Raw genomic sequence first — 144,179 nt, forward strand, 5'->3', positions numbered from 1 at the left:
AAGTTAGGGAAATCAGGGTGAGATAACCATGCAGTTAAAACCTTAAAAGGATTGGGGTCCTTATTGGGAGTACGGCAGGTGTAAGGGATGATTAGGAGAGGCCTATGATATGATAACACCTTAGGAAGATGGTGAACGATGGCCTCTAGGAATTGGTTGCACCATCTCTGGTTGCAAATGGCTCTATCAAGCTATTGAAATAAGGTCTCACGTTGCCACGTAAAGTTCGGACCTATATAATAAAACTACTATAAGGAATTAACATTAATAAAGTGATTAAAATGAACATAGCCTTTAAATCGTTTAGACACTCCTCCTTTTATGTCTGTCGCTTCCAAGATGGCATTGAAATCCCCAGCTATGAGCCATGGGCGATTAATATGTTGCCCAATTACGGTGAGCTCTTCCCAAAGGTCTTTACACTTCTAGGAATTTGAACTTCCATAGATGATGGAGATAAAGAAGTCCTCCTGTCTATTATTCATGTTAATCCTGGAATGAAAAAAATGATAGTGATTATATTCAACATTGATTTGAATACACTCTTTCCACATCATCTATATGCCACTTGAAAAATCAGCCACTTTAACTTTATGAGAGTAATCGAACCCCAAGTTTTTAATCACTTTTTCTGCTTTCTCGCCAACCATCCTAAGCTCTAATAAAGCCATCAAGTTGGGGTCGTGGATTTTTACGTAGGACTTAAGGACATGCCGGAGACAAGCTTTTATTGCACCCTAACAATTTCACACCGAAAAAAAGCAATCCAAAAAATAATAATAATGGGAGAAATGTTATAAGGCTTAAAAATTATGTTTGTTCCTCTTGAAGAGCATCAACTACGTACGAACTGAGACTCATGTCCTTATTAGTGAGCTCTTAGAGTTTTAACCTAAGGTGTTGGTCGTCGGATAAAGTGGTTGTAGGTGCTTCATCCACTTTTTTGGCCTGCCCTTGTTTTTTAAAAGTCTTGTTGACTTTTATACCTTTGTTGATTTCAAGTCTATCCAGCAGCTTGGTTGTCATCCTAAAACGATCCCTCAAAAAGAGTGTTGGTGACAAGGGCAAGGTGGGGAGAACCGATTGTGTTTGTGGCTTTGTTCACCCTTATCTTCAATTATTACTACTGTATTCTTCGATGATTCCAGCGTAGTAGTACCCTAACTTATTATAAACTTCTCATTAAGGGTTCTCCTTGCACTATGTGGGCTTATGCATCCCTTTGTCCTACTAGTTTCTCTGGCTGCGTTAGTTATGGGCATAACATGTCCATTGATGAATGTTGTATTGGTCTGCATTGTAGAGTCCATGATTTTAGAAAAGGCATCAATCGTATTTAGACTATTACCTTCCACCAACGACGTCTTTCCTTTATTTCTCGGGGGTTGCCTTTCATTTGATACTCGCACTTGTTTAGGATTTTTCACACCCACCATCCAATTTGGTCATTCTAAAGCTCCATCGATGTCAGCGATCATACTAAACCTTGATCCGTTCTTATTATTCTCATTTTTAAAATTTATGCTTTTGACCAACTAACTAGGTCCCTTTCCTTTAATTTTTCTTCCCCTGTATTGGACCTGCATCCAGGGACCATAAGTCTCGTCTGACACCACTACTTTTTCCTGCTTGCCAGGAACTATGTTTCCAATCCTAATTGATTTAGTCCCTGCCTCAGCATTTTTATTACATGGATCCTTAAGGTGCCCATAGACTCCACAATCGAAACAAATGGTTGGCAACCCCTCATACTCCACCTTTTATAAGTTTCCATCAAGTATGAACTTAGAGATGAGTGGTTTGGTTAGATCAATACATGCCACCAAACGGGAAAACTTGTCTCATTCAGTGGATTCAGTCTTGTAGTCAATGCGAAACACATTCGTATCACTTTAGAGATAACTCTAAGCACACTCTTATGATAGCAGTGGATAGGGAGATTAGGAAATCGCACCTAAGCCACAACATTTGTAACATCTAGATTTAAAGTAGAGAAACTAGGGGACCAAGATTGCACCATGATGTAGTGGCCATATATAACCCAACGGCCATCCATAATAACATGCAAATAGTCCTCTGTCAATTGGAATTTGACCATATAGTAATCGTTATCAAGATCAATTACGTATAGCCAATCATTTGGCTTCCACAAGCTATAAAGTTTCACCTAGAGTACTTTGTATCCAATTGGCTTTCCTAGCAACCAAATAATCACTATAAGTGTCATAGTATGCACCAAGAGATTGTACACCTTATCATAAAAATTAATTCTCAGCACTCTGTTCTTAGTGTCAAGCTTAACATCCATATCCTTGATCTCGATTTCATCTAGGTTGTTTGCGGCCTAACTACTATTAATGAGTTTACCTTTGAAGGAGGTTTTCACAGTCAGTGTCCCTTGCGGTAAAGAATGTTGCACTGAGTTTGAAGTTTGCAGGTGCTCGACGGCCATGTGACTAAGGACCATAGCCTCTCCATTCCTTCTAGAAATACCATCCTAGTCGCTGCATCCAACATGTACTCATCCTCAAAAACTGATGAGCCTTCTACACCAGGCCAGATCACAGCTTGATTCTTTGATCGGGTCGCACCAGAGCAAAGTAAACCTAACTTTGTTTCCATATCACCTTCTATTGTCATTGCCTCTAGCATTTGTTCATCCTCAGCAATTGACGACTGTTTAGCACTTAGTCGAGTCATGACTTGGGTCCTAATTGGGTTGCACCAGAACAGGACAACACCACCCCTATTTTCGTATCTCCTTCCACCATTGTTTCATCAAATATCTATCTATTTTTAGCAGATGCATATTGATTCACACCAGGCCAAGCTACAATAATTTCCCTTGAGCAGCTTACTTTCAAGCAGAGTGACGCCTCCTCTGTTTCCGTATCTCCTTCCGCCATCATTTCCTCCATCATCAGTTCATCATCAGATATCAGAGAGTGGTTCTCCTCCAGCCATATCTGAACTTTCTTCATGGATCGATTCATTGCTGAGCAAGGCGGCAGCGCTGCCCCTTCTCTGTGAAAACAATATCGAGAGATAACATTAGGGGTTTTTAGAGAGAGTTTTTCAATTTTTCCACTTTTTTAGTAGCACTACATGTTCTATTGGATTTAATTATCTTGTTTAGTGTAATTTCATTAATTTGGTAATTAATTGCAATAAAAGTTATTATGTAGTTGAGAGGTTGTAATTATCAGTTCACAATAAATTTGATTACATAGTTATATGGTCAATTTTAAAAAATATATTTTTAGATTTGATTAGTATGTTATTGTCATTAGTGTACCATATGATATTAGTATGTCATTTAACATACAACATGGTACTATATTTAGCACCAAAATTTTGTGTTTGACGATGTATTTTCAACTATTCTTTTTATAAACTTTTAATTGGAAAAAACAAATTTAACTATTTCTTGAAAATGATCACTTAATTATTTAAAGTAACAATTTTTCCTTTAAAGAGAAGTGAATATAAGTTTGAATTTTAATTGCTTACTAAATATATAGATAAGTATTTCAAAAGTTGATATAAATTTGTTGGTCCAAATGATTATGGTAAATAAGAGGAGAAAGTGAATTGGGATTTCTAATTTTTAATTTCTAATAAATTAGGATATATAACAAATGATATATTTAGATCATTAATAGATAATTAATGCTATTATTATAAATGAGATCTATCAGTCAAATAAAAACTTCAAATGCAATGAAAATTAGAAGAATTATAAAAAGATAGTGTAAACATGATTTTTATAGAGGTTCAACCACCCACATGCACTTAAGTCCTCTCCAAGCCATCGTTTGAGTATTTTAGTAAACTCCAACAATCTTTTTATAGATGCTTGTATATATATAGTGTCTTATAACTTTTGTAAGAGGTCCATCCTCTTCCACAACAGTTTTTTTCTTTTTTACAAGATCCTTTCACTCTTTCATGAGATTTCTCACACTCTTTGGTAAAAGCTTCACACTTTTCACAAATGGCTTCTATTACATTATAAGAGCTTTTCTCTCATTAAGAGTTCCCTCTTCACAAAGCAAAGTTCTCCTTTAAGAATTCACTAATCCTTTTTTAAGACATCAAAGAAAATGGATGAAGAGGTCTAGAAGACATTTCTCTTTTATAGTAGATAAAAAATATTAGTACAAACATTTTTTCTCTTGAAATGTCGTTCAACTTGTTAAATTGTAAGTTATTAGTCCTTGAAGATTAGATAAATAAGATGAAAAGTTAGGAAGATCAAAAACTAGGATTGAAGAGTTAAATGTGAAAGCCTATCGCTCAAGATTTAATTTTTCTCTCAATATTGTAATAAAATATCTTAGGTTACTAGCATTTATATGCAACTAAAAATAACTATTACACATATTAAAAAAAATTGTTGTGCATTTTCAAAATTTTCAAAAATTTGTTTTTTAAAACTATCACACTTGTAAATGTTTCGACATCTTTGTCACATCTATAGTCATATTTATTTTTCAATACTTTAATCTAAACATTATGTGTGATGAAGAGATCATCGCACCACATCTTTCATCTGATAAGTAAAAGGCAATTTGTGTGATGAAAAGATCATCATATTACATTCTTTACTTCCAAAACTAACTTTATCTTTCAAAATATTTTATTTAAAAACTTCATTCAAGGTTATTTTTACATAAAAGCACATTTTCGAAAAATTAATTTAAAATCATAGAAAGTATTTTTAAAATTTTATTTTTTAAGCCTTAATTTTTTACTAAACTTTACTACTTTAAACGATATCTTTAATGTTCTATTAATCTTCTTAGTTCATTATTTCCTCTTCAAATAGATCTTAAAGATTTTTTTTGTTCTTGGCTTATCTTTCAAGGACATTCTAAATCAAATTATAACACCTTAAATTTGAGATGTAACCATTTAATTTTGAGCTAACAAAAACACTTTTGTTTCGTTTAAATTCGTGAATTTATACTCACTCATCTCCCTTTGTTTTTTATTCTATCACGAAATGAGTAAATAAAAATTAATTTATCACCAAATTACAAAGAAAAAATTAAAAGATTAATTTTTGACCTTTTTGAAAATAAATTTAGAAGCTTGGGCATAACTGTAATATAAGGGGGACCTATTTGAAAAGAAATAAAAAAAAGGGTCAAATTACAAAAACAAAAGGGCAATGTGGACTCCCAGTCAGCATCGCAACGAATCGCCACACGCTGCATGGTGACCGCGTCAACATGGGCTCTATGTGGGAAGCCCACGCTGGCAATCTGGGTGTCAGGACGACTGGACGGCTCAAGGCCACTCCCGCGTGCACGAACAACCCAAATCAACTTCCTAAATAGGCTCAATCAAATAGCCCATGTGCCTCCACGTTCCCCGTATTGAACGACCCATATGAATTCCCTAAGAAAGCGCGATCAGACGACCTCCACATCTCCCCAGTTGAACGACCCATATCGGTTGAAGAGAGGTATTTAAACCTTTTTTCAGTCAACTCCTAAACCCTAGCTGACATCTTGACCGGAGAAGACGAAGAAGGGCGGTAGGAGGACAAGCTCAACCGTCAGAGGGACGACCACGCCACCATGCCGAAGACCCAAAATGTGCCGATAAGTAGAATTTTCTTCCCATTTTTCCTGTCTTTCCAAGCTATTTAAACCATTCTCGATGCAAAATAACCAAGAAAAACTGTAATCCGAGAGAGAGAGAGAGAGAGAGAGAGAGAGACAATGGAGTTTGGCTATGCCACCGCACCAGAGATCGAAAATCGCTTAGTAAGGCCAAAATTTTCCTCTTTTCTCCGTAAAACACCCTCTTTTCCACGATCTACACTAATTTCTGTCAAGAACCCACCAGAATTGGTTTCGCTGAGAGGGAGAAACGTCGAAGAAGGAGAACTAGGCGACAAAGTTCGGCAATGCCGCCGTGTCAGAACCCCAACTCGAACTTGATGATTTTTTTTTTGCCTTTTTTTTCACCATCCCTTATGTATTTTCTCATCATTTTGATATGTGCTTCAAAATGTTACTAGAAAACCCAATAAATTCAAGAGTTGGGAACTAATTGTGAACCCTAGTTGAAAAATGCGGTGTTCGGGACTTTGACCCAAGGTAAGGATCCCTCAACCTTTTTCTTCGTTACAGTTAAATCAAAGTTGATAAATAATAAATGGTGATTTTAATCTATTTTATGAATCATTGATAATTAAATATAGGCTGCCAATGGAGCTGGTTAAACGATTGTTTATATTTGTCACAAGTTTACTGTGTGCTATCTATTCATTATTTTTGTCATGATTCTTATCTTATAGTGTTTATTATTTTATTTTTATTTTATTCTTGTTTTTTTTTTTTTTTGCTAATTTACTTGCTCCGTAGTCGCGTATTTTCTTTTTGTTGGCCTATGCTATTTTCACCCTTATTTCGTCATGTCTATCTAAAACTCATGCATCAGTTATGCACATTAAAACATTATATTTATTTCATTTTGTTTTCATTCCGGGTTGTTTATTTATTATGTTCTACTTATTTATCATATCCTGCCTTGCTAATTTTGCCCTGGCCTATTTATTTCATTTTGTTGTTTATGCTATTGCATATAAAAGATTTTATCATACCATGACATTTGACTTCGTTTTTAATTTCGTTTTCTTTATTTCCGTAACGAGTTTTGAAACATGAACTTTATATTCTAGTATTAATTAACGTACGAGTCTTACGTGGGTTAAATAAAATGGAAAATATGCATGCATAAATCGATAAAAATGGCCTACTGGTATCATGAAAGAAAGTGTACGGACTTGGTGCATAGGGTGAGCCTACCGTGGACATATCCTCAACCGTACAGTGCTAGGAAGTCCCATACTAGATGGGGTTGGGAGTAATTAATTTCACTCATACCGGACGGGGTATTGAGATAATTTTTAAATTGTTCCGCTCATTATCGGACGGGGTATAGAGATGACTGATGAAATAAAAGAAATGTTTGAATTTCACTTGTAGTGAGGATCCTTATGGGCCCCCAGCGATGCCGATAGGAAAAATGGAATGGTATAACAAGAATGGATATCGTACGTAACTTAACTTCGGATGAATGGTTAAGAACCCAATATTATATGTCATATAATGTATACTTATTGTTCCTAAATTGTCATATTGACTTCATTTTGGTGTGAATGGTTAAAGGACTACTACCTAATGAAGGAAATAATAATGTTTTCAGTAAAACAAATAAGGGGTGCATTAGCATTCGAATTTCATTTAAATTATGCTCCATCGGTCATTTTATGTTTTCTGCAACTCTTTGATTTTTTGTGTCAGTGGTAAGGTATTGATATTCTTACTAAGGTAGTGTAGCTCACCTCCTTCTTATTAACCATTTTAGATCAAGACGACCAAGACCCAGACCCAGAACAATAACAGATTAGCTAAGGAATCATCTCTTTTGCTCCACCCATCTCAAATTGAGGTTATTGAGTATTTTTTAGTATTATTCTCATTTTAGTTTTGAACATTCCTTTACCCCTTATTTGGGCATTTTAAGCAAATATACAAGGAATGTAATCTTTGACCCTTTAGTATTCTTGCTAAATGAAAATTATTTATATTATTATTACCAGGCTAAACACTTAAAATCCCTAATAGAGGTTTGGGCCTTTACACTTGGTATGAAAGCTGTGTTCCTCGGAACCCTTCCTTTCACATAGGGTTGGAATAAATTTAACATAATTCGAATATCAAACTATTGTCGTGTAATGTAGGTTAGGAAACATGAGGAGAGGAAGACCCCTACTAAACAGAGCAGCCTGGGACGGATCACTATAGGAGGATGTTGATCGACTCTTCAAAATACTTGAAAGACTGATTTCTGCCCAATAGGTTAGGGATGAGAGAAGGGAGTTGTATGATCCCCCTCTACCTCTACCACAGTACGAGTCATCTCCATATAGAGAAGATCTAGTACCCCCACAGTATAATCTCGTTCCTCCACCCTACCATCTGGCACCTCCGCAGTATAATCCAATACCTCCATCGTACGATCCGGTGCCAACACAGGGCCACCCAGTTCCTCCCCAGCATAATCTAATTCCCCTCCAACAGGACCCAGCTCTATATACAATGAATCTGGGCGACATCGAGAGGTACAAGAGATCTAACCCATCTACTTTTGCAAAGACATCCACTTTTGAGAAAATTGAGTACTAGTTGGTAGAGATAGAGAAGATCTTTGTGACACTTAAGCTGATTCTCGAACATAAGGTTTTCCTTTACCATGTATATGCTAGTAGGTGAGGCAGGACGTTGGTGGCAACTCAAGTAAGTGACTCTACCAACTCGGGTCACTTGGGAACAGTTTTTGGCAGCCTTTAATGCTAAGTACCTTCCGAAATATCTCTAACATCTGAAAAAAAATAGAGTTTGCACAACAGGTTCAAGAAGATTTGTTAGTATCAGAGTACGCTCAAAAATTGCTGAAGTTAGGTTGATACTCCCCTGAAAGTATGATAGATGAAGGTAGAAAAGCAAAGAGGTTTGAATGGGGTCTTCGCCCTAGGATCAGTCAATAGTTGTATGTATTTGATCTTGGCACATATTTAGCAGTCTTAGCCAAGACACAGTTGATCAAAAGGAACATCCGTATTTTTTTCTCAGCAATGGGCAATTCTAGGTGCCTAATTTCGCATCATCAACCAACACTCACTGCACTAAAACAGCAAAACAAGAGGGCAAGACCCGCACCTTAGGCTCCTCCCCAAGCCCTGATAGCAGGACATGATAAAATTTACCAGCACTGTGGTAAGGATCATGGTGACTGACCCTGTTATTATCTCAACAACACATGTCACATATATAGGAATGTCCAACACTATGCGAGAGAGTGCCCGAGGAATCAGAATCAGGCTAAGCTTGTGGTTCAAGACAAAGTCTATATGCTCACCTAACAGGATGCTGAAGCCAACCCATATCTGATTCAGGGTATGCATACCATCTACAAACATCTTGCACATGTTTTAATTAACACTGGTGTTTCGCATTCTTTTGTTTTATGTGCTTTTACTCAATATTTAGATGTACTACCTGAACGTCTTGATTCTGTATTGTTGGTGTCTATAACTGGGAACGAAACATTACTGGAAAATGTTATATACAAATCTTGTATCATAGAAATAACAAATAGAGAACTCAACGTAAACCTAATAACACTATATACGAGGGATTTTGATGAAATTATAGTAATGAACTGGTTAGTGGCGTATCATGCTACTATTAATTGTTATCACAAGAGACTTGTGTTCAACATCCCTAACAAAAAATCTTTTACTAATGAATAAAATCTCAAATATTATTAGCACATGGTGGTAATTTATTGAATTTAATCGTATGGTATTAACTTAATTATTCACTTTTTCATGATAGGCAAACTCAAGGAAGAGAATTGCATCCAAGATATCCTTGTCGACCAAAACTTCTCTAATGTATTCCCTGATGAACTGTCAAGGCTGCCAGTAGATCGAAAAGTAGAATTTGCCATTGATCTTCAACCTAGTACCCCATACATCTTGGTTATCCCATACAAAATGAGTCCTATTGAGATGGAAGAACTGAGAAAATACTTCAAAGAGCTACAGGACAATGGTTTCATCTAACACAGTATATCTCCTTAGGGTACCAATGTTACGTTCGCAAGGAAGAGTGATAGGACCTTGAGGTTGTGCATAAATTACAGGGACTTGAACAAAGTCACAGTTAAGAATAAGTACCCCCTCTCCATGATTGATGAACTTTTTGATTAGTTACAAGGAGTCCAGATCTTTTCTAATATTGACTTGCATTTCGGATACTATTTGGTGAAAATCAAAACAAAAGACATCCCTAAGACGGCCTTAAAAACTCGGTATGGACATTATGAGTTTCTAGTTATGTCGTTCAAATTGACTAACGCATCCGCAATCTTCATGGATTTGATGAACAAGATCTTTAGACCATTCTTGGATCGGTTTGTCATAGTTTTTATTGATGATATCTTTGTTTACTCTAAGAATAGGGAAGAACACGTCTAACATCTAACCCAAGTCTTATAGATTCTCAGGGAAAAGAAACTATACGCAAAGTTGAGTAAATATGAATCTTAGTTGGAGCAAACTTCTTTCCTGGGGCACGTAATATCAAAAGAATGAGTATTAGTAAAAGTCAACAAGATTGAGGTAGTGACAGGCTGGAAACAACTAACTACGGTCAAGAAAGTTAGGAATTTTTTAGGTATGACAGGTTATTACCGTAGATTTGTGGAATAATTCTCAAGCATAGCAGCCCCCCTGACGCGATTCACCAAGAAAAATGTCAAGTATGAGTGGAATGAGAAATGTGAAAGAAACTTTACATAACTCAAAAGGCGATTGACTACTGCACCAATGTTGACTCTACCAAATGGAACAAGTGGATATACAGTATACAGTGACACATCCTACTAAGGCTTGGGTTGTGTTTTGATGCAGCATGGAAAGGTCGTAACTTATGGGTCCAGACAATTGAAAAATTATGAAAAGAATTACCCCATCACGATTTGGAGTTTACCACAATTATTTACGCCTTAAAAACCTGGTGTTATTACTTGTATGGAGAGATGTTTGACATCTATACAGACCATAAGAGCCTGAAGTACATATTCACACAGAAAGACCTCAATATGTGTCAGATGCGTTCGGATAGAACTTCTCAAAAATTATGATTGTAAGATCTTGTACCACCTAGACAAGAGCAACGTGGTGACCAATGCTCTCAGTAGGATGAGTGAAGGTATGTTAGCTCATATGATGATCTTCAAATGCAGAATGATGAAGGCCCAGGTTTATCTCTAGGTTTTGGACTAGTTTTTAACAAGCGATGGGGACCAAATTATCACTTAGTATGACATTCTACTCTCAAATTGATGGACAGTGAGAGAGGACTATTCAAACACTAAAGGACATACTCAGGGCTTGTACCTTAGATTTCGGAGGACATTGGGATGATCATTTACCCCCTGTTAGAGTTTGCCTACAATAACAATTACTAGAAAAGTATTGGTATAGCTCTACATGAAGCATTGTATGGTCGACCTTGTAGATCACCAATCTGTTGGGAAGAAATAGGTGACAAAAAATTGACTGACCCAGACTTTGTGGATGATACCACAGTGAAGATTGCCAAAGTTTAAAAAAAATATCTAAACAGCGCAGAGTAGACATAAGAGTTATGCATATACACGAATGAGAGATTTGGAATTCGAGTCTTCCTTAAGGTCACCACCTGAAGGGCATCATTATGTTTGGAAAAAGGGAGAAGCTGAGTCTTTGGTTCATCAGACCATTCAAAATTTAAGATAGGATTGAGATGTCTACCTACAGATTAACACTACCACCAGAATTATCTAGAATACATGATGTTTTTCATGTATCAATGTTGCACAAGTACAACCATGATCCTTCACATGTTTTGTCCTATAAATCGCTTCTACTCCGGAAGGATCTTTCTTGTGAAGAAGTACCCATCAGCATCGTTGACCGAAAAGAGAGAGTGTTCCACAACAAGAGGATCCCCTTCATCAAAGTTCTATGACAGAATCACTCAAAGGATGAAGCTATTTAGGAGATAGAGTTGGACTTTAGGGTTAGACATCCTCAACTGTTCAATGAATGATAACAATTTGAGGAACAAAATTTTCTTAAAAGGGAAGAGTTGTAACACCCCAAATTTGAGATGTAATCATTTAATTTTGATTTAACAAAAATACTTTTGTTTTGTTTAAATTCAAGAATTTCTACTCATTCATCTCCTTTTGTTTTCTATTCTATCGCCAAACGAGTAAATAAAATTTAATTTATCACCAAATTATAAAGAAATAATTAAAGGATTAATTTTGGACCTTTTTGAAAATAAATTCAGAAGCTTGGGTATAACTGTAATATAGGGGGGACCTATTTGAAAAGAAATTTAGAAAACATGGTTTAATTCATATAAAAAAAAAAATCAGGCCACGTGGATGCCTAGTCAGCAGCACAACGAATCGTCACACGTTGCGTGGTGGCCGCGTTAACACGGGCTCACACGGGAAGCCCACGTTGGTAATCCACGTGTTAGGCCGAGTGGACGATTTGGGGCCACTCCCGCAAGCACGAATGGTCCAGATTTACTTGCTAAAAAGGCTCGATCAGATGGCCCACGTGCCTCTACGTTCCCTAGATTAAATGACCCAGATGAATTCCCTAAACAAGCGCGATCAGACGGCCTGTGTGCCTCCATGTCTCCTGAGTTGAAAGGTCTAGATCGATCGAAGATAGGTATTTAAACCTCTCTTCAGTCGGCTCCCAAACTCTAGCCAACATCCTGATCGGAGAAGAAAAAAAAGGGTGGTCGGATGAGAAGCTAAGTCACTGGATAGATGACAGCACAACCGTGCTGGAGACCCAAAACACACTGGTGAGCATAATTTTTCTTCTCGTTCTTCTCGTTTTCTCGTCCTAAGCTATTTAAACCATTCTTGATGCAGAATAACTAAGAAAAGCCGTAACCTGAGAGAGAGAGACGATGGAGTTAGGTTGTGCCACCGCACCAGAGATCGAAAATCGCCTGGTAAGGCTAAAATTTCCCTCTTTTCTCTGTAAAACACCCTCATTTCCATGATCTACACTAATTTCTATTAGGAGCCCACCAGTATCAGTTTGGCCGAGAGGGAGAAACGCCGGAGAAGGAGAACCAGGCGACGAAGCTCGGCACTGCCGTCGTGCCGGAATCCCAACTCGACCCTTGTGAGTTTTTTTCTACCTTTTTTCACCATCCCTTATCTATTTTCATGTCATTTTAATATGTGTTTCAAAATTTTACCAGAAAACCCAAGAAATTCGAGTGTCGAAAACCGCTACAAACTGTAGTTGAAAAATGCGGTGTTCAGGACTTGGACCCAGGGTAAAGATACCTCAACCTTTTTCCTATTACAGTTAAATCAAAGTTGATAGATAATAAACAGCAATTTTAAGCTGTTATGTGAATCCTTGATAATTAAATACAAGTTGCTGATGGAGCTTGTTAAACGATTGTCTATATTTACCACTAGTTTACTGTGTGCTATCTATTCATTATTTTTGTTTCAATTCTTATCTTATGGTGTTTGTTATTTTATTTATATTTTATTTTTGTTTTTTTTTGCTAATTTACTTGCTCCGTAGTCGCCTATTTTCTTTCTGTTGACCTAACCTATTTTCACCCTTATCTCACTATGTCTATCTAAAACTCATGCATAAGTTATACATCTTGAATCGTTGTATTTGTTTCATTTTGTTTTCACTCTGAGTTGTTTATTTATTTCGCTCTGCTTAGTTATCGTATCATGCCTTGTTAATTTCACTTTGACATATTTATTTCATTTTATTGTTCATGCTATTGAATATAAAAGATTTTATCCTACCATGACGTTTTACTTTATTTCTAATTATGTTTTCTTTATTTTCGTAACGGGTTTTGAAACATGAACTTTATATTCTAGTATTAATTAAAGTACGGGTCTTACATGGGTTAAATACAATGGAAAATATGCATGCATAAATCGATAAAAAGGCATATTAAGTATCATAGGAGAGAGTGTACGGACTTGGTACATAAAGTAAACCCTACTGTGGACGTATCCTTAGTTGTATAAGGCTGAAAAGTCTCATACCAAATGAGGTTAGGAGTAATTAGTTTCACTCATACCAGACAGGGTATTGAGACAGTTTTTAAATTATGGTACCCATTACTGGACGAGGTATGGGTATGTCCAATAAAATGAAAGCAATGTTTGAATTCTACGTGTAGCGGGGATCTCTATGGGCCCCAGCGATGCTGGTAGGAAAAATGGAATGGTATGACGAGAATGGATATAGTAAGTAACTTGACTTCAAATGAATGGTTAAGAACCCAATATTATATGTCATAGAATGTATACTTATTGTTCCTAAATTGTCATATTGACTTCATTTTGGTGTGATATGTTTATAGGACTACTAATTGAGGAAGGAAACAATAATGTTTTCGGTAAAAAAAAAAAGGGTGCATTAACATTCAGATTTCGTTTAAATTATGTTTTATCAGTCATTTTATGTTTTCTACAACCCTTTGATTTTTCATGTCAGTTGTGAGGTGTTGATATCTTGATGATGTAGTGTAGCTCACCCCTTTCTTATTAACAATTTCATATTAGGACGACCAATACTCGAACTCAGAACAATAAGAGACTAGCTAAGTAATCATCTCTTTCCACTCTGCCAATCTCAAATCAAAGTTATTGAGTACTTTGTAGTGTTATTCTCATTTTAGTTATACACATTCATTTAGCCGTTATTTGGACATTTTAAATAAATATGCAAGAAATGTAATCTTTAACCATTTAATTCTCCTGTTAAATGAAAATTTCAGTATTATTTATATTATTATTACTGAGCTAACACTCAAAATCCTTAATAGGGGTTTGGGCCCTTATATAAATATTTTAAAATTTTATAAATAAATATTAAGAAAAATTAGGTATTTTTATGCATTAAAATCAATATATATTTTTATCAAAAAATATGTAAATATATTCTAATCTAAAAAAATAAACATGTATTTTAACCTAAAAAAAATATTTTATACATCTTAAAAAAATATATCCTAAATGATTATCAAAATAATATTACTTTTTTATGACAACAAACTTTTAATCGCAACAATCAAAAAACAAATTTTTAAAGAATTTTTGCACACAATATATTACTAAAGCCTACATTATTTGATTCATAATTAAAATTAACTCATTACAATTTTGTTATTATTTTTTAAAGACATTTTACTACAATATTTTGTTCTTGTTTACAAGATTGCAATAGAATTATAATTAGTTATAAATAACTATAGTATTATTCTTTATTATATTTAATTAAAGTTTCATTTTAATGCATTTTGTAACTAATAACATAATAATTCATAGTTAAGTAGTTAAACAATTAAAATTTTTTAATTGATCTAATATTACAAATAATTAATAATTTTGGCACAAAATTTTATCCGTCGGTTTATATTTTATCAATGAAATATTATTTAAAAAAACATACATGCTTATATGTTAATAAAAATATTTCTTTAAAAACTAATAAAATATGAACTTTTCATATAAAATTAAAAATGTTATTTTATACGAAATAATAAAATAAAAAATATAAAATTGTCATTTCTTTTATATTTATTTATATATTTTAAGAATGTATCAATATTCTATTATAAATTCTAATCATGATAATCATAATATAAAATTGTCATATATTATAGTTTTAATGAAATTATTTGATTATTTAAGATTAAAAACTTTCAGATTGAGTAGTAAAATACAATAAATTAAATTATTTGATTTTAAAATATAAGACCAAATTGATGCCAAAAATAAAACACAAAGAAGTGCTTGACAATTTTTCAAAAAAAAAATTTAAAAGAAAAGCAGGAAACAAATGAGAATGAAACTGACTTGTTTCATGGCCTTGTCTCTTTTATGGGCTCCTGACATTTGGGTTATCCATAAAAATCTCTGAAGCCCAATCTATTCTCACTCCCTCTATAAATCCCTGAGCTCTCCAAGGCGAAACCCTAGAGTTCGCATTTGAGCGGCGCAGCAGAAGGTGTAAAGAGATCTAAGTTCTTCTTCCGCTCAAGGTACTCCCCTGAATTTCATCTTCTTCAATTTGTCTTCTTGTTGTTTTACAGTGAACATTTTTCCCTTAACTGTAATGAACGATAAGAGTTAATTTTTTCTGGTTACTTTTGTTGAATAATGTTTTAGATTATGTGCTTCGTCTCTGTTTATCTGTATCTTTATATGCGGAAATGGATTCTAGGTTGTTATTGACTAGCGTTTTATATTGTAGTTGAGAAGATGTCGACTTCTGAGATAGCTTGCACTTACGCTGCTTTGATCCTCTACGATGATAACATCTCAATTACTGTATCCTTATCTAAAAACCATGGACAAATTATTTATCACAGTTCTTTATCTCAGACGTTGCATTCATTAGCGTCGTTTATGATTTTATGATTCTTTGTTATGATGATTTTATGGTTAGTAAGTGCCTTTTTTGTTTATGTTTCATAGTTTTAAACTTTCAATTTTTTTCTTTCTGCACTTAATCTAAGAGCACACCGAGGAGTAATTTTATAATGGATTAATTGATTGTCCTTTTTAGTCTACTTTCACGCGGACATAGTTGAGGTATAAGGACTTCATTGTAATTTTGATTGACTGCTGATTGTTCACATCAAGAAAAATTCATTTGTTGAAAGAATTTCTATAGATCTGCATATTCTGGGAGATTTGTTTGTTCTTTAATAGTTTGGTACAGCCAGAGAAGATTGCCACTCTCTGCAAAGCTGCCAACGTGACAATTGAGTCTTACTGGCCAGCCTTGTTCGCCAAGCTTCTTGATAAACGCAATGTAGAAGATCTCCTATTGAATGTAGGAGCTGGAGGTGGTGGTGCACCAGTTGCTGCTGCTGCACCTGCTGGAGGTGCTGCCGCTGGTGGTGGTGCTGCTTCTCCACCAGAGGAGAAGAAGGTAAACCAGATTTTGACTTTTAAAAGATGATTTCTATTTTGAGTTTTTTAATGAGATTTGGTTCATCCAATTAACATGTTCTTGGTCAATTTTCCAGGAGGAGCCTAAGGAAGAAAGTGATGAAGACATGGGCTTCAGCTTGTTTGATTAAGAGACCTTTTTTGTGATATCTTGTTTTGGTTTATGGAACTTAACTTTAGTAGCTTTTTGAACTATCATTAGTGTTTTGATTTTCTTCCTTATATGAGTTTATTAGAGTTGGTTTCTGAACAACTATTCATCATACATACAGAAGTACTTAAGACCTCATTTTGGTGGTTACTTGTCCTATCAAGTATTGCATTGCTAAGAATTCATGCTTGGAGGTAAAATGTTTTCTCCAGCTATATGATGCTATCTTTTCTTCTTTGAGGAGTTACATGATAATGATACTGTCGTTGATGCTGATGCTTGGCTAGGAACATCAGTAGCTTGCACAAGCCTTTGAGATTAGCTGCTTCATGTGATGCCTTTGAGAAATAAGGATTCAACCTTTTAGATTTGGCAGAAATTGGTTGAATGATATAAAAACCTAAATTCCCTGATTCACAGGCTCGTTATCTTTGTCATGATTATTATCCTTGGTACTACTATAAACGCAAAATCTGACCTCATTTGCTCCTAAATGCGTAACACCAAAATTACAAACCTGAAATTTCCCTTTTGGCAGTTTTTTCCCATAAGAAAACGATGAATTATCGTTCTTTGATGATGTGCTCAAATTCTTCTCTTTTCTCAAGCGGAACTATTATTTCTTGGTTTTTGGAGTTCTTGTGCATTTTTCATCCCAAGTTTACAGGTGTTTTTCCTTAAAAATGTATGCCGGTTCCTTTGTGATTCAACAGTGAATTAAGTGGGTTTTGGTCCAAGTGTAAATGAAATTGGCTGTGAACTACTTCTGTAGTGAGTTTAGTTTTTTGTTCTGTTTGGTAAATATTGATGAAGAGTTTTAGGATTTGGTTGGATAAATTTCAGTGATTGATTAATTAATTTATAATAATGACAGTGATTGAATGGCAATAATACAGAATTATTGGATTAATAAAATTTTTTTATGTTTGAATGATGGTATATTAATGTATGTTAATAATATTTTTTGTTTGGATGGTAATATGGTTGTATTTTTAGTTAAATTATTAATTTATTTTTAGATATTATATTTAATAGTAAATAATATAAATAAAGTATGTAAAAAAAAATTATTTATTAATATAATTATATTTGTATTTTAATAAATAATTATTATACATAATAAACTTAAAATTTCATATTATCATATTAATTTAATAAGTTTTTAATTGTTAGAACTACATAAAATTAATTAAATTAGATGATGGTATAATAAAAAATAAATAGAATGTTTATCAAATATTGTAACAGCCCCGAAAATTTAGAATGAAATATGTGTATTAAAAATGTCAAATGCGGAAGCGTAATAAAAATTTTGATTAACATCCCTTACACTAAAATTAAAAATGTATTTAAAGTATAAAATAACAAACTAACTGAAAGAGAAACTCGAAAATAAAAACTATAAAAATAATTACGGAGTCTTTAGGCGTCCCCTTCGCCGTCTTCCTGCGGAACGGGCTCGGGAACAATGTCTTTCTGATCTGAAATTGTTAAATAATGAATGAACTACACCAGCCCAGTAAAGACATCACACTATCTCACCGCCACGGAGTTAAAGGTGGGTAGAAAACACAAAAAGACCAATTGAGCATAATTTATAACAAATTCTTTTATCAATAATAAAATTATTTAATGTCCACTTACCTCGGTGAGATCCATAAAACAACATACGAAAGCAATAACATTATCATCATTATGAAATCATATGAACTGTATAACATAATACTTACCACGCCTTTGCATTTCAATCATTACACAACATATTTTTTCCATTTACCAGCCTACTAGTATCCATGGGGATCCATAGGGGTCCCGCTACCCGTGAACCCTTAACATTTATAACTTGATTCCAGGGCCGTCCCCATACCCGTCCGGTATGGGCGCCAAAACTATGAACCTCAATACCCCGTCCGGTATGAGGGTAAAACGGGCCGTCCCCATACCCCGTCCGGTATGGGCGCCAAAACACATAAGGTCTCCATACCCTGTCCGGTATGAGAGACCACATTCCCGGTAGGGTTCCCTACGGACCCGGTCTGTCCATCATCTTCCAGGATATCTAGTCAGGCTATCCACATTATCCACTATCAATTCACATAACCTTTTTGACCTTTTTCTTGATCTCAATCAACCAAACACACACAACATGTAAACCAGTAATTTATGCCAAACAAGACAACACACAACATCAGGTTCTAAATCATTCAACCCATAGTCAATAGAACAGTGATATATGCACACAAAACTATCAAATGAAAACACCAGACATCATACTGCATTTAGAACTGTGAAATAGAACAAACAACAACTGACCGACAAATACACCAGACTCGGGCTCCATTAGCGACCTTAAACAATTTCACACATCTATTGATTCATGAAATACCGTTTTATCATTTATTGAACTTTAATACCGTGATAGGAAATAGGGTGAGGGGTCCTTACTTGTTTCGGGGTCTGAATACGGCTCTACAGTGCGCCTACAGGCTGTCCCTAATTTTTCCTGAATTTTTTCCGGGGAGCTGAAACGCACTACTAGTACCTGTACGTGTCCCAAAAAATCCCAAATTAGATCTAGGGCCCCTTTCGGCCAATATCGCAATTCCGGCACGGCGGCTCCGCCGTGCTCCGGCGACGGCGCCGCCGCTTGCGGGGGCGAATCGCCTCGGGTTTCGTTTTCGGCATTTTTTGGCCGTTTTCGACCGAATTCGGCCACGCTTGCATCGGTTCCTGCGATAGAACAACCTTAGGGCCCTCGGTGGGCCGAAAAATCACGAAAAATCGAAACTTACAGGCGGCGGTGCTCTCGGGTGCGGCGGCTCCTCCGGCGTGAGTCGCGTTTTGATGTTTGGCTCCGATCAACCTGTAGAGAAAAGAACGGTGATCACAGTGGTGTAAAATTTGCATCAAACAGATGCCGAAAAGGGCCTCATCGGAGGCAAAAACCGAGGAGGGGCGCGGTGGTGCCGCTGGGTTTCGGCTGAGTTTTCCAGCCGTTTGGCCGGTGGTTTGGCTCCGGTTTGGCCATAGGCGGACTCAGCGTCGAAAAACGAGCAATGGGGAGAAAAATTACCTCGATCGGCGGTCGGAAACTTCCCCGGTGCGGCGGCTGGTGGCGGCGGCCGGCTCCTCCGGCGTCTGGTTCTTCTTCTCCGGCGAGCACTGGCGGCTAGGGTTTCTTTGGTCAGGTGTGGGTGGGGGTATTTATACCCTTTTCCTTTTAATCTTGACCATCCATCAAGATTGAATCTGGGCCGTTCGATCGCGATTTAATTGGGATTAAATCTGGGCCGTTCATCGCAATGCAATCTAGGCCGTCCATGCGCGTGAATCTGGGCCGTCCATGCGCACGTTTGATCTAGGTCGTCCGTGCGCGCGGGAACGGATCTGGACCGTCCGATCGCGCGCACGCGGATCGCCCCCGTGACCCGTCTCCTGGTCAGCGTGTCCTTGCCACGCGGCGCGTCCTGGTTGGCCGGGGTTGTTGACCGGGCCGCTGACGTGGCACAACTTTTCTAAATAACGTTTTGACCCCCGATTTCCGATTTTCTTTTCAAAAGTACCAACAGAATCCAAATTTTCACCCATTTTTCTCAAAATCAATTTCAATTAAATCCAAATAATATTTTTACCCAATTTCATAATTATAATTATTTTTATTTTCATTGAATTAAATTAAATTAAATTAAATAAAAGTCCAAATAAATAAATAAATAAATAAATAATAAATAAAATATTTATTTTCATTTGGGTATTACAAATATTATTAATTTGGTGGTTTAAAAATTTATTTTAAATTTTATCAATCAAATATCATTTATTATCATTGAAAGTTGAAATAAATACGATTTTTTTATGTCTGTAAAATATCATACATTAAAATTCTATTATTTACTATGATTCAAACAGAGTATTAGAGTTTTAAGGTAGTTTTCATTCAATAAAATCTAATCTAATCGAGTCCACATCGCTCCCAACAACATTTTTAATTTTAATGATATATCTAAATAACATTTCAATGTCATCTGTTTGTTACTTTGCTGATAATTTTTAAATTTAATAATGAATGGTCATTATTTTTGTGGTTTAGTGATTAAAATTTTAGTGTTTTTATTTTAAAATGATGAGTTTTAAATTTTATAAACAACGTAATTTGTTATTTTATTTGTGTATTAATTTTATAAAAATTTTACTTTATGAGTTTTATTAATTAATTTAAATTACTTATAAGTTAAAACTGAAAGTAAAATACTAAATTTTTATGTAAAATCGTTTTTGTATTATCATTACTATTTTATTTTTATAGGATCTTTTTTAGCTAAATTTTTATAGTTTCCTTATTGGTTAGAGGTCTTGTCTCCCTTTTCTTTTTGGCCCCTAATTAGTTGTGTATGTGGCTTTCATCTTCATCCTTGGTGGTAAAAGTGTACTGGACTTATATGAGACTCACAACATTTATTTCAAAAAATTTTATTGTTCTCAACTTTTGTTCTTACAAGAGAGTTTGATCTTCAAGAGTTTCCGAATTTTTACTTTTTCATCGAGTTAAATTTAAGTATATCATAATTAAATTTAAAGTTAAATTTGATTAAATCTAATTATATTAACATCTAAATTTTTAGCTAAACAACTTTATTAACATTTTAAAAAATAAGAGAATAGACAATACATGTTCAGAACTAAATAGTTATTATTATTTGTTGTATTTGTATTAAGTTCATTTATTTTTATTAATTAATAATTTGCTAGTAAATTTTTTTAAGGAACATATTTTAGTTGAGTTAAAATATTACAAAATTTTTAAAAAATAGAATTCTATATAAAAAGATAAATAAAGAGAACAATATTAATAAAATTAATTATTATCTTAATATTATTAACAACATCATACTTAAAGAACATGAAATTATTATATTCATATTCGAGTCCTAAATTTATTTTTATGTCAAAAAAATTATTACTTTAATTTTACATATAATTAAATTTAAAGTTTTAATTATCGTTATAGATTAATTAAAAAATTTATAAAACAATAATTATTTAAAGAGTTGAGTTTGGTGTCTTTAAATAATACGAATTTTTTTGATAAAAATATTATCTATTTTATTGATAAGAAAAAAAAAAAAGAAAAAAGAACACACATACACACACAAACACAGAACCATTTACAAGTTGGTTCAATGACAGAAACATTTTAGCTATAACCATAAACAATGCCAAAATAGAAAGTGTATATTTATTTTAAGTAGCAAAAGAAGGATCGAAATGCTTGATTTTCTTTGTTTTTGAAATAACCACAACTTATCTTAAACAATATTTAAAGTTGTTTATTCAAATATTTCTTGTCTACTTAGTTTTAAGTGCTATTTTCCTAATATTTTCAAAGCACTTTAACATAAATTTTGAAGAATAACTCTATATACTATAAGTTTAACCTTTTATGTTCTCAAATTTTTACCATTTTAATTAACTTAAAATCATTTTTAAAAATAACTTTATATACTATAGTTTTATCTTTGTATGTTATTATTCTTTTATTATTTTAATTAACTTAAATCAATCGAATGCTTTTAACCAATTCCTCTTGCAATTTTGATCAACCTCTTAATTTGGTCTAAAACTGGTAGTTACTTCCGTTGTCTCTGGTCAGCGGCACCGTTAGAGCAAACGGTTCACCGCCATGGACGAAGTCATCGCGCCGTAACACCACATAGACAAGAAACCAAAATGACAAAGAAGCTCACCAGTACAAAAACCTTAATGGAGCTCGATCTCAACTCTTTCATCCACTCGGACTCCGATGACGACTCAGATTCAGTTCCTCATCGTACGATTGACGAAATCCTCAACGCCTCTGATTCCTCTACATCATCTTCTCCTCCCCCATCCCCGTCATCTATTCACCACCATCGTCGACCTCAGTCAGATATCTTCCCTTCCAAATCCGAATCCTTGCTCCTTCAATACGATGTCGTTTCGCAGGAACCGGCACAATCTCTAAAACCACAGTCCAGTTCCTTTACTCGGGTGAACGATCCGATTCGAAGAGTTTCTTCTTCTTCTTCTTCCTCCTCTTCGAGACAGTTGCCGGCCCTGTTCAGTGGAGTAAGATCGAATGCGAAGCCGGGAGCGGCTTTGGCGGCTGCCGTGGCGGCATCGAGGTCTGTGCCGACCCCGCATGCAGCAGCTATCAAGTCGAGGAGGGCAGGCAGTGGGACCGTGCAGAAGGTTCTGGATGATCAAGAATTGGGCCCGAACGCGGTCGAAGATCACGAGATTTCTTCCTCAACTGTGGAGTCAATTGGAGTTGTTACGGAAGCAAGCCGCTCTGTTGCTGACTACAAATTGGGCGATTTCCAATCTATTAGTGGTGAATTCTCAAGTGGAGATGTGGTTTTGGAGGGCAAGCGTGAGAGCGGAGGAGATTTTGTGGGTGTATATAAGGAAGCTGAAGTGGAGGAAGTTAGAACGAGTAACATTTGGGATGATGGCTTAGTGGGTACATGTGAATCACGATCGAGTTCGAAATTTGAAACGGTGATTGCTTCTGTTTATCCTTCCTTTGATGTTGATGACTCTATGCTGGACTCAAGAGTAATCAGTTCTGGAAATGTTAAAAACGAAAGAGTCTCCCTTGCTTCTTCTAGTGAGATTTCCACGTGTGCGGATATGAATGATTCTGATAGAATGAGTGTTTCTTCTTCTCCGTTGGATGCTAAGGATAGAAATATTGAGGAGAATTTAACAATAGCCGAATTGGATAAGGGAAATTTGGACAAGGGTATGATTGATCATAAAAATGACGAGGTTGGTGGTGGGGATGGAGATGATGATGATGATGACGATGGGAGTTCAATGAGTGACATTTCAGAACTTGTAGAAGAAAGACTTGGGCAACTGGAGAGCGAGAGGATTAATAAAAGAGCTGAAAAGAAGTTTCAGGCATCCAAGAAGCCACTTGAATTGGCGGAAGAGTTGGAGAAAAAACAGGCTTCTACTGGTTTGCACTGGGAAGAGGGTGCTGCTGCTCAACCCATGAGGCTTGAGGGTGTTAGGAGGGGTTCGACAACCTTGGGTTACTTTGACATTGATACCGATAATACCATTACACGAACCATTTCATCACAGGCATTCAGGCGAGATCATGGTTCCCCACAGGTTTTGACGGTTCATCTAAATTATATTGCAGTGGGGATGTCAAAAGGAGTTATTGTTGTTGTGCCCAGCAAATACTCCACTCATGGTGCTGATAACATGGAGTCAAAGGTTTTTTTTGTGCCTCATATTTGTAATGCTTTTGTCACTTGTGAAGATTACTTAAAACTGAAGTAGATTTTTAGTAATATTATTTGAATGTCTTTGGAATGGTACTTTGAAAAACAAATTGTTATGGCATGTAAACTAATATTTGTCACCATTTAATGAATTCTGCAAGCCAAGTTAAACAAATTATGTAAAATTTTCTTTTGTCCATGAAAGTTTTTCTCTGGTTTGTTTAAATCTGTTGATTAAACTGTTATCTTTGAATATAACAATTGTCCCATTAATTTTTTTGCTAAAAGTTGTTCAACCTGCTCCTGCAGATAATAAAACTAGCTTATGGTTTTGTTTGATACTAAACTATGTCCTATCAGGTTGAAGATGTATATATCTGGCATCATCATCTAGTATTACTGCAACCTTTTTATACATCCATGTCCCCAGAGTATATTCATGCAGTAGGCTTTCCATAACTTTGGCATATTTATGCAGTTTGTACTATTTTTTATTAGAATGTTATCCATGTCAATATTACAAAAGCAAATGTACATATATATATGTGCACATATACATTTTTCAAATAGGGTCAAGTAGGACATACACGTTATTGATCCAACTTTTTCATTCAAAAATCAATCTTTCAGGCCGTAAATGGATTAAATATTTCATTTAGCAAAGTGATACTTCTTTCAAAGAAGACTTCTATGATATCTGAAACAATAATAGGTGAAGTTCATACATTAAACTACCTACATATATTCCAGATGTTGTTTCTAGGTCTGCAAGCTGAAAGGTGCTATGCTCCAGTTACTTCCATGTGCTTCAATCAGCAAGGTGATTTGCTCTTAGCTGGTTATGGTGATGGGCATATCACAGTTTGGGATGTGCAGAGGGTGTCAGCAGCAAAAGTGATTACTGGAGAGCACAAAGCACCTGTGGTACATACGTTGTTTCTGGGGCAGGATTTGCAAATCAGTCGTCAATTTAAAGCAGTTACTGGTGATAGTAAAGGTCTGGTTCTGTTGCATGCTTTTTCAGTGGTTCCATTGCTCAACAGGTTCTCCATCAAAACACAGGTAAAATGTTGTTTTATGTTATGTTACTGTGGATCTGTGTCTACAGCATATATTACTTGCTTATGGTGAGAGTTTTAAGATTGCCAAGGTATTACCTCTTAAGTTGATTAACCTGTGTCTTATCAAAAGAAAAAACAAAGAAAGATTAACCCATGTATTGTTTTGGTTTGAATAGTGTCTTTTAGATGGTCAAAGAACGGGCATAGTACTATCAGCATCATCCCTTCTTCTTGACGAATCTTGTGGAGGTGCATTATCATCTTCTCAGGGAAATTCTGCAGTTTCATCTGGCAGCATAGGCAGCATGATGGGAGGTGTTGTTGGGGGAGATGCAGGTTGGAAACTCTTCAATGAGGGTTCATCTTTGAATGAAGAAGGTGTAGTCATATTTGTCACCTATCAGACTGCTCTGGTGGTATGAAGTCCAGATGACTGGACAAGTTCCATGTACCTCTTGTTCGTCAAAGTTGTGCTTAACCATGTGGAGGTTTCTCAGTTGTGATGTATTGAAGCAGCATTCCTTTGTTTCAGGTAAGGCTCAGCCCCACTTTAGAAGTCTATGCACAGCTTTCTAGGCCAGAAGGGGTTCGAAAGGGTTCCATGCCATGTACGGCATGGAAATGCGTGATGCAATCTTGTACTTCTTCTGCAGGTAATAGTTGTCTGAATTTTCCTATATTTTAGTTTGATGGTCTTCTAAGATGTTAATATGCTGCAGAAAGTGCTTCTACTGAAGCAGCAGAGAGGGTTTCTTTGCTTGCAATTGCTTGGGATAGGAAGGTACAGGTTGCAAAGCTGGTGAAATCAGAGTTGAAGGTTTATGGGAAGTGGTCCATTGATAGTGCGGCTATTGGTGTGGCTTGGTTGGATGATCAGGTATGCATGTTTTGTTTGTTGAATGATATATATAGTTTATTGGCAAGTAACTCCTTTGTTTTTTTGTTCTGGCTTTCGGTAGGCTTTAACTGTTTTTTGTTTTAAACTTCTACTTTATGCTTATTGTAGCTTGTGAATGGTAAATAGTTCCATTTCCTGGTTGAAAGTACACCATGACCAACTGTGACAGGTGCTTTCTGCTTTTCCAGTTACTGGTGGTTTTAACATTGACCGGTCAGCTCTATTTTTTTGCAAAGGATGGGACTGTGATTCACCAAACAAATTTTGGTGTAAATGGGTCTGCAGGAGATGATCTTGTTGCATATCATACTTACTTCACTAATGTTTTTGGGAACCCTGAGAAAGCTTTTCACAATTGTATAGCTGTAAGAGGGGCTTCTATATACATACTTGGAAATATGCATCTTATTGTTTCGCGTCTTCTTCCATGGAAAGAACGAATTCATGTTTTGCGGAGAGCAGGTGACTGGATGGGTGCCTTAAACATGGCAATGACACTTTATGATGGCCAAGCTCATGGTGTCATTGATCTGCCTAGAGCACTGGATGATGTACAGGAGGCCATAATGCCTCATCTTGTTGAGTTGCTTTTATCGTATGTAGATGAAGTATTTTCTTATATTTCAGTAGCATTTTGCAACCAGATTGAAAAAGTTGAAAATGAGCCAGTGTCTAGAAGCACTTCACTGCACTCTGAAATAAAAGAGCAATACGCACGGGTTGTTGGTGTTGCAGTCGAATTCTGCATTCATATTAAGAGAACCAACATCCTTTTTGATGAAATTTTCTCCAGATTTTTGGCTGTTCATCAAAGAGGTATATTTGCACCCTACTATCTGCTCATGTTAAATGAATGTCAGATTAAGTTTGGGATTGATGTTTAGCTCAGGCATGATTTTATTTTCCTAATACAAACTAGTTTTCTGGAAGTATATTTTAAAGAGAATTATGTGAGTCATTTAACATGCAGAACAAATGAAGTTATAACCAAACCTGTAATGTACTCAAAAGCATGTAACAACTGTCCAAGAAATAGGTTATATCTGGTGAACGATCAATTCTAATACAAGACACTGTCTTTAATCTACTTTTAGTGTTCAATATTCTTTTTGGTATGGAAAAGGCTCATTGAGTAAGGACCGTGGTAGCCCTCTCTTTCCCCTGAATCTCCAAGCCTTAATAGTAGTCTGATTCTAGATTCTTATGCACTGTAAGCAATTTTTACTAGTTATTTTAGTTAGTGGTATTCACTAGAACTCAATGTTCTGTACTTCTAGTCTTACTTTAACTGACAATCAATGGACTGACTTAGAGGAATACATGGTAGTAGACTTATCAAACTTGGAGCTCTTCACCTCCGGGATGGCAGTGTTTAATCTAACATATCTTCTTAGTGTTGTTAATCTTTTGATTTGTTGACTTCTCTGATACATAATAGGAATCCGGATCTTCTCATAACTTTATTAATAAGATGTCCATTTATAGGTTTAGACAATAGTGTTTATGATTTCACCTTAAAAAGATGAGATTGAAAAATTATCTTAACTCTGTTTTAATGTGCTTCTTGAAGGTTATAGCTGCATAAAATCAAGAAGTAGAAAGCTTTTTTCTGTTGGCATGGGGCAAAATGTAATTTGAAACACCCATATCAATTAAGATAATTATTTAGGTTTCCTTGGTCACATTTTACTTATAACTTGTGAATTAGATTATTAGCAGTTATCTTTTGCATTTTGAGAGTGCTTGTTGAAATTTGATGGACAAAGCAAATGGATTGCTCTGGACTGGCATCTTCCTCCTTGTTCAGTTTGCGTTTGTTACTCCTTGGTCCTTTGCAAGGTTTTCTGTTGTGATGGTAGACACTACGTTTGATTTTATTTTAACAGTATTAACATTCTTTCAATTATTTGCTTTTCCATCTCTGTTTAGAAACATTTCTGGAGCTTTTGGAGCCGTACATTCTAAAGGACATGCTTGGATCTCTACCCCCTGAGGTATTACTTAATGTTCAATGTGTAGCCTTAGATTATGTGATGATTTTATATGTGGTGATTTTTCATCCTGCGGACCTCTTAGATTATGCAAGCACTGGTGGAGCATTATAGCAGCAAAGGATGGTTACAACGAGTTGAACAATGTGTCCTTCACATGGACATTTCTTCCTTGGATTTCAATCAGGTTATATCTTGTCTACAATTTAAGCTCCTTTATAATTTTTATTTAAAATGTATTTCAAAAAGATAATGTTTATTTAAATGCTTTACACCATGCTTTTAGATGAGCTTTTTTTTCAATCAAGATTTTACACCTTGCTTTTAGTTGAACTGATTTTATTTACTATAGTTCCATATACCTTTGAAAGTGATTGATATTTTTCTTTATATTATAGGTTGTCAGGTTATGCAGGGAGCATGGATTGTATGGTGCTTTAGTATATCTTTTCAATAAAGGGTTGGATGATTTCAGGGCACCTTTGGAAGAGCTATTGGTTGTGTTGCGAAATAGTCATGGAGAAAGTGCCGTAGCCCTTGGGTATGTTGCATCTAGATACGTGACTTCTGTTCTAATTAGTAGAACTTTTAGAACTAAAATTCTAAATAGTTTCAATTTTATGTGACTATTTGTTTTTGTTTTGGTTTTTTTTTTTTTGCTTTTTAACTATCAGTCTGTTCAGTTTGGTCAGAATGACAGTTCATACTTTTTGTATGGAACTTTCTGGCAGGGATGCTTGTGTCTGTTTTGGAGATTTACTAGGCAAAAGTACATTACATCATAAAACTCTGCTATGATGAATGTCAGAAATTAAGGCGCATGAACACATCCTTTTAGTTTTCATTTATTACATTTATATGTTTGTACTTGTAGTCATAAAAGAATACAAAATTTAGAACAAATAATGGTAGAATCATAATTATCTAAATCACAGAGAAATAGATGGAAACATGAGGAAGAAAATAGATAGAGAGAAGACGGGATAAAGTTAACGATTGTGGAGGGACAAAAGAAGGATATTTTGGCAGTTTTAAAGGACAAAGAGAGAAATCTTCTCAAACATGAAAAACAGAAAAAAAATAACAAAGAGAGAAAAATACTAGGTAGAAATATGAAAATACTTTCACTAGAAAATTATCGAACTTAACATAAGTTTTTGATTAGAAGCCTTTTATGTAGGTTCTAATCTTAAGTAAAAAGGAAAACAACTATCGAGAATGATGTCGTGTGTTTATTCTTAAATAATATGGCTTTATGTATACAAGTTCTTTAGAGAAAGAAAAGAAAGCGACAATTAATTACATAAGGTGCATTTTACCACAAAGTCCTTTAATTTAATTCACCTATATTAATTACATATAAAATACATCCTTTAATACTCCCCCTCTATTGCCCAGCTTGGCAATAATAGTTTGAAATGCTGGGTTATTCAAGCTTTTGAGCCATACGTCTGCAAGTAGTGAGTTGGTAGACATGTAGGCTATAAATATCAGACTAATATCTAGCTTCCCTTTAATGAAATGTTTATTAACTTCAAAATATTTTGTCATGTCCTGTTGTATTGGATTGTGAGCAGTACTTATAGATGGCTTGTCACAGTAGAGACTCATGAGCCCATTCCATTTAATTCTTAGATCTTTTAGGATCATCTTCAACTATAGTAGTTTACATACTTCTGGTGTCATTGCTCAAAAGTTTGATTTCACACTCCATCTTGCGACTACATTGTGCTTATTAGTTCTCCATGTAACCAAATTATCCCAAAAAAATAAAATAATTTATAGTAGATCTTCTCCTATTATTGACCCTGCATGCGCCAAATATAAGTTTTGAGCAGTAACTTGTCATTTCTTTTGAACATGATACTTTTCTCGGGTGTTATCTTCAAGTAATGTAGTACTTTGTAGGTTGCCTGTAAGTATATATCTTTAGAGTGGTACGTGAATTGACTTATAACACTTACTGCATATGCTATGTTTGGTCTTTTGTGTGACAGGTATGTCAATCTTCCAACTAGTTTCTAATACATCTCCTTACATGCTTTTGTATCTTCTTTTGCTAGTCCTAATTTGTGGTTGTGATCAATAAGAGTACTAGCAGGTTTACATGCCAACTTACTTGTATTCTTCTTGCTATGAGATGAAGATTCTTGATTTTGAGTGAACAATTTCAATTATAAAGAAATATTTCAGCTACATCAAAGGGCAAAAAGAGAAGTGCTCTCTCTCTCTCTCTCTCTCTCTGTCTCTCTCTGTCTCATCCCCTCTTGACTGCAACAGATTCCCGTCTTCCTCTACTACATCTAATCCAAATCTCTACCACCTTGAACCCTAACTAGCGGGGAGGAGAGCTTCTCTCCCAGCCACTGACCCACCTCCGACCCACTTTGAAATCACAATAATTACCTCCAAAAAAGTTTTTCTGGTAGATAGAAAATCATTTCACATTACATATGGCGGAAAGAACCTTGAGGGTCTCCGCATCAGTGAACACGGCAGGGGCTTCAGTAGGTCCATAGCTCTAAACAAGCAAGAAGTTAAATGGCTAGTAGATGTGTTGAGTGATTTTTATTGGCTAAAAGGAGGAGCAACCTGGTGGAGAAATTTCAAGGGCTCCTCACACAGAATCTGGCTTGGCCTAAGCTGGAACTGGTATGGTCGTTTTTTGGTTATGACCGAGGAAAATGGTAAGTCGACCAAACAGTTGTTTATCCCGGAAGGCACAGAAGCTGGTGGATGGTGGTGCTTCATGAAGTCTGTCTTCAAAATGGCCGATGTCTCTTTGGCGAACCTAGTCGAAAACAAGGTGGCCATTATTCCTAACCCATCGTCTAACCCAGCTCCTGACAGAGTTCAAGTTTGCTCCTTGCTTCTGAAATACCCACACTGCAATCACGGGTTTAGGGTCTTGGCTGAAAGCAAAGGGAATAAATCTTTTGCTGAAGCTCTTAGCACGAACTTGGCTTCTACCAACCGGTCAAAGTCGGGTGCTGCTGACCCACCAAAAATTCGGGTAAAGAAGATAACTCCTGACCCGACTCCCGCTCGAAATAATTTTGAAATTCAAAAGCTGAAGTCTGGTGATGCCTCTAAAAAACCTGAGCCCAAATTTAAGCCCAAATATAGTTGGTTTGAAAAAGGAAAGTGGGTTAACCAGGCTAGTCCAAGTGGTGCAAGGAAAAAAATTTTAAGCCCAAAAAAAAGGAGCCCAAGGGTGTTATGGAAGTGGAGACCCAAAAGGATAAACCCGACCTGAGCGCCTGATCCAAATATAAAAATCTCCTCCCCCACATGGTGAGTCCTCTTAGGGCAATTTTCATTGTGCCCGTAGAGGCTGAATGCGCTTCGGGAGCAGACGAGACTTTAATTGAGCAGAAGAACAAAGATATGGCAGCGGGTTTTCTTCAACATGTTAGTTGAGATTTAACCCTAGGTAAGCGACTTGATCCTTGTCTAAACAACAAACTTTTACTGGGGTCTCAACAGTCAGGAACAAATTTGGCGTTACATCTGGCTGTGGTGCAAAACGATGAGTCGGAAGACCCACCAAAGGAAGCAGCAAGTGTCCTCACTGAAGTCCCACTTATACCAGAATGGTCTCCGATTATTGCAGAATCCTACTCTCATTGGGTTATGAAAAATATTCTGGGCATCAGCAAATCACTGGGTGTTACATTTGAGGGTTGTGAAGATCAATCTTTGTCAATTTTCTCCGAGCTTGATAACAGAATGAGTGGAAGGATTTCCAGCTCTGAGGGGAACACTTCAAAACTTAAAAAGCTAACAGGAGGGGCCAGAGAACTGAAAAGATTGCAATGCACAGTGAACTATGACAACAGAAGCAAAAAGAATAAGGGTGTTGGGGGAGTTTTTGAAAATTGTCAATGATAGGAAAAATTATTTCATGGAACGTCAGGGGAATTAATGATGCAGGGAAGAGGAAGATTCTCAGAGGTTGCCTTGGAAGATGGAATCCCATCATTGTCTATTTACAGGAAACTAAAATGGAGATTCTCAGTGATTTCACTGTCAAAAGCTTATGGAAGGCCGACGGGGTGGAATGGAAGTTCTTACCATCTAAGGGTTTTGCTGGGGGCATTCTCCTTATGTGGAAGAGGGATTGGGTGACTTGTATGGATGTTAAAATTGGTGAGATCACAATTTCTTGCCTTTTTTCTAACAATAACAACACCACTACGTGGTTTTTTTCTGGTGTATATTGCAGAGGCAATGATACGGAAAGAACATTGCTCTGGCAAGAATTGAACCAGTGTTTCAACTGCTGGGGTAGGAATGGAATCATTGGAGGGGATTTTAATACTGTTATCAGAAGATCTGAAAGATCCGGGACTCAGTTTAATGCAACACTGGCTAATGAGTTTCTTGTTAACATGGAAAATCTTGATCTAGGGGATCTTCCATTAAAAGGAAGTAATTGGACCTGGAGTGATCAAAGAGACCCACCTACTTTCTCCAGGATTGACAGATTTCTGGTATCTGCAGATTTGCTCCTTATCCTCCCAGGTTTTTAAATCAAATGATTCTACCTAGACCCACCTAAGACCATTTTCCAATTTGTCTGGTTACTGACGGCATTCACTGGGGTCCAATCCCTTTCAGGATCAATAACAAATGGATCCAAGATAGTAAATTCAAAGAGTTGATGAACAGAACAATGGAATTGTTATCCTGGCAGGGGGGCAACTAGCTTCATCCTGGCCAAGAAATTAAAGGCGCTCAAATCTACCATAAAGGAATGGGCCAAGGTTGCAGAAATTAACAAGGATAACAATACTATAACAATATTAAGGATTATCTGTATGAAATTGGAGAACTGGACAGAATCGAGGGACATGCCGGTTTGACGCTGGAAGAAAAAGATAAGAGAGATTTGCTCAAAATCAATTTGGCTAATTGTATGCATAGGGAAGCAGTATCTTGGAAGCAAAAATCAAGAGAAAAGTGGCTTAAAGAAGGTGACCGGAATACCAAATACTTACATTGTTTGGCCAACCATAGAAGAAGAATCAATTATGTTGAAGAAATTGAAGTTGATGGGATCTGTATTAAAGGCAATGATAATATGAGAGATTGTGCCACGTCTTACTTCAAAAGGCTGTATGTGGAAGAGATAGAATGCAAACCTAAATTAAATGGTCTGCGGTTTGCTCGCTTAGACACTTTGGACAAGCTGCAGTTGGAAGCTGAGTTTACAGAAGCTGAAATTCATAGCTGCCTCAAGGAATGTAATGGGGATAAAGTTCCCGGACTGGATGACTTCAATTTTAAATTTCTACAACTTTACTGGGAGGTTCTCAAAATTGATATTCTAGACTTTTTCAATGACTTTCACAAAAATGGCTCCATGGTTAGATCTTTGAACTCCACTTTCATTGTCATGATCCCCAAAAAAGCAGGAGCTAAAAACATCAAAGATTTTCACCCAATAAGCCTATTAGGATGTATTTACAAGCTTCTCTCAAAAGTCCTATCTAAGAGGTTATCAAATTTCCTTCATAAGATCATTAGTGCAAGTCAGTTGGCTTTTATATCCGGGAGACAAATTACTGATGCTATTCTAATTGCCAATGAGGTGGTGGATGATATTTTCAGAAATAATAAAGGGGGTCCTTTGCAAATTAGATATGGAAAAAAACCTTTGATCATATTTCCTGAAATTTTATTGATTATTTGCTGGACAGAATGGGTTTTGGTGAGAAATGACGTAGGTGGATTCACACTTGTATTTCCACGACTAGTTTCGCTGTTATGGTTAATGGTGGCCCTTCCAATTTCTTTCAAGCTTCAAGGGGTTTGAGACAAGGTGACCCACTCTCCCAATTATTATTCATAATTGTCATGGAAGGACTAAACAAACTCATAGAAAAAGCCAGAACTCTACAGCTATTAAGGGGTATCGAAGTGGGTAATTTCGGCCCAAAAATTGAAATCACACATCTCTTCTTTGCTGACGACACTCTTATGTTTTGTCAACCGGACATTAATTCCCTTCTCACTTTAAGGTGTATTCTTCTTTGTTTTCAAGCTGCCTCTGGACTCAAAATTAACTTGCATAAATCCGAACTTGTGGAGATTGGCAATGAAGGCAACGAACAGACTTTGGCTCAGGTCTTAAACTGCAAAACCGCCAATTTACCCATCAAATATTTAGGGATGCCTCTCGGTGCTTGCTACAAAGATTGAAGAAGTTGGGACCCAATTATTAAATCTGTTGAGAATAAACTTGCTAGGCGGAACTTTCTTTCAAAGGGAGGTAGACTAACACTCATTAAAAGCACTCTTTCGAATCTTCCGATTTATTTTCTCTCTGTTTTGTGCATTCCTAAAATTATTGCAAAAAATTGGAAACAATACAAAATCGCTTCCTTTGGGGTGATGAGATCAACAAAAGGAAAATTCGCCTTGTCAAATGGGAGGAGCTCAAAAAACCTATTGTTTCTGGAGGATTGGGTATCAAATCTGTCATCACATTTAATTAAACTTTACTTAGTAAATGGATTTGGAGATTGTGGAACGAAGAAAATAGTCTTTGGAGAGATCTGATCGTTCATAAATGGTATGGGAAAGACTTGCATAATTCCAACTTTCTGGATCACAGCATACATGGCTACAATCTATGGAAGAGTATCAGGTAGGTGGGGAATTCTGTATCTAATTTTTCCAGGTGGTCTATTGGTAATGGAATGAAGATCAGATTTTGGAAAGATGTTTGGATTGGACATGATTCATTGTAGAATACATTTCCCAGTCTTTATGCTATTTCCAGGGAAAAAAAGGCCCTCATTGCCCATATTCTAGGGACAGAATCTATTGGGGACTGGAACTTGGCCCTATACAGGAATCTTTAAGACTAAGAGATGGAAGAGTTCCTAAACCTGGTTCAGATTTGTCCACCACCGGATTGAACAACAACGAGGATAAATTAATTTGGAATCTGAACAAAAACGGAACTTTCTGGGTTAAATCTCTCTACTCCTAGTTGGCTGGGCATAATTGTCAAAAACTTCCAGCCAATATTGTTTGGAAATCTAAGGTCCCACCTAGAATTTCCTTCTTTACTTGGGAAGCTGCTAGAGAACGCATTTTAACTTTGGATAATCTTCAAATGAGAGGTATCATTATGGTCAATAGATGCTTTCTTTGTAAACTGATGTGGAAACACACCTGCTCCTTTGCTGCCCCTTCTCTCAATCTCTCTGGTAACTGGTTTTAAACATCATGAATTTATCTTGGGTTACTGCTGGTTTTGTTAAGGATGAACTTTTTGCCTGGGAAGGCCTGTGCAAGAGAAAAACTAATTATAAAATCATTCATTTGATTATCTTTTGGATTATTTGGAAAGAAAGGAACAACAGAGCTTTTGAGGGTAAAAAATCGGATTTTGTCACTATCAAGAATAAATGGTTGCACCTTTTTTGGTCTATTGTTCTTGGGCATAACCTTGATAATATTGTTGATTTTGCTTCTCTTGTAAATACTCTTACTGTTCTGTAAATTTTTTTTATATGGGTGGCATCCCCTTGGTGCCTATCTTTAATACATTTTCTCACTTTTATCAAAAAAAAAAAAAAAAAAATTCAGCTTTCCCAATTCCTTAATCTTAAATTCCTTGGTGAAGTATTTTTAGAGTATTAATTTTCCTTTTTTATAATCATCTATCACAGTAATATCATCTAAACATACTAAGAGAGCTATAACTTTCGTTAAATTTAGTGCTTGATAAATATGTTATGATCTCTCTGACTTTACTTGTATCCCAACCTTAACATTACCTTTGCAAATCTACTAAATCATGCTTTGGGTGATTGTTTGAGCCCATGAAGTACTTTTTTCAATTTGCACACCTTGTTTGTTCTTACTTTTTTGGTAAATATTAGTGGGATTTGCATATAAATTTCTTTTTAATCTCTGTGTAGGAAGATATTTTTTATCGAATTGTTGTAGTTGCCAGTTAAAATGGGTAGTTAGAATTAACAAGACTTGTATTGTATTCACCTTAGCAATTGGTGCAAACGTCTCTTGATAATCTATTTCATTAGTTTAGGTATAACCTTTGACAATTAACCTTGCTTTTTACTTCTCCATTATTCAATCAACCTTGTTTTTATAGTGAACGTCCACTTGCATCTCACAAGTATCTATCTTTTGAGCAAGTTTACCATCTCCCATGTTTGATTATTTTCCAATTCTTGTATTTCAACATTTATGACATATTTTCATTTTTTCATAGGATAATATTTCAAATAAAGTGTTAGGGATAAGATTGGTATTTAAACTCATGAAAAAATTCTTATGAAACTATGAACATTTATCAAATTATAAAAACTATGAGATTAAATAAAAAGGACCTTTAGTGCATTTCCTGGTTCTTTTATGTATTGCAATAGGCCCATGCAATGAGACTGTATAAGGTTTCAATACTTACCTTTGTTCTAGAACTTGTTTATGATGCTTGAACTTGCTTCAACTCAAGATCCAAATTCTTCCTCATTAAGTAAATATGAGTAAATCTCAACTTACCGAATAGCTTCTTCTCTACTTTTCTCTTCTTTTTTTTTTTCGCTTTCTTTCTTTCTTTATTTTTTTTATTTAATTATATATATACATATATATATATATATGTAGAAATTTAAGAAAAAATATTTGTTTTATTTCTACTATATTTTTAGTATTACAAATGACTCATATATATAAGAATTTTTAAGTATAAAAAAGAAAATTTTCCTTATAATAGGAATTTTTAATAATTACAAGAAATTAATAGTAAAAGTTATATAGGAAAAATATTACAATTATTTAGACAATAAAATATTCGTGTCAACATTCTCCTTCAAGTTGGTGGAAAGATATCACACATATCCAACTTCCATATCAAGTTTTGAAGAGTTGTATTGCAACATTCTTTAGTGAAGATATTTGTCACTTGATTGCTAGAATATATATGGTATAAACATAAGGAGCTATCAACTACTATCTCTTTTATGAAATGACGGTTAATCTCAACGTGTTTCGTACGCGTATGTTCTGGATTTTGGACAATACTAATGGCTACTTTATTGTCACAAAATAACCATAAGCTTCATTCTTTAAATAGTTTTAATTCATTCATTAGTTTTTGCAATCATAATAATTCACATACCCCTTGAGTTATTGTTATATATTCTGCTTCAACATTAGTACGGACAACTACACTTTGTTTCTTTCTTTTCTATGTAATTAAGTTGCCACCAACGAGTGTGCAGTAACCAGTAGTTGACCTTCTATCATCTGGAGATTCAGCCCAATTAACATTTATAAATGCTTATAAATTAAGGTGACTATTTATGGAGAAAAGTAAACCTTTTTTTGGTGCAGATTTCATATATCGTAATATTCAAAAGACGGCATGTAAATGAGTCTCGCGAGAATCATGCATGTACTGACTCACCAGACTAACTGCATACGGTATATCTGGTCTGGTATGTGAGAGATAAATGAGTTTTCCAATCAATCTCTGATATCTTCCCATGTCAACTGATGTACCACTGTCAGCTTGTAGTTTGTGATTACTTTCAATAGGGGATTTTGCTGGCTTGCAATCCATCGTTCCAGTCTCTTCTAATAAGTTTAAGATATATTGTTTTTGAAAAATGAATATTCTTTTATTAGATCTGACAATCTCAATTCCCAATAAGTACTGTAATTTTTCTAAATCCTTAATTTCAAATTCTCGAGTAAGAAATCTTTTTAGTCGAGCCATCTCCTTTGTATAATCTCCAGTCATTACAATATCATGTACATAAACAATGAGAAAAGTGATACTACCCTCACAATGTTTGATGAACAGGGTCTGATCGACATTGCTTTGTTGATATCCGAAAGAAATCATAACTCTTATGAACCTTTTAAACCATCCTCTTGGAGACTGTTTTAATCCACACAAGATCTTCTTTAATTTGTAAACTTTCCTTTGTGTTCTTTCATCTTTAAATTCATGTGAAATTTTCATGTATACTTATTCCTCTAATTCCCCATGGAGAAAGATATTTTTTATATTAAATTGGTGTAAATTCTAATCAAAATTAGCAACACATAATAGTAATATTATGATTGTGTTCATTTTTGCGACAGGTGTAAAGATTTCTTGATAGTCAACTTCATAAGTCTGAGTATACTCTTTAGCCACTAGTTTAACTTTGTATCTTTCAATCGACTTATCTGTTTTGTGTTTTACAGTGAACACCTATTTACAACCATCTTCTTTTCTTGTGGGGTTGAAACAAGCTCTCATGTTTTATTTTTTACCAACGCATTCATTTCTTCAATCATCGCTTGCTTCTATCTGGGATCTTATAGAGTTTCTCTCTAATCCTTTGGAATAGATACAGAGGAAACAGATACGATAAAAGCTCTATAAGAGAGAGATAGAAAGTTATAGGAAACAAAGTTAGACATAGGATGTTTAGTAAAAGTTCTGGTTCCTTTTTTAAGAGCAATAGGTTTATCAGATAATTCATAAGGCAAAAATAACTCAACAGATATTTTCAGGAACTGAAGAAGATTCTTGACTTAGGATAGATTGCATGATGACTTTTTCTGTCTTATCTCTCATTAAATATCTCTTCAAGTCCGGTTTATCCAGTCGTATAGTATTTTCTTATTAAATAAGATCATCTGATATGGAATTCTCCCCCTAAGTATGACTGTCAAGAGTGACTCAAGTGGGCATCACCTCTTCCATTTCACTCTCCCCTTGAAGAGGTGTTGGGGTAATGTTGAAGTATGATTCAGATTCTCTAAAAATAACATTTATTGTTACAAAGTATTTTCGACATAGTGGATGGTAACACTTGTACCCTTTTTGAGTAGGCAAATATCCAACAAATACACATTTGAGAGCTCTAGGTCCTAACTTACTCATATTTCTAGCATGATAAAACAAATACATCCAAACACTTTGGGAGGAACAATATAGGAATTTGTATTTTGCAAAACCTTCAGAAGATTTCTAAAATAATAAATCCGCAAAAACATTCTATTAATAAGATAGGTATCTGAAAGAATTGCATCTCCATAAGAACTTTTAGGTAGATTCATTGTGAACATTAGTGACCGAGCTACCTCACTATGTGTCTTTTTTTCAAGCAACCCTATTTTGTTCACTAGTGTAGGCATAACTTCTCTGATGAATTATCCCATTAAACTCCAAGTAAACATAGAATCCACCATTCATATATTTTGTACCTTTATCTGTTCTTAAAATTTTAATTTGGGCATCAAATTGTGTATATATTATTTTTTTTTAAAGAAAAAATATAATATTTGTATTAGCAAGGTACCAAAGAAGAGAGGGTACCTCTCCTTTACAAAAGATTTACAAATTTGTTAGTAAGTCAATGACATCCCCAAAATCCTCAACCTTGATGATATCATACCCCAACACAAGAAAAGCGAAGTAGTTAAACCATCTCTCTCTTAGTTTACTATTATTATTCATAATCCCCTCAAAAGCTCTTAAATTTTTTTCCTTTCAAATAACCCAAAAAACAGACAAGAGAATGAGTCTTGCAATTTCAGTTTTCAGCCCTGCCCCACCCCAGGTTCAAATCTCCTCCTCAATCGAACCAACCTGTACGCAGCAGATTCCTACCAAGCCATACACCACGCTCCAGAGTTCATAGGCTGTAGGGCATCTAAGCAGAAGGTGACGACAGTCTTCCTCATTTCTCAAGCACATAAAACAACTATTCACCAAAGTACATCCCCTAACCTTCAATTTGTCTAGGGTCAAAATGCTTTCCCTACAGGCCTCTCATGCAAAGAAAGCCATCCTTAGGGGCGCAAAGTTAACTTCGTTAGATTAAGATGTTGGGAAATCTGGAAGAACTACACTTTGTATGACCCATCAGCTTGTAATAATAAGAGCTCACTGAAAACTCACCATTTTGCACCCCTTCCATAGCACCTGATCCGGATAACTACAGATTTGAAAATTAGATATGTTCTTCAACAGGTTTACATACTCCTTCACTTCCCAATCGTTCAAATTTCTACAAACATTAACGGACCAGATACATCTGTTATTATCCCTCATATAAGCCTCTTTCACCAACATATTTTTGGATTGTGCAATTGCATAGATTTTGGAAAAACGGACTTTAAGACACCCCCCTCCAACCACTGATCGTGCCAAAATCTAGTTTCGTTACCTCTCCCCACTTTCCAATTAAGGTTCTCCACAAAACCAAACCAGCCCATCTTGATTTTTCTCCACAGACCTACGCTGTGCCCTTTTCTATCCACCCTTCCCAAACCTATAAGTTCACAGGTCTGCCACTTAGCCAAAATCACCCTCGTACAATCCTCTCTCAAGAATCTCCACAACCTCTTGCCTTGTAAAGCTTTATTAAATTCAACCACCGATCAAATGCCCAAACCACCAGCGTAAGTAGGCTTCTTTATTTTGTCCCATTTGACAAGATGAAACTTTTTTCTATCCTCTCTATCGCCCCATAAGAAACGACATTGAATAGTTTCCAATTTTTGGCAACACTTACCGGAATGGTCAAGGATGAGAGATAATAGACGGGTAGATTTGCAAATGTGCTCTTTATAAGCGTGAGTGTACCCCGTTTAGGCAAGAAATTTCTTTTCCATCCCGCAAGTCTAGTCTCAAACATGTCAATTACCTGTTCCCAAGTTTTCTTCTCCTTGTACTTAGCATCAAGAGGTACCCCAAGATATTTAATGGGAAGATTTGTAACCTTACAGCCCATCACCTTAATAAGACCGCATTCATCACCTTTATGCCCTAATTTGACAAGTTCGGATTTATCAAGGCTGATATTGAGCCCTGAAACACCTTGAAAACAAAGAAGGATGCACTTCAAGTGGAGAAGAAATTGTTTTTCGGGACGACAAAACAGTAAAGTGTCATCCACGAAAAATAAATGAGAAATTTCCATCTCCTCATCACTCCTGCTAGTCACCACTCCTTTGAGAAGCTGACATTGTTTTGCCCGTTCAATCATACCATTTAACACTTTTCTGACAAGGATGAATAATAATGGTGACAATGGGTCTCCTTGCTTCAACCCCCAAGAATCTGTGAAAAACCTTGATGGCCCACCCTTAACCAAAATAGCAAACGATGTGGTCCTCATACAAGTCTTCATCCAACCCCTCCATTTATCTCTGAAACCCATTCTACACAGCAAGTAATCCATAAAGTTCCAGCAAACATGGTCATACACCTTCTCCATGTCCAGTTTACAAATTAAACCTTCTTTGCTATTCATGATCAAAACGTCAACAATCTCATTAGCGACAAGAATAGCATCTTGAATTTGCTTACCAGCAACAAAAGTGTGTTGGCACTCCCCAATGATTTCCTCCAAAACTTTGGATAGTTTGTTCGCTAACACCTTCGCATTTGGTTTTCAACAATAGTATATGCACATACCATTTTATGAAATGACTGAAAGCAATAGGAACATATTACTTTTGGTTTTCAACAGATAAATTCATGTTAATCTAGTATAGCAATCAATAAAAGTAATAAACCATTTATGAACAGATAAAGATGTATTCTGAGTAGATCCCCAAACATTAAAATGAATTGTCATAAAATGGGTAGGACTTCTATGATTACTCACATGATATGAACTCCTTTTATGTTAGTTAATTCACATGCATAACAAAATAAGGAATTTATAAAAATTCTTTTAAATAATGTGTGATATAATTTTTCTAGAGTAAAGAAAGAAAGATCTAATTGTTGGTGCAACTGTAGGATTTCTTTATTGACATTCGTATATCTGAAGGTAGCTTGATTCCCAATGACGTTTCCATTTCTATTCAAAACATATAAGTCGTCCTACAGTCTACCAGTACCAATCGTATTTTCTGTTTGAAGATCTTGAAACACATAATAGTTATAAAAAAAATTAATTTTGCAGTTAAGATCTCTAGTAAAGACACTAATGGATAAACGACTGTCATAAAAACTAGGCACATGAAGGAGTAAAGTCAGTAGAATGGTCGGAATACAATTAATGAAATCTATTGTAGATACAAGAGTGTATAATCCATCGGTGACATCGACATTTTCCCATTGGGTACACGGAAAATAGGTCAGAAAATCTTTAGAAGAGTCTGTCATATGTCTGCTACTTCTAGAGTCTATAATCTAAATATCATAATTGGAAATAGTAGGGAGATAAGTAGTACCAGAGTTTACCATTTTTGATGTATCGATAGAGAAAGAACGATACCCAGCTACTAATCTCAACGAGACAGAAAAAATCTAAAGGGTGCCAAAAAATGCTCCAACACCAATGGAGACCAAAAATCATTGCGAGATTGGAGGAAATCACCGGAGACAAGTCTGGAGCCAGAGATAGAGGCAGGCGTGCGCCGCAGGAGACCAAATTGCAACCGGATTTTGAGCAAAAAACGAACAGACCCACTGGTACTCGGCCAGACGCGGTTGCACGGCTGAAAAAAGACATGGATTGTGCGCGGTTACGTGAAGAGGATCTGGTGGTGCGAGGGATCACGCAGTTGAAGCTAAGCGGCTTGTTCCGCACGCAAAATGCAGTGCGCGAAATCAGAAGGCTATGTTGAGCTTTTGGTGCGCGAAATGAGGTCGAAGAAACGCCAAGATTTGTAGCATTAGCCGGCGGAACAGATGACTTTGCGAACCAAATGGCCGTGTGCGAAGGTGCAGTGCAAATCGGCCGTGCGCGAACGTAAAACCGAGAAGAGCAGGTCGGGTGCGGCCAGAAAAGAGAAACACCGCGAACAGAGGCTGTGCATGAGGAAGCTGCACGAACAGCTCGGTGCGGCCAGGGCAGATGGATCGGGTAGGGTGGAGTAGGTTACTTAATTGGGTGGTTGGCCGACGGTGAAGTGAAGACTCCGTTGGGTGGTGAGAAGATTCTAGAATTTGAAAAAAACCTTGAAGTAAAACCCTAAAAATATCCTTATTTTAACTCTGAGACCATGTAGAAATTTAAGAAAAAATATTTATTTTATTTTCACTATATTTTTTATGTTACAAATGACATATATGTATAAAAATTCCTAAGTATAAAAAAGGAAATTTCCTATATAATAGAGATTATAAATAATTAAAATAAATTAATAGTAAGAACTATATATGAAAAATATCACAATTATTTAGATAATAAAATATTCATGTTAACAATATATTTTGCCACCTATCTCCTTTTGCTCTGTACGCCTCTGGGTTCTTCTTTTTTTTTATTTTCTTTTTCCTTTTAATTATTTGTATATACATATATATATTTTATTTACATATATACATACATTATTATCATTATTCTATTATTACCTGCTGGGTATTACATTTTTGTTTCCAAGTAGTAGCTTCTATTTGTAATCGGTGGGCCAGGTCAATTTTCAGAGTATTTCTCTTATCTTTGTCAGCAGGAGACATACTGTTGTTTTCCTCCATTATGTCAAGTTTATCAATTTCCTCTATGATACCAGAGATGCCTTCCTTCTCTTGTCTTCCATTGACCTTTCCCAGTTTTTAATTTCAGTTTTGAGTTTTTTGAGATTGTGAACAATTCTGTAGCTTGCTATGCCCCTAACATGTGTGTTATTCTAAGTATCTGCAACGAGGGCTTTGAAACTGTCAAGCTTGATCCATTTGTTGTCCAGACGGAAAGGAATCAGACCCCATTGTATTCCACCTGAAGCCAACATGATGGGAAAGTGATTCGAAGTGAATCTGGGCATAAGTTTCTATATAATTCTCGGTAATGTCATCTAAAGGTCGGAGGGGTGAGGCACCTGTCAATCCTTGAGAAAGATGGCTGATTGCGTTGATTGCTCCAAGTCCATCTCCCTCCCTTTAGTGGAAGATCAATAAGGTCGAGATTGTTGATTAGAGAATGAAAGTCTTCAATGCCAGAATCAGAATAGCAGTTGCCCCAACCTTTCCGACCTTTTCAATACCATATTAAAGTCTCTTCCGATAATATCTTTGTTCCCCCAAGAGCTCTTAATGTGCTCAAGCTCCACAGCCAACAAATTGCGTTCAGGGGCATTGCCTCTGCAGTATACACCAGAGAAGTACCAGGGATATCCATTAGTTAAATTAGAGAAAAGAGAAGAAAAAGTGACCTCACCTGGGGTAACATTATGGTAGAGGACTTGGTCTTTTCTCCACATGATTAGGATGCCACCAGTAGATCCCTTGGCTGGCGAAGAATTCCAGCCAATGTCATTCATACTCCATAGACTTTTTATGAACATTTCATTAACTGTGCTCATCTTTGTTTCTTGAAGACATATGATGGACGGTTTCCATATGTTGAGATAGCCTCTGATGACAACTCTTTTTCATTTGTCATTTAAAATCCTGACATTTCAGGAGAGTATTTTATCTATCATCAAGATGAAGTTGAATCCCCTCCGCTTCCCTTATTCTTTTTGTTTCGCTCATCGTAATTGATGGAGTACTGTAATCTTTTCAGTTCTTTTGAGCCCATTTCTTTCTGTTTTTTTCTACCCAATTCTGTTAGCAATTTGCTCTTGTTCTTTTGGGCTTGGAGAGGTATTTGTGGAGATAAGTACTTTAAGAAGAACTTGAGCCTTATCCCTTTGGCTACTTTATGGATTCAAGTTATACAAATTTTATAGATTCAAAGTATCAATAAGTTCCCTTAAATTCTTAACAAGATTAAGAGGATGACAAGGATGACCCTTGAGAAATGTTTGAAACCACAAGTCTCTAACTCTACTCTAAAGCGAGAAATGCCTTTGAAATTCCTTATATTCCTCTTATTTTAATTAACCCACAAGGTAGCCTAGGGGATAAGAGATAGTTTCTTCTTACATTTATCACCTTGATTGCCTTGCAAGCCCAAATTTCTTCAGCAACAGAACCCATTATTATCTACTTCGGACCAAGAAACTCCGAGGTGGTGGACCATAACGAAAAGGCAAAAGGACACCATAAGATAAGTTAGTGCCAAGATTATTTCTGATTTTTGTTAAGAATCATTTATTGGCATATATTTTTTTTAAAAATAAAAGTATGGTGTATATCATTAATTATAAGCACCAAAGAGGTGTCTACCCATTTCCAAAATATTCATTGGCATATTGTTCAGGAAGAAAATTTTATTTCAAATTCGATATTTGGTTATTGAGGTCATGGCCTTATTTGGTAGCATCATTACATCTTAAGGAGTACTGTATTATACTGTTTTGACTGATTTAAAGAGCTGTGGAGTTCTTAAAACCCATATTTTTGAAGGAAAAAAGTAAGATACTATAAACTAAACTACATGCCAAGACCAGGCTGCCCGTTTATAAAAGATATTTTTAGCTCTGTCAATATATCTTTAGGTCTTCCAGAATCTCATCAGTAGACAGAGGATAAGCCTTTAATAAAGAGTAAAGAGTACGGAGCCAACTGTCTCATACTCTAGAAGTAAAAAGCAGATCCTGAAAAGCCTTACTTTTTTCTCATTCCAAATAATCCACAAAGTAGCAAAGGGAATAAGAGAATAGCTTCCTTTTTCTCTTATCACCTTGGACTTACCAAGCCCATAACTCATCCAAAATGGACCCAACCTTAACACAACTCTGGTTGAGAAAATGAAAAATGTAAACTGAAGGTGATAAAAGGAAGGGGACCATAACAAAAAATAATTTAGAGTCTGAACTGCTCTCTTAAATGAATGGTTATTCACTAGGATCTTCCCCTGTTCTGTAGTTTGTCAATGGAAAGAGTACGCCCTCTATAGCTTCATATAAAACAAAAAATTAAATTCTAGGAGAAGCATTAATCTTCTAAATTTGTTTCCAGGGAAAACACAGTTCAACATGAGGGTGTGCAATGTGCACATAAAAGACTTCACATTTGAAATACTGCCCAGCTTCCATATTGGTTCATCCTGCACAATGGGACTTGACGAGGAGGAAGAGAGATGATGCAAGAGCTTAACATATCGAATTATCTAAGTTTCTTAGAGGAAAACATTTCAAACAACCTGGCCATTGGCCCAATACTCATTCACCATAGCCTCCTTCATTCTTGCTAGAGAAGAAACAACAGGGAATTGCAAATGTAGAGGACCACCTTTGCCCCACTCATCCTCCAAGAAACCTCACCCTTTGACCCAGGGCTACCTTTGACCTAAAGCACGCACAAAGCTCATTCCGGCTGATATTGATTCTTTTATGCAAGCTATCGCGTAGGCCTGTCTAGAAACAAAGGAGGATGCATCTAAAGGGAAATGTCAAGATCAAGCATGCTAGACAATAGAATATCATTAGCAGGAAGAAGGTGTTACTTGCATGGTCTCCTTTCCAATCTCCACTTCAAATCCTAAATTGACGTGCAATCCTTTGCTCTGCAATTAGTCTACCCCATAATCATGAAAAGGAAAAGAGAGAGGGGAAGTTCCCTTGCCTCAAGCCCCGAGGCCCAAAAGAAACCTGATGCACCCTTGTTGACAAGAACCATAGAGATAGTGGAAGAGATGCAACAATTAATCCATGAAAACTAACTCTCCCCAAAATCCAATCTCTACACAAACTCTCAAGGTGATGGGGTAAGATAGGAGTTGAAAAGTTTATGGAGATGTGGCATTTTTGCCTGGCATTTCACTTCCCCCCACTTGACAAGGTGTATCCCTTGCTGCCCTCAAGATTTCCCTACAAAAACCTGCTTTGGATCGATTCCAATTGTTTTGCAACATAAACTGAGATGGTGATCACGGACATGTAATAGATGGGGAGGTTTAAAAGTATGCTTTTAATGATGGTCAACCTTCTCCCTTTTGAGAAAAATCTACTCTTCCAATTGGATAGCCTTTATTCCACAAGTTTGATCACCGGATCCCATCCATTTCTGTCTTTGAATTTAACTCCCAGCAGAAAACCAAAATAGTTAATTGGGAGCTGCTTCTCAATGCAGCCTAAAGCGTTAGCCAGGTGACTACTGTTGCTACCAGTCTCAATGCCCATAATTTCAGATTTGTCAAGGTTAATTTTGAATCCAAAAACAACCTGGAAGTAGAGAAGAACACATCTCAAATTGAGAAGTGTTTCGACATTTGGTTTATAAAAGATCAATGAGTCATCAGCAAAGAAAAGATATGTGACTTTAATGTTGTCCCTGTTATTGCCCATGATAATATCTTCCACAAATTTCAAATCTCTAGCCCTTTTTAGGAGCTTGTTTAAGGCCTCCATGACAATTATAAATAATAATGGGGAGAGCAGGTCGCCTTGTCTAAGACCCCTAGAAGTATGGAAAAAAGAAGAGGGTCCACCGTTCACCATGACAGCAAAGCTGGTTGTGGAAATATACGTATTGATCCATTTTCTCTATTTCATCCTGAAACCAAGCTTACCAAGCATATAGTTAGTGAATTTCCAGTAGACATGATCAAATGTTTTCTCCATATCTAATTTGCATAGCACCCCAGGTCTTTTATTAAATACTAGCTCGTCGATCATTTCATTGGCAGGAATGAAAGCTTCAGAGATTTGCCTACCATTCATGAAAGCATGCTGAGACTCACCGATGACCTGATGTAGTACTTTTGACAATCTTCTGGTCAGAACCTTATAAATGAGTTTATACAGATTGCTCACGATACTGTTCGGTGGAACTCGCTAATGTTTTTCACCCCCCTCTTTTTGTGGAATGAGAGCAATAAAAGTGGTGTTCAAAGACTTGACAAACATACCAGAGTTGTGAATTCCCGAAACATATAAATGATATCGTCCTTAATTAGGGTCCAAAACACCTGCAAAAACTTAAAGTTAAAGCCGTTGAGTCCAGGGGCCTTGTCACTGCAGCAATCCCGGAGCCCAACAAAGATCTCTTTTTCAGTGAAGAGGGCTTCCATATGACAACTACTGTCTGCCTCAAGCACCCTAAAATGAAGATTATCAAGTCTTTATCGCAGAAAAAACTCTTCCTTGTACAGCTTTTGATAGAATTCTTTTGCGCTCTCCCTCATATCCGAATTACTAGTGATACAATTACCATCAACCATGAGATCCTAAACATAATTATTCCTCCTCTGCTGATTGGTAAGACAATGAACAAACTTGGTGTTTTTATCCCCTTCTTTAAGCCACTTTTCTCTCGCCTTATGCTTCCAAGAAACCGCTTTAAGGTGAAGCCTGTTTGCCAAATCAATCTTCAAGGTATTTCTTCTCTTCCTCTCGTCCACAGTGAGGCCCATCACCCCCTCACGGTTGTCAAGATCAGAGAGCTCCGGGAAGATATCATTAGTGATCTGCTCCTCCTTAAGCCCAACCTCTTTGGACCATCTTTTACTTTCGGCTTTACGCATCTCGAATTTGACAACGATTCTGAAGCTGGTTGTGCCCTCCACCTTGATACTAGTCCACACATTTTGAACAAACTTCTTGAAACTATTAGTTTTCACTCATTTATTATCAAACCAGAAGGGGACAGGGGCCCATTTGATACCATCAGAGACCGAAAAAATTGAAAAATTATTGGATATTGGTCGGGATAGTACCTTTTGAATCAGGCCCAGGCAATTAAGGAGAATGTCATGGGCCACCAGAAAAAGGTCAATTCTGGAAAAGGACAGATTGTCTCTGTAATTACTCCACGTCCAGGTACCCCCTTTGAGAGGTTAATCCATCAGGTTTAGCTTATCAATCTTATCTCTAAACTCCTAAGCGCACACAGAGGGAAAGTTATCGCCAGACATTTCACTTCGCCACAGAATCATGTTGAAGTCACCACCAACCACACCCTGGTTCCCCCACTTGTTCTGATATGGAGCCAATTCTTTATCCATTCTACAAATAAATTAGGGGGCTACTTTGAAATAATTTTTGTTTTTCTAATGGTTTTCTGTTTCTACTATTTCAGAAGGTCTTAAAAGATGTCTTATCCTCCTCTTTATATTGTTCTCTTCTACAATCTTTAATAATTTCTTCTTTTATCCAAGAAAAGAAAAAGAACAAGCCCTCAGGACACATGATCTTATGCTTTTGCCATCCACCTTAAATATAAGGATCCATGTTTCTCTTCATCATAGAGTCAACAATTTCATTAGTAATAATTGCTGCATCAAGAATTTCGCATCCTCCCACAAATACATGATAGTAATTCCCAACCACACTACCCACCACTCATTCAAGTTCTTTAAGCCAAATATGTGAAGCTCGGCACAAGTTGCTGTTATTATTTATAAATAGCATGGTTTTTGGAGAATTCGAAAAGAACTGAGTAAAAATCAAGTCCCTTCTCTTCCCTATTTGTTCTAGATAGCTGAATCATATTATTTTCCATGTATTGAAATGTTAACTATTTATTATCAATTTGTTATTCTCAACATTAGTACTATTATGTTGACAGGTACAGGATGCTTGTTTATCTTAAGTACTGCTTTTCAGGCCTTGCTTTCCCACCAGGTAAGATATACCTTCTTATTTGACCTGCTGAAAACATCTTTCTTTTCAGTTAAACTTGTCCGAGAAATATCTACATGGGTCTTGGTTAGGACAAATTCCAAAAAACATACTAGAATCATGGTTTTTTTGTTTAAGAAAGTAGACCTTTTTTAGCTGTTTGTGTTGCTTTCTTTAATACTATTGGTGATTATGATAATTGCTGCATTTTGCTTCACTTAAGCTCTTGTTGGATGTGCAATTTGGCCTGCCAATGCACATTGCCCAATTACCTCTTGGGCTAGAACTTCTGGTTGCCCCAGGGTATTCAGTGTGCCCAACAAGTCTCCAACTCTGACATATTCTTCTTTCTTGATGCATTGGGAGCACCCACCTTACCACATGAACCAATCCTCTGGAACTCTGTTGCTGTTTCATTAGCATAGTTAAGATGACAATGTAGACAAGTGGTATCATGTCACTTTATTTGTAGGTCTCAACATGTTCCTGATACATTGAGGAGGGTTCAACTTGCTACATGAGCCAACCTTCTAGAACTCTGTCTCTCTTTTATTACAACAGTTCTGATGACACTGTAGAGAAATGGTCTCAAGTTCGCTTCTTTTGATAGTGAGGTCACATCTTTCAAAAATTTTCTGATTATAGAAGTACTTTTAGGTTTTCTACTTGTTCCTAAAAACTTTTGTTGGATGGTATCTTTGCTCTTTTGCCAGTTTCTGTGTTAAGTTTAAAATAATGTTTTTTTAAAAAAATAAGTTCGAAATAATGTTGATTCATGATATGTTTCAACAGTTAAAAATTCCTTCTATCTCTTTGAAAATGCAATGGCAATGAAGTTTAACTATAGGTACTGATGACAAAGTTTAAAATATGAACCAGTTTCTTTATGCAAAACATTTGAAGCTAAATCCCTTGTACAGTGTTGTTTCCAATGTGCTGGAAGGGAACAACATAACATCCGGGATAATTGAAGAACTACATTTGTCTATGCAGGACAAGGGACTCTTCCTCCCACACGCTTGCCATCCCTTAGAACTGAACTTCTGCAATTCCTATTAGAGGATTCTGATGCCCGCAATTCACAAGCTGCTTCGGATTTAGTCTTTGGAGGAGCATGCTTGAACCTGTACCATCTCTTAAAGCTAGATACTGAAGCTACATTAGATGTTCTGAGGTGTGCATTTGTGGAAGATGAAACCCCAAAAGCTGACTTCTCCTTTTCTGAGTCGGCTTATGTGAATTCAGATGGTAAGGGAGAAAACAAGTTGATGGCTGAAAGTCAGAATATTTTGGTGCAGAAGACGATTGATTCTCTGGTTCATATTGTTGATGGAGATGTCTCTAAAAAAGTTGGATCTACTAGCATTGAAGACGCTGGATCAGCAGAAGCATGGCCTTCAAAGAAAGACCTTGGTCACCTATTTGAGTTCATTGCATATTATGTTGCTTGTTGTAGAAGTAATATCTCCAAAAGGGTATTCACTCAGATTTTAGAGTACCTGACATCTGAAAATAATTTTCCCTCAAGTGCTTCTTCCAAAAAGAGAGAGAACCAGTTATTAGCCCTTCTGAAAGTACTGCCAGAGTTTGATTGGGATGGATCTTATGTGTTACATCTTTGTGAGAAGGCACACTTTTACCAGGTATCTTTCAACTTTCACTCTTTAATGATCTCTTGCTTCTAGAGAGTATTGCCATTAGTTTAGGATTTTTAAATTCGTTCAATGTTTTTTTTTTGAAATAAAAAGGTTTATTACAAATAAATTGGTTCAATGTTATTATAAAATCTTCTCTGATTTCAGGTTTGTGGCTTTATTTACACCATGAGACATCAGAATCTTTCTGCTTTGGATAGCTATATGAGAGATGTAGATGAACCTATTCATGCCTTCTCTTTTATCCACGAAATATTGCAACAGCTGAGTGGCAATGAACTTGCTGCTTTTCGATCCGCAGTTATATCTCGAATTTCACAACTTGTTGACTTAAACAGGTAGTGCATTCAGTTAAGTTTTCTGGCCTTGTAATGAATATTGTGTAAGATTTTATGGCGTTGAGATTGTTTTTTTGAATCTCATGCTTTTCACTTTTTTGATCTTTTGCAGAGAATGCGCATTCTTCCTAGTCATCGACTGTTTTAATGATGAAAGTTCGGATATTCTATCTGGACTTAATTCTCATCCAAAAAGCCTTTTCCTTTATCTGAAGACCATTATTGAGGTTCACTTATCTGGAACCCTCGACTTCTCTAAATTAAGAAAAGATGACGATGTGAATGTGGATGATTCTTATAGAAGAAGGGTAAAGGATTCATCCAAAAGACTCAAGGCATACTTGGAAAGGATATCTGACTTCCCTAAATTCATGCGTAATAATCCTGTGAATGTGACTGATGATATGATTGAACTTTATTTAGAGGTGAGCCCTTGAATAATGCAGCAAATGGTTGATGGTTTCGTCCTACTACCTCTGACTACCTAATTTTGTTTTTTGTGTGACTTGTGTATTTAAAATGGTTACCCAAATCATAGTGTGAAGAAGCACCTTCTTGCCTTATGGATGCATTTTCTGCTCTAATTACTTTCTAGTTCACCTTCACAGCTACTATGCCAGTTTGAACGAGATTCAGTTCTCAAATTCTTGGAAACTTTTGATAGCTACCGGGTGGAACACTGTCTACGCTTGTGCCAGGAATATGGAATTGTTGATGCAGCTGCATTTTTATTAGAAAGGGTTGGTGATGTTGGGAGTGCTCTTGTACTTACACTTTCTGGTCTTGATGACAAATTTATGGAGCTTGATGCTGCTGTTTTAAGTTTGGTTTCAAACTCAAGTTTGAGTGAATCTGCCACCATGACGCATCTCCCCACAGTTTTAAACTTTAAGGAGGTAAACTTCAAGATCAGAAAGCTTGGTTAAGATCATCATCATTCCCTCCCTCCCCCCCCCCCACCTGGGCTATTTTATGTTACCTATGATCTTTCTTTGCAGGTGAATGACATATTTGATGTGTTGCATGCTTCTATTGGATTATGTAAGCGGAATACCCCTCGCTTGAATCCTGAGGAGTCAGAGACTCTTTGGTTTCACTTACTTGACACGTAAAGCCCTATATCTGTCTTTATTTGCTTTCTTGCATATGTCAATCATTCTAATTTCCATTATTGCATAATCTGACTGTATAATTTTTGTTTTGTTTTTAGTCACAGTGTGATTGTTTATGATAGGTTTTCTTTTTCAATGTGGTAGCAGCTTTTACTAAGAAAAAAGGCATTCTTGTGATTTATGATAAAGAGCATCTAATTTGAGACAAATAAAATGGTGGTGGAGCAAGGCAGTTTGAAATAAATAATAAGATTGCATTTAACAGAAATAATATATACTTTTCATTTTCTATTCACGTGTATTGAATGTAAATAAGTAAATATGTAAGTGGACAGGTGTATATTATATGCATATATATTGTCACCCTCTACATAGTCTTAGTGGATAAGGAAGAGACCTTACTCACTTGATGACAGTTGTACGAGGGCAGATAGACTTTCTTCAGGATTATTATTATTATTATCTGCAGTATGTGCATATATATTGCAAATGATATAAAAAAAAAAAAGAACATGTGCGGTAGTTGAAAATGAAAAACAATTTTTAGAAAATGAAAAATATAATGTAGCTTGACTTTGAAATAATAAAGTAAAACTTCCAGCTACTTTTTAAGTATAGTTATCATACACATATGCACGAATAATTTATTTTAATTTATGCATATATATATATATGTAGAAATTTGGGAAAAAATATTTAATTTATTTCCACTATATGTTTTGGTATTACAGACGACACATATATATACAAGATTCATATGTACAAATAAGAAAATTACTCTTATAGTAGGGATAGTACATAATTAAAAGTAAGAATTATATAGGAAAAATATCACAATTATTTAGGCAACAAAATATTCATGTCAACACTTCTCCTCATGTTGGTGCAAAGATATCACACATGCCTAACTTGCATATCAGGTTCTAAAGAATTTTGTTGCAAAGTTCTTTAGTGAAAATATTACCCATCTGATTGATAGAAGACATATGATATAAGTATAAGGAGTCATCAACTACTTTCTCTTCTATGAAGTGACGATCAATTTTAATGTGTTTCGTCCGATCATGTTGAATTGGATTTTGGGCAATATTAATGACTATTTTATTGTCATAAAACAACAATAGACTTTTTTTTTTAAATAGTTTTAATTCTTTCATTAGTTTTTGCAATCATAATAATTCACATACCCCTTGAGTCATTACTTTATATTCTACTTAAGTATTAGAACGGGCAACTATACTATGCTTCTTATTTTTCTATATAACCAAGTTGTCTCCAATGAGTATGCAGTAACCAGTAGTTGACCTTCTGTCATCTGGAGATCTAACCCAATCAGTATCTGTAAATGTTTCTATTTTAAGATGGTTATTTCTAAATAAGAGTAAAGTTTTTACTGGTGCAAATTTCAGATATCGTAATTTTCGAAAGAAATGTAAATGAGTCTCGCGAGGATCATGCATATATTGACTCACCAGACTAACTGCATAAAGTATGTCTGATCTAGTATGTGAGAGATAATTGAGTCTTTCAACCAATCTCTGATATCTTCCCATGTCAACTGATGTACCACTACCAACTTGTTTGTGATTACTTTCAATAAAAGATTTTGTTGACTTGCGATCCATCATACCAATCTCTTCAAACAAATTTAAAATATATTTTTTTTAAAAATGAAGATTTCTTTATTAGATCTGTCAGTCACAATTCCTAAGAAGTACTGTAATCTTTTTAAATCCTTGATTTTAAATTCTCGAGCAAGAAATCCCTTTAGTCTAACCGTCTCTTTTGTATCATCTCTAGTTATCACAATATTATCTACATAAATAATGAGAAAAGTGATTCTATCCTCACAATGTTTGATGAATAGGGTATGATCGACATTGTTTTGCTGATATTCGGAAGAAATCATATATCTTCTGAACCTTTCAAATCATATTCTTGGAGATTGCTTTAATCCATACAATGCCTTCTTTAATTTGCAAACCTTCCCTTGTATTCTTTCATCTTCAAATTCATGTAAAATTTTTATGTATACCTCTTCCTTTAAGTCCCCATGAAGGAAGACATTTTTTACATCAAACTGGTGTAAGTCCCAATCAATAGCAGCACATGATAGTAATATTCTTATTGTGTTTTTTTTTGCCACAGGAATAAAGGTTTCTTGATAGTCAACTCCATAGGTTTAAGTAAACTTTTTAGCTACTAATCTAGCTTTATATCTTTTAATCGATTAATCTGTTTTGTGTTTTACAATAAAAACCTATTTGCAACCAGCCATACTCATTTCTTGTGGGGTTGAAATAAGCTCCCATGTTTCGTTTTTTATCAATACTTTCATTTCTTCAATCATCACTTCTTTCCATTTGGAATCTCTTAGCACTTCTCTCCAATTCTGTGGAATAAACACAGAGGAAACATATAAAGTAAAGGCTCTATAGGAGGGAGATAGAATGTCATAGAAAATAAAGTTAGACATAAAATGTTTAGTGCAAGTTCTGATTCCTTTTGTAAAAGCAATAGGTTTGTCAGATAATTCACAAGGAAAAAATAACTCACCAGTATTTTCAAGAACTGAGAAATTTTTTTGACCCGGGATAGACTATATAATGGTTTTTCCTGTCTTATCTCTCATTGAATAGCTCTTCAAATCCAGTTTATTTAGTCGTACAACATTTTCTTCTTGAGTAAGATTTTCTAACATAGAATTCTCCCCCTAAATATGACTATCAAGGGTTACCGAAATAGGCATCACCTCTTTCATTTCACTCTTCCCTTGAAGAGATATTGGGGTGGAGCTGAAGTATGGTTCAAATTCTCCAAAAGTAATATCTATAGTTATAAAGTATTTTTTAAATGGTTGATGATAACACTTGTATCTCTTTTGAGTACAAGAATATCTAACAAATACACACTTGAGAGCTGTAGATTCCAGTTTACTTACATTTCTAGTATGGACAAAGCAAATACATTCAAACACTTTAGGGGGAACAGTATAGGAATTTGTACCTTGCAAAACCTCCAGATGACTTCTAAAATCAAGAACCTGTAAAGACATTCTATTAATAAGGTAGACAGCTGAGAAAATTGAATATCTCCAATAAATTTTTGGTAGATTCATGATAAACATTAGTGGCCGAGTTATCTCAAATATGTGTCTGTTTTTTCTTTCATCAATCCCATTATGTTCATAGTATATGCACAACTTGTTTTGTGAATTATCCAATTAGACTACAAGTAAGTACGGAATCCATCATTCATATATTTTGTACTGTTGTCTGTTTTTAAAATCTTAACTTAAGTATCAAATTATGTACATATCATTTTATGGAATGACTGAAAACATGAGAACACATTATTTTTGCCTTTCAACAGATAAATTCATGTTAATCTAGTACAACAATTAATAAAATAACAAATCATTTATGATCAGATAAGGATGTTTTTTAAGTAGATCCCCAGACATTTGAGTGCATGGTCATAAAAAGGGTAGGACTTTATGATTAGTCACATGATATGAACTCCTTATATTTACTTAGCTCATATGCATCATAAAATAAGGAATCCATAAAAGTTCTTTTAAATAATGCGGAATATAATTTTTCTAAAGTAAAGAAAGAAGGATGTCCCAACTGTCGATGCAACTGTAGGATTTCTCTATAGACATCCGTATCTCCGCAAGCAGCTTGATTCCCAATTACGTTTCGACTTCTATTTAAGGCATATAAGTCATGCTGTAGTCTACCAGGATCAATCGTATTTCCTGTTTAAGATCTTAAAGGACACAATGATCAGGAAAAATTTTAATTTTACAGTTAAAATTTCTAATAAGAGCACTAATGGATAAGAGACTGTCAGAAAATTAGGCAAATGAAAGACTGAAAACAGTATAATAGTCAGAGTACAATTAATGGAATCTGTTCCAGATAAATGAGTGTATGATCTATATGCGACATGAACATTTTCTCGTTGAGTACATGGAAAATAGGTTAGGAAGTTTTAAAAGCGCCTATCATGTGTTTATTAGCTCTAGAGTTTATAATCCAAATATCATAATTGAAAATAGCAGGGAGAGAAGTAATACCTGAGTTTACTATTTTTGACGTACCAATAGTTGATGAAGGGTTATCCGAACTTGGAACAAACAATCTCCTTTTGTCATTATTTGAAAATAATTAGAAATAGAAAAAGAACAATACCCTGTTGCTAATCTCAATGAGATAGAAAGGTCCTTTTGATCAGTACCAAGAATGCCAAAAATACTACAAACCACAATCAGATCTGTTAGACAGCAAAAATGGCTCAAAAAATGGCTTAGATCGGCTTGGAAGTGGCTCAGCTCAACAACTCACTGTGTCTCCGGAAACATATGCTATTCACATGCCAAGGGAGGGCATATCGCACCATGTGCGGCTGGGAGGACAAAAATTGCACGCGGCCGCACGGATCCCTGAAAACAGATCGGGTTGGGTGGTGAAGTCGGATATGCGAAACTGTTCGTGCGCGAACTAGAGTGCCTTTTGCGAACAGAGCAAGTCGAAGCACGAAGCAGAGAGCTTGGCATCGTGCGACCACGTGGATCCCAAAAAAACAAATCGGGTCGGATTGGGTCGGGTGTGCACGAACCAGAGAAGGAAGTAGCACAAACAGCTATAAGTGGACATATTGGAATGCGAAGCAGAGGGTAGCGTACGAAGGGTCACGTGAACCGTTGTTGTTTGACGAAGCAAGCAAAGGGCTATGTGTGAAGGAGCAAACGAGTCGGGCATACGAACCAGATAAGTCGGGAACGTGAACCAAAGAGCTGTGTGCAAAATGCCGCTTGAACTGTTGCAGTTGGGCGGAGCAGACAGGTCGGGTAGCGCGGAGATAGTTGCTGGAGTAGGGCGGCCAGCTGCCTGGTGAGACTATCCCTCTAATGGCTGGTGAGAAGATTCTAAGGTTTAAAAAAAATCTTAAAAGTAGAACTCTAAAATACCCTTTGTTCTTATACTATGTAGAAATTTAGAAAAAAGTATTTACTTTATTTCCACTATATATTTTGGTGTTACAAGTAACACATACATACAAGACTCTTACGTACAAATAAAGAAATTACCCTTATAGTAGGGATACTAAATAATTAAAAATAAAAGCTATATAGGAAAAATATCACATTTATTTAGACAATAAAATATTCATGTCAACAATATGTCGGAATATGCATATATGCATTTATATAGATGTACGTGCTTATCTATATATAGGGAGATTAATAAAAATTATGTGAAATGAATTAAAAATAATCCTTTGGTAATTTTCTAGAGAAAATAAGTAGATCCTTTTTTAAAATAATATAAGGATATATTGCGGTATTTTTCAATGCTGTCCTAAGTCTCTCTTTTTGGTGGTAAGATATTTTATAAATATATAATTTTTATCTCTATCTAAATTTAGTACCTTGTAGCTCTTGTTTCACTCATTGTGATCTATAGTTTTAGAATTTCAGCGAACAAATAATGGATCATATATCTATAGAAACAATTGTCAACAACTTTTAGCTGTAATTTAAGTTGTGATGAAGTGGTGGTGGCACGCTAAATTCATTAGTTAGATGTAAAAATTAAATGAGTTTCATTTGTGTTTTAACCATAACACTACAAGAGTACAACATTTCAATGTACTAGCTAAAAAGTTATGGTCAATGCTAAATAAAACGTTGATATAGTTTAGGGAAGAAGACTGCTGTTTAGTGTTAAAAACGTTTCATTAAATAGAGAGTAAAGTGGAAGCTGCTAAAACAGTGTTTGACAAAAAATTTGAGATCAAAAAACTTGATAAGTTGAAGTATTTTCTAAGAATCGAAGTTGCCCGTCTAAAATTTAAGATTTTTATTTCTTAGAAGAAATACATCCATGACCTATTGAGACTCAGGCAAGTTAGCATGCAAACCACCCATGGCTCTTACTGATTTTAATTATAAATTAGGAATGACAGAAGAAGATACACCAGTAAACAAAAAAAATATATCGTAGATTAGTTGGAAGATTGATATACATATCCGACACGAGACCAAACATTGCTTACACTATGAGCTGTATAAGTCAATTCAAGCATAGTCCGAAAGAAGTTTACTTATAAGCAACCTATAAAATATTGTATTACCCAAAAAGGTCACTTGGAAAAGAAACTATGTTCAAAAAGAGTGGTAAACTGCTCCTAGGATCATATATTGATGGAGATTATGTAGGATTAGTTGTACAAGAATGGTCTACTACAGAATAGTGTACCTTCTTTTAAGCCAACCCTATCACCTGAAGAAGTAAAAAATAAAATATAGTCGCAAGATCAAATGCAGAATCAGAATGCTAAGCAATAACACCTGGTATATATGAACTATTATGGATAATAAGGATTTTGGAAGATGTTAGAATCACATGGGAAAACTTCATGCGCCTATACTGTGACAACAAGTCAGGCATAAACATTGTACAAAATTCGGTGTGACATGAAGAGACCAAACATATTGAGGTCAATAAATATTTTATAAAAAAAAAAAACTTGACAAATGGTCTAATATGTATCCTATACATGTCTACCAATTCTCAACTGGTGAATGTGTTGACTAAAGGATTAGGTAATGTAACGTTCGAAACTCTTATTAGAAGGATGGGTGATGGACAACATCTACTCCCCATTTGAGAAAAAGTGTTAAAAAAATAAAAAATTAGGTCAAAGGGTATAAGAGTGAATTAACTCCTATATAATTAAACTTAATTAATTGTCTATTACCTTTCCGTCCTAAAAAATCTATATATATATAAGATGTAATATTTAATAAAATATACACCAATCCGTTCTTTTTTGGTTCCGATGCCAAATGCTCTCTCTCTTGAGTTTAGGATCTTGTTATGGGTATTTGTTGATAAAACTCTTTGCTTTTTCGAGAGTTTTTCTCTTTTCTAATCATGGTTAATGTTAAGCATTAATTAAAGGAAACTCTTGAATCTCTTGAATAAAATAGAAAATAGTTCCTAGAAATTTTATTGTATATAAACCAGTGTGCAAGATCCTGAAGGCCAGTTAATTCTTAGTGCATAGAAGACCACCTTATTACATAGAGAACCACCCAAAGCAGTTAAGAAACTAATTACTCTTTATTTAAGTCCTTCTAGAACTAAATACTTGAAAGAAACAATTACTAAACCCCTAGAAACAGAATTGATTAGCTAATTCCGTGAATTTTTCTTTTCACACTGGTGAATGAGCTCAAATTGTCACGTAAGCAGACACAACACATGCCTCATTTTGCAAGCAGATGGCTAGACCTTGGAAGGGCAGGTGAAGTGGACAGCATGACCCGGGAGGCCAGGCATAATGCTGTGGTCAACCCTCACAAGCGCAAGTGAGGCTTGCAGCTAAACCTCATGAGCCAAGGCACTACGAGCTACAGGGTTCTGCAAGGCCAAGAGCTGGGAGCCGCCAAACCTCAGGATGGTGGGCTAGATGCATGACAAACCTGGGTGCTGCATGCAACCAGGCCAAGTTGGATATTGCCTTGCCACAATTAGTTTTTTATTGTTTATCTTTTTTTTCGGATATAATACTAATTAAAAAAATGTTAATCTTAGGGATATTAAAAAAAATGTTGATGTGGCAAAACTTCAATTCAGATGGCAAAGTTTTATGCTGACATCGTGCTTCCGTGGAAAATGACGAGTAGTGGAATTATTGATGTAACTGACAGCAGGTTGGGGGGGGAGCGGTTTCTAGACTTCATATTAACGTAATTTTTTTTTGTAAAAGGGACATCATTTGTGTCTTTTGAATACACTCAGTAATATGAGTTCCAAAAGCTAAAATAATTCTTGAACTTTTTTTACGTTCATATCACATCGAGGTACTACAGAAGAAAAAACTGCAAAACTGATATGATTTATCATAATTAATTAGTTAACATATTGGTTAACCATATTCTGAAATACAAAAAAAATATTTGACTTTTCAAATTATGTGAGCCTTCAAAACGATTCAACAAAAGATATAAACAAATTCACTATCTGTTTTGCGTCAATGAATACATGAAGTAATTCCGAATATAACAATAAAAGCAAGACGTATAGTTTAGATCAACTCATTATGTTGCTATTGAAATAAGATTCGCACCAGAAAAAGTACTTGGTATTCATTGGTTATTAGTGGCTTCCCGAAACCGTTCAAGTCAAAAAATAACTTCGGAATGAGACCCGAATTAGTGGATGTTGCCAAAATGAGTGGCAAGACCGTATGCGAAAAGGAAGAGAATTGAGGAATGACAAACAAATGGAATTTTTGCACATTTTTGTTAATCCATCAACAGAATCTATGCAAACATATAGATCCATATGAGTGGCAAGACCGTATGCAAAAAGGAAGAGAATCAAGGAATGACATAGACAAATAGAATTTTTGCACATTTTTTTTAATCCATCAACAGGATCTATGCAAACATATAGATCCATGGATTCATGCATTTTCTTCGGAAAAGAATCAATAGAAAAAGGAAGAAGGAAATCTTATGTAAATACCATGGAATAAGGTTTGAGAGGCGGGATGTTATGCATATTAAGATAGAACTGAATGGGGCTTGTCAAATTACCTATTAATAAATACATATATATTTAGGAAATTAAAATTAAATATTATTTTCTTGCACTAAACCCAATCTAAATTTCTGATCTGAATTTTGGAAGACAGAATATCAGAAGATATCAGCTAGATTTTCACTTACTTTTAATCTGGCAACTTGTTTTGTCACAATGCATTCAGAAGAAAATATTGCCCTAAGAAAATGCAAGGTTGCATTTGCTTACATGCTCCTAGTTTATTGCAGGTTCTCCAAGCCAATAATGGGTTCATATGCTGATCAAAGGAAATCAGAAAGAGAAAGCCATAATGGAATTCTTGATATGTCATTAGAATTACAAGAGGATGAAGGGGCATGCATAATTAAGTGGAGAATCTCAAATTCCTGTGGAGGTGTCCATATCTTGAGAAAGTTGTTCTCTCAATTCATTAAAGAGATTGTTGAGGAAATGATAGGATATGTCCGCCTTCCAAGTATAATGTCAAAACTGCTCTCAGATAATGGTAGCCAGGAGTTTGGTGATTTCAAACTTACAATATTGGGGATGTTAGGTACTTATGGTTTTGAAAGAAGAATACTGGTATGTATACATCACAAATAAACGTATCCTACTGTTTGGGTGTCTGCTTAATCTTCTATTCTCAAGGAATTCATGTTGTTATGATTTGAAGTTATATCTTTCAAATATTTATTCAAACTATCATGGTACTGCCCCATAAAGATCAGGAACCATGCACGTAAAACAAGAGTCCCAGGACACCTAAAAGGGTGATTGTATGTTTATATAAAACAAGCTAAAAAGATATGAGAAACATGTAATGTATTATTGGACAATTATTTCCTCTTAGCTAGATAAGAAAATAAGAAGCAATAAAGAAGCTGCATTTGCAGTAAGCCATGCTTTTTGTATGCCAAAAAATCTCATTTGTTGGAGGTCTGACAATGTCAAATATGGAGCTGCATTTGCACCAAGGCTTTTTCTTTTAAGTTCATAGATTACCAGGATTTCTAGTTGAGTTTTCGTTGCGATACCTGTATCTTCACTTCACTTCATTTTCTGAATATGTTTGCATGTAACCTGTTGTTCAAGATGGATATTTCTCATTTGTAGCTGGGAAAATAACATAGCTCCTTCACTCTTTTTGTCCCCATCTGAAAATCAGTAAGTTTGGATTGATATAAAACGATTACTTTGTTATTTTAGGACACTGCCAAATCTTTGATAGAGGCTGACACGTTTTACACAATGAGCTTGCTCAAGAAAGGGGCTTCTCATGGATATGCACCGCGCAATTTTCTATGTTGCATATGTAACTGCCTCCTCACAAAGAACTCTTCTAGTCTCCAAATTAGGGTTTTCAATTGTGGTCACGCAACCCATCTTCAATGTGAATTGCTAGAAAACGAGCCATCAAGTAGAGCCTCATCTGGATGTCCTGTTTGTATGCCGAAGAAGAATATGCAGAGGTCTAGAAATAAATCAGCTGCTATGGAGGACGGATTAGTAAGTAAAGTTTCATCGAGAGTCCAGCCCTCACAACGAGCTATGCTATACCAACATGAGAGTGATGTTCTGGAGAACTCATACAGGCTTCAGCAAGTATCACGGGTACATTGCTATCTTTGCTATTGTTATCTTTGCTATTGTTTGTATGCTTGTCCTCTATTCTTGTCTCTTACCAGAAAACAAAATACGATGAAAGCTAATCTTGGACTCTGCAGTTTGACATCTTATCAAATCTTCAGAAAGGTCATAAACTAGTGCAGTTAGAAAGCATGCCTCAATTGAGGCTTGCACCACCAGCTGTTTATCACGAGAAGGTAAAGAAAGAAACAGATCATTTCACAGGAGAAAGTAGCAGTGATTCTGCCAAAATAGATAAACCAACTAAAAACAGGCGATATGGGGAACTAAATATGAAGGGATCATCTCTTCGTCTCCCAAGATTTGGTATGTTCATAATTACTCTATTATGATATTATTGAGATGCGTGATTATAACACCTGATCCTTATTGCGAATTGTGTTCTCTGTAGGGAAGGAGAAGACAAGAGCAAGGTAGAGGAATTTTCATGTGGAGATAACAATACTGGTAGTGAAACTCCAGCAAGGCCGTTGTGAATTATGCTGGAGAATGATGGATAGTTGAAGCTGAGTTTTTGACCGTTCCATTTCTCTTAACTTTGTTTCAGCTAGCCAACATATAGATTTGGCTCTACTCAAATTTTTTTATTCACGCCAGCATTACCCAATTGTCTGCTAGTTGCTGAGCAATTTTTGAATATCAAACAGACCTCTTCAGAAGATAATCTTAATGTGGCCTATTTTCGCTCTTTTGCAGTTAGTTTCGCCACGGCACCAGCTGCTCTAACTGCTTGTCCTTTCTTTCCTAATGTCATTTCTGTATATGTATTGCTACTTCGTAAAATATTTGTAGTTAAGCTTTTTATACAAATGAGCAGGATGCTTTTGTAAGGTAGTTGCAAGTTGAGCGTGAATAAGAAAATGCATTACTTAATATGTGTAATTTGGCCGACGGCCTGACCCCGTTGGTAATAATGTAGTCTCTGGACTTGATTAACTTATTCCATACAAATTGAGCAGGATGCTTTTGTAAGGTAGTTGCGAGTTGAGAGTGAATAAGAAAATGCATTACTTAATATGAGTAATTTGGCCGATGGACTGACCCCGTTGGTAATAATGTAGAGTCTCTGGACTTGATTAACTTATTCCATACTGTAAAGAGTTTCTTCATTGTTTTTGTTTTCTGTACTGTTTCTTCATTGTTGTTTGAGGAACTATGTTGGTGTATGATTTATTGGCCTGATCCTGACTGAGTATATAACAGGAAAATATAGGGAGGTCCAATTCCCAATAATGAAGAGAAATACAAGCTGAAATGAAGTACAGGAGACGAGAGAAAACGAAGTGAACTAAAAAAAATAAAGCTACAAGAAAAACCCCTCTGCGACTGGGCCTATCTGCGTCATCTCCCTCTCCACAATCTTACATCTCATCAAACTCCCCAAAGTGTTCAACACCATCTTCACATCCTCCCATCTATCCCCCCTAGCCAGCTTCTTGTATAGATAGCTATCAAATGTCATACGCTGCACGTACTCATTCCCACACACCTCCACCAACGCCTCCCTGGACGCGTTGCTCCCATAGAACACCCTCTGCAACAAATCTAGAAACCTGAACGTGTTCAAGTACATCTTATCCCACTCTTTCAAGTACTCCCTCTTCAGATCCTTCTCGCTTATTAGTCTTTCTCCTCCTTCCGATGCTTTCACAATCGCTTCTCCGCACACTCTCCCTGACTTCGCCGCGAAGTATATGCCTTCTCCCGAGCACTTTGTGACGTACCCCGCCGCATCCCCTACCAGCGCCACCCGTCCACACACCCGCACAGGCCGCGGGTGCTCCGGTATTGGGTGGGCTTCCACTTTTATCACCCTTCCACCTTTTAGCTTCTCTTTCACTCTCTCCTTGACCCCTCTCTGGTACAATTTTAAATCCCGCTTGGCACGAACCGTACCCGTTCCCACCGCCACATGGTCACATTTTGGAAATACCCACGCATAAAAGTCGGGCGACACGTCTTCCCCGACGTACATCTCGGCCAGGTCACAATAATACTCCATTTTATCATCCGGCAGCTTGATTCGCTCCTGAAAGGCCATTGCGCAGGTGTAGGTTCCGGCATTTATGGACTTGGCGACGCGGCTGTTTGCTCCGTCGGCACCGATCACCACATCGGCGGCGAGGGTTCTTCGGGAATTGTTGACCGTGTAGTGGACGATGTAGGGAGAAGATGAGGCGGAGAGGGAGGTGGGAACCTCGAGATGCGTGACGAGTGAATCGATCAAGTGGGCGCCACTGGATTGGGCACGGGAGCGAAGGAAGGAGTCGAGGACTTCCCGACGGAGCATGGGGATAGACTCATGAGGGCGGAGAGACTTGGATCCAAAGTCGACGGAGAGATTTGATGGGGAGATGATCTTCATCTTAGTGACATGGCGATCGATGAGGTGGACGGGGATGGAGAACTCATCCATCATGCAGAGAGGGATGGCCCCTCCACAGGGTTTGGCAGTGGAAGGGCTCCGTTCGAAAAGATACGTCTCGATCCCGCCGGAGGCGAGAGCTTCGGCCGCGGAGGAACCAGCGGGGCCCCCGCCAATCACGGCGACGCGTAGCTTGCCACCCTTGATTGGCGCATTGTTAGTGGAGGCAGTGATAGAGAGCGAATGAAGTTTAAAGGAAGAAGGATAAGTGGTCGTGTTTAGTTTGAATGGTTGGTTTGGGAAAAAGGAGGAATAGTAAGCTGCTGCGGCGGCCATAGTTGTTGGAAGTGAAGAAATGACAGAGAGGGTTGGCTCATGGTTTTGTAGACTTTAAAATAATATTTAAATTTTTTTTTGTTTATTTGATTATTAGTGTTTGGAATCATTTAATAATACTTTTGTTTTTCACTTTAAAAATTATTATTAATGTTCTACATTTTAGCTTCCTGGAAAAGACGAGTAAGAAGTGGTGTTAGGGTTCTTCAGGTTGTATTATAGCGCGGGAAACTGATGTCCTGGCGAAAACTGACGATGCTACTCTTGTTTCAGTGTCTGGCTTGGAGTCGAACGCGGAAGAAAAATAATGTAAATAAATTTGCGTTAGGTGTCTTTTGATGAATTGGAAAAAAGAGAGTTGGGAATATATAGTGAAAATTTAATTTTTATTATTATTATTGTATTTATATATAAATTAAATATACGTATTTAATTGGGCTATTTTATGCTAAGCTTTTTCTTATCTTTTTTGTGTACTAAATTAAAGTAATTTTTGTCCGCTGTCTCAGTTAAAGAATTTAAATCATATTATTTAGGTCTTTCGAATTTTGTTGAATCTAAGCATAATTTTTAAAGAGTTCATTGATATCATATTTTAATAAATTTTGTAATGAATTACTATTTATAAGAAATAACTCAAGTATTCTTTTAAAAGATAGTCTTATCCATTTTTCTCTCTCTCCATGATGTTACGAGAATTTAAACAGAGTTTGAGAATTTTTTTTATACAAGTTTTTGCTATAGATTTTTAAGAGGGAATAACAATTTATGTATATTCGAATACCATACATTATCAAGATCTTGGGCAAGTATGCCCAACAAAAAAAAATAGTTGTGTCAAAATAGATTATCTAAACATGCAATTGAGACTAATAACCTATAGGCAAGAGGAATAATTAATATTTAATTTGTTTTCCATTGATTACTATCATGTCATTATTATTAATAGAGAGTATTATTGATTTGTTTTTTATAATAATAATATTTTATTTTTAAAAAAATTAAATAAAATAAATATTATGATAATCATTTATTTCTTTATTTATTATTATCCAAATAAAGAAAACATGTACGATTGTTTTCTTTCAAAACCATTCTTTTACTTTCAATTTTTTTTTCTTCTCTGTTATTTTATTAATAATTACCTATGTAGTGTAAAAAAAATAAAAAAAAAAGAAAACAAAGTAGGATTACTTTTTTAAAGGAAAAAAGTATTTTTATAATTTAAATAGATAAAAAATAAATTAAAAGAAACATCCATGTTGAGCTTATAACAATAGGATTTTCTAAAAATATTCAATTACATTATCTACCTTGACCTTCACTAAACCTCAACTTTAAAAAGAAAAAAGAGTTTTCATTAACTCTTTGATCAATTTTTATTAAACTAATGTATGATTTTAACTCTTTAATGTTTTTAATTAAAATACATGATTTACTCAAGGGATTAAGAGTTTTCATTTCCTTCTCATCTTTACATTACAAGAAAAAAAGAGAATTTAGTTAAGAATGCATATCTTAGTATATAATTTCAAATGTTTTTTTTAATTAAAAAAAAAAAAAACAGATTTGTGAAAATATTTAATATATAAAAAGAATTAGAAACAAATGGTATATAAATTTTTTTTAATTCACTAGATATAGAATAAGTAATGTTCATATTAGTATGTTTCTAAATAGCCTACGCAACAGAATATCCATACAGTACTTGTAAGAGAAGTGTGTAATTCTCATCCACAAAAATTTTTCCACACCATTGAATAAAAAAAAAAAATTGAAATTGGATAAAAACAGTAATAAATTCTTATCTGATTGAAAAGGACAGGGGAAAATAATTAAATTTTTTATTTTGTAAGAAAAACAAAAAAGGAAAAAGAGAAAACGACATCGTTTAGGAATGAGAAAATAGTGCCAAATTTTGACACCCATTAAAGCAGGGAAGGGCAGAGCAGCCAACTGTCTAATGAAAGAGCGATTACAAATCGTAACTGACTTATCAAAGAGAAAGAGGCTTCGTCTTCGTCTCTCAGAGAGAGTTTTTAGTTGAGTTGGGTCGCCTCCCTTTCTTCGCTGGCGATTATTCCTACGCACACTTTCCTCGTTAACTCCGCCTTCTCTTCCCTTACTCTTTATACCTTTCCCTTTCCCTACCTTTCTCTTCCCCAAACTTCTCTCATTTTCATTTCCACACACCTCAAATGGCAACAGCTTTCTCTGCTGCCAACTTCACCTCCCATCTTTTCGACCTCAATGGATCTTCTGACAGGCGTCTCTTTGATCCTCTCAAACCTCCACCTACCACCTCTTTCTTCGGATCTACCCGCAAACTTCGATTCGATTCTCGTGCCGCATCGAATCGACTGGACGCCCGCCGTCGATCTGCTGTCGTTGCCGTTTCCGACGTCGTTAAGGAGAAGAAGCTCAAGCAGAGCTCGAATCTGGTACTTCCCTGATCTGTTCCGTGTGAAAATGCTTTCGAGATTTTGCTTCTGTTGATTTGTTTCCCTCTCTGCGTTTTCGTTCTCTTGTGAAACTCTCTCTGTCTGCGAAATCTTATTTATCTATTTTTAAAGCAGGAATGAGAAGTTTGAAGCTAACTGAAGTATAGCTCTGAATTAGAAAATTTATATTTTTTAAGTATGTTTTGCTGTCTATGGAGCATTGATGAAAAAAATTTTGTCCCAATTTTCATTTCAAGCTACGTGCTACAATTATGCTTTAAATGCGAATACTTTCTGTTTTCTTTGTGTTTAATATAGCGTCGATTACCAATTGTATATTCATTTTCTCAATGTTACGGGTCTTACCTGAATACAGAAGGATTTGCATTTTGTTGGTGAAAATTTTTGGTAATGCATCAGTCAGTTTCTTTGGGTACAAGGAAAATTGTTTCTTGGAACAAAATTATGATTGGAAAAGAAAAAAGAGCCTACAGTGATTTGTTGAAATATTTGGTTGTGAATTTAATTAATTTTCCTTTTTCGGCTAAAACAATTAAAGCCAAAATTGTTACTTTTCTTTTAACCTTGTATTTCACTTTAGTTGATCACCAAAGAGGAAGGCTTGGAGTTGTACGAAGATATGGTTCTGGGAAGAGCATTTGAGGACATGTGTGCCCAAATGTATTATAGAGGAAAGATGTTCGGATTTGTTCACCTGTATAACGGACAGGAGGCTGTGTCAACTGGATTTATCAAGCTCTTGAAGAAGGAGGATTACGTTGTGAGCACATACCGTGATCACGTGCATGCCCTGAGTAAAGGTGTCCCAGCACGTGCTGTGATGAGTGAGCTCTTTGGCAAGACCACTGGTTGCTGTCGAGGACAAGGTGGATCCATGCACATGTTCTCGAAAGAGCATAACGTGCTTGGTGGATTTGCATTTATTGGTGAAGGCATTCCTGTGGCAACTGGTGCAGCCTTTACTAGTAAGTATAGGAGGGAAGTATTGAACGAGGCAGATTGTGATCATGTAACTCTAGCATTTTTTGGAGATGGTACATGTAACAATGGCCAATTCTTTGAGTGTTTGAACATGGCACAGCTGTGGAAGTTGCCAATTGTGTTTGTTGTGGAGAATAATTTGTGGGCAATTGGGATGTCCCATTTGAGGGCAACTTCAGATCCTGAAATTTGGAAGAAAGGGCCTGCATTTGGGATGCCAGGAGTTCACGTTGATGGTATGGACGTTTTGAAGGTGAGGGAGGTTGCCAAGGAAGCAATTGAAAGGGCTAGGAGAGGAGAAGGTCCTACATTGGTGGAGTGTGAAACATACCGGTTCAGAGGACACTCTTTGGCTGATCCAGATGAGCTCCGTGATCCTGGTGAGCATTTGATTTTAGTTTTCTTTGTCTGTCTCTGCTTTTCTTGTTTGCTCTTTCACTCTTTTGTTGATATATTTCACTTGCTGCTATTTAATCAAAGCTCAGTCTTTGGGATAACTGGTACCAATTAGCAGTGAAAGGAACTTCTATCATTGTTTCCCAGATTTCAATAGATGCCACCTTGGTTTGATGCATAAGAATTTTCGGTTTACTTGGTATCTAACTAATTCTCAAGATCTGCGGGTAGATAGTTTTTCTCTCATATTTGGTTGTCATCCTTGAAGCTTCCGTGTATTCTCTTGCTCAATCCTGTGTTTTTTATCTGGCAGCTGAGAAGGCCCGGTATGCTGCCAGAGATCCCATCACAGCTTTGAAGAAATACATGACTGAGAACAAACTAGCCAGTGAAGCAGAGTTGAAGGCCATAGAAAAGAAAATTGACGAGGTTGTTGAAGATGCTGTTGAATTTGCCGATGAGAGCCCTCACCCAGCCCGCAGTCAGCTCCTTGAGAATGTGTTTGCAGATCCTAAAGGTTTTGGAATTGGACCTGATGGGCGGTACAGATGTGAGGATCCCAAATTTACTGAAGGCACTGCGCATGTGTAACCATGTCGGTGGGACTCCCAGCAGTATAACTCAAGGTGCTATTTTGGTTGATGGTTGCATGGTTTTATGTTTAGTTACTGCTAGCATTCACGTATCACTTGTTAGTTTAAGGTTAGTGTTTGTGTAAGCAGAATATGTTCTTTAATTTAAATTTTGAGTTTTTGTTCCCGTTAACTTTATATGGGTCTGTGGAGGAAGTGAATTAAATTCGATAAAATGAGCCTCATTCTCCAGTAAAACTGTAGCAGGGGCAAAAAGATAAGTGCCATAAATTAGCAACTATCCTTTTCTCTGTCAAAGCTGCTACCATGTTCCATAATATGTTAATAAACAACCATAGACTTTATGGCAGGTTTTGTGCTAAACATGTTAGGTTAAAATTATTTATTTTCTATTTTGTTTTACTTTTTAGTTGCCACCTGCAATGTAAACTCAGTGATTATCATGCGGAGTTGGATTACAAGCGTTCGCAATACAGTAAATAAAACCCAGTAAATATAGCCACCAAAGAGGATAAGGAACTCACATCAGCAGCGCTCCAAGAGCTGTGAAGATGAGAAACTTAAAAGTTAAATATGCTGCTATACATGCTTATGAGAAAATAAGAGGTCAGCCTTTATAAATTGCCACTTCAAAGTTCTCATTCATCTCTATTTTAAGAGATGGAAATTATAACCTGTAAAAATACCCATGGAAAAAGAAAGACTACAAAAAATATAATAAAATTACAAATTTTGATTAATGGAGAATAAAAAAGAACAGAAGAATATGAGCAAGGCAAGTTCTAATGGATGTAAATGAACACTACAATTTCAAAGCAGCAATGGCTTCAGGTTTAAAATCAACTCTTAGACCCAACACCCGCCTAACCTCAGCTGGAGTTAGTCTCCAGGTCATGGGTCCTGAGTTTTCACCCCAGAAATCCAGAATCTCGGAGACCTTTTCCAAGTTGAGAATTGTTGCCATTTGAGTAAGACGAGCAAACTTGTCCCTAACCGTCCTCTGTGTCATGCTAGATAAATGGCTTACCAGAGCTCTTGCATCTCTGTCAAGCTGAAGGCCTCCAAGCTGACTGAACCGTTTCTGCATCATAATCACTTCAAGCCTCTTCACGATGAAATCAATGATTAGATGCACAAATGAGTCATAGTTGTTAGCAGTCATGAGTGGTTGGAGCCATGCTGCATTTGTCTCAACAGCATGGAGAAGCCTCTGGACCCAAGGATCATTCACCTCATTATCAGCATATTCAGCCTCAGATAGCTCGTAGCTGATGGTTGCTACACTATCCAAGACAGGGCGGATTCGAGGTGTCAAAGTAGCCACAAGTTGCTCCATACCAGCATTCAAGGCTTGCTTAAAAATGTTGCTCAAGTCACCCAACTCAGACAAACAAGATTTCACCTTTTCCCTTTCAGCTGGTGCAGGAAACACCTGAAAATAAAATTTTAATGCTTTGTTATTGGAGCTACTTTCATAAAGCAAATGAAAAATGCAGGCTGAAGATTTACTGGTGCACATACACAAATAGGCATCCATAGATGTGCAGGGAGTATTTTCATCTATTTATTTTTTAAATTTGCTTCTGATTACCTAGAGTTTAGCTAAGATTAAAAGTCCGAACAGGATTAGGATGTAGAAAGTTTCAATACTACCATTACTTACGCAATATCCTAGTTTGGTTGTAACTAGTACCACAAGGGTAAGCTAGACTATGTGAAGATTATGTTTTTTCCAGAGCAAAAGAATATTAGAAGAGGAACAAAGAGGGAAAATAATCTAGAGATAAGAAATCTTCAAGAGATAGAAAAGTTAAAAAAAAAAAAAAAAGGACAGAAAACAGAAACAAGAAAACAAGCTTTTTAACTGATGTGAAAAACCTCATTCTGCTGTACTATATCAATTTGTTATTTGGACCTGTTGAAATAGGATATTTTATTATTATTTATTAAAATAAATATTTTACTATCATAAAAATTTTATGTAATAAAAATTTTATCAAAATAAATAACTTCTTTATTAATAGTTTAGGAGTTCTATAAATACAGTAATGTAATACTTTAATGTCATATTTATATTTAAATGATTGTGTATCAATATATGTTAATGAAAATGTTTTATTTGAATGATAAAATAGTGTGATTGTATTTTCAGTCAAATTACTAATTTACTCATACTTTATTATATATAGTAGTAAATGATATATAAAAAATATATAATAAAAAAATATAATTAAATTTATATTTAAATAAATAATTATTACATATAATCAAATTAAATTTTTATATTTGATAAAATAAATAATTATTATTTATAATATCACATTAATTTAATTTCAATAAAAAAAATTATTTATATATTAAAAATAAATAGTTGTAATTATATATTATTATATTAAATTTAAAATTATTTTAAAAAATAAAAAATTAAAATGTATTTGAAAAAATAATTTATTTAGGAGGGTATAACGGGAATTAAGCATATTTTATTAGAGTACAATGAAAAATATAATTATCTGCCCGTCACATACCACCAATTTGATGGTTTTTAAAATTCATCCAAAACGCACAAGTCGAATACCGTTTACTACTATCTCATCATGTTAAAAGTTGAAACAAACATAATTTTATCATGCCCGTAAATTACCATACATTAATTGATTACTATTTATCACTATCCAAACATAGGGTAAATGGTAAGAAATAAAATTATATTTTTTCTCTTAAAATTTACATGGTATCATAACATAATAATAGTATTTTGGGGTTTTACTTCTAGAGTTTCTTCTTTCAAACCCTAGAACAATAAAAATAAGTTGAGTAAAAAGAAAGTCATATCGGAAGGGAGAGAGCCTAATTTGGGAAGCCTTTGGTTACCGCGAGTCAAAGCCCCACGAATTGTAGGTCTGAGAGATTCTGTGAGTCAACAAAGGAGAAAGGCGAACCCAGTTACACACAAAGTCGTGCGATCTGGTTCCTTCTTCCTCCATGCACAGAGATGCGCGAAGAGCCCTCAGTTTCCTTCTTCAATCGCGCGTAGAGTCGCGCAACCTCCTCCAGTTCCTTCTTCCTTCGCGCACAGAAGCACACGAAGAGCCCTTGGTTTCCTTCTTCAGCCGTGCACAGAGCCGCACGACCTCCTCCGGTTCCTTCTTTCTACGCGTGCAGAGACATACGAAGATACGATCGACCCAGCTTCTTTTGTCGCGCGTAAATTTGCACAAAGAGCTGCAAGATCTAGTTTGACTTCCACCGCAGGCAAAGCTGCATGTGAAAGCTTTTTTGGCCGTAACCTACTTCATTTTTCTGGCAACCGTGTACTGAAGATCTATTTGAGTCGAGGCAATTTTAGCCCGAGCTGAGCTACTGCACTAAGCCGAGCCAATATTCAATCCAAGCTAAGCTGTTTTCGAGCCGAGTCGGACAGCTAGACAAATATGATTTCAGTATTTTTCTATTATTTTTGGCTATTTGGGTACAGATTAAGAGATTTGTTTCTATTATTGGGTATTTTCTTGCCCTCAGTACTCTAAAATGGCAAAAATAAAAAATGTGATAATTTCTTATTCGGATAACCCTTCATTACAAATCAGTCTTGTAAAACTTGATGGTACTAATTATCTGACTTGCTCAAGATCTTATTTATTGTGTATCAAATTTAGAGAATTGCAGAAGTACATTACAGGTGATACGAAGAAACTAGATGTAGGTGATTTGGAATATAATATATGAAATTCTAAAAACTCTTTGATAATGTCTTGGTTTATTAATTCCATGCAACCCCATATTGTATGAACATATTTATTATTTGATACTGCAGCAAAAATATGGAATGTAACATTTCTTATATATTCACAAGTAAGTAATAATACTCAAATTTATGAACTCTGCAATAAAATTCACGGCACAAAGTAAGGAAAGAGAACTGTTTCACAATATTTTTCTAAACTGAGTGGATTATGACTGGAATTATATTACTATTAAAACTTTCAGACAGATTATCCTGTAGATGCAGCTAAATTTCATAAATTGATAGAAAAACAGCGAATTTATGATTTTTTAACTGGTCTGAACACCGAATATGATCAAATATGGGTCCAGGTACTTGGTAAAGATTCTCTTCCTTCATTGGAACAAAATTATACTTATGTCCAATAAGAATGAAGTAGAAGAAATATCATGCTATATATAGCACCAGTTGAAAAAGCTGAATTGATTGTTCAATCTGACCAGTTCAAAGATCTACAGAAATATGATTATTGTGGTAAGCCAAAACACACTAAAGAAACTTATTAGAAGTTATATGGAAAAACAACTAGAGGTCATAAGAGAAGGAATGGTGGACCTACGAGAGCTCAAGAAAAATTGGTTGAGACAAGTGAAACACCTGACACATCAACAGTTAGAATCTTTTCAAATAAAGAGATTCGAACCCTGAAACATATTCTGTCTCAATTTAACTCTTCATCATCTATAGGTGCAACAAATTTAGTAAAATCAGAATATTCAAATAAGAAGTTGGCACTGTTAAACTGCAGGATGACACTTCAGAACTTAGTTTATAAGTTGGACATGTGTGATATCTCTGTACCAACTTGGAAAGGGGATGAATAAGATATTTTATTATTATTTACTAGAATAAACATTTTACTATAATAAGAATTTTATATAATAGAAATTCTATCAAAATAGGTAATTTTCTTATTAATAGTATAGAAATTCTATAAATACACTAAATATAATATCTTAAAGGATGAAAAATAAAATTATATTTTTTCTCCTTAAATCTATAGGACTAAAGTCCTGTAGATATCAAACTCACCAAAAAACTACAAATTCCCAAATAAAAAAAAAAACCGAATAGACAAATCACACAAAAATAGCAAGCACTAGTAGGGCCTTAGAGGAAACCAACTAAAACCTCTATCAAATCTCAGGTTATCTAATTATTGAAAACCACCCTACATTCCTCTTGAAGTTCCCACCTGCCTCCTCAAAACTCACCTTTCCCCGTCATGTCAATGATTAAAGATCCCCCCATCCAGAACCAGCATTCTGAGTGGAAGCAGAATATAGAAACTGGTTACCAAATAGTCACCAGAACTGAGTGCCTTATGTTCACGAGTTGGAAATTTGAGGGCCATTTGCGCTAGAGATTCATATATTTAACCAATTGAAACCACTTTGACTAGTCCAGTTCAGTCATCTCCAAGGTTCTCAAACATGCTATTCGTATTTTTGAGAGAGATTCTATTGGATGATTCTTATCCACAACTTTTAATGAGTTTGTTCAAGCTTTAATTGGTGATGAGGAGAGAATTGATTTCTAGACAGACCTTTGCCTTGAATGGGGAGCATTGAGCGACAGATTTCAACATATATTTGCTATTACACTATATAAGGATATTTTTGTTAAAGTGTCATATAGAGACAGTGAGGGAGGTAGGGATTGGCACGTGTAGATCTTGAGGAACCTCAATACAGGGAAATAAATGAATATGAATCACTCTTGAGTCACTGTCTTCTGAATCTTTGAACAAGAATTATGACTAACCGTTTTGGACCCTTAGTGTAATAAGAACTCTTACAGTCAGGTCTTTCTATAAATATTTGGCCAAGAAAGAGCTTATTGAGAACAATTGTTCACACAAATATGAAAGGTGAATGCACCTCCAAGGGTCACTTTCTTCACTTGGGAAGTAGGTCGTGTATGTATTTTGACCATTCATAAACTAATAAAAAGGGGGAAGATCATGATAAATTGGTGCTGCTTATGTTCGAAGGCGAAGGAGACTTGTGACAATATTTTACTTTGGTGCCTTATTGAGTACTTTCTATGGTCTATAGTATATGGGATTCTAGGGTTCAGTTGGGTAATGACTGGTGCTATAAAGGACGAGACTTGGCATGGAAGGGTGTTACTGGTCGAAAAAAATATTTGGGCCTCATTCCTCTTACAATTTTTTGGATAGTGTAGAAAGAAAGAAATAAGAGGATATTTGACGGGGTGAAAGAAGATATTGATAAGATTAAAGCGAGATGGTTTCAAACCCTAGGCTTTTTGGTTATGGATCGATCTTTATACTAGATGGAGGAGTTGGAAAAACTTATCAATATCCTGGTTGATATGTAAATAATTTTGTACATGAGTTTAACACCCCTTTGATACTTGTATTAAATGAAATTTTATATACTCTTCTATTTTTTTTTTAAAAAAAGAGCTTTAATGGTAAAATTAAGGATGGCCTTGAAAAATATTAGGTAGAATTTCTCATAAGGATTTTTGTTTTGAGCCACTAGGTTACACATTCCACGTACTTCCCTTGGGGACTATTTTGGTAACATGCATGTGGGTGGTCATACAAATCATCTTGGTAGAAATGAAACCATAAGCTTAATTGAGGACATGTTTTATAGGAAAACTATCAAAGAGATAATGATCTTTATACTCCCTACCTGATCCATATGAACCTTAGAAGGATTTGAGCATGGACTTTGTAGAAGGGTTACCTAGGTACCTAGAGGTCCCAATTATATTTTAGTAATTCTGGATGGGTTTTTAAAAATGGCTCATTTTTATCCTTGTAGTAAAATAGATGACACAACTCTTGTTAAGAAATTCTTTGTAGAGGTTGCTACATTGGTTATCTTTCACCATAGTGTCTGATACGGATGTTAAGTTTACAAGTTCTTTTTGGAAGACATTCTTGGGAAGTTGTTAGATCTCATTGACATTTGCTTCAGCTTTCCACAACAAACTAATGGACAAACTGAGGTAGCTAATCATGGTGGATGGTTGTTACTTACTGGAATGCAGCTGAGACTTCAGACTATGTTTTACTAAGATGCCCTTTCTTCTTATTGCATGTGGTCTGTGGTTTTGACTTTCTGAAAATGCAATAAATGATGGCTGGTTCTGTTGGTGAAGAGTTGAGGACTTGGCAAGGTATCTCGAGGGATAAAAGGAACAAGAAGCTTATTTCACTTATCACTTTGACTATTTTGTTGATTCTCTGGAAAAAAAGAAATATAAGAGCCGTCGAGGAGATATGCTACTGTTTTGACAAAGTTTGGTTCAAAATCTTCAGCTTTTATTCAATGGCCACTTGCTTAATTCAGGGGAAGATTCAGAGAGTTAATTGACATCTTGACAAATCTACATTCTGCATTTTTGTGCATATCTTCTTGTATTTTGGTGGGACGGCCTTTGTGCTCTCCAATTTCTGTTTTGAAGATTGGGTAGCTAAATGGAACACGGATGATTTTAAAGATGTACTATGAGAGAAAATAAAGTAGCTGAGATCTAATGTCACCTCTTGCCAAATTTGTTTAAAACAACTTTTTTAATCAATCTGAAAAGAATGGTTCTTTCACCATAGTTTATGGCTATTCAACATGTGCACCTAGTGATTTGCTAATTCTTCCTCATGGTGCTCGGCAAATGCACAATTTACATGTCAAGATTAGACGTCAGTTTGCAATGAGTATAAATATTATGAACTTGTTTCTTGCTGGGCGTTATAAAGTAAAAAGTTTAATGTTGGTAATTATACCATCGTTTACACTAAAGCAAAGCGATTCCTTCCCATAAGAAAACTTACATGGTCAAGCCATGGGCCCTTACCCCGTTCTTAGAAACTCAAACCTAATACTTATTTGCTTGATTTACCTAATCAATAAATATCGTTCGCGCTTTTAAGATTTGTTTTCACAACTGACCAACTTTGACCTTCATGCTTTGCCTAATATACTATATAGAGACCATATAAATACATGGTTGACTTAATATTACTTTTATGTTGCTTATGAATAAACCTTATTGATATTCTGTAATAGATTAAGTGCCTCCCCTATAACTATGGTTGTAATAATCAGTAATTGTGGTAGTTGACAATCTCCTGAGCATGAAAGTACAATGTAAACTTTAAAAATAAAAGCACAACAGAAGCTATTCATCCCTTCTACAACTTGTAACATAATTTACATAATGAGGTTACAAAATTTTGTAGAGTCCATAACTGAACTAAAACTCACCAGATGAAGACTAAAACATGAAACTCCTTATTTGGCTCTATAAACTATCTTCCTTGGTCTGATCAGAAAACGAATAAAATTTCAATTAAATGAGCGAGACAACGGGTTCAGTAAGTATGTCGAATAGACTACACCCTAGGCATGCGACATACCAACATATAATCAATTAGAAATGTAAAACTTTTCTTTCCCTTAATGTTTAAAAACCATGAAATGTAGAGATGTTCCATTTCCTATCTCATCTCTCATTGTTCCCCCAAACTTCCTTCTATCTAGTCTTTTCCCCACATTTTTCCCCTTTACTAGTTATCTCTCAAAATTCCTCTTTCTAATTATTTTCTCATTATCCTCTTAATTTCTTTCCTTTTTTAATTCCCTAATTGTAACTGCTCATGCCGCACACTATTATCACATCCCATCTGGTTCCAAAACCATAGTCATCCATCAGTTCCCTCTAATCCATATTTATCTCACAAATTCACATACCAAAAATTGGATAATTTTGCTGTTATTCTAAACTGTATTCCACTGTGCAGTATCAATTTTCTTTTCCAGAGAAAGAAATACTGACATTTGGAAGAACCAAGGGGATGCCACCCATGTAAAAAATTTCCTCCTCACTTAAGACATTGGTATACCATTTTGAATCCACAATTTATCCTTAATAAAGCTACTAGTAACCCAGCTGAGGTTCAAAAGATAGACGGCACAATCCCAGAGACTACTGATTTCAAGATACGAGAGAAGATGACTTGGGGATTCACTGGCATTTCAAAGTGTAAGGTGTTACCTTCCCTTGAAGTACTAGGGCTTCCCACTTGTGGCATAATTTGAATACACTATAGTATGGAAGATTATGGTGGCAAGATTCGAGGAATGGCTCACTGGCTGAAATCTGCGTTGATTGTCTGAAGGTAGATAGACTCACTCTTATCAAGAGCACCCTTTTCAATATGCCAATTTACTTTAATTCAAAAAAAATATATGCCAATTTACTATCTATCTATTCTCAATTTTGTCTAGTTTGGCAAAGAGGTTGGAGGCTTTTCAATGTCATTGTTTGAAGGGCAACTCAAAAGACATAGAGGAGATTCAATGAGGATTTTTTTTTGAGATACAGGAGATTCAATGAGGATATTCCACTTGGTAGCTTGGGAGGATCTCTAAATGTAAAAAATTAGGCTAAGCTATTATAAGAGGAGCTTCTAGCATGACAATTTTCGATAAACAAGGCATCAGATACTAATTTCGATAAACAAGGCATCGGATACAAATTTTGTGACAGATCTGAATGATTGAAAGGCTGATGAATACGTGAATCTCCTTCAACACCTCTCAAGCTTCAGCGTCCACTTGTCCATAAACAATCTTCCAAATAAGATGAGTTTTTGGCATGACAATTTCTATAAACAAGGCATCGAATACTAATCTTGTAAAAGATCTTAATGATTGAAAGGTTGATGAATAGGTGAATCTCCTTCAGCACCTCTCTCGCTTCAGCGTCCACTTTGAGGCGGATGATAAATGGATTTTGGTTTTAGAAGCTCGTGGTTCTCTCTAAATCCCTCCACACCCATCTCGCACAGGATAGACCAATCTCAACTAGCTTCCCTTGTAATCTCATTTGGAAGCTCTAATTGCCTTCTTTGCATGGAAGGCAAGGAGAGGTCATATCCTCATGATTGATAATCTTCAAAAGAGAGCGAACATACTTGTTAACATGTGGTACTTGTGTATGCGGGCAGCAGAGCCTCCTGACCATCTTTTTTTGCGTTGGCCCTTCACTTAACTACCTTTGATACAACAGTCTCGAGTTCCTTGGGCTAAGATGGGTGTCCTCAAATTCTATGGCTAAGGAGGTTTGGGCATAGCTTCGTATTTGGAGGGATAAACACAATAAAAGATTATCCTCCTAGCCATGATGTAGCACATTTGGGAAAAAGGAATAGAAGAGCATCTGAAGACCATCCTAGAATATTAGTCATTCTGAGCATGGTATCATTAATGGTCAATCACATGACAAACTTTACCAAACAAAAATCTTACTCCATCTCGTCATAAAAGCAACAGTATACCACAGACAAGTCATGCATCAGAATGTAATTCTTTTTAATGTCATAAAGTAAAGCACAAGGTAAATCTATAGCACTAACCTCGGCACACTGCTCTTCACTTTCGTGCTTAAGTTTGAGAACATACTCGCTACTGACATCCAAATTATTCAAAGCCGTTGCTACTTCAGTTCCAGTCTTCTGCACGCCAACACCCCCCAAGAACAACTTTGCCCCAAGGTTTGGCTCTCTCATTTTCTGCTGCAATGCTTCATGGTATTCATTCCCTAACAAACTACTAGCACTGGTTAATATCGCAATCACAGAACTTATATTTGAAGTTGATATTGCTCTTCGCAAGCAGCTCTGCAACACGTAGAACACATCATCTACCATAGATGTGGTAAGGCTGTCGGGAACATGCTCATCAATCACAATAGCTTTTCTAACATTTTCAACCATAAAGAATCCCTCCAAAATAACATAAAACCCAGTTATATCCTGAATAAATTTGCTAAAGCTTCCACTTCTAAATGCTTTGGTCGCTCGGGGAACTAACTCAGGATCCACGGAACTAAGAGCTTTAATCTTTGATACCATAAACTCCGTGTAATCCTCGCCCAACTGCATCAGCGACAATATCTCTTCAAGATACAACTCAACCTCCCTGGGGTCCGGTCCTTCTGGTGCTGCAAGTATATTCTTGTTCTGGGCATTAATCTCAGATGCTAACTTACCCAATTTCCGATACTCCATGTACTTCTTCAGAATTAGAGAACCCCTCGAATCGCACTCCTCTTGCAACTCACAAATCGCGTAGACAATCCCATCTTCGCCGCATAGGCCCCTTAAGATCTCGTCGTTCTCTTCGATCGCTAACACAATGTCCTTAAACAAATTGGTCAAGCAACCAACAAAATTAACTTGCCCTTGCCCCTGTCCCTGCTCCATTAACTCCAAGAGACTCTCGAATTCCATCCTCGATCGCATTGCAATCACCTTCTTCAAGTACCCAACGTAAACCTGCAAACCCTCCTCCTCCATTCCTAACGGAGAATACAACCAAACGAACCGCAAGATCGAGGGATGGTCTCTTTGATCTACCGCGGCCAACAGCCTTTTTTTCACTATCCCTTCAAGCTGCTTCTTAGACGTTAATAACTGTTCCCTCTGATCCGATCCGGAATCCTTGTACTTGGCATCGATCTGCAGAAATGTCTGCACATACTTGGCGGCCGACTCGTAATCCTCAGATTCAAGGGCGCTCTTTACTCCCTCGATGCAGTTGCCTCTCTCGACGATGGCGTCGATGCGCGAGAGCGTGGTGTTGACACGCGACTGGGCAAGGTCAAGCTCGCGGACCTTACGACTGACATGATCGGCGAGGTCGCAGGTGGAGCGGACATTGGAGAGCATGTGGTCGGAATCAGCCTTAACAATTTCAAGAACTTCCGCTGACCGCTGCAGGTGGAGAAGGTGCTTGTCGAGGTCCGAACGCTGGGAAAGAAGGGTGTCCAGCTCTACGTCGAGGGATCTCTGGTATGCGATGCATTCATGGAGGAGTCGTGTCATCGCTCCAACGTCCTTCAGGGCCCGCACGTGCGCCAGGGCCTCTGGCGTCCCAAATTTCACTGACGTGGTGGTGTTGGAAGAATCGTCATGCTGTTCGGATTCCGGTGATCTAGCAGCCGCCGCCGGTCCATTTGGAATCGACGGCATTTTTTCTTTAACGTTGATGCTCTACAAAGTATGGATCTGACCAATGAGTTAGAAATTCGACAAAAATTGTAAAGAGTATGAAACAAGAAGAAAAGTGAAAATGCCGAGAGCCGAATCTGACGCTGGAAATTACCAGTGTGCATATGTGGCTCTATATATATATATATATAGAGCAATATCTACTTTTTTGCCTTTTTTTTTAAAAAGGGCTTTACCCGAGTCATCCGGGTGATGGTCAAATGTACTTAAATGGATACTACCCGACCCGGGTTCAGAATGAACGAACTCTTTGCCTGTGAACTTTTTATCCACTTGCTTTGGTTAGCGGTTGAAGTGAGGCTCTCTTCCTCAATAATGGCAACGTCTTGCTTTGCTGCATTATCTTCTTCGTCTCTGGTACCTAATAACAAAACTTCAATAACCGCACCACAAACTGCAAAGCCATTGGGGTCGTCGCCTCTGGTTAACTCCATTTCTTTTCGTTACTCGGGGCTCTTCTCCCCCTCTCTCCCACACTCTTATGGATCAACGAAGAAGAAGAAGGCTAGGGATTGTTCGGTTTTAGCCGTTGCAAATGAGGAGGTTGTGGTGGGAGCAGAGATTGATACCGAAGGGGATGAACACGACGACGTCTTGGCGCAAGATACCGGGAACAGATCAAGGCCTTGCGAATTGTACGTATGTAATCTTCCTAGAAGCTGCGGCATCTCTCAGCTTCTGGAGATGTTTAAGCCTCTGGGCACTGTCCTCTCTGTTGAGGTATATAATTAATACCTTTTGATTTGCTTGTTAGTTTTACTGGCTTTTTTGGTTCGTTCTTTTTTCTTTTTTGTTGGTTTTCTATTAATATCCTAATCGGGAAAATTCATGTCTGATCCTAGCTACCGGAAAATTATGGTGGTCATAATAGAGGATATAAGCAACCTTTAAAGTGTACCCTGTGGGGATTCGGCTGCAGTGTAGAGAGAATGTGTTGGTGTTGTTATAAGATAGATTTGGGCTCTGTTTGGACCAAATTTGAAGTTTTTATTGAATTCATTTGTAAATTCATGTTTAGTTCAATTAACAGACGGTGATTTTAGTTGGCGGAAGTCTTTCTTAGATGATGAAGGAAATGAGTACATGTAAAATTCCATACTGACTTAAATAATATGTTTAAAATTAGATTCCATCAGAATTGATGGAATTTGGAATATATAATTTCAATTCTATGTTAAGTTTCATATATTGTCAAGTTTTTTTCCATCTTAATATAATTTACGCTTCTTCATAATGAAACTAAGTGTGGATTTGCAATGAATATGTTTCCAAGATAAATCTTGGCAAGTGTTGTTTAGGTTGGATTGAGTTGAAAAAGTACTGAATTCAAACAATCAAGGTGGTTATCTTGTTTTCAGGTTTCACGGAATCCTGAGACAGGAGAGAGCCGTGGATGTGGTTATGTTACCATGAATTCCATAAATTCTGCAAAAATCGCCATTGCTGCATTAGATGGAACTGTGAGTATGAAACTAATCAGCCTATCCTACTGGTTTCAGTTTCTTTTCAGTGTTTTCTGAAATGGGTTGATTTTTTTAAAGGATGTTGATGGAAGAGAGATGCGGATTAGGTTCTCAGTTGACATGAATCCTAGGAGGAGAAACCCTGCTGTCCTGAATTCAACACCCAAGAAAATTCTCATATATGAAAGCCCTTATAAAGTGTATGTTGGAAATCTTCCATGGGCCACTAAACCGGATGAATTAAGGAGTCATTTTAGCCGATTTGGTACTGTGGTTAGTGTAAGAGTGTTGCATGATCGAAAAGCAGGAAAAAACCGTGTTTATGGGTTTCTTTCCTATTCTTCCCCTGCAGAACGCAATGTTGCATTATCTTTAAACGGAACAGTTAAGTCCAAGTCCATCACATTCTAACCTCATTTCATTTTTCCCCTTGGCTTTTTGTTTTCCTTCTCTTATCGTCCTCAATACTTATTTGCAGGAATATCAAGGTAGAAGGATAATTGTTAGAGAAGGTGTTGAGAGGATGGAATCATGACTGATTCTGGCTGCTTGTTTGTCGAAGAAATTTTTTGTATGAATGTAAACAAAAGTAGCTTGGAAGGGAAACTGTTACTAAATACATAAGCTATGAAGAGAGGGTATCATATCTCTTGACCTCCGGAGAAGAGAACATTCTATCTTGGATTAACCTTCGTACTCTTTCAGAATTTTGTTAGAGTAAAATCTCATGTTGAGGATATTGTTGGAAGATGTTTTTCATATGCTGGTTGATTTTGTTATGGATCTTTTACATACTAACTTCATCATTGTTATAGAAGAAAGATGCCCCTAGCAAAGGTTTCATTGTTTTCTGATATCCTTCTACTGCAGCTAAAGTTGCCAAACTTCTGTATCAGTTGTACTATTATCTTAAAATGCAATTGCTAGCTTCACTGCCGTGCCTTAAGTCCATAGACATCTGATAATATATAGTTCAGGATGCAATTTAAAATTTTCTAGCTCTTGTTACTGTTGGGTAAGTTATTGAGAATGAAAATTTGCATCAAATATGAAGAATGGTGATGCCAAAACAAAAATCAGCGAAATATCCATTAGTTTTTTAGTCTCCAATGAGTGTTTCTCATAGGAAAGGACAAAAGAGTGGATTCTTCAGAGCCAGGTACCATTTTTTTTTTAATGAGTATGCAATGACGGAATTTTGTCTGTTTGGTTTAAGTTCTATGTCATTTTCTTGAATTTTCAGTTTATGATTAGTGAGTTATTTGTATCAAAGGTCAGAATAGTTGTATCCATAATGTTCAACAGATGTTATATTGTTCACATACAATAAGGTTAAGCTCTTTGTAATGCATCTTTCGTTACAAACAAGTGTAAAGTTTTCCAGCAGAAGAAAAACTAGTGCAAAAGGCTTTCACTGCTAAAATTACTTTTGTGTAAGCAAAGATTAATGCGCAGTTGCTACAGGCATGGACCATGTGAATCATTTTGGTTGTACTCGGGAAGGATTTCAGATTTCTGATGTCATTTCACCAGTATATTCTTATAGTTAATAACTTGGCCAGAAAACATTCACCATTCTAGTAAAGATGCCAGTGTTAAATTCACCTCTCCTCTTCATGTTTATGAGAATTTTGCAGTGCATAAAACTCAGAGCTCTAATACAAGACTCCACAGACAGAATAATGAGCATGAAGTAGTTCATGAATTTGATCTTATTCCTTTTGTCAAGAAGTATAATAACTGATGAAAATGCAGAGGCTCCATGATCTCAGCAGGAAAAAGTGGATCAATACAACAAATATAAGGCAGGGGCAAGGGCATAAGCAAAATGGGAGAGGCAATACTCAAGAAAGAACAGCAAGAACCAAAGAACCAAGTCACAAAGGCAGTTAAGCTAGGGGTATCTAAGATGCAAAAGTAATTCCTTACCAAGGGGTATCTAACATGCAAAAGTAATTCCTTACCAAGGGGTATCTAAGATGCAAAAGTAATTCCTTACCAAGTTATATTAGTTAACTTGATAAACAACTTCTTTTCTGATGTTCTCAATCATTATCCCTTAACTGTTGCAATCTTCTGGCGCTTTCTGCTTCTTTATAGTGATGCTGAAGAGAGCTCTGGGGCTTGGAAGGAAACAGTGCAACATAGTACCAGCAAGGGTGAACTGAACCAGTCTGCTGCGGTTCCTGAAACTCTTTGCTCCTAATACCATTATGGTACCACCATGCATTCTGACAAAGAGCTAAATTCAGCCTGGCTGATCTTTTATAAAACAATCAACTCTCTCTGAGAAGACAGCTCTCTAAATTAGGACTCGGCATGAAAAGAACCCCAAAATCCTCAAATAGGCTGTTATTGGGCAAATAACATGTTGCCCAAATCACATGCTTTACAAGTCGTACGCATAGATGGTACAAAATTTGCAGGATAACCATCAAGGGTGAGTTAGTTCATCCAAAAAGCCACAAAAAATATGATTGTAGCCATATGGATGATGTGCTGATACTTAGATACAGATTGTTCTTGGCAAAGGCAACACAGAAAAATGTGATAAACGTTTAAGCTCTCCAAAGTTTAGATTGTATCTTCTTAACCAAGTACCCTTCTAAACCTATACCTGCATCCACTATTCTTGTGTTGCCTGTTATTTCTATCTTGATAACCTTGTCCAAAATTTCCTCCATGCAGACTCTATCATCCTCTACGCAAATCATAGGAATTATTGTCATCCAAGTATCCATATGTGGTGCTTCTCCATGATTTAGCATTTTTTCCACTAATACACAAGCTTCCTCGATCTTACCAACATTGCAAAACCCTTCTACCAAAGCATGAGAAATTGAGAAATGTGGGGAGAATCCTTTGGACAGCATTTCCTCCAAATATTTCTTAGCTTCACCAAATATCCTCTGATCGCATAACCCACCAACCAAAGTCCTGTAAGACACCAAATTGGGCAAACACCCATTAGAGGGCATGTCCTCAAGAACCTTACAAGCATCCAGAGCACGCCCTTCTCTACAAAATCCCAATATAACTGTATTGTAATGGACAATATCAGGATTGCACCCCTTGACTTTCATTCTGCAAAGAAGCTTATAAGCCTCCCTAAGTTGCTTCTTCCTACACAAACTATTCAACAAAGTGGTGTAACTCAATGTATCTGGCACGAAACCTTTATTCAACATATCCTCCAACAAATCCACCGCTCCATTCACCTGACTCTTTCTACACAGCCCCTGCATTAATATCCTATACGATTCCACATCCGGCGAAACATCTCTCTTAAACATTTTATTGAACAGTGAGTATGCAATACTTATATCCCCATTCAAACAAAACGCACGCATCAAAATATTGTAAGATTGAATATTGGGTAAAACTCCATGACGGTGAGCACTCCGGAAGAGATCGAAAGCCGGCCGGAGATAGCTCCTGTGTGAGACAAGAATCTCCAGAATGTGATTGAGGTGTTTAGGCAAAGGCTTGCAGCCAAACTCGCGAATCTTGTAGAAGGTTTTAAGGGCTTTATCTGGCAAATCTGCCTCGGCGTAGATCTTGATCACATAAGAGAATAGAATAGGAGTAATCGGGTAGCGCTGGGTTTTCAGGAGAGAGAGGATATCATCGACAAGCGTGAAGTATCTGGCGCGCCCCAGTTTGAGAATGAGAATGAGATAGGAAGAATAAGAATGACGAAAGCCTTGCTGGCGGAAGGCATAGTCGAAAATTTCTTTAGCGAGAAGAGGATCGGACTGGGACGCTATCAGCTTTTGGACTCGAGTAGGAGAGCCAATTGCGGAATTGGAGGCAGAAGCAGAAGCAGAAGAGAGTTGTTGTTGTTGATTTTTCTGCGGCGATTCCGGTGAATAGGAGTAAAAGAAGATCAGTGAAGGTTTTGGCAGGAAGGTGAAGTGGGAAGAAGTGAGGGTTATCATTGCTTTGGAGGAATTAAGTAAACGCTGCTGCATATCTCCGGGAGCTCTCTTTGATCTTTTCAGAATGCTGGTGCTGACTGCTAAAGGTGTAACCGAGGATATTTCCGTAGATAAAATTTTTTGTCTTCGTTAATTTGTAAATTCGAGTCAATAGGGCCTGACTCTTGAACGACATTTTTTAGCCCCGGACCCTCGCCCTTCTCTAGACTCCTTGTAGTGTGTTTTCGAAAGAAAAAAAAAATCTTTTCTAATGATATATGAATATTATCAGCGAATTTTCTAAATTTTGTTTATATTTTGAAATTAATTTGCACATTTAAAAAAAAAAATAAAGTATAGTCTTTTATTATTTTTTCATTGCACTTCTACTGTTATTCTTTTAGTATATTAGCTAATATCATAATTATTTTTGTGTTTTTTAAACGAAATTATTTATGCTGTTGTTTTTAATTATTTAATAGTAACATGGTACATGTTAAGTTATTTTTAAATGTTTATCAAATAAAATTAACTTAATTTTAAAATATATTTTTATATAAAAACAAAATTAAATGTGAATTCAGTCGTAATTTCATTAAACCTTTGAGGGTTTCTATTTAATTTACCTTATTTTACTTTTGAGAGAATGCAATTACTTTTTTATTTTATTTTAAGTGATATAAGATTAGATCCTTAACAATTTTAAGTGAATTAAAATACGTTATTTCAAATTTTACTAATTTTAATATAATTTATGTAATATCTGAACCCGAAAATCGGTACGAGATAATTTTTTTTATTTATAAAAATTATATAAATAATTAATATAATTTTATTTTAATATAGTTTTGTTAAATTTTGAGGAAAAAAAAGATTATGGACGAAATTGAAAATAATTTTAAAAAAAATGGACGAAATTTTGAATCTATGGAGTGTTTTTGAAAAAAAATTAAAAATATGAGGTTAAATTGCAAAAAGAAAAGTTTGGCCAGTTGGGACAGCTCAATCAACAACCCGAGCGAACCAGAGCACGTTGGTGGCAGGCAGATTGACGTCAGCTCCATGCGGGAGGCTACGCAGGCAATCTATGTGCCTGGACTGTAACACCCAAATTTTATTATTTTTATTTTTTAATTTATATTAGAATTTTAGTTTAATTTTTTAATATTTAATTTATAAGGTTTTAATTTAATTTAATTTAATTTAATAAAAATAATAATAATGATAAAATAGGATAAAATTATTTTTAAAATTTAATTGAAATTAATTTTGAAAAAAAAGGGTGAAAATTTAGATTTTGATGGTGTTTTTTAAAAGAAAATCGGAAATCGGGGGGTAAAACATAATTTAAGAAAGTTATACCATGTCAGCAGCCACGTCAGTAGCCTCGGCCAACCAGAACACGTCGCGTGGCAAGAAAGCTGACGCATGAGGCCACGTGGGACAGAGCCACGTGGGCGATCCGCGTGCACGGGATCGAATGGTCCAGATCTCATGCGTGCGGAAAGCCCATATCTCACGTGCACGGACGGTCCAGACTGAATCATGCACGGACGGTCCAGATCGCATCGCGATGGATGGCCCAGATTAAATCGTGATGGACGGCTGAGATTAAAAGGAGAAAGTTATAAATAACCTCACCCACACCCGACCCCAAACCCTAGCCGCCAGTACCCTCGCCGGAGAAGAAGAACTAGTCACCGGAGGAGTCGGCCACCGCTACCCGTCGCCGCAACGGAGGGTTTTCCGACCGCCAAACGAGGTAAATTTTCTCTTCTTGGCTCATTTTTCGATGCTGAATCCGCCTATGGCCAAATCGGAGCCAAACCACCGGCCAATCGGTCGAAAAATACCACCGAAGTCCAGTAGTGCTGCCGCGGCTTTCTTCGATTTTTGCCTCCGATGAGGCCCTTTCCGGTTCCTGTTCGATGCAATTTTTATACCACTGTGATCACTGTCCTTTTCTCTACAGGTTGACTGGAGCAAAACATCAAATCACGACTCGCGCCGGAGAAGCCGCAGCACCCGAGAGCTCCGCCGCCGGTAAGTCATGATTTTTTGGCCCACCGAGGGCCCTAGGGTTGTTTTATCGCAAGAACCAATGCAAGTTTGGCCGAATTCGGCCGAAAACGGCCAACCCGAGGCGGATTGCCGCCGCGGGCAGCAGTGCCGTCGCCGGAGCACAGCGGAGCCGCTGTGCTGGAGTTCTGATATTGGCCAAAAAGGGACCCTGGGTCTGATTTGGGATTTTTTTGGGACACGTACAGGTACCGGTAGTGCGTTTCAGTTTCCCAGAAAAAATTCAGGGAATTTAAGGACAGCCCGTAGGCGCATTGTAGAGCCGATTTCAGACTCCGAAACAAGTAAGGATCTCTCACCCTATTTCCTATCACGGCATTAAAGCCTAATAAATTATAAAACGGTATTTTATGACTTAATAGATATATATAATTGATTAAGGTTGCCAATGGAGTCCGAATCTGATATATTTTTGGTAAGGTTTTATTTGATTTATTTTGCAGTTTTGAATGCAATATGGTGCCTGATGTGTTTATTCTATTGTTTCATATACATGAATTACGGTTTCATTTATTATGCTTTGAATTATTATGAACCCGATATTGTGTTGCCTTGTTTGGTGTCCATTACTGGTTTATGTGTTTGTGTTTGATTGGATAATTGAGATTAAGAAAAATGGTAAAAAGGTATGTGAATTGATAATGGATAATGTCTACAGCCTCACTAGATATCCTGGGAGATGGTGGACGGATCGGATACATAGGGAACTCTACCGAGAACGTAGTCTCTCATGTCGGACGGGGTATGGAGACCTTATGCATTTTGGCGCCCATACCAGACGGGGTATGGGGACGGCTGGTTTCACCCTCATACCGGACGGGGTATTGAGGTTTGTGGTTTTGGTGCCCATATCGGACGGGGTATGGGGACGGCCCTGGGATCAAGTTATTAATGTTAATGGTTCACGTGTAACGGGGACTCTCCTATGGATCCCCATGGATACTAGTAGGCTGGTAAAAGAGGAAATTTGTTGTTTGATTATTGAAGTACAAAAGTATAACATGTGTTATGTTACAAAGTGTATATGATTTTATGATGGTTATAATGTTATTGTTTTCATATGTTATTTTCACGAGTCTCACCGAGGTAAGTGGACAGTAAATGTTTTTATTATTAATAAATGAGTTTATTATAAATTATGTTCCATTGGTCATTTTTGTTTTCTACCAACCTTTACTTCCGTGGCAGTGAGATAGTGTAATGTCTTTACTGGGCTAGTATAGCTCATTCCTTAACCATTTCAGATCAGGAAGACGTGGTTCCCGAGGCCGTTCCGCAGGAAGACGGCGAGTTAGACGCCTAAAGATTTTATAGTTCTATTTATAGTTTTTATTTTGAGTATTTCTTTTAATTAACTTATTCTTTCATACGTTGAATACGTTTATGGTTATTGTGTAAGGGATGTTAATCAGAATTTTTATTTCGCTTCCACATTTAAAATTTTTAATACATACATCTTCATTTAAATTTTCGGGGCCGTTACATGGACGATCTGACGGCTCAAATCGCATCTTACGTACGCGAACGGTCCAGCTGCATTCTCTCTTTAAATGCGATCGAACGGACAAGATTGATCGCGATTGACAGTCCAAATTCGTCCACACAATCAGCCTAAATGGAAAATTATCGAATGGTCCTCCTCGCTCCACGTGTCCCCGAATAGACGACCCAAATCGATACAAGATGAGTATTTAAATATTACGTTGAAAAAAAATCTAACCCTAGCCGCCCAACCCTTGTCGGAGAAGAAGAACCAGATGCCAGAGAAGGAGGCCGATCCCTAGCCGCCGCTACACCGAAGTCACCACTGACCGCCAAAAAAAGTAAAATTTTTCCTCTATACTCAAAATTCAATTTTGATCCTCTCTATGGCCATATCGAAGCAAAAGGGACTGCAGATGAGCCGAAAATCGCAGGCAAAGCCAGACAGAGTCGCCGCAGCCAAAATCCTAAACCTTCTCCAATGATACCTTACCTGTTTTCCGTTTCACATAATTTTTTAACCATTGTGTTCACCGTCATTTTTTATGCAGCTTAGCCAAAAAAGAAACCTCAACTGCGAAGGAGAATGGCGAAGCCACCATACCCATAGGCTACCCCCCTGCGCCGGTAGGTTCGATTTTTTTATAATTTTCTGGCTAACCGAGACCTTGTGACAAGTTTTTCTGCAGGGATACATGTAAAACTGGCCAAAATTGGCCAAGTCGAGGGAAACCGACGCCATAGGCACTAGAGCCAGAGCATGGCAGCTCCGCTGTCCCAGAACTCTAAAATTGGTCAGAAAGGGTTTTCAACACCGATTTTGAGTTTTTGGAGTATTTTTAGGTACGTGATAAGTATTTTAATTTTTATATGGAAAATTCAGGAAATTCAGGACCTGTTATGTAATGTCCCGATTTGTTTTATTTCTAATGGTGCAGTTTACAACAAATCTATGATTAAATACAAAAATTTCGTTTCAAGTCAGGCATATACATAGAAACACTATCACAATCTATTATTCAGAGTTAAGATAGACCGGCAATACATACATGTAACATCACGTGAAATACAACCGTATACACTATCAACAGACATATTATCAACTCTACTACCAACTTTTACACATTCAATTCTGTTCAAAAAGATCTTTATTCTCTTGCTCTATATGCTAGGCTCGGAAACCAGCAACTCCGATCCCGACTCCATTCCTACATCGCCTGTGTACAATAGAGGGTGAGTTCATATAACTCAGTACAGTAAAAATTAAGTTACAATTATGATATGCACAAATATGAAACCCAGTATTTCTATATGTACCACATCACCCAACTTAAGTCTACCTTGTTATCACTATGGGACTACGCAGGACTAAAACGTATCCCTGGTATCCTAAATATCATGCATACCATGTGTGACCATCCCCCAACGTCACCCCAAGCGTATAAATATTCACACCCGTCACCAATATCGGCGACCACCAATAAACCGCCTATCTCTTGACCCCTAATAGGCCACACACACACACACACAGATACCATCATTTACCATCACCAATATCGGCGATCAAATTCATTCCCGTCGGAGTCTCTCGACCATCACCACCATCAGCGATCAACTTACTTTTCCTAGGTAGTGACAACCAATATCGGCGTCCCCTGATGCTACCGACTTAACACAATATCATCTTGTCCTTACTCCCCCACCTTACCTTGAAGCTTTCTTATACTTTTAACCTGTGTACCTAACCTATACTCATCTCCCCATAAAACACGCACTAACACTTAACATACCCACACCTGTAACGTTCCCTTGCCAACTACCAAATTTATAGCAATTATACCAACCTATATACAACCCATACCCTCACACCACACAGCTACCCCACACATCCCCTCGTCTTACACAGAGACACCCCCACACCTCTATTCCGACACTTCATTCCCACGGTCTACAGCCTCTCTTTCTTCCTCCTAAACTTCCTACATCCACACGCACTACTTCCTCCCTTATACATATTTACCTCACTCACCAAATCTCTTGTTCTCTCCCCCTCTACGGCCTACTCTAGATACTCCACTCTCAAATCTCGAAATCACCTCACTCTCCTCCCGTGGTCCCCTCTGCAAACCTCCATTCGTACTCACATAACATCTCCTCCCTCTCATGAACCTCACTCACACCCTACACATCTTCTTTTCCCTTCTCCTGCGGCCTAGCCTCCTCCATACGCCCTCACTCACACATACAACTCCTCTCCCTCACAGACCGCATTCACGCACACCGCACTCCTTCTTTTCTCTCCTCCCGTGGCCTAGCCTCCTCCATATGCCTCCACTCACACACAACAGCTCCTCTCCCTCACAGACCGCACTCACACACACCACACTCCTTTTTTTTTCTCCTCCTGCGGCCTAACCTCCTCCATACTCCCTCATTCACAAACAACAGTTCCTCTCCCTCACAGACCGCACTCACACACACCGCACTCCTTCATTTCTCTCCTCCCGCAGCCTAACCTCTTCCATTCGCCCTCACTCACACACAACAACTCCTCTCCCTCATAGACCGCACTCACACACACCGCACTCCTTCCTTTCTCTCCTCCCGTGGCCTAACCTCTTCCATACATCCTCACTCACGCACGATCTCACTTCTCCCGCACCGACCTCTCTTCTATGCCACATTTTTCCTCTCTCTCCTTCCGCGGTCTAACCTCCTCCATACGCCTCCACTCACATTCACACAGCTCCTTCATCTACAGCAAATTTTTAAATCCACATAACTAACAGGAAACTTAAAAATACCGTACCTCCCATTTCCATCTTTCTTCCTCCTGTCAATCGCATTGTATCGTCCTCTTTCTTCTTCTCTCTCCCTTCTCGTTCTTCTCTGCTCCGACTCCTCTTTCTCTCTTTCTTGAACCTTTTTTTTCCTCCTCGCTCTGTAACAGCTCTAGAAATTTAAATGAAATATATGTATTAAAAATGTCAAATGCGGAAGCGTAATAAAAATTTTGATTAACATTCCTTACACAATAACCAAAACGTACTCAAAACATGAAATTAAAAACTAACTAAGAGAGATACTCGAAATAAAAACTATAAATATAACTATAAAGTCTTTAGGCGTCCCCTTCGCTGTCTTCTTGTGGAACGGGCTCGGAAACAACGTCTCCCTGATTTGAAATGGTTAAATAAGGAATGAGCTACACCAGCCCAGTAAAGACATCACACTATCTCACCGCCACGGAAGTAAAAGTGGGTAGAAAACAAAAATGACTAATGGAGCATAATTTATAACAAATTCTTTTATCAATAATAAGATCCTTTACTGTCCACTTACCTCAGCGAGATCCATGAAAATAACATATGAAAATAATAACCTTACAATATCATGAAATCATATACACTTTATTACACAACATATATCACACCTTTACATTTCAATCCTCAGGAAACAAATTTCCTCTTTTACCAGCCTACTAGTATCCCTGGGGATCCATAGGGGGTCCCCTCTACACGTGAACCATTAACATTTATAACCTGATTCTAGGGCCGTCTCCATACCCCGTCTGGTATGGGCGCCAAAACCATGAACCTCAATACCCCGTCCGGTATGAGGGTGAAACGGGCCGTCCCCATACCCCGTTCGGTATGGGTGCCAAAACACATAAGGTCTCCATATCCCGTCCGGTATGAGAGACCACATTCCCGGTAGGGTTCCCTACGGACCCGGTCCGTCCACCATCTCCCAGGATATCTAGTCAGGCTGTCCACATTTTTTACTTATCAATTCACATAACCTTTTTGCCATTTTTCTTGGTCTCAATAATCCAATCATACACAAACATGTAAACCAGTCATCGACACAAACAAGACAACACAGTATCGGGTTAAGCATAATACCAACCAAAATAAAAGAAACCATGATTCATGCATACGAGACCATAATATAATTACATCAAATATCATGCTGCATTTAATGCTGGAAATTAAATCAGACAATAACAGACCAACACTGTATCAGACTCGGGCTCCACTGGCAACCTTAATCAATTATACATCTATAAAGTCGCACAGTACGGTTTAATATTTATTTAGCTTTAATACCGTGATAGGAAATAGGGTGAGGGGTCTTTACTCATTTCGGGGTCTGAATTCGACTCTACAGTGCACCTACAGGCTATCCCTAATTTTCCTGAATTTTTTTCAGGAAACTGAAACGCACTACCAGTACCTGCACGTGTCCCAAAAAATCTCAAATCAGACCTAGGGCCCCTTTCGGCCAATATCGCAATTCCGGCACGGTGGCTCCGCCGTGCTTCGGCGACGGCGCCGCCGCATGCGGCGGCGATTCGCCTCGGGTTGGCCGTTTTTGGCCGAATTTGGCCACACTTGCATCAGTCCCTGTGATAAAACAACCCTAGGGCCCTCGGTGGGCAAAAAATCACGAAAAACTGAAACTTACCGGCAGCGGTGCTCTTGGGTGCGGCGGCTCCTCCGGCGTGAGTTGCGTTTTGATGTTTGGCTCCGATCAACCTGTAGAGAAAAGAACGGTGATCACAGTGGTATAAAAATTGCATCGAACGGAGGCCGGGAAGGGCCTCATCGGAGGCAAAAATTGAGGAGGGGCGCGGCAGCACTGCTGTGCTTCGGTTGGATTTTTCGGCCGTTTGGTCGATGGTTCAGCTCCGATTTGGCCATAGGCGGACTCAGCATCGAAAAACAAGCAAGGGGGAGAAAATTTACCTCGATCGGTGGTCGGAAACTTCCCCGGTACGGCGGTGGGTGGCGGCGGCCGACTCCTCTGGCGTCTGGTTCTTCTTCTCCGGCGAGGCACTGGCGGCTAGGGTTTTTGTGGTCAGGTGTTGGTGGGGTTATTTATACCATTTTCCTTTTAATCTCAACCGTCCATCAAAATTAAATATGGACCGTTCGATCGCGATTTAATTAGGATTAAATCTGGGCCGTCCATCGCGATGCAATCTGGGCCATCCGTGCCTGATTGAATATGGGTCGTCCGTGCGCATGAATCTGGGCCGTCCGTGCGCACGTTTGATCTAGGCCGTCCGTACGTGCGGGAACGGATCTGGGCCGTCCGATCGCGCGCACGCGGATCGCCCATGTGGCCCGTCCCCTGGTCAGCGTTTTCTTGCCACGGGGCGCGTCCTGGTTGGCCGGGGCTGTTGACCGGGCTGCTTATGTCGCTGCTGACGTAGTGCTGACGTGGCACAATTTTTTTAAATTGTGTTTTGACCTCCGGTTTTTAATTTTCTTTTCAAAAACACCCACAGAATCAAAATTTTCACCCCTTTTTCCTAAAATCAATTTCAATTAAATCCAAATAATATTTTACCCAATTTTATCATTATTTTTATTTTTATTTTTCATTAAATTAGACTAAATTAAATGAAATTAAATTAATTAAAAATAAAAAAATTCAAATAATTACAAAATAAAATAAAAATAATAATAACAACACTTGGGGTGTTACACGCTCTTTTTCTTCTCTGTTTTCTCTTTTCTCTTCTTTTTCCTCCCCTCTCTCTCCCTTCTCTGTTTTCTCATTTCTTTTTTTTTCTTTTTTTTTTTCTTTCCCGTCTCCTATTTATACCTCACTTGCCTCTCAAAACAACGTCGTTTCTCCCTTTTTTATCTTTTTCTTTTTTTTTTATCTTTCTTCAGTTACTACATGTTAGGAGACATAGTAGATAGTTCGCCGTTTCGAAACACCGATCCGGGTAAGAATATTTTACCTTATTCATTGTTATGGTAAATTGAGGTTTAATAATCAATAATGTTGTACTTTGTAAAAAATTAAAAAAATTCTAAAAATAATTATAGGTTACTAGTGGAGCCGGAACCGGTTAGTTTATATTTGCCCTAATTTGTCTGTGTTGCCTATTCATTTTCCTATGCTGCCTAAATTGATTATTATTCTGCCATGTGCCTTAATTATTATTTTTATTATTTTTTCTTTTATTTATTGGCTAATCATTAATTTCTTGATTGGATTAATTGATTGGAAATAAAGGCCATGAGTACGTTTCTTAGTTATTAAGGTATAAAATTATATTGTTTGCATAAATTTCGTTTAATTAATATGTGAATATGAAATGAGATATTGGTATGCACTTGGTGACTATTTTGTTGATGGGGATCTTTATGTGAAAGGCTTACCAGATATCCTGAGAAATGGCAGACGGGTCCGGTATATAGAGAACTCTACCGTGAACGTTACTTCAGTCGGACGAGGTTGGAAAGTCCCATACCAGAAGGATTTGCGAGATATGGTTTACCCTCAAACAGAACGGGTATCGAGGCATTGGAATGTTTGGCGCCGATTACTGGATGGAGTATGAGAACGGCTGGTTAATTGATAAATCTGGATATTTAGTTTACACATAGGGAGGACATCTCTATGGACCCCAGGGGTACCAGTAAGCAGGTTAAAAAAAAGAGAAAAATTGTCATTTCATGTTCACTTGTGCGTGAAATTGAAAAGTTATATGGATATTGGTCTTCATATGTTGATTTTTGAAAAACTCGTAACGGTAAATGTGGAATAAATGGTTTTTTCATGATAAATAAATTTACTTAGATTAATGGCTCTATTAGTTATTTTTGTAATTTTTACCAACCTTCGATTTTTCGTATCAGTGATAGTGTGATATTTTTACTGGAATAGTGTAGTTTACTCTTCTATTAAATATGTCAGATCAAGAGGACCAAGATCCAGATGCCGAACAATAAGAAAGTTGTGAGTAGTTTACCTCTTGGACCCCTTCAAAAGTTAGTAAAGTAGAGGTTAACCCCTAGAACATCTATAGAATTATTTTAAATTATTTATTTGTTTCTCTTTATGATCCGCTATAGTAGGAACATTCCTGTAGCCATATTGGACATTCTAATTTATTGTGTAAGGAATGTAAACCATAATATTATTACTTGCTTCCGCATTTAAAAATATAAATTCATTTATTTTGAGTTTAAGGTCTTTATAATTTCTATATGAAAGTTATAATATAATTTTTCATTATTTTGAAATAATTTTATATTATTTCATCATTAAAATAATTATGGACCTAAATATTTCATTAATCAATTTATTTTAAATTTCACACTTACTTTAATTACATGGCAAAAATTTCACAGTACGGTAAAAAAATAGATTTAAAATTAAGTGGGAGTGAAACAAACATTTTCTATTTTCAACTAAAATTTTAAATATTTTCTTCTAGCTTGACTTAAACATGGACTTCTAAATGAACACAATCAATGTAGTCCATTTATTCCAAACAAATAACTTTAATAACAATTTTTTTATTAAATAAAATTTAATCCTTAAATTATTAGAACAGTATAAATGATATCTAACTATAATTTTGTTGATAGTTAATAAAATTAGAAGTATATATGTTTTTCATTCTTTGAGAATTCTTTCAGTATTTTACTCACTTTAGAAAATTGTAACATTAAGAAGGAAAAAACTTCATAAATGGGAAGAAATTTAGTGAAGTCTCGAGAATCCAAGCTTATCAAGCACCAAGACTTTTTTCTTTTAAATACCAAATTAATATACTTAGAACTAGTCAACAAACACATCTTTGATTTTTTTTTTAATAAATACATAAACAGTCATCTAGTTTAGGATTTATATTAATATAACTACTTATAACAATGACAATAACAAAAATATTAAAAGAAACAATTATAATCATAATATCAAGTCTTAGATGCACAAATCTCTTTTTATATCTTTAATTCTATTAGAATTATCAAATATACTAATACTAATAAGGGCATTATAGATCTCGTCATTGATGCCGCTGAAATGTCATAATTAATGCGAGCAAATATATTAATTTGGAAAATTCATTTTTTCTATGCTGCTAATATTTATACTTACTCTGCTATTCTGCCTAAACCTAATCGAGAAAAGATTATGGAGCGTAAAAATTTTGTTGATTTTGAATAAAAAATATTAATTCTATCTCATAAAAAATCATTACTGCTGAATTTTAAATCAAAATAAGATAAATAAAAAATGCAAATGTAAGATTACTCCATTTCATTAAAAGACCCACCCCTTAAGTTCTATATTTTTAAGTATGTTATCTTGATCATGATTTTTCTACCCCTAAATAGAAAATCTTTCCCTTTTGGGCTGGTTATGAGCGAGAGATTCGAACCCCCTACAACATGGTTTGTACCCATGTACTTTAATCCGTTAAGCTATAATCCCTATTAGAATATATATTTGGGTATTTTTATAATTATCAGAAATATAGGGTTATATTTATAATTTTTACATGTTTATGACCCCGTATAAATACGTTTCTTCTATCATCAATAGAATAACACGTCATTTTTCTCATTTTTTAGATTTTTAGCTTCCCTGCATCTCTCTTTTTCGAACTCTCCAGAGCGACATTCATCTCGCTTATGATCTTACTAAAATTCTCTCATTTTCTTTTAATTTTCTAATAAAACTTATTATTTACATAATCTAATATGATATCAGAGCTATTCTAATTGTTATTCGAACAAGAGAAATCAAGTAGCAATCCCAAAATTCTAACTTTTGTTCAGCTGTTAGTGAAGCACAAATTTTCAGCCATTTTGTCAAATGTAGTGTTATGGATCCTTTAATTAGTTCAGGTTCAACAAAGATAGAGAAAGTGCTCATGAATCCTTATTATTTGCACTCAAACAAGAGTCCAACTCTCATGTTTACTTCGATCATCCTTACAGGTAATAACTTTTACTCTTATGAATCTAGTTTACTATATACAAATTCAAACCACCAACAGAGGAATAATGTTAGACAAAATAGATAAAATTCTGATGGCTAAAAAAAGAATAGCAAAAGATCGAGTTATACATATTATGGCTTTGTTGAGCATACGGTTGACAAGTGCTATAAAAAGTACGACTATCTTCTCGACTATAAGCCTAGAACAAGAAATGTGACAAATGTTAATCAGGTAAGTGTTCAGAGAGTGGAGAATGATTTTGAAATCAAAGATTCTCATATCAAATTTAATTCTAAATGCCAACTCTTAGAGGATTTGTCTTTTTTCTTTAACAAGGAACAATACCAAATGATCTAGCCTCTTGCACCCATAACCAACAAACCTATCTCTATATCTCAAGTCAATATCCAATCTGTTAACTTTCAATCTTTTTCTATAATAGGTATTCGTTCTACCATACCTTTTATGTTGCAATCAATGAATGAATTATTGATTCAGGTGCTTCTAATCATATAGTTAGTTTAATTGAGATGTTTACTTTGTGTAGATCTATAACTAACATGTTTGTCAAACTTTTTAATTCTCAAACAATCCATGTTACACACGTAGGTGATGTTTATATTTCACCTATGCTAGTCTTTTATAATGCATTATACATATCTCACTTTACTCTTAACGTGATTTCTATGAGCAGATTGATATTCCCGTTGTTCTTTAACCTTTCATGATAATTATTATATTATTCAGGATGTTCACATTAAGAGAAATATTGGTTAAGCTAAAGAGAGGCAAAAACTATATTACCTTGATGCATTAAAGATAAACAATGTCAATTCTGTAAATGTTGTTCAGTCTAATCCTTTTGTTTGTTTTATTACCAATTTTAATTCTTCTTAGTGTACTAATATTATTAATAACCACAATCTATGGCATTTTCATCTTGGTTACCCTTACACACCAAGACTACATGTTATACATCAAATAGATCATTATGTTACCCTTGTACCTCTTTTGTTTGTTATGTTTGTAATTTTTCAAAGCAAAAATGACCTTCATTTCCTGTTAGTAATTCAATTAGTAATCTTTCTTTAAATCTTGTGCACATTGATATCTAGGGTCCTTTATCTACTCCCTCCATTTATGGACAATATTATTTCTCACTATTGTTGATGACAAGAGTCGGTACACATGGTTGTATCCCATGAAGACAAAAGGGGAAGTAAAATCAAACATAGTTAATTTCCTTGCATTTATGGAAACACAACACAATGTAAAGATTAAATGTGTTCGGATTGACAATGGCCAAAAATTTAAGATATCTTTTTTTTAATGCAAGTAAAGGGGTCATACATTAATGTTCTTGCCCATACACACTTTAACAAAATAGTGCGGTAGAATGAAAACATCAACATATTATGAACGTGGTAAGATCTATGATGTTTTAAGCTAATTTGTCTAAAAAGTTTTGAGTGGACTTTGTGTTGCATGTAGTTTATTTGATAAACTGTTGCCTTCTCAGTCATCAACAATAAGACTCCCCTTAAATTATTATTTCATTATGTTCTTAAATATAAACATCTAAAGGTTTTAGGGTGTTTGTTTTATGTATCTAATGTTAATCTTTGGAAGTCTAAGTTTGATCACAGAGTTACTAAATATGTCTTTATTGGAAACCTTTCCCATGTTAAAGGGTATAGGGTATACAATATTGAAACTCATAAAGTCTTTGTCTCCTGAGATGTACATTTTATTGAACACATATTTCTATTAAGCTCTTCTACAAATAATGATTTCAATTTGTTTGTGTTTCCTTGTGTTAGTGACTTGATGACTAGGTACACTAATCAACCTTAATCGTTATAGCATCAAGATAATGCAAACCTGGGTTGCTCACCTGAACTAGTTCCCTCTAGTAATGTTTTCTTACAATCTCCTTATGATTATGTTTTGTTTAATTTTATAACTGAACAAATTACTCAACTTGTTATACCTGTTTCATCACCTTTTGATACAACAGAACCTTTTGTTTGTAGCTAGTTAAAACTTAGAAAATCCAACAAGTCTATATGACAACCATCTCATTTGAATGACTATTACTTGTATGGTCTTAAGTCTTACATCAATTCCACATCAACACCACACTTTATTTCACATTCACTCTCTTACCAAAATTTGGACCCTACACACAAGCCTTTTATTTTTGCTATGTCACAAAATACCATAATATATATTCTAATAAGCCCCATTCCATCTCCACTAGATCCATTCTGAGGGGTACCTAAAAAAAACAAACATTTTTTTTTTCTCTTTTGAACATTACCCTTAGCTTTAAGGTTATGTTTTATTAAAGTGCCGGTAAGTAGAAGAATCTTATGTCATTAATATCCATAAATGAAAATAAAGGATTGTAATATATTCATAACACGTAGTGGAAAATATAAAATAATCTAATATAATCTATTTATGTTTCAAAAATTATATTGCAGATTAAAAATCAAATGTAAAACATACTTGACAGCGAATTCTCAAATTAAAATTATTTGAAAATACGAACACTCTATACATATCCACACCGAAATCAACTTTTGCTAATCAACTCTTTCATCAATAGAATGTGCAAACAAATTGAATAATATTTCTGTTGAAATTTTCTTACAAAATTTTAACATAAAAAAATTCTCTCAATTTTTTTTTTCTTTTGGTGTGCGTGCGACTAGGTGTTTTCTTCTCTAATTTTTACAATCTCCAATCATATATATATATATATATATAGATAACATTGGTAGTTATTAATTCTTTTTTGGACTTTTTCCCACAAGTCCGATCTAATTTGGAGTTTCCCTTTTTTTTTTCAGCACCTAATTACATATATATATATATATATATATATAATAATTCAGGTCCAATGTACCGTCCAAACCAATTTAGACTCTTTTTTTTAACACTTATATATATATATATCTCAAATATATACGTTGTTATTTTTTATTATTATTTAATAAAATAATTTTATAAATAAATTCAATTTCAAATTAAATTTTATAATAATTTTTATTATTATAATAGTCACACATATTATATTATTACACTAATAATATAATAATCAAAAAATATAAATATTAATTTTCTATTTTTAAAATAAAAAATTTATTGTGTCAGATATTAATTATATCATTTGTACTAATAAAGAATATAATAATACTTCATTTAGATTAAAAATTTTATTTATTTGATTAAATTAAATACTCTAATTTAATTATTATATAATTAAAATAATTAATATATTTAACAAAAGTCAGAACACTTATTAGTGTGCGACCCCATAGGTTCAATACTAAACCGGTAGCAAATTGATCAAACTAATTTACTTATCAAGATTGACATTTATCAACACTCCTTAATGATCAGATAACATGAAATATACAATTACTCTTAAAAACCTATTAAAGAATGATGTAATATTTCATTTCATCATTATTATTCTAGATTAACCCTAAGATATGATTTAACTATCAAATCTTAATAGGTAATCAACTATATTTCATGTCAATTATAACTGACTAATAAAAAACTCTTTTATTCTTTCATTTAATTACGCTGGTCAATGTTTTAATTTAATAATTATAATAAATGATAACATAGAGTTTAAACTTATTACTAAAATTGACATATTTCGTCTTGATCAATCAAAAATTATACAAGTATTTAATCACACTCAATATCTTTTTAACTATAATGCTACGGCTATAGGTATCCAGAATCAAAGTATGATAAATGACTTATTAATTACTATGATGATCTCAGGTCAAAGAAAATTTTTATATCTCATCATTTTAAGAGAATATTTTATTGACAGTTTAAGATAATATTAACCATTATGAATTCTCAGTTGGGTCGATTCAATGATCATATCTCTATATGTATCATCTATATATGTGATTTAATTAATGAGATCAACTAATCTTTATCTTATAGAGACTATCACATATATATTAGTCTTACCATATCATTAATATCTTATTTTGATAATCCAACGACTTAGAACATTTTAGATTAAATCATAAAAAGTTTAATTCTCATTATCGAGATCTCCATCTTGATGTAAAGTCTCTAACTTTAATCAAGAACTTTATCATATAAATTAAACAATAAGATAATAAATATGATAATAAAAATATTATTATCATATACTAAAATAAATTGTTAAATGATAATGTATTCAATATATTACATGAATAATTAGATCTTAGGCATAACAATTATATCTCTACTAATCTCTCACTTGTATTAGATCTAATTTGTCATGTACTTCATTCCTAACTTTCATTTATGCTTGTCAAACTCCTTTGCACCAAGAGCCTTAGTGAATGGGTCAGCTACATTATCATTTCCATCAACATTTTGAATTTTAACGTCCTTACGTTCAATGGTTTCTCTAATTAAGTGGTATATCCGCAAAATGTGTTTGAATTTTTGATGCAATCTTGGCTCATTTGCTTGAGCGATAACTCTAGTATTGTCACATAATAATAGAACTTGACCTTTTATTGAAGGAACCATGCCAAGTTTGGTTAAGAATTTTTTCATCCAAATAGCTTCTGTAGCAGCTTCACTTGCCGCTATATATTCTGCTTCGGTCACTGAATCAGCTATCATAGCTTATTTGAAACTTTGGTAACTCACTACACCACTATTTAAGGTGAACATATAACCGGATATAAATTTGCTATAATCTTTATATGAAGCAAAACTTGCGTCGATATAATCTTTTAGTTTTAACTTAGATTCTCTATAGATGGAGAATTGGTCTTTAGTTCTTCTCACTTGCTTAAGAATGGTCCTTACCCCTTTCTAAACTTTCTCACCAGGATTCACCTGATATCGATTAGTCACTCCTAGTGCATAAGTCACATCAATATGTATATATGTCATGGTATATATAAGAGCTCCCACTGCGTTAGCATACGGGACTCTACCTATGCGTTCTCTCTCTTCAAATATCTTAGGGCAATTCTCTCTATTGAGAGTAATTCTAGTGCCTATTGATAGATAGCTTCTTTTAAAATTTTCTATATTAAACCTCTTTAAAATGGTGTCAATGTACATACATTGAGAAAGTCTAAAACAACTTCTTAGATCATCTGTATAGATTTTTATTCCCAATATATAAGCTGCTTCTCTCGAGTCTTTCATGGAGAACTGTTCAGATAACTAAATCTTAGTATTTTGTAATGCTAGTATGTCATTTTCAATGAGTAATATATCATCTACATACAACACTAAGAAAATAAACATACTCTCACCAACCTTTTTGTACACATAAGGTTCCTCTTTGCATATAACAAAATTGAACTTTTCAATTGTTTTATTAAAATGAATATTCTAACTCCCAAATGTTTGCTTTAATCCATAAATGGATCTTTGTAGCTTGCATACTTTATCATGATCAGATGGAAATATAAAACCTTCAGGTTGTGTCATATACACATCCTTTTCCAACTCACTATTTAAGAAAGCTGTTTTCACATCCATTTGTCATATCTCATAATTGTAGTAGGCAATTATAGCAAGTAGAATTTGAATTGATTTGAGCATTGCTACAAGAAAAAATATTTCGTCATAATCGATTCTTTCTTTTTGACGATATTCCTTAGTAATAAGACGGACTTTATAGGTCTCCACCTTTCTGTATGCTCCAATCTTTTTTTTTTTGAAAACTCATTTACAATTAATAAACTTTATATTCTTTGAAGATTCAACCTGTAATACTTAGGCCCAAAAAACGACCCGAGATAAAATTTTTATTCTTTAATTATTAATTTAAAATAATTGATTAATTTATTTTATTTTTATTTAAGTGAAATTTTGAGAAAAAATAAATTAGGGACGAGATTGAAAACTATTTTGGGGAAAAAATGCAAAAATTTGGATTATGGAAGTGTTTTTGAAAGAAAAATTAAAAACAGGGGGTTGAAGTACAAATAGAGAAAGTTCGGCCATGTAGGACTACTTAGTCAGCAATCTCGACAAACCAGAGCGTGCCATGTAGCAAGACGCGCTGACATCTATGCCACGCAAGAGGTCACCTTAGCAATCCGCATGCCCCCCCCGATCGAACGGTTGAAATTAATCGCGATGAACGGTCCATATTCGTTTTTTCCTTAGGTGCAATCAGACAAACAAGATCGATCATGATGGGCGGTCCAGATCAACGCAGGATGGTTATAAATACTTCACATCACACAAGAACCTAAACCTTAACAACCAGCCCTCGTCGGAGAAGAAGAATCAGCCATTGGAGAAGGAGGCCGACTGCCCACTGTCGCCGAACCAGAGCCACCACCAACCGCCAAAAAAGGTAAAAATTCCCTCTACCTGTTCGAAATTTGATTTCGAGTATCCTTGTGGCCAAATTGGAGCAAGAGGGATGACAGATGAGACAGGGACTGCGGGTAAAGCCCGGCGGAGCTGCCGCGGCTAAAACCCAAAATTCCTCAAATGAGCTCCTTTTTTATTCTCGTTTTACATGATTTTTTTATCATTGTGTTCACCATTTTTTTCTATGCAGGGTAGTCGAAGAAAGAACCTCAGCAGCGAATGAGAACAGGTGGAGCTGCCGCACTTGGAGCTCCCTCCCGCTGGTAGGTTCTTTTTTTGGGATTTCCCAGCCAACCGAGGCCCCTAACATATTTTTCTGTAGGCATACGGCCAAAACCAGCCAAAACTAACCAAAACGTCCAAAACCGACCAGGCCGAGGAGAACTATTAAGTAGGTAATAAAGGAAAATTATTGTTTCTCGTTCTCTTATACGTGAAAGTAAAAAGTGATATGGGCATGGGTCTTCATAAGTTGTCTTTGAAAAACTCGTTATGCTAAGTATTAAACAAATATCTTCAAGTTTTAAATATATTTAAATAAAGTAAAGGCTCCATTAGTTATTTTTCTAATTTTTTTTTACCAATATTCAGTTTTTCGTATCTGTAATTAGTGTGATATTCTTACTAAGCTAGTGTAGCTCACCCTTTCATTAATTATTTCATATCAAGAGGACCAACATCCAGATCCCGATCAATAAGAGGGTTGTGAGTAGTTCACTATCTGGACTCTTTTCAAGTGCTAGTGAAGGTTGTTATAGAATGCTTAGTTATTCGCTTTTCATTTTATTTCTTTAATTTTCATTTGTCTTTTAGAATGGACATTCTCGTATTCCTATTGGGCATTCAAAATTATCGTGTAAGGAATAAAAACCCTAACTCTATTAATCACTTCCGCATTTAATTTATGAATTTATTTATTTTTAAGTTTTGAGCCTTTATAGTTGGTATCAGAGCTGCGTTTCTTGGAACCATTCCTTACACAAAGACTTAAAAACACCAAAAAATAAACTATCTTTCAACCCTTCCTTGTGAAATAAGGTACAAAAAAATGAGAGGAAGACCCCTACTAAACTGAGTAGCCCAGGATGGCTCATTTCGAAAGGATGTTGACCGACTCTTTGAGATGCTAGAGTGACTTATCTCTGCCCAACAAGCTTAAGGGGAAAGGAAGGAGCTGCTTGACCCTCCTCTACTGCTACAATTTGAGCCACCCTTGTAGCGAGAAGATTTGGAGCCACCTCGGTACAACTCTACTCCTCCACCGTACCATCCAGCACCGCTATAGTATAATCTGGTGCCTCCACCGTATCATCCAACACCACCACAGGGCCACCCAGTTCCACCACAACACAATCCAATCCCTCTTCTACATGACTCAGTTTCATCCATGATGGACCTAGGCTACATTGAAAGGTATAAAAGACTAAACTCATCCTGTAGCGCCCGGGGAAATTGAAGAAATTAAAGGAAAAAAAAAAAAAAACGCGCGTGCCACGTCAGCAGACCCAGTCAGCAGGCCTGGCCAACCAGGACCTGCCACGTGGCAAAACCACGTCGACCAGGGACGGGCCACGTTGGCAATCCGCGTGCGTGCGATCGGACGGCCCAGATCAATCGCGCGCACGGACGGCCCAGATTTAATCGCACGGACGGCCCAGATTTAATCAAAAACGGACGGCCCAGATTAAATCAAAATGAACGGCTGAGATCAAAAGGCAAAAGGGTATAAATAAGACCCCCACACCAGACCCCAAACCCTAGCCGCCTGCCCTCACCGGAGAAGATGAACCAGAAGCCGGCCCCACCACCCGCCGCCGCACCGGAGGGATTTCCGACCGCCGATCGAGGTAAATTTCATACCCCCGACTCGTTTTTCCACGCTGATTTCCCCAGTGGCCAAATCGAAGCCAAAATCCCGATAAAACGGCCAGAAAACAGGGCCGAAAGCCAGCAGCGCCGCCGCGTCCCTTCTCAGTTTTTGCCTCCGATGAGGCCCTTCCCGGCCTCCGTTTAAGGCAATTTTTATACCACCGTGATCACCATTCTTTTCTCTACAGGTTGATCGGAGCCGAATCACCAAAACACGAACTTCACCAGAGAGTCGCCGCACCCGAGAGCACCGCCGCCGGTAAGCTTCGGTTTTCCGTAAATTTTCGGCCCCCCGAGGGCCGTAGGGTTGTTTTATCGCAGGAACCAATGCGAGTGTGGCCGAATTCGGCCGGAAACGATCGAAAACGGCCAACCGAGGCAAACCACCGCCGCAAGCAGCGGCGCCGTCGCCGGAGCACGGCGGAGCCGCCGTGCCGGAGTTGCGATATTGGCTGAAAGGGGCCCTGGGCCTAATTTGGAATTTTTTTGGAACACGTGCAGGTACCAGTAGTGCGTTTCAGTTTCCCGAGAAAAATTCAGGGAAAATTAGGGACAACCTGTAGGCGCACTGTGAAGCCGTGTTCGGACCCCGAAACGTGTAAGGACCCCTCACCCTATTTCCTATCACGGTTTTAAAGTTCAATAAATGATAAAACGGTATTTCATGAATCAACGAATGTGTGAAATTGCTTAAGGTTGCTAATGAACCCCGAGTCTAGTGTGTTTGTCGGTTAACTGTTATTTGGCCTGTTTTATAGTTTTAAATGCAGTATGAGGTTCGATGTTTTCATTTTATAGTTTCGTGTGCATATTTTACTGTTTTATTGATTATGGATTGAATGACCGGGATATTGATGCTGTATGTTGTCTGTTTGGCATAAATTATCATTTTACTTGTTTGTATGTGATTGAAATGCTGACTGAGGGAAAAGGAGAATGAAAGATTATGTAAATGGAAATTGTATAATGTGTTCAGCCTGACTAGATATCCTGGGAGATGGTAGACGGACCGGGTCCGTAGGGAACCCTACCGGGATTGTGGTCTCCCATACCGGAGTGGGTATGGAGATCTTATGTGTTTTGGCGCCCATACCGGACAGGGTATGGGGACGGCCCGTTTCACCCTCATACCGGACGGGGTAATGAGGTCTATGGTTTTGCGCCCATACCGGACGGGGTATGGGGACGGCCCTGGAATGGATTTCAAGTGTTAAGGATTAACGGGTAGCGGGACCCCTATGGATCCCCATGGATACTAGTGGGCTGGTGAATTAGGAAAATATGTTGTGTAACGATGGAATTACGAAAAGTTTGATAGGTATTATGTTATACAGTTCATATATATGTTTTCATAATGATGATGATGTTATTGCTTTCGTATATTGTTCTATGAATTTCACCGAGGTAAGTGAATGGTAAAGGTTTTATTATTAATAAAAGGATTTGTTGTAAATTATGCTCCATTGGTCTTTTTGTGTTTTCTACCCACCTTTATCTCCGTGACGGTGAGATATCGTGATGTCTTTACTGGGCTAGTGTAGCTCATTCCTTATTTAATCATTTCAGATCAAGAGGACATCGTTCCCGAACCGGTTCCGCAGGAGGACGACGAAGGGGACGCCTAAAGACTCCATAGTCACATTCGTAGTTTTTACTTTCAAGTTTCTCCTTTAGGTAGTTTAATCTTTTATATTTTGTGAGCACGTTTTTGGTTTTAGTGTAAGGGATGTTATTCAAATTTTGACTTCGCTTCCGCATTTGATATTTATAATATAAATTCTATTTTAAATTACCGGGGCTGCTACACATCCACCTTCATAGGGGCATCCTCTTTTGAAGAGGCTGAGTATTGGTTAGCTGAGACAGATAAAGCCTTCGTAACTCTTGGGGTGATTCTCGAACAGAATATTATACTTATCACCTACATGCTTATGGGAGAGGCAAGCTATTGATGGCAGCTGAAGCAGGCCACCCTACCCGTTCTAGTCACTTAGGAACAGTTCTTGATGGCCTTCAATGCGGAGTACCTCCTAGAGCACCTCCGACATTTGAAGGAAATAGAGTTTGCACACTTAGTCCAGGGTGATATGACTGTGTCGGAGTATGCCTGAAGGGTAATAGAGTTATGTCAGTATTTCTATGAGAGCATAATGGATGAAGGCAGAAAGGCAAGCAAGTCCGAGTGGGGCCTCTGCCTTGAGATCAGATAGTAGCTGTACGTATTTGAGCTGAGTACCTACTCACCCGTTCTGGCCAAGGCACAACTAGTGGAGAGGAACCTTCATATTTTTTCTCCAACAATATAGAATCCCAGACCCCCGGTTTCACACCACAGATCAACGCCCACTGCACCGGTTTAACAGAACAAAATGTCTAGGCCAATCACTCAAGTTCCTCCTCAAGCTTTGATAACATGATACAGTAGGACTTGTCAGCACTATGGCAAGGATCATGGGGACCGACCCTGCTATCGTCTCAATAATACATGTCGTATATGTGGGAGTACCCAACACTACGCGAGAGAGTGCCCACGGAATCAGAATTAGGCACTTCTTATCCAGGGTAGAGCTTACAACCTCACTCACCAAGATGCTGAAACCAACTCGGATGTGATATAGGGCAAACATAAGAAAAAAGTTCGCTTTCAAAAGATTTCAGTAGTCCAAGACTTCTCGAATATATTTTCTGATGAACTACTCGAACTGTTAGTAGATAAGGAAGTTAGGTTCACCATACATCTTCAGTCTGACACTCAAACTATCTCTATTGTCCCTTACCGCATGAGTTGTGTTGAGATGGAAGAGTTGAGAAAACATATCAATGAATTATAAGATAGTGGGTTCATCTGACATAGTGTATCTCCTTAGGGTGCTGGAGTCACATTTACAAGAAAAAGAGATGAGACATTACGATTGTGTATTGATTACAAGGAATTGAACAGAGTCACGATCAAGAACAAGTACCCCCTCCCAGAATTGATGACCTTTTTGACCAGTTGCAGGGTGCCTAGGTCTTCTTCAAAATAGATTTGTATTTGGGTTATCACCAGGTAAAGATCAGGGCAGAGGACATTCCCAAGATAACCTTCAGAACCAGGTACAAACATTATGAGTTCATATTCATGCCATTTGGACTAACCAACACACCAGATATTTTTATGGACTTGATGAATATGATTTTCAGATAATTTTTAGATCAGTTCGTCATTGTGTTTATCAATGATATCCTAAACTATTCAAAGAGCAGAGAGGAATACATTCACCACCTTACTCAAATTTTACAAGTTCTTAGGAAGAAGAAATTGTATACTAAATTGAGCAAGTGTGGGTTCTTCCTCGAGTAGACTACATTTCAAGGCACATCATAACAAGATATGAAGTATTAGTGAATCCCAAAAAAGTTGAGGCAGTGCTTGGTTGGGAAAAATTGACCTCAGTCAAGGAGATTCGTAGCTTTTTGGGAATGGTAGGTTATTATCGCAGGTTTGTGGAAAGATTTTTTAGCCTACCCGTTCCTTGGACCCGGCTCCTAAAGAAGAACGTTAAACTTGAATGGAACGAGAACTATGAAAAGAGCTTTATAAAACTCAAGAAGCGATTGACTATTGCACTTGTGTTAGCTTTATCGAATGGGACAGGTGGATATACAGTTTATAGTGATGCCTCCTACCTGGGGTTGGGTTGTGTTCTGATGCAGCATGGAAAGATCATAGCTTATGGGTTCAGGCAGTTGAAGAATCATGAGAAAAATTACCCCACCCACAACTTGGAACTTGCCGCCATTATCTACGCCTTGAAAACCTGGCGCCACTATCTGTATGGGGAGACTTTTGAGATTTTTACTGACCATAAGAGCTTGAAGCACAATTCACTCAGAAGGATCTGAACATACATCAGAGGTGTTGGATAGACCTTCTCAAAGATTATGATTGTAATATCTTGTATCACTTATGCAAGGGCAATGTAGTAGCTGACGCACTCAACAGAAAAAGTGTAAGTATGTTAGCTCACATAATGGTTTCTGAATGTAGGGTAATAGGAGCTGCATAATAGATACGACTTCAGGAGTTAAAGAGAGTTGCATGCTTGGTCCACCTGATTGTCCAACCTGAATTGATATAGAGAATAAAAGAATCCCAATTAACCAATTCCACCATAGCCGCCCTCAAGAAAGATGCAGAACAGGGAATACATCCAGAATTTTGAGTCTCTACCGATGCAATGCTCAAGTTTTAGGACTGGGTATGTATTTTAGATGATAGTGAACTAAAAAAAGATATCATGACAGAGGCTCAAAGCTCCAATTTTGTCATACATCCTGCAAGTACTAAAATGTATCAAAGTATACAATACAAGTTTTGGTGGAGAGGGATTAAATGAGAGGTAGCCGACTTTGTTTTCAAGTGTCTAGTATGCCAACAGGTTAAGACAAAGCATCAACGTCCAAGCGGGTTATTTCAGCCATTACCGATCCCGGAGTGAAAGTGAAAACATATCACAAATGTCTTTGTTTCCAAGTGTCTAATATGCCAACAGAGTACGACAGAACATCAACGTCCAGGCGGGTTACTTCAGCCATTACCAATCCCCGAGTGGAAGTAAAAACATATCATAATGGATTCCGTAACAGGGTTGCCTAAGGTACGCTCAGGACATGATACTATTTGGGTAATTATCGACCGGCTCATCAAGTCTTCTCCCTTCTTGGCTATCAAGACGACCGACCACTTAAACAAACTAGCAATAATGTATATCCGAGAGATAGTCAAGTTATATGGACTTTTAATATCAGTAGTATCCGACAAAGACCCTAAGTTCACTGCTCAATTTTGGTCTAGTTTCAGCAAGTCATGGGAACGAAACTGTTCTTTAACACCACTTTCCACCCTCAAACCGATGGACAATTAGAGATGACGATTCGCACACTGGAGGATATACTCCAAGCTTATGTTCTAGATTTTAGGGGACATTGGGATGATCACCTACCTCTGATAGAGTTTGCATACAATAGGCATTGTATGGCCGTCCATGTAGATCATCGATCTGTTGGAAAGAGATGGGTAATAGAAAATTATTCAACTTAAATATTGTGGAGGAGACTACAGTCAAGATAGTTAAGATCAGGAAGAACATCCAAATAGCTTAGAGCTGGCAGAAAAGTTATACGGACTCCTAGAAGAGGTATTTTGAATTTGAAAAAAGTGACCGAGTGTTTCTTAAGGTCGCTCCTTTCAAAAGGATTAGTAGGTTTGGCAAGAGGATTCTTAAGGTTACTCATTTCAAAAGAATTAGTAGGTTTGGCAAGAGGATTCTTAAGATCACTCCTTTCAAAAGAATTAGTAGGTTTAGCAAGAGGATAAAATTAAATCATCGGTTCATCGGACCATTTGAGATCTTATACCGAATTGGTACGACTACCTACAGACTGACACTACCTCTAGAGCTATCTAGGGTTCATAATGTGTTTCACGTATCTATGCTACACAAGAACAACCCAGACCCCTCATACATCATGTCCCACGAGCCCTTTTTACTCTAGGATGATCTATCCTATGAGAAGGTACCAATAGACATTATAGACCGGAAGAGTAGAATACTCCGTAACTAAAAAATTTCATTCATCAAAGTCCTATGGTAGAACCATACGCAGGAAGAGGCCACTTGGGAACTTGAATCAAGCTTCAGGGCCAGTACCCCCAACTATTTGACTGAGTGAGAGAGTGACCAATTTGAGGGACTAAATTTTCTTATGGCAGGAGAGTTATAATACCCGGACCCGAAAAATTACCTGAGATAAATTTTTTATTCTTTAATTATTAATTTAAAATAATTTATTAATTTATTTTATTTTTATTTAAGTAGAATTCTGAGAAAAAATAAAATAGGGATGAGATTAAAAATAATTTTAGAAAAAAGGGGTGAAAATTTGAGTTTTAGAGGTATTTTTGAAACAAAAAATTAGAAATAGAGGGGTCAAAGTACAAATAGAGAAAGTTCAGGCACGTGGTACTACCCAGTCAACAGCCTCAATAAACCAGAGTGCGCCGCATGATAAGGCGCACTAACGTCAGTGCCATGCGGGAGGGCATGCTGGTGATTTACGTGTCCCGTGATTGGATGACCTAGGATTGATCCCATGCGCGTGGACAGTCCGGATCCGTTTCCTTCTTAGGCGTGATCGGACGGTCGAGATTAATCACGATGAATGATCTAGATTCGTTTCTTCTTTAGGCGCGATCGAACGAACAAGATCAATCACAATGGACGACCCAAATCAACGCAGGATGGTTATAAATACTTCAAATCACACGGAAACCTATACCATAGCCGCCAACCCCTGTCGGAGAAGAAGAACCAGATGCTGGAGAAGGAGGCTGACTGTCGACCGCCGCCGCACTGGAGCCACCGTCGACTGCTAAAAAAGGTAAAAATTTCCCCTACTCTTGTGGCCAAATCAGAGCAAGAGAGACGACAGATAAGTAAAAAATTGCGGGCAAAGCCCGACGGAGCTATCGTGGCTAAAATCCCAAAATTCCTACGATAAGCTCCTTCCTGATTCCCGTTTTACATGATTTTTTAATCATTGTGTTCACTGTCCTTTTCTTTGCATGATAACTGAAGAAAGAACCTTAGTCGTGAAGGAGGACTAGCGGAGTCGCCGCACCCGGAGGTCTCCCACGCCCGTAGGTTCAATTGTTTTGTGATTTTCTGGCCAATCGAGGCCCTTAACATAGTTTTTTATAGGGATACAACCAAAACTGGCCAGGCTGAGGCGAACTGCCGCTGTGGGCGATGGAGCTGGCGCTAGAACATGGCGACGCCGCTGTGTTAGAACTCTAAAATTGGCCGGAATGAGTTTTGGACCCTGATTTTAAATTTTTGGGGGTATTTTTACGTATGTGACGAGTGTTTTAAATTTCACAGAATAAATTTAAGGAACTCATTGCCCGTTAAGAGACGTAGTAGACAGCTCGATGTCTCAAAATATCGATCTGGGTAAGGATCCCTTACCCTATTCGCCGTTACAGGTTACTAGTGAACCGAAACAGGTTAGTTCACAATTATCTTGATTTTCTGTTTATTTTTCTGTACTGTCCTACTTATTTGATTTTTTTATAGCGCATGTTCTTAATTTATAGATGAATAATCTTATTAACTGATCTGGCTATTTTGGTTATATACCGTCAGCATGAATGTAGTTTAATTGATCTGTGAATATGATATGAGATATTGGTATGAGTTTGTTGGTTTTTTGTTGATGAAAATCTGTTTGTGAAAGACTTGCTGGTTACCTAGGGAAAGGGCGGACGGGCGTAGTACATAAGGAATCCTACAGTGAATGTTACCTTAGTCGGATGGGGCTGTGAAGTCCTTACCAGAAAGGTTTAGAAGATATGGTTCACCCTCATACTGAACAGGGTATTGAAGCGATGAAATATTTGGCACCCATTACCAGATGGGGTATGAGGACGGCCGGTCAATTATAAAATTGGATATTGGGTTCACGAGCAGTGGGGACACCCCTATGGACCCCCAGGGGTACTAGAAGTAGGTAAGAAAGGAAAATTATTGTTTATCGTTCTCTTATATGTGAAAGTGAAAAGTGATATGGATATGGGTCTTCATAAGTTGTCTTTGGAAAATTCGTTATGGTAAGTATTAAACAAATATCTTCAAGTTTTAAATGTATTTAAATAAAGCAAGGACTCCATTAGTTATTTTTCTAATTTTTTTTACCAATATTCAGTTTTCTGTATCTATGATTAGTGTGATATTCTTACTGGATTAGTGTAGCTAACCCTTTCATTAATTATTTCATATCAAGATGACCAAGATTTAGATCCAGATCAGCAATAGGGTTGTGAGCAGTTCACTATCCGGATTCCCTTCAAGTACTAGTGAAGGTTTCTTAGGATGCTTAGTTATTCACTTTTCGTTTTATTTCTTTAATTTTCGTTTATCTTTTAGAATAGACATTCATGTATCCCTATTGGGCATTCAAAATTATTGTGTAAGGAATGAAAACCCTAACTCTATTAATCGCTTCTGCATTTAATTTATAAATTTATTTCTCTTTAAGTTCCGGGCCTTTACACAACCAAAGTCTAAACTTTGTTGATCTTTATGGATTCCATTTTAGATTCCATGGCTTTTATCCATTTCTCATAATTGGAGCTTTGCATAGCCTCTTCATAGGTCTTAGGGTCATCATCATCATGATTAACCTCATTTGATACATCATGTTACAGCATAAGATTCAACCTATCTAGTGCACGATGTTGTCTAGCAAACCTTCTAAGAGGTTCGTGTACAACTTGCTCACTTGTACTAGATTAGGTTGTTGTTCAATCTAATTTTAAACAGATTCATTAATTGGTTCTTGAACAATATTTATTTCTTGAACCTCAACGACTGGAGATGATAACTTCGTTGTCAACTTGTTTTTCATGATCCTCTTCTTATATTGATTCATTAGTGTCTTGAACTTTATCAAGTTCAATTCTTTCACCATGATTTCCTTCTAAAAGAAATTCTCTTTCCAAAAAGGTTGTTTATCTGGGCACAAACACTTTATGATCATATGGGTGATAGAAATAATATCTCATTATTTCTTTGGGATATCCAATGAATCTGCACTTATCAGATCTTAAGTTAAGTTTATTGGTTTGCAATCTCTTAACGTAAGTTAAACAACCCCAAACTTTAACATACTTAAGGCTTAGTTTATGTCCTTTCTATATCTCATTTTATGTTGTAGAGACCGACTTAGTAGATACTTTATTTAACAAATATGTTGCAGTTTCTGAAGCACATCCCTATAAAATAATTGGAAGATTTGTAAACCCCATCATTGATCTCACCATATCTAATAAGGCTCGATTTCTTCTTTCGGATATATAATTGTGTTGTGGTGTTTCAGGAGGGGTCCATTGTGAGATAATCACATTCTCTTTGAGATATCCAATAAAATTATCACTAAAGTATTCTCCTCCTCTATCATACCTTAGCACTTTAATGTTTTTATCAGTATGTTTCTCAACTTCACTATAAAATCTTTTAAACATTTCAAAAGACTCAGATTTATGTTTCATAAAATACGTAAATCCATATCTTGACATATCATCAGTGAAGGTGATAAAATAAGAATATCATTTTCTAACTCGAATTTTTATGGGACCACAAACATCAGTATGAATTAGTCTCAATATCAGAAGCTCTTTCTCCACTTCCAATAAATTGAGATTTGGTCATTTTTCTTTTGAGACAAAATTTACAAGTTAGATATGATTCATAATCATATTTGTCAAGGTAACCTTTCTTGTACAACTTGCTTATTCTTTTCTCTCCAATATGACCAAGTCTACAATGCTAAATATATGTATGATTTACTTGATCATCTCTTTTTCTCTTAAGACTATAAATATGCAAAATTGAATTTTCATTCATATCATATAAGACATAAATACCATGTTGGAGATAATTATTTGCATATAAATCATCACTATGATAAATAGAGCAAATTTCATTATTCAAAATAATACGAAAACTATGTTGGTCCAAAAAAAATATTGAAATTATGTTCGAAACAAATTTAGAAACATAATAACAATTCTCCAACAAAACTATTTTGCTCATAGACATTTTAAAAGAAATTGATCCTACAACTAGGGCCACAACTTTTGCACCATTCCCAACTTGAAGATTAAATTTTCATTTCTTTAATCTTTTATTAATTTATAGTCCTTGCTACGTATTACAAATATTAAAATGACTACCAATATCTAACACCTATATAGATGGATTAATATAAATTAAAGAAATCATGAAAATACTTTTCTTTGAGGTCTCACCTTGTTTTTTATCTTTCAAAGATGCAAGATACTCCTTATAGTTTCTCTTCCAATGCCCTTTCTTCTTGCAGAAGAAACGTTCAACATCAGATTGGCCAGCTCTTCCCTTACCTTTAGGTTTATTCACACCACCCTTAGGTGCAGTGGGCTTCTTTTTAGGTTTCTTCTTACCATTACCCTTCTTATTAGAAGAGTTGCCAACTAACATGATAATTTTTTTTTTCTTGGATGCAATTTGATTCTCATAATTAATCAACATATTGAGCATCTCATGAAAATCACAATTAATTTTATTCATCTTGAAATTAATAATGAATTGTGAAAAGGACTCAGGTAGTGACTACAAGATCAAATCTTGAGAAAGCTCTTTACCTAGTGTACACCCTAATTTTTGAAGTTCTTTAATAAGACCAATCATGTTCAAAACATAGGGTCTAACTGGAGAGTTAGCAATCAACTTGGATTCAAATTGGGACTTAGATAGTTGGTATCCAACCGTCATGTTTTGTGAATTATACATCTTCTTAAGATGATCGATGATTGTACGGGGATCCATATCATAATGTTTCATCTAGAATTTAAAACTCATATAAGCAAGAATAATGCATTTGGCAGTAAGACAATCTATCAAATATTTTTAAAAATCCTTGACTGTCTTAACATCATCCTAAAGTGGGGTCTCTCTGGCAGGCTTATCGATCATATCAATAAATTTTTCATGTATGAGAACAATTCTCAAGTTTCAGTACCAATCATCATAATTTGGTCCAACAAACTTGTTAACATCAAGTATTTCATGCAGTGATATAACAAATATATCAAGAAATTTGAAATTAAGAAAAGAAAATGCAACAATATAATAACACATTTACATATATCATAAAGAAATAGACTTTTATCTAAATGATATTTTCACTAAATAAATCAAATAATTTTAAAAAATATAGATTTCAATTTAGTGGAATAAATGAATCTTCTAACAATATGAATAAACTCATTTGTAGTCAAGTTGATCCTCACACATATTTTAAAGATAAGTACTCTTACAAATTATATATGTAATGACCCCGGAAATCCAAAAGAAAATATATACTAATTTAATTGCGGAAGCGAAATAAAAAGTTAAGGTTTACATCCCTTACATAATAACTTAAAAGTACTAAACAAACATCACAAAATTAAATCTTTGAAAGAAACACGATAAATGAGAAAAGTAAAGGAAAATATAAAGTCTCTAGCATCTACTCGCAGTCTTCTTACGGATTGGGCTTGGGAATCAGGTCCTCTTGATATGAAATAATTAAATAAGGAATGAGCTACACTAGCCCACTAAGGACATCACACTATATCACCGTCACAGAAGTAAAGGTTAGTAGAAAATCAAAACAACCAATGGAGCAGTAGATTTAAACCAATACATTTATTTAAAATAAAACTGTTCACACTTTTACTTACCATTGGGAAATTCATGAAAACAAATTATAGAAGCAATAATATCATATAGATAATAATTTCATGCATAATCAATCATCATGGTACATATGATAAATCCATATCCATTAACAATAGATGAACTCGTAATTGTTTCTCGTTTCACCAGCCTACTAGTATCCATAGGGATCCATAGTGGTGTTCTCGCTATACGTGAACCCTTTTCCTTAACAATCTTAATTATAGAGCTGACCCCATACCCTGTCTGCTATGAGCACCAAGATCTTAAAACTCAATACCCTATCCGGTATGAGGGTGAAGCGGGTCGTCCCCATACCTCGTCCGGTATGAGCGCTAAATGACCAAGTCTCCATACCCCGTCTGGTATGAGACAACGTTCATAGTAGGGTTCCTTATGAACATGGTCCGTCCACCATCTCTCAGGATATCTAGTGAGGCTGTCATCTTATCTATTTATCATATCACACCCCTTTCCTATTTTTCCTTAGTCTTCGTTACTAAATCAAACATAAATATATAAACAAGTGAACATGCATCCGACAATGCAATCATATCTTAAATTCTGAAATCAAACAGTGGCCAAGTAAGGCAATAATACATGTATTTAAACCCTAAAATAGATAAACCAGAAACCATTATGCTTTTAGACTGCAAGATCAATCAACAGAGAATAATGTCCAGTTCAGGCTCCATTAGCAATCCGTAATTAATTATGCACATCTATTTAATTTGTACAGAATACAGTATTATCATTTATTCAAACTTCAATTCCATGATAGGAAATAGGGTGAGGGATCCTTACTTGATTTGATGTCGAAAAGCTAAATGGTTTAATGTGACTACGGGCGGTCCGTAGGTTCCTTGAATTTTTTTCCAGGAACTGAAACGCACTCACGGTACCTACAAATATCCCAAAAAATCCAAAAATTAGACCCATGGCCTACTTGGCCAATTTTAAAAATCCAGCACGGCGGCTCCATCGTGCTTCGAAAATGGTGTCGCCGCCCACGACAGCGATCCACCTCGAGTTGGCCATTTTCAGCCATTTTCAGCCGAATTCAGCCAAATTTGCTTCGGTTCCTGTGAAAAAATACACTTAGGACCCTCAGTGGGACGAAAAAACGTAGAAAATCGAAACTCACCGGCGGTGGGGCTCTTTGGTGCGGCAGCTCCTCCAACTCACGTAGCGGTTGGGTGGTTTGCTCCGGTCAATCTATAGAGAAGAAAACGGTGATCACAACGATGAAAAAATCACATCAAACGGGAATCGGGAAGGGCCTCATCGGAGGCATTTTCTGAAACACCCCGCGGCGGTGCCAGCGAGCTTCGGTGACGTTTTTCGGCCAATTGACCGGTTCTTTCACTTCGATTTGGCCATAGGTGGGTTTAAAATTAAATTTCGTGCAAGAGGAAAATTTTTTACCTCGTTTGGCAGACATAAATTGCTCCGGTGCGGTGGCGGGTGGCGGCGGTCGGTTCTTCGGCAGCTGGGCTGTCTTCTCCGGCGAGTGGCTTTGGCGGCTAGGGTTAAAGTTTGGGTGAGGATGAGATTATTTATATCCATCCGCTTTTTGATCTAGGCCGTCAATCGCTTTTGATCTGAACAGTCCGATCGCGATTAAATAAAGAGTGAATCTGGACCGTTCATCGCAATTCAATTTGGGCTGTCCGTGCGCGATTCAGTCTGGGCTGTCCGTGCGCGATTCAGTCTGGGCCGTCCATGCGCATTTTCAATCTGGGTTGTCCGTGCGCGCGGGAATAGATCTTAGCTGTTCGATTGCACGCACGCGGATCGCCCACGTGGCTCCCCCTCGTATGGCCTACCGCGTTAGCGCCTCTGCCATCTGGCGCGTCCTGGTTGGTCGGGGCTGCTGACCGGGTATCCGACGTGGCGAAATTTTTTTAAATTATATTTTGACCTCCGATTTTTAATTTTTTTTTAAAAAATATCCCCATAACCCAAATTTTCACATCTTTTTCTCAAAATTATTTTCAATTAAATCCTTAACTAATTTTTACCCTTTATTATTATTATTATTATTATTTTCATTAAATTAAATTAAAATAAAATAAATCGAATTAAATTCAATTAACAAATAATTATATATATATATAAATCAAGAAATAAAAAATTAAAAAAAAAATAAATGTTGGGTGTTACAATATATGTATACAACTTTCATAAAAATCTCTATACCAAATAGTCTTCTGCTTATTAGATTGTTTCTATTGGTATAGTTGAGTTCAACCATTATAATGATAAATAAATAATAAAATTTTGTATTTTCTAGATAATTTAGACAATTAATAAAAAATTAAAATAATTAATTTTATATATACATGTTATGCAATAAATTATTTAATTTTATTATCAAACTATAAGTTTTTTGGTTATCAAGTGTTCTTTGTAAAGAAGAAGTAAATAAATTTTTTTATTTTAATGGCAAATTATATAATAAAATATCTTATATTTTATTATTATAAACTTAATTTTAAATTAGAAAATATTATTATCAAAATAATTAGAAAAAGTATAATAATCAAATCTGTAGCAGCCCCGGAAATTCATAATGGAATTTATATTATAAATATCAAATGCGGAAGGGAAGTCAAAATTTGAATAACATCCCTTACACTGAGACCGAAACGTGCTCACAAAATATAAAAGATTAAACTATCTAAAGGAGAAACTTGAAAGTAAAAACTACGAATGTGACTATGGAGTCTTTAGGCGTCCCATTCGTCGTCCTCCTGCGGAACCGGCTCGGGAACGATGTCCTCTTGATCTGAAATGATTAAATAAGGAACGAGGTACACTAGCCCAGTAAAGGCATCACGATATCTCACCGTCACGGAGGTAAAGGTGGGTAGAAAACACAAAAAGACCAATGGAGCATAATTTACAACAAATCATTTTATCGATAATAAAACCTTTACCATTTACTTACCTCGGTGAAATTCATAAAACAATATACGAAAGCAATAACATCATCATCATCATGGAAACATATATATGAACTGTATAACATAATACATATCACACTTTTCGTAATTCAATCGTTACACAACATATTTTCCTAATTCACCAGCCCACTAGTATCCATGGGGATCCATAGGGGTCCCGCTACCCGTTAATCCTTAACACTTGAAATCAAATTCCAGGGCCGTCCCCATACCGCGTCCGGTATGGGCGCCAAACCATAGACCTCATTACCCCGTCCGGTATGAGGGTGAAACGGGCCGTCCCCATACCCCGTCCGGTATGGGAGACCACAATCTCGGTAGGGTTCCCTACGGACCCAGTCCGTTCACCATCTCCCAGGATATCTAGTCAGGCTGAACACATTATGCAATTTCCATTCACATAATCTTTCATTCTCCATTTCCCTCAGTCAGCATTATCAATCACATACAAACAAGCAAAACGATAATTTATGCCAAACAGACAACATATAGCATCAATATCCCGGTCATTCAATCCATAATCAATAAAACAGTAAAATATGCACACGAAACTATAAAATGAAAACATCGAACCTCATGCTGTATTTAAAACTGTAAAACAGGTCAAATAACAGTTAACCGACAAACACACTAGACTCGGGCTCCATTAGCGACCTTAAGAAATTTCACACATTCGTTGATTCATGAAATATCGTTTTATCATTTATTGGACTTTAAAATCGTGATAGGAAATAGGGTGAGGGGTCCTTACTCGTTTCGGGGTCCGAACACGGCTTCACAGTGCGCTTGCAGGCTGTCCCTAATTTTCCCTGAATTTTCCTCAGGGAACTGAAACGCACTACTGGTACCTGCACGTGTTCTAAAAAATCCCAAATTAGGCCCAGGGCCCCTTTCAGCCCAAATCGCAACTCCGGCACGTTGGCTCCGCAGTCCTCCGGCGTCGGCGCCGCCGCTGGCGGCGGCTATTCGCCTCGGGTTGGCTGTTTTCGGCCGTTTCTGGCCAAATTCGGCCACACTCGCATCGGTCCCTACGAGAAAACAACCCTAGGGCCCTCGGGGGGCAAAAAAATACGGAAAAACGGAACTTACCGGCGGTGGCGCTCTCGGGTGCGGCGGCTCTCCAGCGAGGTTCGTGTTTTGGTGATTCGGCTCCGGTCAACCTGTAGAGAAAAGAATGGTGATCACGGTGATATAAAAATTGCATCAAACGGAGGCCGGGAAGGGCCTCATCGGAGGCAAAAACCGAGAAGGGGCGCGGTGGCGCCGCTGGGCTTCGGCCGTGTATTCTGGCCGTTTGGCCGGGATTTTGGCTCCGATTTGGCCACAGGAGGAATCAGCGTGGAAAAACAAGTCGAGGGTACGAAATTTACCTCGATCGGCAGTCGGAAATTCCTCCGGTGCGGCAGCGGGTGGCGGCGGCCGGCTTCTGGTTCGTCTTCTCCGGCGAGCGGCAGGCGGCTAGGGTTTGTGGTCTGGTGTGGGGGTTCTATTTATAACCCTTTGCCTTTTGATCTCAGCCGTCCATTTTGTTTTAATCTGGACCGTCCGTTTTTGATTAAATCTGGGCCGTCTGTGCGTTTAAATCTGGGCCGTCCGATCGCGCCTACGCGGATCGCCAACGTGGCCCTTTTTAGAACGACGTGGTCTTGCCACGTGGCAGGTCCCGGTTGGCCGGGACTACTGACAGGGCCTGCTGACGTGGCTGCCGACGTGGCTTTTTTTTTTTTTTTTTTTCGGCCCCTTTCTGGGCGCTACAAAATCACTTGTATAAAAATTAATTTTGTTTAAATTATTCACATGCAATTAGTTCTAATAAATTTACTAATAAATTTACATCACACGTAATACTTAATTTAAAATTATACAAATAATAAATATACATACAATAATTAAATAAAAATTAAATATGTTAATGATATACTTTTAGGATTATAAAAATATAAAAAAATATTCCAAACATTTTCACCCACATATTATATATATATATATATACATATATATATATAAGATGGCTGCAGGGGCTACAAACCTAATTTGTAATTTTTTTTAACACATTATATATATATATATATATCTCTCATATATCTATACATATTGGTGCAGAAGGTATAACCCAAATTTGTCCTTTCTTTTTTTCTCCTTTTTTTTTGTTTTTTTCATCCACATTATATATGATATATATCATATATATATATATATATTTACTGGGCCTAATTTTTCTAACAGCCCTAATTTTTTCAGCAACCCCAAAGATTATGCATATATATATATACATATATATTGTGGTTGTCCTAAATTTTTTAGCAGCTTTCGAAGATTATGTACATATATATATATCTCGTGTGTATATATATATATACATTGCAACTGTCCTAATTTTTCAACAGCCGCCCAAAAATTATGTATATATATATATGAGATATATATATTGCTACCATAAGTTTTACAGCAGTTCAATTTAATATATATACTTATATATATATATATATATATATATGTCCGCCACAATTAAACCTTTTTTTTCCTTTTTAATTCAACATGAATAAAAAAATATTTCAAACAAAATCAAAATAATTAAATAATAATTTTTATATTTGATGTAACGATCTCGAAAATATCTAAAGAAAATAAATTATAATTCAAATACGGAAGCGTAATAAATGTTCAAAATTTATATTCTCTACACAATTAATTTAAAGAACTAAACAGGGCTGTAGAATTCAGTCTTAAAAAAAATACAAGAAATAAGAAAATAAATGGAAAATAAAGAAAACTAATATCTACTCGCAATCCTCTTGTTGTTCGAGTTTTAGAACTTGGTCCTCTTAATCTGAAATGATTAAATAAGGAATGAAATACACTAGCTCAGTAAGAACATCACACTATATCACCGATACATAAGTAAAAATTGGTAGAAAATAAAAAAATAATACTAATAGAGCACTAAATTTAGCAAATTCATTTATCAATCATAAAATCATTTACCGTCCACTCACCGTAGTGAAATTTATAAAAACAACCTATACAGACAATAACATTATATAGATCATGATTTCATGTATAATCAGCAACATAACACATATTATAATTCCATAACCATCATCAATAAATCAAACAATAAATGTCACTCTTTTTACTAGCCTGCTGGTATCCCTAGGGGTTCATAGGGATGTCTCTGCGATACGTGAACCCTTTCATTTAACATTATCAATTACGAGTCATTCCCATACCCCGTCTGGTATGAGTGCCAATTTACTAAACCTCAATACCCCGTTTGGTATGAGGATAAAGCGGGTCGTCCCCATATCTCGTCCAGTATGAGACAACGTTCACGATAGGGTTCCCTATGTACCCGGTCCGTCCACCATCTCTCAGGATGTAACGGCTCCAGAAATTAAAAGGAAACGTATATATAAAAATTTTAAGTGCGGAAGCGAAATAGAATATTATTATTAACATTCCTTACACAATAAGCAAAACGTATTAAACGTATGAAAGAATAAACTAACTAAAGTAAATACTATAAATGAATACTATAAAGAAAACTATAAAATCATTAGGTATTTACTCACCGTCTTCCTGTAGAACGGGCTCGGGAACCAAGTCCTTCTGATTTGAAATGGTTAAGTAAGGAATGAACTACACTAGCCCAGTAAAGACATTACACTATCTCATTGTCACATAAGTAAAGGTTGGTAAAAAACAAAAACGACCAATGGAGCATAATTTATAACAAATTCATTTATCAATGATAAAATCCTTTACTGTCCACTTACCTCAGTGAGATTTATGAAAAAAATTTATGAAAACAATAACATTATAATATCATGAAATCATACGCACTTTGTAACATAACACATGTCATACTTTTAATGTTTCAATCATCAGGCAACAAATTTCATCTTTTATCAGCCTACCAGTATCCATGGGGATCCATAGGGGTCCCCGCTACACGTGAACTATTTACTTTAACAACTTAATTCCAGGGCCGTCCCCATACCCCATCCGGTATGGGCGCCAAAACATTTAAAGTCTCCATACCTCGTTCGGTATGAGAGACAACGTTCCCGATAGGGTTTCCTATGGATCCGGTCTGTCCACCATCTTTCAGGATATCTAGTGAGGCTGTCGACTTATCCATTTATCAATTCACATACATTTTATATTCTTTTCTTAGTTTTCTGTTTCTCACAAAATCATGAATATTTAAACCAGTAACGAGCATCTAACAATGCAGGTATATAATCGGATTTACAAAATCAAGCCATAATGAAGTAAGCAGTGATTCATGCATTCAAAATCGTAGAGTAAATAAATCAGATACCATAATGCATTTAAAACTATAAAATAACTAAAACAGCAACTGACCAAAAATATATCAGATCCAGGCTCCATTAGCAACCTTAATTAATTATACATATCTATTAATTCATAAAATATCATTTTATCATATATTAAGCTTTAATGCCGTGATAGGAAATAGGGTGAGTGATCTTTACTTGATTCGAAGTCTAAGACCGATTTTTCACTGCGCTTACGGGCGGTCCCTAAATTCTCTGAATTTTTTTTCGGGAACTGAAAGACACTTCCAGTACCTGCACATGTCCCCAAAAAATTCCAAATCAGACCGGGGCCTACTCGGCCAATTTCAGAAATTTCGGCATGGCGGCTCTGCCGTGCTCCGGCGATGCCACCGACACCTGCGGTGGTGATCCACCTCGAGTTGGCTGTTTTCGACCGTTTCCAGCCGAATTCACCAAACTAGCACTATTTCCTGCGAGAAAACACACGTAAGGCCCTCGGTGGGTCGAAAAAACTCAAATAATCGAGACTTACAAGCAGCGGAGCCCTCAGGTGTGGCGGCTCCTCTGGTGCGAGTCAAGATTTGGTGTTTTGCTCCGGTCAATCTGTAGAGGAAAGGATGATGGTCACAGTGATATAAAAATTACATCGAATGGGAATCGGGAAGAGCCTCATCGGAGGCAAAAACTGAGGAAACTTGCAGCGGCATCGCTGGGCTTCGACAGTATTTTTTGGCCAATTGGCTGGTGGTTTGGCTCCGATTTGGCCACAGGCGGGTTTAGCATCGAAATCCAAGCCAAAAGAAAATTTTTTACCTTGTTTGACGGCCAAAAAGTGCTCCGGTGCAGCGGTGGGTGGCGGCAGTCGATTTCTCCAGTGGCTGGGCTGTCTTCTCCGGCAAGGGCTCTGGCGGCTAGGGTTTGGGGTTGGGTGTGGATGAGATTATTTATAACCTTCCCCTTTTAATCTGAGCCGTCCATTACGATTTAATCTGCACCATCCGATTGCAATTAAATTAGAAATGAATTTGTACCGTCCATTGCGATGCGATCTGGGCTGTCTTTGCGTGATTTAATCTCGGCCATCCGCACGCGTGCAATCTGGGTCGTCGGCACGTGCGTTTGATCTGGGTCGTCCATGCGCACAGGAACGGATCTCAGTCGTCCGATCGCGCGCACGCAAATCGCCCATGTGGCTTCATTCCGCGTTGTCTCCCGCATCAGCGTCTCTGCCACACAGCGTGTCCTGGTTGGCCGGGGCTGCTGACCGAGCTGCTGACGTGGCTGCTGACATGGTGTAATTTTTTTAAATTATATTTTGACCCCTGGTTTGTGATTTTCTTTTCAAAAACACCTCCAGAATCTGAATTTTCACCCCTTTTTTCCAAAATTATTTTCAATTAAACCCCAAAAATAATTTTACCCATATTTATCGTTATTATTATTTTTATTTCTATTTAATTAAATTAAGCTAAATTAAAACCATATATTATTACTTAAATAATCATTTATTTCATTTAAAATTTACAAAAATTTAAAATAAAACAAAAAATGATATTCATAAAAATAATAATAAAATTTTAAGGTGTTACAACTCTCCCCCCCTTAAGGAAATTTGGTTCCCCAAATTTGCCTCTTACTCTTGATCGAACAAATGGGGATACTGAGCTTTAAAGTCTGATTCTAGCTCCCAGGTAGCCTCCCTTGGTGTGTGGTTCGGTCACACGACCTTTACAAATGACATTTTCTAGATGCGGAGTATTATGCTCTTTCGGTCCGTGATACCGACTGGTACTTCCTCATAAGATAAGTCCTCTTAGAGTGGAAGTGGTTCATGAGCCAAAACATAAGAGGGGTTCGGGTTGTACTTACGTAACATGGATACGTGGAACACATTGTGGACATTGGAGAGCTCTGGAGGTAGTGCTAGTCTGTAGGCGGCAGTACCAATCATGTCCAAGACTTCAAATGGTCCAATAAATCGGGGGTTCAGTTTTCTCTTCCTGCTGAACCTACTAATTCCCTTGAAAGGAGTGACCTTAAGGAATACCCGGTCGCCTTTCTCAAATGCTAAATCTCTCCTCCGGGTGTCCGCATAACTCTTTTGCCTGCTCTGAGCCGTCTGAAAATTCTTTCTGATTTTAACTATTTTAGACGTGGTCTCCTCTACCAACTCTAGGCCGGACAATTTTTTATCACCCACTTCTCTCCAACAAATCGACGATCTGCATGGGCGCCCATATAACGCCTCATACGGAGCCACGCCAATGCTCGCTTGGTAGCTGTTGTTGTAGGCAAATTTTATCAGGGGTAGATGGTCGCCCCAATGGCCCCTAGAGTTAAGGACACAAGCTCAGAGCATATCCTCAAGTGTATAAATTGTCCTTTCTGATTGTCCATCAATTTGAGGATGGAAGGCAGTATTGAGAGACAGTTTTGTTCCCATGGCTTGCTGGAAGCTACTCCAAAACCAAGAAGTGAACCTGGGGTCCCTGTCGGATACCACTGTCACTGGAACTCTATGCAACCTGACTATTTTCCGGATATACATTCTTGCCAACTTGTCCAAGGGATCGGTTATCCTGATGCCTAAGAAATGGGAAGACTTGGTAAGTCGATCAACAATTACCCAAATGGTGTCATGTCCTGAACGTGCCTTGGGTAATCCCGTTACGAAGTCCATGGTGATATATTCCCACTTCCACTCCGGGATCGGTAAAGGCAGAAGTAACCCGCTTAGGCGCTGATGCTTTGCCTTGACCTACTGACATACCAAGCATTTAGATACAAAGTCAGTTATGCCCCTCTTCATCCCATTCCACCAAAATCGGGGTCATATGCTTTGATACGTTTTGGTGCTTCTGGGATGCATGACAAATTTCGAGCTATGGGACTCTGCCATGATGTCTCTCTTTAACTCACTATCTCCTGGGACACACACCTTGTCCTGGAACTGGAGTAACCCATCGGCAGAGACTCAAAATTCTGAGCTCACTCCCTCTTCTGCATCATTCTTGCAGGCTATTAGGGCAGGGTCGACTAACTGGGCTTTCTTTATCCTCTGTATTAACTCAGGCTGGACGGTCAAACGGCCCAAACATATGACTCTCTTTAGGTCCTGAAGTCGAACCTGTTGTGTGGCCCCAATTTGCCTGCATTCTGAAAACATCAAATGGGCTAAGATACTTGTACTTTTCCTGCTGAGAGCATCTGCCACCACGTTGCCCTTACCCGGATGATACAAGATATCACAATTATAGTCTTTAAGGAGTTCCATCCATCTTCTTTGACGCATGTTGAGATCCTTTTGAGTGAATATGTGTTTCAAACTCTTATGATCGGTATAGATCTGAAAGGTCTCTCAGTATAAATAATGGCCCCAGGTTTTCAAGGCGTGTATGATTGCGGCAAGCTCTAAGTCATGGGTGGGATAATTCCTCTCATGTTTCTTTAACTGTCTGGACCCGTAGGCTATGACCTTTCCATGCTGCATTAGGACACAACCCAGGCCTAGATAGGAGGCATCACTATAAACTGTATATCCCCCCGATCCACTCGGTAAAGCCAGTATGAGTGCAGTGGTCAGCCACTTCTTTACTTCAGAAAAACTTCTCTCACAGTCCTCATTCCACTCAAACTTGGCATTTTTCTTTGTGAGTCGGGTTAGGGGGGCCGCCAGATTAGAGAATCCTTCGATGAACCTGCGGTAATAACTGCAATTCCCAGGAAACTACGGATTTCCTTAACTGATGTCAACTTCTCCCAGCCAAGTACCGCTTCAACCTTTTCGGGATTCACTGATACTCCTTCCTTCGATATGATGTGTCATAGGAAGGCGGTCTGCTCAAGCTAGAATCCACACTTACTCAACTTTGCATATAGCTTATTTTTTCTAAGGACCTGCAAAACTTGGGTTAGATGGTGAGCATGTCCTTCTCTGCTTTTTGAGTAGACCAAGATGTCATCGATAAATACGATAACAAATTGATCCAAGAATTCTCTGAAGACCCTGTTCATCAGATCCATAAAGATGGTCGGGGAGTTAGTTAGCCCAAATGGCATGACCAGGAACTCATAGTGTCCGTACCTGGTTCGAAAGACCGTTTTGGGGATGTCTTCTGTTCTTATTTTTACCTGATGGTAACCTGATCGCAGGTCTATTTTGGAGAAGACTTGCGCACCCTGCAGCTGATCGAAGAGGTCATCAATTCTGGGAAGGGGATATTTGTTCTTGATTGTGACTTTATTCAATCCTCTGTAATCAATACATAGTCTCAATGTTCCATCCCCCTTCTTGGTAAAAGTGACTCCGGCACCCCAAGAGGACACACTATGTCTAATAAAGCCACTGTCTTGCAATTAAGTGATCTGCTTCCTCAACTCTTCCATCTCAACGCGGCTCATGCAGTAAAGAGCAATCGAAATGGGTTGGGTTCGCAGTTGTAGGTCTATAGTGAACTCGACTTTCCTGTCCACTAGCAGTCCGGGTAGTTCGTCCGGAAATACATTTGGAAAGTTTCGGACTATCGGAATATCTTGAATACAATTCTCTTTCTTGGGCTTGCCTAGTTAGAGAAAATAGCAAGGTTAAGGTATTTGATAATTAAGAAAAATTTACCATCAAGGAATAAGTACTAACTAATTTTATTAATTTATAAATGGCTCCTCATTAGGAGGATTAAATACAACATTCTTGCTAAAGTAATCTATGGTGGCGTGATACGCCGCTAGCCAATCCATCCCTAAAATTACATCAAAATCTCCCGTGTCTAAACCTATTAGGTCTACACAGTTTTCTATTTGCTATCTCCACGGCACAAGCCCTGTAGACAACTTTTTCTAATAGTGTTTCACCCCCAACAGTAGATACAAATAACATTGAATCAAGTTTATCAGGTAATACATTAAATTTGGATGCAAAAACATGTGAAACAAATGAATGTGATGCACCAGTGTCAAATAAAACATGAGCAATATGGTTACGGATAGTGTACATACCCTATACCATGTCTGGGTCGGCATCGGTATCCTGCTGTGTGAGGTTGTAAACCCTGCCCTGAATAAGAGGTCTTCCTTGATTCTGGTTCCTCGGGCACTCTCTCGTATAGTGCTGGGCACTACCACATATGCAATAGGTGTTGTTGAGGCGGTAGCATGGTCGGTCCCCGTGATCCCTGCCGCAGTGCTGACAGATCTTACCACGTGCTGCCCTTCGAGCCTGAGGGGGAGCCTGGGTCACCGGTCTGGGTCTCTTATTTTGTTGGACAGACGCAGTAGGTGCTGGTCTGCAGGGTGGAGCTAAGGGTCTGTGACTCCCTACTGACTGAGGAAGGGTGTTGAAACTCCTCTCCACAATCTGCGCCTTTGCCATAACGACTAAGTATGTCTTGAGCTCTAGTACAAGTAAGTGTTGCTTGATCTCTGGGCGGAGGCCCCACTGGAACCTCCTACCCTTCCTGCCCTCATCTATCAATGTCTCAGGGGAGTATCGACCCAGCTATAGGAACTTACGAGCATATTCCGACACCAACATGTTTCCCTAGACCAGCTGGACAAACTCCATCTCCTTTAGATGTCGGATGTACTTGGGGAGGTACTCCGCATGAAAGGCTGCTAAGAACTACTCCCAAGTGACTGATGTAGGCAGGGTGGTCTGCTTGAGCTCCCACCAACGACCTGCTTCCCCCACCAGCATGTAGGAAGTAAGGGTAACCCTCTGCTCGGGAACAACTCCTAAGGTCTTGAAAGCCTTCTCTGTCTCCACAAACCAGTACTGGGCATATTTCAAAGAGGATTCCCCTGCAAAAGTGGAAGAGTTCAGTCTCCTGTACCTCTTTACGTAGCCCGGGTCAATAAGAGAAGGAGCTGGGTCCCGTGGAAGAGGGACTGGGCCGGGCTGAGGATAGACTGGGGGGCCCTGTGGTAGCACCTGCTGATATAGTGGGGGCACTGGATTATACTGTGGTGGTGTCGGGCAGTACTGTGGCTGGGGCACCGGATTATACTGCGACGTGGTGTCGGGTGGTACTGTGGAGGAGCAGACTCGTGCCGGGGTGGCTCGGGATCCTCTCGCTGCAGCGGTGGCTCAACCTATGGTAATGGGGGAGGGTGGGGTAACTCCCTTCTCTCCTCTCGACCTTGCTGGGCAGCAATGATCCCTTCTGGCATCTCAAATATTCTGTCCACATCTTTCCGAAGCGAATCATCCCGGGCTGCTCGATTTAGTGGGGGTCTTCCTCTCCTCATCTCTCTGCACCTGCATTTCACAAGGAAGGGTTAAGTAACGATTCATCGATTGGTATTTCTCTAAGTATTATTGTGTAAGGGACGAGTCCGAAGAACGCGACTCTAATACCAACTGTAATTGCCCCGGAAATTAAAAGAAAATGTATATATAAAAATTCTAAGTGCAGAAGCGAAATAAAATATTATAATTAACATCCCTTACATAATAAGCAAAACGTATTAAACGTATCAAAGAATAAGCTAACTAAAGTAAATACTAGAAATGACTACTATAAGGAAAACTATAAAATCTTTAGGCACTTACTCGCCGTCTTCCTGCGGAACGGGTTCGGGAACCAAGTCCTCCTGATCTGAAATGATTAAGTAAGGAATGAGCTACACTAGCCTAGTAAAGACGTCACACTATCTCACTGTCACAGAAGTAAAGGTTGGTAGAAAATAAAAATGACCAATGGAGCATAATTTATAACAAATTCATTTATCAATGATAAAACCCTTTACTGTCCACTTACCTCGGTGAGATTCATGAAAACAACTTATGAAAATAATAACATTATAATATCATGAAATCATACGCACTCTGTAACATAACACATGTCATACTTTTAATGTTTCAATCATCAGGTAACAAATTTCCTCTTTTATCAGCCTACCAATATCCATAGGGATCCATAGGGGTCCCCGCTACACGTGAACCATTCACTTTAACAATTTAATTCCAGGGCCATCCCCATACCCCGTCCGGTATGTGCGCCAAAACATTTAAAGTCTCTATACCCCGTCCAGAATGAGAGACAACATTCCCGGTAGGGTTCCCTATGGATCCGATCCATCCACCATCTCCTAGGATATCTAGTGAGGCTTTCGATTTATCCATTTATCAATTCACATACCTTTTCTATTCTTTTCTTACTTTTCTGTTTCTCACAAAATCATGAATATTTAAACCAGTAACGAGCATCCAAGAATGCAGGCATATCATCGGATTCACAAAATCAAGCCATAATGAAGTAAACAGTGATTCATGCATTCAAAATCATATAATAAATAAATCAGATATGATAATGTATTTAAAACTGTAAAATAACTAAAACAGCAACTGACCGAAAATATATCATATCCGAGCTCCATTAGCAACCTTAATTAATTATACATATCTATTAATTCATAAAATACCGTTTTATCATTTATTAAGCTTTAATGTCGTGATAGGAAATAGGGTGAGTGATCCTTACTTGATTCGAAATCTAAGACCGGTTTTTTACTACGCCTACGGGAGGTCCGTAGATTTCCTGAATTTTTCTCCGGGAACTGAAACACACTTTCGGTACCTGCACATGTCTCTAAAAAACTCCAAATCAGACCCGGGGCCTACTCGGCTAATTTCAAAAATTTTAGCACGGCGACTCCGCCGTGCTCCGGCGACGATGACACTACTCGCAGCGATGATCCGCCTCGGGTTGGTTTTTTTCAGCCGTTTCTGCCCGAATTCAGTCAAACTAGCACTGGTTCCTGTGAGAAAACACACGTAAGGCCCTCAGTGGGCCGAAAAAACTCAAAGAACTGAGACTTACCAGCGGCGGAGCTCTCGGGTGCGGCGGCTCCTCCAGCACGAGTTGTGATTTGGTGTTTTGCTCCGGTCAACCTGTAGAGGAAAGGACGGTGGTCACAGTGGTGTAAAAATTACATCGAACGGGAATCAGGAAGAGCCTCATCGGAGGCAAAAATTGAGAAAACCCGTGGCGGCGTCGCTGGGCTTCAGCGGCGTTTTTCGGCCAGTTGGCCAGTGGTTTGGCTCCGATTTGGCCACAGGCAGGTTTAGCATCGAAATTCGAGCCAAATGAAAGAATTTTACCTCGTTTGGCGGCCAGAAAGTGCTCCAGTGCGGCAGCGGGAGCCGGCAGTCGGTTGCTCCGGTGGCTAGGCTGTCTTCTCCGGCGAAGGCTCTGGCGACTAGGGTTTGGGGTTGGGTGTGGATGAGTTTATTTGTAACCTTCCCCCTTTAATCTGAGCCGTCCATCACGATTTAATCTGGGCCGTCCTATCGCGATTAAATTGAAAATAAATCTGGACCGTCCATCGCGATGTGATCTGGGCCATCCGTGCGTGATTCAATCTGGACCATCCGCACACGTACAATTTGGGTTGTCTGCACGCGCGTTTGATCTGGGTCGTCCGTGCACACGAGAACGTATCTCAGCCATCTGATCGTGCACACGCGGGTTGCCCTCGTGGCTCTGTTCTGCATGGCCTCCCGCATCAGTGTCTCTGCCATGCGGCGTGTCCTGGTTCGTCGGGGCTGCTGACTGGGCTTCTGACGTGGCTGCGGACATGGTGTAATTTTTTCTAAATTACGTTTTGACCCCCGATTTTCGATTTTCTTTTCAAAAACACTCCCATAATCTGAATTTTCACCCTTTTTTCCCAAAATTATTTTCAATGAAACCCCAAAAATAATTTTACCCATTTTTATCATTATTATTATTTTTATTTCCATTTAATTAAATTAAGCTAAATTAAAACCATATATTATTACTTAAATAATCATTTATTTCATTTAAAATTTACAACAATTTAAAATAAAACAAAAAATAATATTCATAAAAATAATAATAAAATTTTGGTGTTACACAGGATATCTAGTAAGGCTACCGTTTCATTTATTCATTTCATTACACAATTTTTACCGTTTAACCATTTTTTTCTCGATTTAGCAATAAACAATAGAATAAACCATACATGCATTTAAAATCATAAAATCAATTAATAAGCTACTATCATGCATTTGAACTGTAAAACAATCAACAAAGTAATAATAGAGAATTTTCAGTTCTGCCTCCATTAGCAATCTGTAATTAATTATGCACATTTTCTAAATTCACACAAATATTGTATTATTATTTATTTAAACTTCAATTCTATGATAAGGAATAAAGTGAGGGATCATTACTCGATTTGATACTCGAAAAGATAAACTGTTCGACTGCGCTTATAGCGATTTCTTGATTTTCTGAATTTTTCTTCGGGAATTAAGACGCGCTAATAGTACCTATAAATGTCCCAAACAAACCCAAAATCAGTCCCAGGGCCCACTTGGCCAATTTTAAAATTCTGGCGCGGTGACTCTACCGTGCTTCAACGATGGTGCCGTCGCCCGTAGCGGCGGTCCGTCTCGGGTAAGCTGTTTTCGGTCAATTCTACATCAATCTCTACGAGGAAACACGTTAAAAGGTCTCAGTTGGCTGAAAAACCACAAAAAATTAAAACTCACCAGCGGCGGGGCTCTTCGATGCGGCGGCTTCTCCCGCTCACATTGCGGTTGCGTGTTTTGCTCTAGTCAACCTTTAGATAAGGACACGGTGATCACAACGGTAAAAAAATTACTCAGAACAGGAATCGAGAAGGGCCTCATCGAAGGCATTTTGTAAAATTCCCTGCGGCGGCGCCGCCGAGCTTCACCTGCATTTTTTGGCCAATTGGCTTATCCTTTTGATCCGATTTGGCCATGGTGTGTTTAGAATTGAATTCAGAGCAAAAAGGAAATTTTTTACCTTTTTTGGTGATCGAAAAAGGCTCTAGTGCGGCAGCGGGTGGCGGCAGTCTCCTTTCCGGTGGCCAGGTCTTCTTCTCCAACGAGGGGGCCTGGCGGCTAGGGTTAGAGTTTGGTGTTGATGGGGGTTATTTATACCCGTCCGCTTTTGATCTGGATCGTCCATCGCATTTAATTTGGACCATCCGATCGCGATTAAATAGGGAGTGAATCTGGACCGTTCAACGTGATCCAATCTGAATCGTCCATCGCGATCTAATCTGGACTGTTCGATCGCGTTCAAATCTGACCATCCGATCGCGTTTGGGAAGTGAATGCATCTGGGTTGTTCGTGCATGCGGGAACGGATCTAAGTCGTTTGATCGCGAGCATGTGGATCACCCGTGTGGCACCGCGTCAGCATCCGCTGCCATGCGGGACGTCTTGGTTTTTCGGAGCTGCTGACCCGGCGTCCTACGTGGCAGAACTTTCCTAAATTGTAATTTGACCTTCTGGATTCTGATTTTTCTTTCAAAAATACTCTCAGAATCCAAATTTTTACCAATTTTCTTCAAAATTGTTTTCAATTTCATCCTTCAATTTTTACTTCATTTTTACTCTAAATTAAATTAAAAAAATTAGAAAATTATATTTATTAATTTAAAATTACATTAAAATCCCATTTGGGGTGTTACATTTGAACTCTTCAAATATTTAAGATATAATATCAAAAATTAAAATTTAACAATATAATTTAAACATAAAAATTTTAAAATTTTAATACTACTGAAGAATTATAATATGTTCACAATACTTAATAGAAGATATAAAATAATTTAATATAATATATTTATACTTCAAAAATTATATTATATATTAAAATTTAAATTTAAAACATATTTGATAGTAAATTTTTAAATTAAAATTATTTGAAAACATAAATATTCTATGTATATTTATACTGAAACTGAAATTTGTTAATTAACTTTTTGATTAATGAAATATACTAAAAAAATTGAATAATTTTAATAAAAAAAAATTTCCTCAATTTTTTTTTTTCTCTTTTGGTGTGCGTGCGGCTAGGTGTTTTCTTCTCTAATTTTTGCAATTCCCACACACATATATATATATATATATATATACTTACAAATATAACATATATATGTAGGTAGTATGGGTAGTTATTAATTCGTATTTGAATTTTTTTCTGTACATGTAACACCCAACATTTATTTTTTTAAATTTTTTTATTTTATTTTTTTATAAATATAATTATTTTTTAATTAAATTTATTTTATTTTATTTTATTTTAATTCAATTTAATAATAATAATAATAATAATAATAATAAAAAGGGTGAAAAATTAGTTAAGGATTTAATTGAAAATAATTTTGAAAAAAAAAGTAAAAACTTGGGTTTGGGGATATTTTTGAAAGAAAAAGCGAAAATTGGGGATCAAAACGCAATTAAAAAAATTACAGCACGTCAGATGTCTGGTCAGCAGCCCCGACCAACCAGGACGCGTCAGGTGACAAAGGCGCTGACGTGGGAGGCCACACGGGGTGAATCATGTGGGCGATCTGCGTGTGCGCAATCGAACGGCTAAGATCCGTTCCCGCGCGCATGGATGGCCCAGATTAGATTACGCACGGACGGCCCAGATTGAATTGCGATGAACAGCTCAGATAAAAAACAGATGGGTATAAGTAACCCCATCCGCACCCAAACCCTAACCCTAGCCGCCAAAGCCCCTTGTCGGAGAAGACAACCCAGTCGCCGCCACCCGCCACCGTACTGGAGCAATTTCCGGCCGCCAAACGAGGTAAAAATTTCTCCTCTTACACGAAATTCAATTTTAAACCCACCCATAGCCAAATCGGAGTGAAAGAACTGATTAATTGGCCGAAAAATGCTGCTGCAGGGTGTTTTAAAAAACGCCTCCGATGAGGCCCTTCCCGATTCCCGTTCGATGTAATTTTTCTACTGTTGTGATCACCGTTTTCTTCTCTACAGGTTGACATCTGCCTCGACATTCTCAATTAAAGAAAGAATCTACTTCCGACTCTCGGGACTGACTTTCTTTCCCTTCTTCCTTAGCTGGCGCAACAGAAATAGTAGCTTACTGATATTGGCATAGCAAATGCTATCCTTTGCTTTCCTCTTAGCCGTTGATTCCCAACTCTCCTTCCCTTTCATTCATTTCCTCCCTTAAAGCTTCATCTCTCTCTTTCATCAGCGAACAATAAAGCACAGTGGGATTCATTGACATGACTCCATCTATTGAATAGAGAGAATTTTTATTTAATATTTTTGAATTTATAATACTCTAATACATATTATAATTAAATGACTAATACATATTATAATTAAATGAGAATTCTATTTAGTTTATGTAACACCCACTAATTTTATAATTTTTATTATTATTATTATTAATTTTTTTATTTATTTTATTTAGTTTATTTTATAATTTTTGAATTTTAATTGATTTATTTAATTTAATTTAATTTAATAAAAATAAAAATAATAATAATGATAAAATTGGGTAAAAATATTATTTGGATTTAATTGAAATTGATTTTGGAAAAAAGGGGTAAAAATTAGGATTCTGGGGGTATTTTTGAAAAGAAAATCGGAAACCGGGGGTCAAATGCAATTTAGAAAAGTTGTGCCCCGTCAGCGCCCCGTCAGCGCCACGTCAGCAGCCACGTCAGCGGCCCAGTCAGCAGCCCTGGCCAACCAGGACCCGCCACGTGGCAAGGCCACGCCGACCCGGGAACGGGCCACGTGGGCGCGATCAGACGGCCCAGATGCGTCCTCGCGCGCACGGACGGCCCAGATTTAATCGCGATGAACGGCCCAGATTTAATCCAAATTAAATCACGATCGAATGGTCCAGATTAAATCAAGATGGATGGCTGTGATTAAAAGGAAAAGGGTATAAATAAACCGCCCACACCTGACCACAAAAACCTTAGCCGCCAGCCCTCGTCGGAGAAGATGAACCAGATGCCGGAGGAGCCGGCCGCCGCCACCCGCCGCTGTACCGGGGAGATTTCCGACTGCCGATCGAGGTAAATTTTATACTCCCAGCTCGTTTTTCAATACTGAGTTCCCCTGTGGCCAAATTGGAGCCAAAATCCCGGCCAAACGGCCGGAAAACATGGCCGAAACCCAGAGGCGCCGCCGCGTCCCTCCTCAGTTTTTGCCTCCGATGAGGCCCTTCCCGGCCTCCGTTTGATACAATTTTTATATCACCGTGATCACCATTCTTTTCTCTACAGGTTGATCGGAGCCAAATCACCAAAACACGAACCTCGCTAGAGAGCCGCTGCACCCGAGAGCACCGCCGCCTGTAAGCTTCGGTTTTTCGTAATTTTTTGGCCCCCCGAGGGCCCTAAGATTGTTTTATTGCAGGGACCGATGCAAGTGTGGCTGAATTCGGCTGGAAACGGCCGAAAACGGCCAACCTGAGGTGAATCGCCGCCGCGTCGTCGGAGCACGGCGGAGCCGCCGTGCCGGAATTGCGATATTGGCCGAAAGGGGCCCTGGGTCTAATTTGGGATTTTTGGGACACGTGCAGGTACTAGTAGTGCGTTTCAGTTCCCTGGAAAAAATTCAGGAAAAATTAGGAATAGCCTGTAGGCACACTATAGAGCCGTATTCAGACCCCGAAACAAGTAAGGACCCCTCACCCTATTTCCTATCACGGTATTAAAGTTCAATAAATGATAAAACGGTATTTCATGAACCAATAGATGTGTGAAATTGTTTAAGGTCGCTAATGGAGCCCGAGTCTGGTGTGTTGTCGGTCAGCTGTTGTTTGGCCTATTTTACAGTTTTGAATGCAGTATAGGGTCTGATGTTTTTATTTCATAGTTTCGTGTGCATATATCACTGTTTTATTGATTATGGGTTGAATGACTGAGAACCCGATATTGTATGTTGTCTTGTTTGGCATAAATTACTGGTTTGCTTGTTTGTGTGTGAATTGATGATGCTGACTGAGGAAAAGGGGAATGAAAGGTTATGTAAATTGATAATTGTATAATGTGGTAAGCCTGACTAGATATCCTTGGAGATGGTGGACGGACCGGGTCCGTAGGGAACCCTACCGGGATTGTGGTCTCTCATACCGGACGGAGTATGGTGACCTTATGTGTTTTGGTGCCCATACCAGACGGGGTATGGGGACGGCCCTGGAATCTGATTACAAGTGTTAAGGGTTCACGGGTAGCGGGACCCCTATGGATCCCCATGGATACTAGTAGGCTGGTAAATGAGGAAAAATATATTGTGTAATGATTGAATTGCAAAAGGTGTGATAAGTATTATGTTATACAGTTCATATGATTTCATGATGATGATAATGTTATTCCTTTCGTATGTTGTTTTATGAATTTCACCGAGGTAAGTGGATAGTAAAGGATTTTATTATTGATAAAAGAATTTGTTGTAAATTATGCTCCATTGGTCTTTTTGTGTTTTCTACCCACTTTTACCTCCGTGACGGTGCGATAGTGTGATGTCTTTACTGGGCTGGTGTAGCTCATTCCTTATTTAATCATTTCAGATCAGGAAGACATTGTTCCCGAGCCCATTCTGCAGGAAGACGGCGAAGGGGACGCCTGAAGACTCCGTAGTTATATTTATACCTTTTATTTTCGAGTTTCTCTTTTAGTTAGTTTGTTCTTTTATACTTTGAGCACGTTTTTGGTTTTAGTGTAAGGAATGTTAATCAAAATTCTTATTACGTTTTCGCATTTGATCTTTTTAATACACATATTTCATTTTAAAATTCCGGGGCCGTTACAGTTTAGAATTCCCATTATATTTTTTTTTATTTAGAAATATATGTTTAGAAAAATACGAAAGCAAAACACCAAACCGCGACGTGAGCCGGGGGAGCCGCCGCACCGGAGAGCCCCACCACCGGTGAGTTTCGATTTTCTACATTTTTTGGGCCAACTGAGGGCCCTAAGTGTGTTTTCTCGCAAGAACCGATGCAAGTTTGGCTGAATTTGGCTGAAAACGACCGAAAACAGCCAACTCAAGGCGGGTCGCCGTTGCTGGAGCACGGCGGAGCCATCGTACTGGATTTTTGAAATTGGCCGAGTAGGTCCTGGGACTGATTTTTGAGTTTATTTGGGACATTTGTAGGTACTATAAGCGCGTTCCAGTTCCTGAAGAAAAATTCAGGGAACCTAGGGACCACTTGTACGCGCAATAACCATTTAGTTTTCGGTGTCGAATCAAGTAAGGACCCCTCACCCTATTACCTATCATAGATGTGAAATTTGAATAAATAATAATACGGTCTTTTGTACAATTTAGACAAATATGCATAATTAATTACGGATTGCTAATGGAGCCCGAATCAAACATTGTTCTCTATTAATTCCTGTTGATTTATTTTACAGTTTAAAGACATGATGGTATCTGGTTTAGGGTTTTAAATGCATGTATTACTGTATTATTTGACCATTGTATGATTTTAGAATTTAAGATATGATTGTATTACCGGGTGCATGTTCATTATTTATGTGATTGTGTTTAATTTGGTAACGGAGATTAAGGATAAATAGGAAAGGGATGTGATCTAATAAACAGATAAGGTGACAGCCTCACTAGATATCCTAGGAGATGGTGGATGGACCAAGTTCATAGGGAACCCTACCGTGAATATTGTCTCATACCGGACTGGGTATGGGAATGGTCCGCTTCACCCTCATACTAGACGGGGTATTGAGCTTTAATGTCATGGCGCTCTAACCGGACGGGGTATGAGGACGGCCCTGGAATTAAGATTTTTAAGGGAAATGGTTCATGTGTAACGGAGACACCCCTATGGATCCCCATGGATACTAGTAGGCTGGTGAAACGAGAAATGGTGATGATTAGTTATTGTCGATGAATATGAATTTATGATATGTTCTATGTTACTGATTGTGCATGAAGTTATGATCTGTATGATGTTATTGTCTTTATAGGTTGTTTTCACAGATTCCCCAATGGTAAGTAAAAGGATAAATGGTTTTTACTTTTAATAAATGTATTGGTTTAAATTTAGTGCTCCATTGGTTGTTTTTGGTTTTCTACCAACCTTTACTTCTGTGCCGGCGATGTAGTGTGATGTCCTTACTGGGTTAGTGCAGCTCACCCCTTATTTAACCATTTTAAATCAGGAAGACCTAGTTCCCAAGCCCAATCCGCAAGAAGGTTACGAGTACTTTATAATTTCCTTTATTTTTTCTATTTCTCGTATTTCTTTCAGAGAATCTATTCCGTGATATTTATTTAGTACTTTTAAGTTATCGTGTAAAGGATGTTAACCTTAACCTTTATTTCACTTCCGTACTCAAATTATTGTATGCATTTCCTTTTAAAATTTCTGGAACCGTTATAATAAAGTCCAAACTAATTTGGATTTTTTCTTTTCTTTCAACATCCAATTACATATATATATATATATATATATATATCCTATATATATAAAATTCAAGTCTAACTTCCTGTACGGTCCAAACCAATTTGGACTCCATTTTTTTCTTTTTAACACCCAATTATATATATATCTCATATATATATATATATGTTATCTTTTTTTTATTATTATTATTTAATAAAATAATTTTTTAAATAAATTTAATTTTAAATTAAATTTTATAATAATCTTCATTATTATAAGAGTCATACATATTATATTATTACATTAATAATATAATAACAAAAAAATATAAATATTAATTTTTTATTTCTAAAATAAAAAATTTAATTTATCTTTAATATTAATCATATTCTTTATGGTAATAATATTTTATTTAGATTAAAAATTTTATTTATTTAATTAAAATAAATTATCAAATTTAAATATTAAATAATTAATCAATTTAGTAAAAATTAGAACACTCGTTAATGTACGACTCCATCGGTACTGAACCGATAATAAATTGATCAAACCAATTTACTAATCAAGATTGACGTTTAGTAATATTCCTTAACGACCGCATAGTATAAAATATACAATTACTTTTAAGAATCTACTAAAAAATTATATAATATTTTCTTCAATCATTATTGCTCCGAATTAATTTAGGATATGGTTTAACTGTTAAATCATAATAGGTAACTAAGTATGTTTCATATCAATTATAACTGACTAAAAAATGACATAAAAACTCTTTTTTTCTTTCATTCAATTATCTTGGTTAAAGTTTTAATTTAGTCATTATAATAAATGACCACATAGAGTTTAAACTTATTACTAAAGTTAACAAATTTTGTTTTGGTCAATCACTAATTTTACAAGTATTTAATCACAATCAATATCATTTCAACTATAGTTCTATAACCATAGGTATCCAGAATCAAAGCATGATAAATGATGATCTCAGGTCAAATAAAATTCTTACATCTCATCATTTTAAGAGAATATTTATTGATAGTTTAAGGTAATATTAACCATTAAAAATTCTCAATTGGGTCGGTTTAATTATAATATCTCTATATATATCATCTATATGTGATTTAATTAATGAGATAAACTAATCTTTATTTTGTAAAGACTATCACATATATATTAGCCTTACTGGATCATTAATATCTTATTTTGATGATCTAACGACTAAAAATATTTTAGATTAAATCATAAAAAATTTTACTCTCATTATCAATATCTCCATCTTAATGTAAAGTCAACTAATCTTTATTTTGTAAAGACTATTACATATATATTAGTCTTACCGAATCATTAATGTCTTATTTTGATGATCTAACAATTAAAAATATTTTAGATTAAATCATAAAAATTTTACTCTCATTATCAATGTCTCCATCTTAGTGTAAAGTCTCTAAATTTAATAAAAAACTTTGTCATGTAAATTAAACAATAAAATAATAACTATAATAATAAAAATATTATTGTCATATATCAAAATAAATTATCAAATAATAATGGATTCAATATATTATACGAATAATTGAATATTGAGCATAACAATTATATCTATAACAGAGAAATCATACATTGAACTACCCAAGTGAAAAAATTTGTCGTTATCATATAGCTTTGTCTTATATAAGTCATGAAGTTGGAGATAGATTTTACCAAAGATGATGAGAATATTGAACCATTTA

General features: G+C 36.8%; 7 protein-coding genes across 9 annotated transcripts; 4 read left to right on the top strand and 3 right to left on the bottom strand.

The window, feature by feature from the left end:
- Window positions 1-15,538: 15,538 nt before the first annotated feature.
- Window positions 15,539-16,900, top strand: LOC110806887 (large ribosomal subunit protein P1w). Its single transcript, XM_022031868.2, has 4 exons — window positions 15,539-15,695; window positions 15,908-15,984; window positions 16,379-16,591; window positions 16,689-16,900. Exons 2-4 carry the CDS (start codon window positions 15,916-15,918, stop codon window positions 16,740-16,742), a joined length of 336 nt encoding a protein of 111 aa, XP_021887560.1. The 5' UTR covers window positions 15,539-15,695; window positions 15,908-15,915; the 3' UTR covers window positions 16,743-16,900.
- Window positions 16,901-22,346: 5,446 nt separating this feature from the next.
- Window positions 22,347-63,818, top strand: SETH5 (transducin family protein / WD-40 repeat family protein). 3 transcript variants are annotated; one of them, XM_088219198.1, is made up of 19 exons: window positions 22,348-24,028; window positions 24,787-25,098; window positions 25,274-25,513; window positions 25,630-25,750; window positions 25,817-25,974; window positions 26,184-26,811; window positions 27,925-27,989; window positions 28,072-28,173; window positions 28,385-28,527; window positions 49,381-49,436; window positions 50,427-51,076; window positions 51,236-51,426; window positions 51,539-51,851; window positions 52,035-52,322; window positions 52,425-52,534; window positions 61,387-61,720; window positions 62,345-62,749; window positions 62,863-63,091; window positions 63,177-63,818. In XM_088219198.1, exons 1-19 carry the CDS (start codon window positions 22,490-22,492, stop codon window positions 63,200-63,202), a joined length of 5,910 nt encoding a protein of 1,969 aa, XP_088075324.1. In that variant the 5' UTR covers window positions 22,348-22,489; the 3' UTR covers window positions 63,203-63,818. The 3 variants fall into 3 exon arrangements, with proteins under 3 accessions (XP_088075326.1, XP_088075325.1, XP_088075324.1); XM_088219200.1 differs by lacking the exons at window positions 61,387-61,720; window positions 62,863-63,091; window positions 63,177-63,818 and having other exon boundaries at window positions 22,347-24,028; window positions 62,345-62,544; XM_088219199.1 differs by lacking the exons at window positions 62,345-62,749; window positions 62,863-63,091; window positions 63,177-63,818 and having other exon boundaries at window positions 22,347-24,028; window positions 61,377-61,557.
- Window positions 63,819-63,982: 164 nt separating this feature from the next.
- Window positions 63,983-65,851, bottom strand: LOC110806885 (geranylgeranyl diphosphate reductase, chloroplastic-like). The gene has a single exon (XM_022031867.2). It carries the CDS (start codon window positions 65,484-65,486, stop codon window positions 64,089-64,091), a length of 1,398 nt encoding a protein of 465 aa, XP_021887559.1. The 5' UTR covers window positions 65,487-65,851; the 3' UTR covers window positions 63,983-64,088.
- A 1,585-nt stretch (window positions 65,852-67,436) lies between these two features.
- LOC110806882 (pyruvate dehydrogenase E1 alpha) lies at window positions 67,437-70,267 on the top strand. Its single transcript, XM_022031864.2, has 3 exons — window positions 67,437-67,927; window positions 68,529-69,309; window positions 69,639-70,267. The coding sequence occupies exons 1-3, from the start codon at window positions 67,685-67,687 to the stop codon at window positions 69,914-69,916; spliced, it is 1,302 nt and encodes a 433-aa protein (XP_021887556.1). The 5' UTR covers window positions 67,437-67,684; the 3' UTR covers window positions 69,917-70,267.
- Window positions 70,268-70,633: 366 nt separating this feature from the next.
- On the bottom strand, window positions 70,634-81,864 carry LOC148253749 (conserved oligomeric Golgi complex subunit 4). Its single transcript, XM_088220226.1, has 2 exons — window positions 80,103-81,864; window positions 70,634-71,350 (listed from the first exon to the last, which is right to left on the bottom strand). The coding sequence occupies exons 1-2, from the start codon at window positions 81,717-81,719 to the stop codon at window positions 70,721-70,723; spliced, it is 2,247 nt and encodes a 748-aa protein (XP_088076352.1). The 5' UTR covers window positions 81,720-81,864; the 3' UTR covers window positions 70,634-70,720.
- On the bottom strand, window positions 71,322-87,355 carry LOC110806881 (oligomeric golgi complex subunit-like protein). The gene is made up of 2 exons (XM_022031863.2): window positions 85,221-87,355; window positions 71,322-71,350 (listed from the first exon to the last, which is right to left on the bottom strand). The coding sequence occupies exon 1, from the start codon at window positions 87,190-87,192 to the stop codon at window positions 85,780-85,782; it is 1,413 nt and encodes a 470-aa protein (XP_021887555.1). The 5' UTR covers window positions 87,193-87,355; the 3' UTR covers window positions 71,322-71,350; window positions 85,221-85,779.
- LOC148253750 (RNA-binding (RRM/RBD/RNP motifs) family protein) lies at window positions 81,954-84,157 on the top strand. Its single transcript, XM_088220227.1, has 4 exons — window positions 81,954-82,478; window positions 83,117-83,218; window positions 83,300-83,605; window positions 83,700-84,157. The coding sequence occupies exons 1-4, from the start codon at window positions 81,969-81,971 to the stop codon at window positions 83,754-83,756; spliced, it is 975 nt and encodes a 324-aa protein (XP_088076353.1). The 5' UTR covers window positions 81,954-81,968; the 3' UTR covers window positions 83,757-84,157.
- Window positions 87,356-144,179: the final 56,824 nt, after the last annotated feature.

Source organism: Carica papaya, chromosome 5 (genome assembly GCF_054855325.1).
Source record: "Carica papaya isolate Zhongbai chromosome 5, ASM5485532v1, whole genome shotgun sequence".
Taxonomy (NCBI): domain Eukaryota; kingdom Viridiplantae; phylum Streptophyta; class Magnoliopsida; order Brassicales; family Caricaceae; genus Carica; species Carica papaya.

Coding starts and splice junctions, on each gene's coding strand:
- LOC110806887 (XM_022031868.2), top strand. CDS start 15,916: ATGTCGACTTCTGAGATAGCTTGCACTTACGCTGCTTTGATCCTCTAC. Junction 15,985..16,378: donor ATGATAACATCTCAATTACT/GTATCCTTATCT, acceptor AGTTTGGTACAG/CCAGAGAAGATTGCCACTCT. Junction 16,592..16,688: donor CTCCACCAGAGGAGAAGAAG/GTAAACCAGATT, acceptor TCAATTTTCCAG/GAGGAGCCTAAGGAAGAAAG.
- SETH5 (XM_088219198.1), top strand. CDS start 22,490: ATGACAAAGAAGCTCACCAGTACAAAAACCTTAATGGAGCTCGATCTC. Junction 27,990..28,071: donor TTGGATCTCTACCCCCTGAG/GTATTACTTAAT, acceptor CGGACCTCTTAG/ATTATGCAAGCACTGGTGGA. Junction 61,721..62,344: donor GTTTTGAAAGAAGAATACTG/GTATGTATACAT, acceptor TTGTTATTTTAG/GACACTGCCAAATCTTTGAT.
- LOC110806885 (XM_022031867.2), bottom strand. CDS start 65,486: ATGGCCGCCGCAGCAGCTTACTATTCCTCCTTTTTCCCAAACCAACCA.
- LOC110806882 (XM_022031864.2), top strand. CDS start 67,685: ATGGCAACAGCTTTCTCTGCTGCCAACTTCACCTCCCATCTTTTCGAC. Junction 67,928..68,528: donor TCAAGCAGAGCTCGAATCTG/GTACTTCCCTGA, acceptor ATTTCACTTTAG/TTGATCACCAAAGAGGAAGG. Junction 69,310..69,638: donor AGATGAGCTCCGTGATCCTG/GTGAGCATTTGA, acceptor TTTATCTGGCAG/CTGAGAAGGCCCGGTATGCT.
- LOC148253749 (XM_088220226.1), bottom strand. CDS start 81,719: ATGCCGTCGATTCCAAATGGACCGGCGGCGGCTGCTAGATCACCGGAA. Junction 71,351..80,102: donor GTGAAGAGCAGTGTGCCGAG/GTTAGTGCTATA, acceptor TTTTATTTTCAG/GTGTTTCCTGCACCAGCTGA.
- LOC148253750 (XM_088220227.1), top strand. CDS start 81,969: ATGGATACTACCCGACCCGGGTTCAGAATGAACGAACTCTTTGCCTGT. Junction 82,479..83,116: donor GCACTGTCCTCTCTGTTGAG/GTATATAATTAA, acceptor TCTTGTTTTCAG/GTTTCACGGAATCCTGAGAC. Junction 83,219..83,299: donor TTGCTGCATTAGATGGAACT/GTGAGTATGAAA, acceptor ATTTTTTTAAAG/GATGTTGATGGAAGAGAGAT.
- LOC110806881 (XM_022031863.2), bottom strand. CDS start 87,192: ATGCAGCAGCGTTTACTTAATTCCTCCAAAGCAATGATAACCCTCACT.